Source organism: Nansenia antarctica (genome assembly GCF_963989245.1).
Source record: "Nansenia antarctica genome assembly, chromosome: 6".
NCBI lineage: Eukaryota > Metazoa > Chordata > Actinopteri > Argentiniformes > Microstomatidae > Nansenia > Nansenia antarctica.
Window position 1 is genome coordinate 61,781,122 of NC_137676.1, and position 144,179 is coordinate 61,925,300.

A 144,179-nucleotide genomic window follows, 5' to 3' on the forward strand; every position below is an offset into this window, starting at 1 on the left:
TTTTCTTTACAGCTTTGATTATAATTAGATAAATGTGAAATTCAATTGAGAATATAAATTCAAAATAATAAACAGCAATGAAAACATTTTTTCATTAAAATTTTTCCTAGATAAGTATGATTTATGACACCCAGGTCTTTATTATAGTGGATTTTGCATTTTCAAAGTTAGGGGCATCATGTTCGTAAAAATGCTTCTACTCATCATGCTGTCGTTCGGCCCCACCTATTCCCAGGGGTCTGACACTTTGTGGGTTGTTACTAAGCATCCTCTGCTCCATCCTCTCCAAAGGGCAGCCCCCTAGATCCACTAGAACAAAAGATATGCACTTTTGAATGTGTACACAGTACCTATTGTGCATTATTGGGTACAGTACCTGTTTGTGCCCACAGGAGGCGCCCTTTAATATTATGGGCTATTTTGGGGATTTCTTGCGCCCTGAGTATACCCCCTTGTATGGGTCACCCTTGGGACTAGGAGCACCGTGTCAAGACAAGTGCTTTTAAAACCCCAATGATGTCCCGGGTCAACTGGACCCGAACACTACGAAAGGGTCCAAAAAGTGAACATCACACAAGGGTTAATTATCAACAAGAACCATACAGTTACACAACTTTTACTGCTCAGTATCAAACCTCACACCACACAACACAACACTGTTGGCCACTGGGGGCGGCTGTGGCGCTGGAGGTAGAGCCAGCGTCTAATGATCACAAGGTCGGCGGTTTGAACCCCGGCTGACCACATGTGGAGGTGTCCTTGGGCAAGACACTGAACCCCAAATTGCTCCCAATGAGCTGGCCGGCGCCTTGCATGGTAGCTTGTCACCATTGGTGTGTGAATGTGTGTGTAAATGGATGAATGAGAGGCCATTGTAAAGCGCTTTGGAATAAGGCGCTATATAAGTATATATATAAGTGTAATACGTATACTTGTATCTGTAGACCTAGTTTTATAGTATTATCTGTAGTCCTAGTTTAATCTGTAGTCTTAGTTGTATCAATAGACTTTGTTTTATCTGTCGTCCTAGTTTTATAATTGTGAATGAATGAATGAATGAATGGATGAATGGTCTTTATTGTCATTGCTACAGTACAGGTACCAAACAACGACATTTAGGAGGGGTGGCTCCCCTGGTGTTAGGAAAGAAAAAAAAACTTTAAAAAAAACTTTAAAAAAACACAAGAAGGGAAGGAGCTGGTTTACATAAATAAAGGCTATGTACACTATCCACTATACTATACTGTACAGATAGACGACTAGGGTTGTCATATTGCACATAGTGTTATTGCACATTTATTTAAAGTGTCGCAGTTTGCAGGCTTGAAATGTACATATTTGTGCCTCAGCACTACACCTGATTTTTTCAGTCCAGCAGCTGCCATCAATCCGTCCAGACTGTCCAGGGCCCAGAACCTAGGTCTTTGCTGTGTTCAGGGCCTGGACGGCCCTGGGGTAGAAGCTGTTCTTCAGTCTGTTTGTCCTTGCGGCCATGGTCCTGAACCGCCTTTTCGAGGGCAGCCGGGTAAAGTGTTCGTACCCAGGGTGGGTTGGGTCCCTGGAGATCTTGGAGGCCTTCCTGAGACAGCGTGTGTTGTACAGCTCTTCCAGAGAGGGGAGGGGGGCGCCGGTGATCTTCTGGGCTGTTCTCACGACTCTCTGTAGCGCATTTCTCTCCGCGGTTGTGCAGCTGGAGAACCAGTTGCAGATGCCGTAGGTGAGGATGCTCTCCACTGCGCCGCGGTAGAAGGTCACCAGTATCTCCTGCTTGCTGTGTTCCTTCCTGAGGACTCTCAGGATGTATAGCCGCTGTTGTGCCTTCTTGATGGTGGCTTTTGTGTTGTCCTTCCAGGTCAGGTCATCCTGCATGTGCACCCCCAGGAATCGGAGGGTTGAGACTCTCTCCACGCTCTCTCCGTCGATGAGCAGGGGCTGGATCTCAGACTTTTTCCTCCTGAAGTCTACGATGATTTCCTGGGTCTTTGACTTGTTCAGCAGTAGGTTGTTAACCTTGCACAGCTTGCTGTATTATGTAGTGCTAGTTTAAGCTGGAGTCCTAGTTTTATAATTGTATTATGAAGTGCTAGTTTAATCTGTAGTCCTGGTTTAATCTGTAGTTCTACTTTTATGGTTGTATCTGCAATCCTCGTTGTTGTTGAAACCCAGCTCTCATTGTTCCCATTAGCCTTCACTCAGTCACCAATGTAGGCGGTAGGAGGTGGAGCCCCCTGTTGGCTCGGAGGAGGTTTGGCCTCTGTTCTGGCAGTTGGTTCTGATCAGTAATGTGACACAGTCATGAGTAGACAGACACTTGGTCCAGACATGGCAGAGGGTCTTTACTAACTGAGACCAACATGATGAAATCTAGCACATCCCCATTCAGGAACCATTGGAGCTCCTTCATCCTTAGCTCAGTGCTCAGGGTCGTGTCTCCAACACAGAGTGATGGAAAAACACTGCATCAATAGTTCAGTTAAAATCAAGCTTTCAACAGAGCTGTTTACTGATAAAAAGGAAATGTTTCAAGATTCACTTGTCCTCCATGCCCTGACCTTCATACAGAGAGGGTGGTAGATAGATAGATAGATAGATAGATAGATAGATAGATAGATAGATACACAGTGACACAGACACACACACAGTGCTGCAAGGCCCAGCAGCTGCCTCAGGTCCCCCTCATGCTGCTTCACACAGGGGACCACACCCCTCATGCAGCTCCATGCTGGGGACCACACCCCTCATGCAGCTCCATGCTGGGGACCACACCCCTCATGCAGCTCCACGCTGGGGACCACACCCCTCATGCAGCTCCACGCTGGGGACCACACCCACTACAAAGGTTCCCAGCACAGCAACAGAATTGCTAGAATGGACTAGGTTCTGCATTGAAGCTTGGTTCTACATCTGAGCATGTCCTTTCTACTCCTTCCTACTCTGAGTAGGTGTGTACGCCATATCGACTAGGATAGATTCTCTGAGCTCTAGCGCTTGTTAGAAGTGTCTGCAGTAGACACAACCATAGACACACTACTCTGCAAACGTGACTTCATAGTGAAGACATTCCATACTGCAGATATATTACCAGGTGTAACCAGGGCTTCTGGGTTTCCATCCATCTTCCTCATCGTAGATGTTTCATGTCAAGTTGTTCAAGGTCTATTTCTATGATTACTGTTCTACTGTAAAACTCCAGCTCCATGCTGGTTCTAGCCTGTCTGTCTGAAGGCTCCACTGCCTGCAGCTGTGTGATTGCTGAGTGGTTTCAGGTGGGCTGATCAGGAGCTGTCCATGGTCCTGCACAGGGCTGCGTTCAGGTAGAAATACAAGACATGCCTCTCTGACATGTGTAGAATCATCATGAGGTCACACAGTTCTTTGTTTCACAAACACTTTATTGATATTGATGCAGTCGTCATCATCATCATCATCATCATCATCATCATCATAATATTAAAATGAAGGAACGTGACTATAGGGCTAGTTCAGGCTAGTAGACTAGTGCTGCCACTATGGCGCCTCTGTCAGAATGAGAAGGAGGAGGCAGAAGGTGATAACGTTATTGTAATAATTACAACTAAAACACAGAGGCACCATCCTCTCTGACCACCAGCCCCAGATCTCTCTGACCACCAGCCCCAGATCTCTCTGACCACCTGCCCCAAATCTCTCTGTCTGTCCATTTGGACTTGCAAGGTTTCACAAGAGCTACACTGACACACAAGAAAATATATGGATATAGAAATATATGCAAAATATGTACATTGGATAGATAGGCAGGCACAGAAATACATGGAAAGTGAATTCCAGAACATGTACATGTTGTATTGACAGAGGAGGAGAGCTGTCTTCACATCCACTCCCTGCTATCTTACACACAGCTCCATAATACAGCATCTGAACTCAAACACACAACTTTACCAACTCTTATACACATCCACTCTCTCTCCTCAGGGTCAGAGACTCTGGGTCTCAGAGTTCATCACCAGTCTGATTGATAATATAATAATTCATCTGGATTATTTCACAATCAGTTGCATTTCCAGAAATAAAATAATAATAATAAAAGGTGATAAAATAATATACAGAAAAATGTCACGCCTCTGTTTTGTCAGCCTATTGCACTTTTTCACATATTTCACAATGAGCAAATAATCAACTGGTTTTCATCAACTGCTGCAGATAGGATCTGAGGCAGGAGTATAAACCTACACTGACACAATCCTGAAGACTTTCCAGTCAGAGACTCCTCCATCTCACAGGACCTGTACTGCTGCCCTCTAGTGGTCTGAGTGGGACTGACACTACACACTACACCCTAAACACTACACACTATACCCTCACATAACACCCTACACACTGCACACAGAGGCACACAGTTTGAGTGTATGAAGCTTGATGTGTGTAAAACTACATCATGACATCATGTTATGATCCAACATCTTTGAGCCTTAGGTGTTCAGTGTGATCTCCCTTAGACTAGTTTACACAGGGTCACTGAAGATCCATCCTTCCAAAACCCAAACCCTGGGTAGAGGGGCTCAGTGAATGTGGAGTGGAATGTGTGCAGGAGGGTCAGTGTGTCAGAGGAGACCCTGTAGAAGGACAGAGTGCCGGCCGGCCAGTCCAGATACACTCCTACTCTGTGGGAGCCAGAGGAGGGCACAGGTATGTGAGTTGTCTTACTATTGTGCCTGGCATAGTAACTGTCAGAGCTGTCAGAGCACCACAGACTCCAGGACTTGTCATTGTCTCCCAACCCACAGTCATCACCCCCTCCTCTCCTGCTGATTCCTTTATATGTCACTGCTATATAAGGCCCACACCCCCTCCACTCTACCTCCCAGTAACAGCACCCAGTCAGACCCTCTCTACACAGCACCTGTCCCAAGTCCTTAAATCTCTCTGGGTGATCAGGATACGACTGCTCCTCTCTCCCCCATGTCGCCTTCCTGTTCTCCTCAGACAGAGAGAGTGTGCTGTGTGCTGTGTTTGGGTCCAGTGTGAGCTCACAGGCATCTGAATGAGAGGGCCAAAATAATCATCAAATCAATACAATTGGATAAATTACAATATTCACATTGTGATCTTGTTAAGCCCAGTTCACATCTATGCAACGCAACGTGACGGGTCAGTTTTAGAACGTTTAGACCGTCGTTAGAAAAAACTCGGCAACTACTTGAGACCGACGGGTGGTGAGACAGATGAGACAGATGGGAGGTGAGACAGATGGGTGGTGAGACAGGTGAGACAGATGGGTGGTGAGACAGATGGGTGGTGAGACAGATGGGGGGTGAGACAGATGAGACAGATGGATGGTGAGACAGATGGATGGTGAGACAGATGGGTGGTGAGATAGATGAGACAGATGGGTGGTGAGACAGATGGGTGGTGAGACAGATGGGGGGTGAGACAGATGAGACAGATGGATGGTGAGACAGATGGATGGTGAGACAGATGGGTGGTGAGATAGATGAGACAGATGGGTGGTGAGACAGATGAGACAGATGGGTGGTGAGATAGATGAGACAGATGAGACAGATGGATGGTGAGACAGATGAGACAGATGGGTGATGAGATAGATGAGACAGATGGGTGGTGAGACAGATGAGACAGATGGGTGGTGAGACAGGTGAGACAGATGGATGGTGAGACAGATGGGTGGTGTGACAGGTGAGACAGATGGGTGGTGAGACAGGTGAGACAGATGGGTGGTGAGACAGATGGGTGATGAGACAGGTGAGACAGATGATTGGTGAGACAGGTGAGACAGATGGGTGGTGAGACAGATGGGTGGTGAGACAGATGGGTGTTGAGACAGATGGGTGGTGAGACAGGTGAGACAGATGGGTGTTGAGACAGATGGGTGGTGAGACAGATTGGTGGTGAGACAGATGAGTGATGAGACGCAACGAGACACAAACGCAACCGTTTCCATAACAACGACTTGTGTTTACCCTGCAAGATGGCTGACAGCAACAGTGACATGCTGGCAGTAGCACTGATCAATAAACGGCGAAGACGCTGAGCTAGGAAATATGGAGCCGTTGTTGACTTGAGTATCTAGGCTATCTAGCTAGCTAACTTGCCTCCCATTTGCAACACAAATCCATTAGCTGTCAAGGCTAACGCGCACATACACACACTCTAGACAAAAACATAAAAACACACCGCTGCACTCATAATATTCAGATCCCATTGTCATGACAGACCTAAAAGTTGAGTAAAGCCAGCTCCCTATACAGTATAACAACAACAAAGGATTATCTATTGGCTACGGAGGGGTCAGTTTCATGTCACTCACAAAGATGTACTCCTTTCTAGGTGAGAGTTTCAAGAGTCTTGTCTACCTGTCTACAAATGTCTAGCTAACTTTTCATCTTTCTCAGCAAAAGCATGTAATAGCTCAACATAGCTACCATGATTAGAAGAGTTTGCACTCTCATCGTTACCACGAAATGTTAATTCCTGTTTGGCTCAGAAACAGGTCGTATTAATAAGGTCCACTCCACTTCTTGGCAACAGATGACGCTGGTCTGTGCTATTTTCTGATTGGCTGAAGAGAAATATCAGACGTTCCATAAAATCTGGACGTTCTGCTGAGACTTGACGTGTCAAATCACTGGCGATTCCTTGCGACTGCGAGTTCTGTCGCGTTCCGTTGCATAGATGTGAACTGGGCTTTATATGGTAGCATTCATTTTTTTCACAAAATATTACTCATTAATTTAAAATGTTTTACTAGGGATACAACTAATTCATATTTACTAATATTTTAGATTTACATATGAATACAATACTGGTGCTCTTTTTGAACTCTGCTGTACCCTGATTCTTGAGTAATATCACAGTCCTGTTCTCTACAGTGTTGGAGACTTACATTTGATCAGCCCAGGTTTGAACCAACACCCTTCACCAGGGTCCACACTATATCAACCACAGAAGAACATACAGTGGTTGGATGACACTCACACAATCATGTGGGAAATAGATACTGTGCATTAATGTCATTAATGCGTCCAGCCACATATTCAGCTTTACCTGAGTGTCTGTAGTTTACAGAGTGGATCTTTCTGTAGAGCAGTGAGCAGCGCCAGTCCTGAGTCTCCAGGGTGATTGTAGCTGAGGTCCAGCTCTCTCAGGTGGGAGGGGTTAGACCTCAGAGCTGAAGCCAGAGAAGCACAGCCTTCCTCTGGGACTCCACAGAATGACAACCTGGGGAAATAGTGTCACTCCATCTGATATCAAGAATCTGATTGTTCCTCTCTAATGTACATCTTTACAGCTTTAAATCCTCTTAATTAAGCAGTTAAGAGGCTAGACACATTGTATTTAAGTGAAGAACATTCAAACTAGTACATTATAATGGCCCTACATACAATGCTTCTACACCCCAAAAGACCTCACCTCAGTGTCTGTAGTTTACAGTGTGGACTCCCCAGTCCAGCAGAGAGCAGCTTCACCCCCAGGCCACGTAGATCATTATGACTGAGGTCCAGCTCTCTCAGGTGGCAGGAGTCTGAGCTGAGAGCTGAGGCCAACGCTTCACAGCATCTCTCTGTGAGTTGACATCCATTCAGCCTGAATGAGGAATGAATACAAGTCATTGAGAAAAAACACCGCACCTCATTAGGATAAAATGACATTTTCCTCAAAAACCCTTATATGGGCTGTTTTATAGGATTTTAACATTTCACTAGACCAATATGTTTTCTAGTCATTTCACTTAGTTTTAAAGCTAAAATCATAATGTTTACATACGTTTCATGCCTTAAAAGATGGATTGAGCTTTCAGTTTGAGATGAGTGGCCTGCTCCTTCCAGCTGCACCAACTGTAAACTCACTGGCCAGCTAACTTCTCATCTCTACACTTTAGATAAAATAAAGCTGACAAACTCATTAGCTGAACTGTGAACACAGCTAACCAGCTAGCTATGTTTTATTTAATGTCAGACAAAAAGTCACCATTTGATCTGCGGTGTGATTATCCGGGGTACCGCGACTGGAATGCAATTTCTTCTGTTTAATCCGTAAATAATAATAAGTGATCAGCATAAAGTCACTTTGCCTCTTGCATGAATTAGTATTGTTTGCTTTGTGTACAATTATATAAATAATACATTTTTGTGTGTCAACTAAGTATGAATGAAAAGGAGGCAATCAAGGAATGTGTTGTTACTTTTGCTTGTGATGAAGAGGTTTTCTTTGTATTTTCATCAAGCAGCCTACTCACTAATTACTATTCTACAATGCATTTTCATAAGCCTGATCGTCTTAATTTACGTTTAATTAGAGTAATTTTGTCCATCTACTTACAGTGCCGTCTTAGAGGCTGTGAGCACTGGCAGCAGCCTCAGAAGACCCTCCTCTGATCTGGAGTATTTCTTCAGGTCAAACACATCCAGCTCCTCTTCTGAAGTCAGCAACACAAAGACCAGAGCTGACCACTGTGCAGGTGAGAGTTGGGCTTCTGAGAGATGTCCTGAGCTCAGGTAGCTTTGGATCTCCTCCACTAGAGAATGGTCATTCATCTCATTCAGACAGTGGAACAGATTGATGCACCTCTCTGGAGAGGGATTCTCCCTGATCTTCTTCTTGATGTACTTGACTGTTTCCTTATTGGTCTGTGAGCTGCTTCCTGTCTGTGTCAGAAGGCCTCGTAGGAGATTCTGATTGGACTCCAGTGAGAGGCCCAGGAGGAAGCGCAGGAACAAGTCCAGGTGTCCATTCTCACTCTGTAAGGCCATGTCCACTGCACTCTTGTGTAAGTCGACTAGAGGCTTGCGTGTAAGTGATGACCATAGCTTCCAGTGTGAGGATTTCTGTTTGACCAGTGGATTCTCATTGCTGTTGTTGAATGTGAGGAACACATATAAAGCAGCTAGAAACTCCTGGATGCTCAGATGCACAAAGCTGAACACGTTGTGCAGCCCACACTCCTCTCTGAAGATCTGAGTGCACACTCCCGAGTACACTGAGGCTTCTCTGACGTCAATGCCACACTCTCTCAGGTCTTCCTCATAGAAAATCAGATTGCCCTTTTCCAGCTGTTTGAAGGCCAGTTTTCCCAGTGACAGAATTAGCTCTTTATCCCAGTGTGGATCTCTGTCATGGACTCCAAGGTACTTCACATTCCTCTGTTTGGTCTGAAACACCAGGAAGTGTGTGTACATCTGTGTCAGAGTCTTGGGCATCTCTCCTCTCTCTGATCCACCCAACAGTCTCTCCAGAACATCAGCTGAGAGCCAACAGAACACTGGTATGTGGCACATGATGTGGAGGCTCCTTGATGACTTCATGTGTGTGTTGATTCTGCTGGCCAGGTTCTCATCACTGATTCTCTTCCTGAAGTACTCCTCCTTCTGTGGGTCGTTGAACCCTCGTACCTCCGTCACCCGGTCAACACACTCAGGAGGGATCTGATTGGCTGCTGCAGGACGGGAGGTTATCCAGATGAGAGCAGAGGGAAGCAGATTCCCCTTGATGAGGTTTGTCAGCAGCACGTCCACTGAGGTTGACTCTGTGGCATCACAACATGTCTCGTTGTTCTGGAAGTCTAGAGGAAGTCGACACTCATCCAGACCATCAAAGATGAACAGAACTTTATACTTGTCAAAGTTGGTGATTCCTGATTCTTTTATTTCAATGAAGAAATGACCAAGAAGTTCATTCAAACTGCGTTTCTTCTCTTTCATTAAATTCAGCTCACGAAAAGGAAGTGGAAATATGAACTGGACATCCTGATTGGTTTCTCCTTCAGCCCATCCCGTAATGACCTTCTGAGTAGAGACTGTTTTTCCAATACCAGCGACTCCCTTTGTCAGCACACTTCTGTTTGGTTTGTCTTGTCCAGGTAAAGGCTTGAAGATGTCGGTGCATTTGATTGGTGTCTCCTGCATTGCTGGTCTCCTGGATGCTGTCTCAATCTGTCTGACCTCATGTTCATTATTGACCTCTCCACTTCCTCCCTCTGTGATGTAGACCTCTGTGTAGACCTTATCGAGAAGTATTGGCTTGCCTTGCTCAGCTATTCCCTCAAACACACACTGAAACTTCTTCTTCAGGGTGGACTTGAGTTCATGTTGGCACACCACAGCGAGCTCATCTGAATGACAAAACAATTAACAAAATATTTGTGGCACACTTTACATTAAGTTTTACCAATACCTGCAGTAACTGTTATTACATTGTTTTAATACATTGTTTTTTATAAACAAGTTGTTATGTAGTAATTATTTACATAGTATGTAGTGTAGTTGAATGATATAGGAAACTGTCCAACCCCGTAACTATGCAATTATACACAAACACTTTTGTTACTGCTGTAATTACAGAGATACTAAGTTATAGAGGCAACACAATATAAAGAGTGACCAAATAGGGATATACAGTACATAGTAATTACAGTTAGTGGTGTTTATATTTCCAATAATATTTCAGCCCAGTGAAAACTTCTCTGTGAAAACATATGAGGTCTCTTACATTTCTCCAGTGTGTCAGCGAGCTCCTTCTGGTTCATGTTCCTCAGGACGTGCAGTGTGATCTTCAGAGCCCCCTCTCTGGCACTGCTCTCCTGCTTCTCCTCTTCTACATCTTCCTCTTCCTCCCCCTGACTCTCAAAGCACTCTGGGTAGTCTTGAGAAATAAGCGTCTTGAACCTCTTCAGCTGATTTCTTACTAAGGTGATGACATTGTCTTCAAGCACCTGAAACATTTAGATAAAAAATATGTGAGAGAGTTAATAATAGGTAAAACTTTACACCCAGTAGAGAGACAAAATTAATCACATCACTTGACTTTGGCATGCAATTGAAACAAGAAAAAAAAAACTTTTATATGGGGATTACTTCCCATGTCATACTTTCTCTTTAGCTCACCTTGAATATGGAGGCCAGTTCACTTTGACCCATTTTCCCCATAGAAAGGTCACTCTTCATGGACAAACAGCTGGGTACAGGTGAGGCTGGTCTCTCCTGCTGGACCCTGTCAAAACCACGACATCAGATCATCATGATTACTTCCATAGTCACTCTGTAGATATGAAAAGCCTTTTGGACAGTCATTAAAGGGGCATGATTCAGATTAATGTATACTGACTGAGATATGATTAAAAACCCATTGTTGTTTTAGGCCATTGTAACTAGTCTAGAGGTTTGAGTGGCCGGCCAGCAATCAGAAGTTTGCTGGTTCGATCCCCACCTCAGGAGGGAGCTTGCATGTGTCCTTGAGCAAGGCACTTAACCCTTAATTGCTTCAGGGGTGCTGAATATGGCCGACCCTGTGCCTAGAGCAAATAATACCAAATTCTAACAATTGACTGACAAGCTGATTGCATGGCAATAAATCAGTAAAATATATATATATTAGCTAACATTTGAAATTCTGCCTTTAATGATAAATATTTGCTGAGCTCCTAGAGCTGAAGATGATGTGATTATAAGCTGTACAATAAATGATTGTTGCATTGTGGGCCTTACTCCTATGCTCCCTCCTTGATAGTAGAACCTGAGTTCATTATAGTTACCTGAGGACCTCATGAAACAAACAGGTGGCCTAGTCTCACAGTTAGTTCATCACATCCCCATGTTACACCTACCCTTGTTTAGTAGTGACGGTCCCTTGTCTGAAGTCTATTGGATGTCCCATAGACCCGTCACTCTTCATGGACACGCAGCTGGGTACAGGTGAGGCTGGTCTCTTCTGCTGGACCCTGTCAAACACAAAGACACCAACATTCCCACATGTTTAACAGAAGATAATGAATGTCATGTGTTCATATGAGTGTGTGTCTGTGTGTCGTCAGGATATTAACAACAAGGAATAAACATCAAATTAACCTTTGACCAGAATGAGGAAGTCTTTCTCTGAAGTCTATTGGATGTCCCATAGAGTCATCACTCTTCATGGACACACAGCTGGGTACAGGTGAGGCTGGTCTCTCCTGCTGGACTCTGTCAAAACCACAACATCAGATCATCATGATTACTTCTGTAGCCACTCTGTAGATATGAAAAGCTTTTTGGACAGTCATTAAAGGGGTATTGACAAGTTTCAGACTGTATACTGACTGAGATATGATTAAAAACTGATTGTTGTTTTAGGCCATTGTAACTAGTCTAGAGGTTTGAGTGGCCGGCTAGCAATCAGAAGTTCGCTGGTTTGATCCCCACCTCAGGAGGGAGCTTGCATGTGTCCTTGAGCAAGGCACTTAACCCCTAATTGCTTCAGGGGTGCTGAATATGGCCGACCATGTGCCTAGAGCAAATAATACCAAATTCTAACAATTGAATGACAAGTTGATTGCATGGCAATAAATCAGTAAAAAAATAATATATATATACTGTACTGTATATTAGCTAACATTTGAAATTCTGCCTTTAATGATAAATATTTGCTGAGCTCCTAGAGCTGAAGATGATGTGATTATAAGCTGTACAATAAATGATTGTTGCATTGTGGGCCTTACTCCCATGCTCCCTCCTTGATAGTAGAACCTGAGTTCATTATAGTTACCTGAGGACCTCATGAAACAAACAGGTGGCCTAGTCTCACAGTTAGTTCATCACATCCCCATGTTACACCTACCCTTGTTTAGTAGTGACGGTCCCTTGTCTGAAGTCTATTGGATGTCCCATAGACCCGTCACTCTTCATGGACACGCAGCTGGGTACAGGTGAGGCTGGTCTCTTCTGCTGGACCCTGTCAAACACAAAGACACCAACATTCCCACATGTTTAACAGAAGATAATGAATGTCATGTGTTCATATGAGTGTGTGTCTGTGTGTCGTCAGGATATTAACAACAAGGAATAAACATCAAATTAACCTTTGACCAGAATGAGGAAGTCTTTCTCTGAAGTCTATTGGATGTCCCATAGAGTGGTCACTCTTCATGGACACACAGCTGGGTACAGGTGAGGCTGGTCTCTCCTGCTGGACTCTGTCAAAACCACAACATCAGATCATCATGATTACTTCTGTAGCCACTCTGTAGATATGAGAAGCCTTTTGCACAGTCATTAAAGGGACACGTTTCAGACTGTATACTGACTGAGATATGATTAAAAACCCATTGTTGTTTTAGGCCATTGTAACTAGTCTAGAGATTTGAGTGAACAGCTAACAATCAGACAGTCGCTGGTTCGATCACCTCCTCAGGAGGGAGCTTGCATGTGTCCTTGAGCAAGGCACTTAACCCCTAATTGCTCCAAGGGCACCGAATATGGCCGACCCTGTGCCTCGTGCAAAAAATACAAAATTCTAACAATTGACTGACAAGTTGATTGCATGGCAATAAATCAGTAAAACACATTTTTTAAAGTTAAACATAGTTCCTGGGTCAGATGAATATATATTTTTTATTACTTTGATGTAGATGATGAATATATCTGTAGTATAAGTAGCTTTTAGGTTTTTAGTGGCCATCTCCCTCCAGGATCCACTCTCCTCCTCTGTGGACAAGCCTTCTAGTGAGAGTTGCAACACTGTCTGTTGCTACAGTACGCATTGAACTACAGTATATCTACATTACTAAGTCTGACATTAATCTGGTTATGAATGAAGTATCTATCTATCATCATCATCATCATCATCATCAATGCCCTCCAGAGACTCTTCTCTTACCCCATGGCTTCAACATCCCCAGAGAGACTAATTTTAGAGGCAGTGGTCCCCTCCTCTCTCTCCCCAGAGAGACTAATTTTAGAGGCAGTGGTCCCCTCCTCTCTCTCCCCAGAGAGACTAATTTTAGAGGCAGTGGTCCCCTCCTCTCTCTCCCCAGAGAGACTCATTCTAGCAGCAGTGGTCCCCTCCTCTCTCTCCCCAGAGAGACTCATTCTAGCAGCAGTGGTCCCCGCATCTCTCTTCTCTCCTCAAATGACCTCTTGCTATAAACAAAGGAGACAAAAGTTAAAAACAGTGAAGTGAGAAACCACAGTATGGGGCTTAACAGAGGGAGGAAAGGGACATGAATGCTGCTGACACTGTATACAGTATCTCTCTCTCTCCTGAAGCTAACAAGGGATACTTACAATGTCTCTGTCTGTCTGTCTGCCTGTCTGTCTGACGCTCTTCTTCTTTGTATGAACCTGTTTGTCTACTGATGCACCTCCTACTTCTGTCAAGCATCTGTGCAGTTCAGACACTCTCTTTCCTGACGAACCAATTTCTCTCTCTCTCTCTCTCTCTCTCTCTCTCTCTCTCTCTCTCTCTCTCTCTCTCTCTCTCTCTCTCTCTCTCTCTCTCTCTCTCTCCCTCTCTCTCCCTCTCCCCCTCTCCCTCCCTCTCTCTCTCTCTCTCTCTCTCTCTCTCTCTCTCTCTCTCTCTCTCTCTCTCTCTCTCTCTCTCTCTCTCTCTCTCTCTCTAAGAAGCCAGATTGTATCACCCACATCAGTGTAGCATTGCTGTGTCCAACACTGTTCTGAGAAGAAGGCTCTACTAAAATGTGGTGATTGTAAAATAGTAAAAAAAAAAGTTGGATCTTCACTTACAGATTGAATAAATGTTAAATTAAATCAAAGATAAAAGTCATTAACTTTCATTACACAACCCAATCTTTGTAACTGTTGGTTATTCAGCCCTGTTCTGTTTTCATGAAAAATGGCCATGACTTCCTCAAATATTGGTAACTTTTGCTTTTTGGCAGGCACCTGGAGGACCCCAGTCAACACCAATTCTGGAGCCAAAATTCCAGAAGGGGGCGCTAGAGCCGCACGTTGAATTCTTCAACATTGTGAGGCTGTAAGTTTTGAACGGTTTGTCCGAGAGACGCTGACCTGCCTCCTCAAGACAAACATAAAACGCTGTAAAACTGAAAAGACACGTCCTAAAAAAAAAAAATCTGCTATTTTGGATTTTGTGAAAAGCACAAACAAATCTTCTTCAAATATACCGTAATTCCAATCGACATGAAACTTTGTATCTACCAAGTATGTCAGAAAATTACCACGCTACATGGTAAATAATCAGCACCTTAATTCAGGAAAATTGAAAATGAATGTGAAACTTGGTGAGCGTCAAGACAGCAGTATGACAGATGTGTACCACATTCCAACATGATCGGATGAAAAACATGACACTCAACATTCTGCATTTACAGCCATTTTGAAATTATAACATCTTTAACATTTAACTTTTTTTTTCATGAAACGCAAATATGACTGGAAAAAAACCCTGAATTTGTTACATAGTATGCTTGTACCAGTCCCTGCAAAGGTTGCGGACAAGTTCATACTTGATAATACAAAATACACAGCATCATGTAAATTAATATGTACCATAAATAATGACATATGCAAATAGGGCTGTGTCAGTCATTGTTAGTCTAATCAATCTCAGTGTGCTTTGAGACAGTGCCATGTGTAGCAAATGTGAGGATAACCCTTACGCCCTTAATTGCTTGAGGCTATATTTCTTATCTATTATTATGTAGGGCCTCATGTAGTTGAACCTACTAGATCACAGTCATATGGACAAAACCAGGTTGAGGCTTCATTCACAAGCTGGTCACAGAATGCTGGCTAGCGTAATATGTTTGGGCTACATCATTCTGTGAGATGACACAAAGACATGTGAGTTCATCCTAATCTTACTGGACAGTGAAAAACAATGAAAGACAGCAACTTACGGTTGTGGTCTGTCTCCCACCTCAGTGCTCAGCTCTGCTCTCTGTCTCTGTCTTCCTCACTGATGCAGCTCTTCCCTGTATGAACTAGTTAGTCCACATTGTATCACCTCATCACCTGGGGCACTGATGCACCTCCCACTATCAACTTCTCTACAGTTGGTATTTGTTGATGACAATCAAACATATTTCAGACACTCTCCTTCCCTGTATGAACCTGTTTGTCCACATTGGACAAACAGGTTGCACCTCCCACTATCAACTTCTCTACAGTTGGTATTTGTTGATGACAATCAAACATATTTCAGACACTCTCCTTCCCTGTATGAACCTGTTTGTCCACATTGTATCACCTTATGATGCACATACAGTATAGGGCACTGATTCACCAGTCTCTGGGGGAGTGATGTTATACTGAATATCAGCACGGCTGTGACTCGGTCGTAGGTACGAGGTACGAGGCCGCACAGAACAGAAAAATAAATATTCACCAACAGTTCTAACAGTTCATGTAACTGACTTGGTCAAGGCCTCCCATTGGCTGTACAACGTGAAGTAGAGAGCTGCGTGTATAGAGGGAGGCCACACCTCCCTCTCCTCTTTCCCCTGTGATGGGCCGAGCTTGTTCTTCCTACTCTGAGTATGTGCGTACGCCATATCAGCTAGGATAGATTCTCTGAGCTCTTGTGCTTGTTAGCAGTGTCTTCAAACGTGCTTACAAGGCTAGTCCGCTAGCTCATCTAGGCATGTCTGACCATGTGTCAATCCTCCTGATTCCTGCATACACTACAATGGGGAAAAGTGCTCCCACCACCACTAAGACTGTCAGAACCTGGCCAGAAGGGTCCGCTCCACTGCAGATCTGCCTAAATGACACCCTATGGCAGGAATATGAGCATGAGGACCTGGAACAGTACACGTCGTCGGTTCTGAACCACATAGTGAACTGCACCAACTCAGTCACCGTGGACAAACGGGTCCGGGTCTACCCCAACACGAAGCCATGGATGACTGGGAAGGTCCAAAAACTGATAAATGAGAGGGACAACGCCTTCTTCGCAGGGAAGCGCACACCGCTGTACAGCTCCACCAGGGCCAACCTAAAGCGCGGCATCAAAGCGGCCAAGGCAGAGCACAGAGAGAAGATTGAGGAATGCCTCCTGAGCAACGACTCCAGGCGGATGTGGCAGGGGGTTCAGCAGATGACAAACTTCAGAGCCAACAGGCTCACAGCCGCAGAGGACGACCCCCTGCTGGCGGGAAAGCTGAACACCTTCTACGCCCGGTTCGACTAGGGGCGAACGGAGGTAACCACAACACAAACACCACTCTCTCCAGCTCTCAGCAGCCTCACCCTCACAGAGCACGAGGTGAGACGCGTACTGAAGGCGGTGGACCCCAGGAAAGCCTCGGGGCCGGATGGCGTCCTGGGACGGGTGCTGAGAGACTGCGCCGACCAGCTGGCCGGGGTTTTCACCAACATCTTTAACCAGTCCCTGTCCCAGGCCACCGTCCCACCCTGCCTGAAAACCTCAACTATCATCCCAGTCCCGAAGAAAAGCACGGTGAGCTGCCTAAACGACTACCGCCCGGTGGCACTCACACCAATCATCATGAAGTGCTTCGAGAAACTAGTCCGGGCCCACATACTCACACGCCTCCCGCCCAACCTGGATCCATACCAGTTCGCCTACAGAGCCCACAGGTCCACAGAGGACGCCATAGCGACGACTCTCCACGCCACTCTATCCCACCTGGAGAGGGGAAACAGCTACGCGAGACTGCTCTTCGTGGACTTCAGCTCCGCCTTCAACACCATCCTTCCAGACAGGCTAGTGACCAAACTACTAGACCTGGGTCTATCACACTCTATATGTGCGTGGATCAAGGACTTCCTGACCGACCGCCCCCAGAGGGTGCGGGTGGGCCCCCACACCTCCACAGCCCTCAGCCTCAGCACTGGGTCACCCCAGGGCTGCGTGCTAAGCCCCATCCTCTACAACCTCTACACCCACGACTTCACCCCCGTCCACCCCAGCAACTACATCGTAAAGTTTGCAGACGACACCACCGTGGTGGGATGTATCTCGGGGGGGGACGAGGCGGCGTACAGGGATGAGGTAGAGCAACTGAGCAAGCTGTGCAAGGTTAACAACCTGCTGCTAAACAAGTCAAAGACCCAGGAATTCATCGTAGACTTCAGGAGGAAAAAGTCCGAGATCCAGCCCCTGCTCATCGACGGAGAGAGCGTGGAGAGAGTCTCAACCCTCCGATTCCTGGGACACAACATGCGGGATGACCTGGCCTGGAAGGACAACACTAAAGGCACCATCAAGAGGGCACAACAGCGGCTATACACCCTGAGATGCCTCAGGAAACAACACAACAAGCAGGAGATACTGGTGGCCTTCTACCACGGCACAGTGGAGAGCATCCTCACCTTCGGCATCTCCAACTGGTTCCACAGCTGCACAACAGCGGAGAGAAACGAGCTACAGAGAGTCGTGAGAACAGCACAGAAGATCACCGGCGCCCCCCTCCCCTCTCTGGAGGAGCTGTACAACACACGCTGTCTCAGGAGGGCCTCCAAGACCCACCCTGGGCACGTACACTTTGTCAAGCTGCCCTCGAACAGGAGGTACAGGACCCCGGCCGCTAAGACAAACAGACTGAAGGACTGCTTCTACCACAGGGCCGTCAAGGCCCTGAACACAGAAAAGGCCTAAGTTCTGGGCCCAGGACAGTCCGGACGGATTGTATGGCAGCTAGTGCTGAGGCACAAACATGTACATTTTCAAGCCTGCAAACTGTGACACTTTAAAATAATGTGAAAAAATACTTTTTGTGCAATATGACAACCCTAGTTGACTATCTGTGCAGTATAGTACAGTGGATTGTGTACATAGCCTTTATTGATGTAAACCAGCTCCTTACCTTCTTGTGATTTTATGCATCTATGCTTTTTCTAAAATGTGTTTTCTTTTTTCTTTCCTAACACCAGGGTAGCCACCCCTCCTAAATGTTGTTGTTTGGTACCTGTACTGTAGCAATGACAAATAAAGTCCATTCCATTCCATTCCATTCAGTAGACACAACCATAGACACACTACTCTGCACGTGTGACATCATAGTGAAGACATTCCATACTGCAGATATTTTCATATCTGACACACATCAATCAGGATACCTACCACATGTAACCAGGGCTTCTGGGTCTCCATCCATTTTCCTCATCGTAGATGTCAAGTTGTTCAAGGTCTATTTCTATGATAACTGTTCTACTGTAAAACTCCAGCTCCATGCTGGTTCTAGCCTGTCTGTCTGAAGGCTCCACTGCCTGCAACTCAAACACACAACTTTACCAACTCACACATCCACTCTGTCTCCTCAGGGTCAGAGACTCTGGGTCTCAGAGTTCATCACCAGTCTGACTGATAATATAATGATTCATCTGGATTGTTTCACAATCAGTTGCATTTCCAGAAATAAAATAAAAAGGTAATAAAAGAATATGCAGAAAAATTCCACGCTTTTGTTTCGTCAGTCTATTGCACATATTTCACAATGAGCAAATAACCAACTGGTTGTCATCAACTTCTGCAGACAGGATCTGAGGCAGGACTATAAACCTACACTGACACAGTCCTGAAGACTTTACAGTCAGAGACTCCTCCATCTCACAGGACCTGCACTGCTGCCCTCTAGTGGTCAGAGTGGGACTGACACTACACACAGAGGACACATAGCTACGTAATACAGCATCATAGCTCAAATACCCAATGTGACTAACTCTTATGTACATACACTGCTGCCCTCTAGTGGTCAGAGTGGGACTGATGTAACCAGCAGGGCTCAAACTGGGGACCTCTCCCCTGGATGACCCAAGATTCTGCCATTAACCCAAGAGGACGACCTTGTGGTCCCAGGAAGACATTTGGGCTGACAGGTCTCAGGCAGGGCTACTCATCACAAGAGCTACACTGACACTACACCCTACACGCTACACCCTACACCCTATACACTGCACACTACACACTACACCCTAAGCACTGCACATAACACCCTACACACTGCACACTAGACAAAGGGGAGAGGGATCATCTGTACACCCAACATCTCAGGTAAAAAAAAACGCACCACTGTCCAACTGCATGTGTCTAGGCTTAATCTTAGTGGGAAATCACAACCTTTGAGTTTGAGTGTATGAAGCTTGATGTGTGTAAAACTACATCATGACATCATGTTATCATCCATCATGTTTGAGCCTGAGGTGTTCAGTGTGATCTCCTTAGACTAGTTTACACAGGGTCGCTGAAGATCCATAGTCCCTAACCCAAAACCCTGGGTAGAGGGGCTCAGTGAATGTGGAGTGGAATGTGTGCAGGAGGGTCAGTGTGTCAGAGGAGACCCTGTAGAAAGACAGAGTGCCGGCCGGCCAGTCCAGATACATTCCTACTCTGTGGGAGCCAGAGGAGGGCACAGGTATGTGAGTTGTCTTATTATTGTGCCAGGCATAGTAACTGTCAGAGTTGTCAGAGCAGGACAGACTCCAGGACTTGTCATTGTATCCCAACACACAGTCATCACCCATCCCTCTCCTGCTGATTCCTTTATATGTCACTCCTATAGAAGGCCCACACCCCCTCCACTCTACCTCCCAGTAGCAACACCCAGTCAGACCCTCTCTACACAGCACCTGTGCACAGTACTCAAATCTCTCTGGGTTATCAGGATACGGCTGCTCCTCTCTCCCCCATTTCACCTCTCTGTTCTCCTCAGACAGAGGCTTCTGTATGCTGTGTTTGGGTCCAGTGTGAGCTCACAGGCATCTGATTGAGAGGGCCAAAATAATCATCAAATCAATACAATTGGATAAATTACAATATTCACATTGTAATCTTGTTAAGCCCAGTTCACATCTATGCAACGCAACGTGACGGGTCAGTTTTAGAACGTTTAGACCGTCGTTAGAAAAAACTCGGCAACTACTTGAGACCGACGGGTGGTGAGACAGATGAGACAGATGGGTGGTGAGACAGATGGGTGGTGAGACTGGTGAGACAGATGGGTGGTGAGACAGATGGGTGGTGAGACAGATGGGTGGTGAGACAGATGGGTGGTGTAACAGGTGAGACAGATGGGTGGTGAGATAGATGAGACAGACAGGTGGTGAGACAGATGGGTGGTGAGACAGGTGAGACAGATGGGTGGTCAGACAGATGGGTGGTGTGACAGGTGAGACAGATGGGTGATGAGACAGGTGAGACAGATGGTTGGTGAGACAGGTGAGACAGATGGGTGGTGAGACAGATGGGTGGTGAGACAGATGGGTGTTGAGACAGATGGGTGGTGAGACAGGTGAGACAGATGAGTGGTGAGACAGGTGAGACAGATGGGTGTTGAGACAGATGGGTGGCGAGACAGATGGGTGATGAGACGCAACGAGACACAGACGACCGTTTCCATAACAACGACTTGTGTTTACCCTGCAAGATGGCTGACAGCGACAGTGACATGCTGGCAGTAGCACTGATCAATAAACGGCGAAGACGCCGAGCTAGGAAATATGGAGCCGTTGTTGACTTGAGTATCTAGGCGATCTATCTAGCTAGCTAACTTGCCTCCCATTTGCAACACAAATGCATTAGCTGTCAAGGCTAACGCGCACACACACACACTAGACGAAAACATAAAAACACACCGCTGCACTCATAATATTCAGATCCCATTGTCATGACAGACCTAAAAGTTGAGTAAAGCCAGCTCCCTATATAACAACAACAAGGGACTATCTATTGGCTACGGAGGGGTCAGTTTCATGTCACTCACAAAGATGTACTCCTTTCTAGGTGAGAGTTTCAAGAGTCTTGTCTACCTGTCTACAAATGTCTAGCTAACTTTTCATCTTTCTCAGCAAAAGCATGTAATAGCTCAACATAGTTGCCATGATTAGATGAGTTTGCACTCTCATCGTTACCACGAAATGTTAATTCCTGTTTGGCTCAGAAACGGGTCGTATTAATAAGGTCCACTCCACTTCTTGGCAGCAGATGACGCTGGTCTGTGCTATTTCCTGATTGGCTGAAGAGAAATATCAGACGTTCCATAAAATCTGGACGTTCTGCTGAGACTTGACGTGTCAAATCACTGGCGATTCCTTGCGACTGCGAGTTCTGTCGCGTTCCGTTGCATAGATGTGAACTGGGCTTTATATGGTAGCATTCATTTTTTTCACAAAATATTACTCATTAATTTAAAATGTTTTACTAGGGATACAACTAATTCATATTTACTAATATTTTAGATTTACATATGAATACAATACTGGTGCTCTTTTTGAACTCTGCTGTACCCTGATTCTTGAGTAATATCACAGTCCTGTTCTCTACAGTGTTGGAGACTTACATTTGATCAGCCCAGGTTTGAACCAGCACCCTTCACCAGGGTCCACACTATATCAACCACAGAAGAACATACAGTGGTTGGATGACACTCACACAATCATGTGGGAAATAGATACTGTGCATTAATGTCATTAATGCGTCCAGCCACATATTCAGCTTTACCTGAGTGTCTGTAGTTTACAGAGTGGATCTTTCTGTACAGCAGAGAGCAGCGCCAGTCCTGAGTCTCCAGGGTGATTGTAGCTGAGGTCCAGCTCTCTCAGGTGGGAGGGGTTAGACCTCAGAGCTGAAGCCAGAGAAGCACAGCCTTCCTCTGGGACTCCACAGAATGACAACCTGGGGAAATAGTGTCACATCATCTGATATCAAGAATCTGATTGTTCCTCTCTAATGTGCATCTTTACAGCTTTAAACCCTCTTAATTCAGCAGTTGAAAGGCTATACACATTGCATTATAGTGAACAGAACAACTAGTGCATCATAATGACCCAACATACTCATGCTTCTACACCCCAAAATACCTCACCTCAGTGTCTGTAGTTTACAGTGTGGACTCCCCAGTCCAGCAGAGAGCAGCTTCACCCCCCCGTCATGTAGATCATTATGACTGAGGTCCAGCTCTCTCAGGTGGCAGGAGTCTGAGCTGAGAGCTGAGGCCAACGCTTCACAGCATCTCTTTGTGAGGTCACATCCATTCAGCCTGAATGAGGAATAAATACAAGTTAAGTCATTTTGAGTCTGAGAAAAATTATGTGATGTGTTATCCATCATTTCCAGTTGCATGTCACCGCACCTAATTAGGATATAATGACATTCTCATCAAAAACCCTTACATGGGCTGTTTTAGGATTTTAACATTTCACTAGACCAATATGTTTTCTAGTAATTTCACTTCGTTTTAAATGCGAAATCACATCCATTCAGCCTGAATGAGGAATACAACTAAATACATGCAGCCAAACGATCACTGTGGTGCAAGAATTCATGAGTGAGAGTTATAGTTGCTCTCAACAGTGGAGCAAGCAACCATGGATACATGTAGTCACTGGATTTCTACGTCTGGTACAATGTATTTGGTAGCTATTGGGTTAGTTGTTTTAACCAAAACGAGCAGAATATATCATATAACTCCTATTTTAGCGACTCTACACTGGCTTCCTGTTAAGTTCAGAATAGATTTCAAGATCCTTTTGCTTCCTTATAAAGCTCTCACTGGCACAGCACCAGAATATCTGAAAGACCTTTTGCTAGCATATCAGCCTAATAGAGCTCTCAGGTCTTCTGGTGCTTGCTTTCTCTGTGTACCACATGTACAAAAGAAGAGATTTGGTGAGGCTGCATTCTCATTTTATGCACCCAAATTGTGGAATGCACTGCCAGTTTACATTAGGGATGCAACCTCAGCAAATATTCAAGTCAAGACTAAAAACCCATCTTTTTAATATTGCTTTTAAATGACTAAATAATAAAATGTATGAAATGATGATACATAATGATTAAAGCACTTTGAGCTGCAATGTTTGCAGGAAAAGTGCTATACAAATAAAGGTTATTATTATTATTATTATTATTATTATTATTATTATTATTATTATTATTATTATTAGTCCAGTATTGTGTAGCCCCAGGAGCTGATCTAAGGACAGGTGGGTCAGGATTTGAGGAGGGCAAACATATTCAGAGAGTGAGACAGAGCAGCCCCCTCTGCCTCCGCACGCACGCACGCACGCACGCACGCACGCACGCACGCACGCACGCACACACACACACACACACACACACACACACACACACACACACACACACACACACACACACACACACACACACACACACACACACAATATAGTAATTGAATGGAAGATAATGTATTTTCTGTCTCAATCATACAGCCTTTGTCTACAAGTATCATTAATTCTATAGCATGATAATGTAACAGACATTTAGGAATGGCAACAAGAATAGTCTATAGCCCTGTCCGGACGGCATATAAATTACCTGAGGACCTCGGTAATATATGTTTTACCTGGGGTCATTCGGTAATTTTTATCCCGTCCGGACCGACCATGTCAGTGATTTACTCCAGGGACCCCAGTAATTATTCCGGCTGGAATTACCTACTGTGTTTCAGCAAACCCTGAGGTCCTCAGGTAATTTTATTACCGTTCGGATCGACATGTCAGTATTGCATGATTTCGTGCGCGATATTAACACTAGCATTTCCGGTTTTGACGCTGCACATCATTACGGCTCTGCCTGCTTCACGTCGATCGTGACCTGGTACTAATTAGTTAGATCCCTACTAAAATATGGATGTGGTTTGGGACATTATTAATGACTCCCTTGAATCTTCACTATCTACGCCTGTCATCCCCTCATGGCGACCAATAAGAAGAAGAAGAGTGATCAAATCGATCAGAAGAGCCAGGTCTTGCAAGCTGCAGAGATGGGCCACACTTATGACGGTTGCCGGTAAGCTCGTTGATGAACTGCTAATAATAGCTAGCTAGCCAAATAATGTTAGCCAACACAGCCCCACTGTTCTCTACTACAGTGCTACTGAAATAGTCACATGTTGCTCAAATCGGAGGGGAGGGGAATCCTTACCCGTTTCCTTACGTCGTATCTCAAATATGAACGTTATCCATGGGTACCCCCATCAGTAGCACTGCAACTGTGGGACAGTTCGGACAGCCCAGCCGTGACTCTGGGCTTATATGTAATAAACCAGTTGCGGCTTGGGCTAGTCTTAACCCAACCCAACACATCTTACCCTACATTTAAAACATCCTTGATCTTACCCCCTGTATTATTAATGTTTTGCTCAATGCACCCACATTGGAATAAAGCTAAATTCACCTTTCTCTGCCTTCTATATTACAGTGAGCAGTTGGTGTCCCACCCCCAGCGCACCAAGGGAGCGGAGAAGTCTGTTTTGGGAATGTGACGTCCTGCAAAACTTTGATGACACTGAGTGGTACCGTAACTTCCGAATGCCACAAACAACATTCCTCAACCTCTGTGACCAGCTTCGCCAGTATGTCAACCCCAAAACCACGGTGATGAAAGGCCCAGTCTCCCTGGAAAAAAGAGTGGCGGTCACTCTGTACAAGCTTGCAAGCAATGTTGAATTCCACGACCTGGGCAACCTGTTTGGAATTGGAAAAAGCACTGCATGCGACATCTTTTGGGAGGTGTGTCAGGCACTCTGCAAATTGAAGAGAGTGTATGTTAGAAGACCTACAACTGTACCTGAAGTGAAAGCCATCACTGGAGGATTTGAGAGGAAAACTGGATTCCCAATGTGTGCTGGAGCCCTGGATGGTACAAACATACCGATTGTAGCACCATCTGCCTACCATACCGACTACCACAACAGAAAAGGCTGGTACAGTGTCCAATTGCAGGGGCTGGTTGACCATGAGTACAAGTTCATGGACTTTGACGTTGGCTGGCCAGGAAAGTGCCATGATTCTTTTGTTTTTGAAAACTCTCGTCTTTGCCAAAAACTTGATAATGGCACATTCTTCCCCCCCTTTACCAAGAACATACAAGGTGTTGACATACCAGTGCTAATTCTTGCTGACTCCGCCTACAGCCTCACAACAAACATCATGAAGCCATACCCAGACGGCACAGCAAGGGGACCTCAAAAACAGTTCAACGAATGCTTGAGCAGTGCTCGCATTCATGTTGAGCATGCTTTTGGGCGCTTAAAAGGACGGTGGCGTTCCATTATGAAGAGGAATGACTCACAAACAGAACATGTGAAATACATAGTAGCAGCCTGCATTGTTTTGCACAACTTTTGTGAGATACAGAAGCTCGACTACACACCAACGCTCCCAGGAGAGGACAACCCACCCGAGCAGCCTGCAGATGACCACACACCTGCCCAGCCTGAGGAAGAAGACCCTGCAGAGGGGATCCTCCCTGCACTTACCACTGCAGATAGGATCCGTGAAGCTCTAGTCGCACACATTGCAGGCAGACAGGCAGTAGGATGAATTGTGTATCAAAAACGTATCTTTATTTAAAGATTTTCTTTTGGTTGCTGACAGGTGAAAAGCACTACAGTTGTGAAGCATGGATCTTCTCCACAAACAAAGTTAACAACTTCAACGAAAAGTAGTGTTCAGTTAAAATAAAAGTATAAATGTAAAAGTAAAAATATGTACAGTGTACAATTGTCAGCACCTGAGAAATTAAGTGCCCCCCAAGATGGGTTGTTTTTTTAACAGTCTGGAAACAAATAAAATAAAAATGTAACATACCCACAGTATTTAACACTTATTTTCACTTCCTATGCCTAAACATGAACAACATTGGCTAGGACAGGGCTGTAGTTCTGTACCAGTCCAGAGCTACTCTAAACTTAGTAACACACGACTAGTCACTTCGCTTTGCTCCTTCCCAAGTCGTACTCATACCCCATGTTTTTACCCCTAATTTTTTGTGGGAACATTGTATTACTCATGAAAAAGTATGGCTAGTTTTAATACAATGTTCCCACAAAAAATTAGGGGTACGAGCATGACTAGGAAGGAGCAAAGCAAAGTGACTAGTCGTGTGTTATGGCTACCCTAAACTACAGGCTTCTAAGGAGAGTCTGGCTGGTAAATTGGTGTAGCCATTGGAGCTGGTGGCATAGGAGCTCCATATGGAAATGTGGTTGTGTCAGCCAAAGAACCTGGATACATAGGAGGATACATACAAGTGGGTGGTGGTGTAGGCATCATACGCTGCATAAACTGCATCATCATTAGTCGATTATCATGAGCGCCTCTCTTCAGCCTCCATTTTTTTTATATCAAAGTCGAGGCGTGACCTCTCGAGATCCAACCGCCTGCTTTCCACCTCCCGCTCCCATGCGAATCTCTCCTTTTCATGGCTGAGAGAATCACTTTCCTTGTCGTGGTCAAGCAGTCGGTCAATACTTTTATCCAGAGCTTCCATGATTTTGGTCTTTCTGCCTCTTCTTTTTTGTGCAACTGTAAAAAAAGAAACAGCCTGCTGAATAAGAACTTTTTTGTTGTTGTAATTGATCATTATCTTACATTTTGATAATTGCATCCATGAGATGGAGGTATGTGAAACACACTTCTAAAATGAGAATGTATATTAGTAGACCTCTTACCTTGTGGAGTGCCATTGGATTTGCTTGTGCTGGAACTCTGATCTGTCAGCTGCTCTGCCAAAGTCAGTCTCAGTATCAGGGGGTTCAGTTGGGGATTCTGAAATAAACAACAGCCACGTATTATTATTATTATTATTATACTAGTAGCAGTAACATGATCTAGTCTACTCACTGTAAAAAATGGTAGTACTAGACTAGTATAGTTGTTGTAACGTTAGTGGTAGTCGTACATCCACTCACTATTTGTAAAAAGATATTTGAAATAAGGATGGTGATATCCAATCTTACCAGATGGCTCTACAGTCTCATCACCAGAGCTGAAGTTGTCCATGTGAGCATGTCCAGGATTAGTCATAGGACGACAACCTGTTGATATCAACCAAAGTTCAGTTAGTTAGCACTTGCCAACTAGCTAACGTTAGCCTGCTAGCACGCAATACAATGTTTAACTTACCCAAAACAGCATCGATTTCGGAGAAGTACTGAGAGTACATGGGGTCCGAACCGGTTCTCCTGTTGTGCTTGATGCTTTCTCTGTATTTCTTTTTTAGGTATTCGATCCTTTCACGGCACTTCGTCGTTTCAAATCTCGTCTTTACCGACGGAGATTTGTCACAGACCTGCTTGTAGATTTCATCCCAAATTTTGTGGTTGTGGATGGATTGCTCGAAAAGGCGTTGGATGCGTGGTTCCCCCCACACTGAGATGAGACATAAGGTCTCCTCTCGGGTCCAGTGTCGCGTTTTAGGCGGCATGTCTGACAAGTACTTTTCCGAAAGAACCGTGAACACCTTCTTCTTCTGTGGAGTTAAATGGCAGCTACACGTGCGTTGTGTTGTGGGTCTGACGAAACATCCGGGAACAGCTTCTTCTTCTGTGAGGTTAAATGGCAGCTTGTACCCGAAACGCAAACATGCATGGAGATTTTTTATTCCATCCGGATCGGTCATTAAAATCACTGGGGTCCTAGGGTAAAAAAATATTACCGAGGTCCTCAGGTAATTTATATGCCGTCCGGACAGGGCTCTAGTCTCACAGTTAGTTCATCACATCCCCATGTTACAGCTACCCTTGTTTAGTAGTGACGGTTCCTTGTCTGAATTCTATTGGACCATCCATAGACCAGTCACTCTTCATGGACACACAGCTGGGTACAGGTGAGGCTGGTCTCTCCTGCTGGACCCTGGATTACAAGGTGGAGTTGTTTTTTTAATGTGCCATATGAGCTGAGCTCCTAGAGCCAGTTACACAGGAGTGTGGCATTGTGAAGGACAGAGTGTTAATGAACCTGTCTTTGTTTCATTCAGGGGATCCCCATTATGATGGAGGGTTGGGGTGCGCTGGGAGGAGGAGAGTGGGGACAATGTGGTCAGTCCAATATAATATATCTGTATTGTAAGTAGGTTTTAGGTTTTTAGTGACCACCTCCCTCCAGGATCCACTCTCCTCCTCCGTGGACAAGCCTTCTAGTGAGAGGTGCAACACGGTCTGTTGCTACAGTATGCATTGAACTACAGTATATCTACATTACTAAGTCTAACATTTGAAATTCTGCCTTTAATGATACATATTTGCTGAGCTCCTAGAGCTGAATATGATTGTTGCATTGTGGGCCTTACTCCCATAACCCCCTCATTGATAGTTCATTATAGTTACCTGAGGACCTCATGAAACCAACAGGTGGCCTAGTCTCACAGTTAGTTCATCACATCCCCATGTTACACCTGTAGTATATTGCTATGTTTAGCATAGATCTGGGATTGATTGCTATTGCCTCCGTAGCATTACATCTTGACAATGTTATCACCGATTGACTAGTGTGGTCTAGTTGTTGTTGAAATGGTGAATAAAGACGCACGCTGAACGTTGCTCCAGAGACCAGAGTCATTATTATTATAAAGTGTATCTTGTATGTCAGAGAGAACAACAAGACACAACATGGTGTCAGAAGATGTGACTTCTTCACAAATATAAGGAATTGCGAGGCGCCGTCGATCTACGCAGAAACTTTGTGGAGAACTATAGATAGCATAGCATAGCATATAGCATAGCTATCGACCCTGTGCGACGTTCGTAGTAGCTAGCGAGTGAAAGCAAAGCATGGAACAGTTCAAGCCTCCCGCGCCGCTCATGCTCTCTGGAAACGTGAGTGAGAATTGGCGTCGGTGGAAACAACGTTTTGAACTGTATATGATTGCCACTGGTGCAGATGATAAAGATGAGCATGTGAAAATAGCCATCATGCTGCACACCATAGGAGAAGAGGCATTAGAGGTATATAATACATTCACCATTGATTTTGAAGACCCAGCATACGAGACAATGAAAGAGATCATGGATGCATTTGAAGCATACTGTATCCCCAAAAAGAACATTGTTTTTGAACGTCACCAATTCTGGTCCCATTCTATGTCAGAGGGAGTTAGTGTCGACAAGTTTGTGACTGAACTCCGTCAGAAATGCAGAGACTGTGAGTTTGGTGCAGGTGAGAATGACACATTGAGAGACAAAATGGTGTTTAGCCTAACTGATCCTCGCATGAAAGAGAGACTATTGAGAGAGACAGACCTAACCCTGGACAGAGCACTAACCATATGCAGAGCTGCAGAAGCTGCCAAGTCACAGCTGCAAGCTATGGGGACAGGGCACGCAGACGCCCCAGTTCAAGCACTGTCCAGAGGAACTACTAGCTACTCTGAGATGAGAAGAGGATACAGAAAACAAAGATCGTCAGGAAGAGCAAATGAGCAGACGGACAGCACAAACACATGCGGGAAGTGTGGAGGGACACACCCGCCCCGCCAATGTCCTGCCTTCGGGACCACATGCCACAAATGCAACAAGAGAAACCATTGGTCCAAAGTGTGTGGCGCACCACAGCATGGGACAGTCACAGCAAGGGACGTCAGTCAACTTGAGAGCGAGGTAGATTCTTTATTTGTAGGCTCAGTGTTCTGTGTTAGGGTAGATAAGATCACGCAGCAGACAGACAACGCGTGGTACACCACAGTCAACCTCAGAGACACCCCGGTCAGATTCAAGCTGGACACGGGGGCGGAGGCGAACGTGCTTCCAATGTGCATTTTCGAGGAGATACCGGGGCCCCCACGACTAAAGCCTACACAGACACTTCTCATTGCCTATGGAGGAGCACGCCTGAAACCGAAAGGAACAGTGACATTCACGTGTGAGACACCCAATAGAGCAAGAGCAAATCTAGTTTTTTTTGTGACTGCACAGTCCACCACGCCCATTCTGGGCAGAGAAGCGTGCGAGACACTGCAGCTCGTGAGGAGAATAGAGACGCTTGCAGTCAAGGCACCAGCTACAAAAGAGGAGCTGGTGGAGCGGTACGCATCTGTCTTCAGTGGCCTGGGTGAGTTCCCCGGTGTGCACCACATACACACAGACCCAAGTGTGGCCCCAGTCGTCCACGGATGCAGAAAGATCCCAGTCAGTGTCGTGGACAGACTGAAAACAACCCTGAAAGAGCTTGTAAAAAAGGACGTCATAGCACCTGTGACAGACCCGACCGAGTGGGTGAATAGCCTCGTCATCACTGAGAAAAAGAACGGATCACTGAGGGTGTGTTTGGATCCTCGTGATCTGAATGAGGCAATCAAGAGGCAGCACTACTCGATACCAACCCCGGAGGAAGTCCAGAGCAAGCTCTCTGGGAAGTCAATATTCACGATCCTGGACGAGAAGGACGGATATTGGCAGGTGAGACTTGACGAGCCATCATCTATGCTGTGCACATTCAGTACGCCGTGGGGAAGATTCCGCTTTAAGAGACTTCCTTTTGGCATCAAGTCCGCCAGCGAAGTTTTTCAGCAGAAAAACTGTGAGGCTTTTGGAGACATCGAAGGAGTCCATATCATCGCAGACGATATGATAATCGCCGCCGCCACAGAAGAGGAACATGATGGCATCCTTCACAAGGTCATGGAGAGGGCACAGAGAGCCAACGTCAAGTTCAACAAGGAAAAAATCCAGTACAAAATCAACACCGTCAGATACATGGGCCACGTCATTACACCAGAGGGAGTGAAACCGGATGACACAAAGGTGACGGCCATCAACAACATGCCGCCACCAGAGGACAAGACAGGGCTGCAGAGGCTGTTGGGGATGACGAGGTATTTGGCTCAGTATATCCCTGATGAAGCTTCAGTGACTGCCCCGCTCAGACAGCTGCTGAGGAGAGATGCAGCTTGGCAGTGGAACCATGAACATGATGATGCTTTAATCAAGCTGAAGTCAGCCCTCACCAACGCCCCTGTGCTGAAGTTCTATGACCAAGCCATGCCTCTCACCATACAGGCTGACGCGTCGAAAGATGGACTGGGAGCTTGTCTTCTCCAGGAGGGGAGACCGCTGTGCTATGCCTCACGAGCTCTCACAGAAGCTGAGAGAAACTACGCCCAAATAGAGAAGGAGTTGCTGGCGATAGTGTTCGCAGCCAAACGCTTCCACCAGTATGTTTACGGCAACACTGTTACAGTCCAATCTGATCACAAGCCACTTGAAGTGATTTTTAAGAAACACCTGAGCAAAGCCCCAGCAAGACTACAGCGCATGTTGCTCCAGCTTCAACGGTATGATTTGAAAATAACATACACGCCAGGAAAAGACATGCACGTCGCCGACACCCTTTCCCGCGCGTTTGTCACCGAACAGGCCGACAGTGGAAAAGAGGACCTCTTCGAGGAGAGAGTGATCCACACGATGGAGGCTACTGCTGCCATGAGCTCAGACATGCTCAAGATGCTCAAAGAAGCCACAGCAGCTGACGAGACACTACAGGCAGTGGCTGAGAGACACCGCAGCGGCTGGCCCCAAAGACGACGTAGTGTGCCCGCCAGTCTCTACCAATACTGGCCTCAGCGGCACATTATCCACATCAGGGACGGACTACTGATGACCGGCGACAGAATTGTGATTCCTCAAGCCGCCAGACAGGTGATACTAGAGAGACTACACCTCGCACATCAAGGTATCCAGAGGACAAAGGCACAGGCCCGACAAGTCGTGTACTGGCCGGGAATGACTCGTGACATCGACAACGCAGTGGAGAGATGCTCTCCGTGTCAACAACTCCAACCACAGAACCAGAGAGAGCCCCTCATGTCACATGATATCCCTGAGATACCATGGCTAAAGGTCGGGGCTGACATCTTTGAGCTCCAGGGCCAGTCATACCTTATCGTGGTGGACTATCTGTCCAAGTACCCAGAGGTGCTCCATCTACCTGACAAGACCGCTCACACAGTCATCCGCAAGATGAAAGCAGTCTACGCGAGGCACGGGATCCCAAAAGAGCTGGTAAGCGACCATGTTCCTTTTGCAAGTGCAGAGATGAGGGAGTTTGCAGCATCCTGGGGAATACAGCTCATTCACTCCAGCCCTGCATATCCTCAATCCAACGGTCTGGCAGAGAGGATGGTGAAGACGGTCAAACATGCACTCAAGAAAGCTTTGCAGACCAACATAGACCCCCATCTAGCCCTGCTAGCATTGAGAAACACTCCAATAACAGGCACAGATGTTTCCCCAGCTCAGGTGCTTATGGGAAGAGTACTACGAAGCACGCTGCCCTGCTCTACAGCTGTTCTACAGCCAGCTACCCCGAGAGGAGTTCATGCCAGGCTGAAAGATCTCCAAACCAGACAGGAGCACTACTACAACCGCAACTCACAGCCCTTACCTGAGTTTGCTCCTGGTGCAACGGTTCACATGGAAACGAGACGTGGATGGATGCCAGCCAGAGTCCTAAACCAACGAGAAGAGCCACGGTCATACAACGTGAGAAGCCCGTCTGGTGTTGTCTTCAGAAGGAACAGACGTCATCTCAGGCGTATTCATCCAAGTCTGCATCAAGAGAGAGATCCTGAGCCACTGGAGCAGCCTGCACCTGTGAGCCCGCTGGGAGGACCCCCAGAGTCACCGGATCATCCAGCTCAGCACCCGTCCTCCTGTGAGGGCGAGAGCTCCACTCCTACCTGCCGCACCAGAAGTGGCAGAGCTGTGGTGCTTCCGGCAAGGTATCAAGACTTTGAGATGGGCCAACGCTGAAGGTTGTGCTCCACCAGGGTTAAGTACTGGTGACCTCTGTCCCTTAGTTTAGTTAGTTACTAGATGATAGTTGGACACATTTAGAAAGTGTGTGGTATGTTTACAAGTTTGATTTTACTCCAAGTGAAAGTTCACAAGTTACTGGACAAGTTATAGAACGTATAACTTTTCAGAGACTAATTTTCAGTTGACCCAAGAGAGACTTTTAATGCTTAAAAGGGGGGATGTAGTATATTGCTATGTTTAGCATAGATCTGGGATTGATTGCTATTGCCTCCGTAGCATTACATCTTGACAATGTTATCACCGATTGACTAGTGTGGTCTAGTTGTTGTTGAAATGGTGAATAAAGACGCACGCTGAACGTTGCTCCAGAGACCAGAGTCATTATTATTATAAAGTGTATCTTGTATGTCAGAGAGAACAACAAGACACAACAACACCTACCCTTGTTTACTAGTTCCTTGTCTGAAGCATATTGGTTGTCCCATAGAAAGGTCACTCTTCATGGACACACAGCTGGGTACAGGTGAGGCTGGTCTCTCCTGCTGGACTCTGTCAAAACCACAACATCAGCTTTACTTCTGTAGCCACTCTGTAGATATGAAAAGCCTTTTGGACAGTCATTAAAGGAGCATGATTCAGATTACTGTAGACTGACTGAGGTATGATTAGAGGTTAGAGTGGCCGGCTAGCAATCGTAGGTTTGCTGGTCTGATCCCCACCTCAGGAGGGAGCTCTGCCATAACTAAGCTGTTTGACAACAAAATGTCCCCATTGGGGACAATAAAGGTTCATTCATTCATTCATTCATTCATTCATTCATTGCATGTGTCGTTGAGCAAGGCACTTAACCCCTAATTGCTCCAGGTGTGCTGAATATGGCCGACCATGTGCCCAGAGCAAAAAATACCAAATTCTAACAATTGACTGACAAGTTGATTACATGGCAATAAATCAGTACAAAAAGAAAAAAGCTTTTAAAGTTAAACATAGTTCCTGGGTCAGATGAATATTACAAAAAAATAACATTGATGTAGCCATTCTGGATGAATATATCTGTATTGTAAGTAGCTTTTAGGTGTTTAGTGGCCATCTCCCTCCAGGATCCACTCTCCTCCTCCGTGGACAAGCCTTCTAGTGAGAGCTGCAACACTGTCTGTTATTACAGTATTAGTTTTAGTTTAGTTTATTTATTTAGCACACAAGAGATTGTGCAAGGAGGGAACGAAGCCCAGAAGGCTTGTACATAGTTCCACTCCCGTCAATATCTATGTTTCAAATAAACATCAAGGAACACTTAATGCATGTCAATAAGAGAAAAGAAACCACAAACAAAATCATATCCATCGGGCAGAAAGGTAGGATAGCACATACAAACACACAAGACAAAAAAAAAAGAAAACTGAAAATAGATAAAAGGATAGTAAGATTAGTAAAAAAATAAACATAGATTTCCATCTTGCCCACCTTTCAACGGGAAAAGCACTACAATATAAAATGAACAGCTCATAACGAAATTAGATATTTTTTCAGTTGCTTTCTGAAAGCCGATCGAGGTGTTGATCTCAGTGGCGAGCTCAAGGTGTTCCAGATTCTCAGACCTCTATAACAAATGTTGAATTGGTGGCTAGAAGTTCGACAGAAAGGTAAGTGGAGGTCATTATTGAATCTTGTTGGATAAGAGTGGATGTCTGATGAGAACATAAAGAAACTATGGAAAGTAGAAGGAAGATTTTGCTTGTTGTTGATGAATTTGTGTATGAATAAGCATGTTTGAAAAATATTCAGTTTATTAATGGGTAATAATGAATATTTCCTAAATAGTGGTGCAGATGGTTCGAATCTGTTAGAGTGAGAGATCATCCTTCAAATCAAATCAAATCAAATTTTATTTGTATAGCGCATTTCTTACAAGATGCAACTCAATGCGCTTCACACAATGAAAATGTTCAGTCAATCAGTCAATCAATCAATCAATACTGACAGAGCCGCGAGCAGGCAAAAGTAAAAAACCTGTATACTATGTAGCCAGGAAAAATTCCCTTGCAGCCCTCTACCAATAGAGCGACTACTAGCCAGTTTGCTTACCAGTACCCAGCGGTCCCCCAGGGGAGGCCAGGACCACCGGCACAAAGCAAGCAAGCAAGGGCAAAAACCTGTACACCATGTATCCAGGAAAAATTCCTTGCATATTATCGGCGTACACACTGTCCATAAATTTTGTGTTGTATTTGCATCGTTCTGCATCCAGTATGGTCACAGGTCCTGCCAAAAGAGAAACTTAAGCACAGTTATGATGCAACAACACAATAGAGACAGTAAAGATGACAGCAATACAACCTGATGGTGGTCCTGGTACACTCTTGTACCGGTTCCAGTACTGCTCTAGGTGCTATTTGGAGCTGACAGTGCCTCATCAGCACCCGGGTCCATTTTCCTGTCAATACAAATCTCAAAAACACGAGTATGGTGTAATGGCCTAGTGATCCTAGTTCTATAATGTCCAATGTCTCCCTTAGTATCAAAAGGCGACATTGAATAAGTAGGTTTTGAGGTCACGCTTAAAAATGTCCTGAGTTTTAGACAACCTCAGGCCCTCAGGTAGGGTGTTCCACAATCTAGGAGCATATGCTAAAAGCTGATCCTCCAAATCTCTTTGTCCTAGCCTCTGGCACTATTAAAAGTTCCGTGCCACTAGACCGTAAGGGTCTAGCTGGTGTGTATCTTATGAGCATGTCCACCATGTAATTGGGTGCATCACAGTGAAGTGATTTATAAACTAGTAAAAGGATCTTAAAGTCTATTCTATGACTGACAGGGAGCCAGTGTAGTGATCTCAAGACAGGTGTGATGTGCGCTCTCCGTTTGGTCCTAGTAAGGACACGAGCAGCAGCATTTTGAACCATTTGTAGTCTATTTATCATTTTTTTGGGGAGACCTGTCAGGAGAGCATTACAGTAATCTAGCCTACTAGTAACAAACGCATGCATTCATTTTTCAGTGTCTGCCTGGGAGAGAAATGATTGTACCTTAGTGATGTTTCTTAGATGGTAGAAGGATGTTTTAATAGTGTTATTTATATGAGTTTCAAAATGTAGATCTGGGTCAATTATGACACCAAGATTCCTGGCCTGACACTTAGTGTTAAGAGCTAGTGTTTTCAAGTGTGCAGATAATTTCTCTCTCCCAGTTTTCTCGCCAATGATCAATACCTCTGTTTTTTCTTGATTGAGTTGGAGAAAGTTTTGTGTCATCCAAATATTAATATCGGCAATACAGTCTATCAGGTGGTCGATCATCTTGTAGTCGTTGGGAGTTACTGAGATATAAAGCTGAGTGTCGTCAGCATAGCTGTGGTAGTTAACGCTATGCTTCTTAATAACAGAACTGAGGGGTAGCATGTATAGGCTAAAAAGCAACGGTCCTAAAATGGACCCCTGGGGAACTCCACAGGTTGTGCTATAATTTTTTGACTTATGGTCACCAAGGGCTACAAAGTAATCACGGTCAGCCAGGTAAGTCCTGAACCAGTTTAAGACCGGACCTGAGAGGCCAACCCAGTTTTCAAGTCTCTCAATAAGTATGGAGTGGTCTACCGTATCAAAGGCTGCACTTAAGTCTAAGAGTACAAGAATCGAGAGTTTTTTCGAGTCTGCATTTATCCTAAGGTCATTAGTTACTTTAAGCAAAGCGGTTTCTGTGCTGTGGTATGATCGGAAACCTGACTGAAGTGGGTCATACCTATTATTTAGGACTAAGAATTCATGAAGCTGTCTATACGCTGCCTTTTCTAAAATTTTGCTTAGAAAAGTAAGATTGGATATTGGTCTACAGTTTTTTGGATCAGAAGGATCTAGGTTACTTTTCTTCAGGGTGGGTCTAACCAGGGCAGTTTTTAGCGCCGCTGGAAATATCCCTTTAAGTAGGGAGTGATTTACAATGCCTAGTATGTCATCAGACACAGATTCAAAAATGTCCTTAAAAAAGGTGGTAGGAATAGGGTCAAGAGGACACGTAGACGGTTTAAGCTGTGACACAATTTTACCTAGTGTTTCCGTACTAATCATGGTGAACATGCTCATAGTCATGTTCTGTGGTGGCGGATCTGTGGTGCTACACAAACCTAGTCTTTCCTGAGTAATACACATTCTAATATTTGTTATCTTATCCCTGAAGTGGGCTGCAAATTCCTCGCATTTGGTGACAGAGGCTGCGCCGTCTAGAGTCCTAGGAGCAGGGTTTACAAGGCAATCAATTGTCGAGAACAAGACCCTGGGGTTATTCTTGTTTGTAGATATTATCTTTGAGAAGTGATTTTTCCTAGCATTTCGCATTGCCAAGTTAAAGGCAGATAGATGTTCTTTAAAAATATTCTGATCAATCTGTAGTTTGCTCTTTCTCCATCTGCGCTCAGCTTTTCTACATGTTCTCTTTAAGAGATTTATTTCACTGTTTCGCCATGGTGCTCTCCTCTTGGCTCCAACCTTTTTTAGTTTGGTAGGTGCCAGGGAGTCTAGGGCCATTTTTACTTTATTGTTAAAGGTAATTACTAAGTCGTTTTCACATAACGTGGGAGTTGTGTGATTACTGTTCATTAAAGCTTTGAAATGTTCAGCCACTGCAGGGGTAAGATAACGTTTTTTAACAACACGTTCAGCATTGCTTTCAGCTTTATGTGTTACAATGGTAAAGAAAATACAGAAATGGTCAGAGAGGGCCAGGTCGCTGATACCTGATATTGAGACCTCAAGACCCTTTGTAATCACAAGATCAAGGGTATGGCCATGATTGTGGGTGGGTTCATTGACATGTTGGACAAAATCCATGGATTCCAAGAGGTCAATAAATTCCCTAGCCCTCAAGTCAGCCTCATTATCAACATGAAAGTTAAAATCACCAGTGATAATAATCCTATCATAGTTGGGATGGATAATGGATAGGAACTCAGAGAAGTCAGGTAGGAAGGTAGGGGCTGGTTTCGGCGGCCTGTATACAGTTACCGTAAGAATAGGTGGTTGGCATGCCATAACTGTGGCATGATATTCAAAGGAGGAGAATATATCAAAGGATATGCTCCTGCAGTTTAGGTTATTTGAAGCTATGGTAGCTGTTCCTCCCCCCTTTTTTCCATTTCTGATTGATTGGAAAAAACTGTAGTTGGGGGGAGATGCCTCAATAAGGGCTGCTGCTCCATTTGTATCTAGCCAGGTTTCTGTGAGTAGCATGCAGTCGAGTTTTCTATCACAAATGAGCTCATTTATGATAAATGTTTTTTTGTTAGATAGGGACCTGATATTCAAAATTGCCATGGAGATGTCATTTTGACACTGGGGCTGACTCGTGGGCATTCCTTAGGAACCTCTTCTGGATAACAAGTAATTTGTTGAGGTATGAAGGATAAGTAGCAGCCCAGACTATATTTCAGTAGTTGATGTAAGGAAATAAGAACCTATAGTACAAGGTTAAGTGAGCAGAGGAGTGGATCAGGGGGCAAACCCTTCTCATTATACCAAGCATCTTCATGGATCTCTTGCACACATGATCGATGTGATTATTCCAGTTTAAACCTTTTAAAAGTATGCATTGAACTACAGTATATCTACATGTGTCTATCATTGAAATTCTGCCTTTAATGATAAATATGTGCTGAGCTCCTAGAGCTGAAGATGATGTGATTATAAGCTGGACAATAAATGATGGAATGGAATGGACTTTATTTGTCATTGCTACAGTACAGGTACCAAACAACGAAATTTAGGAGGGGAACGAAATTTAATTTAATGATTGTTGCATTGTGGGCCTTACTCCCATGCTCCCTCCTTGATAGTAGAACCTGAGTTCATTATAGTTACCTGAGGACCTCATGAAACAAACAGGTGGCCTAGTCTCACAGTTAGTTCATCACATCCCCATGTTACACCTACCCTTGTGTAGTAGTGACGGTTCCTTGTCTGAATTCTATTGGACCGTCCATAGACCAGTCACTCTTCATGGACACACAGCTGGGTACAGGTGAGGCTGGTCTCTCCTGCTGGACTCTGTCAAACACAAAGACACCAACATTCTCACATGTTAAACAGAAAATTATCTATGTCATGTGTTTATATGAATTTGTGTCTGTAAGTCGTCAGGATATTGACTACAAGGAATAAACATCAAACAAACCTTTGACCAGAATGTGGAGGTTTTTCTCTGAAGTTATATGGACGTCCCATAGACCGGTCACTCTTCATGGACACACAGCTGGGTACAGGTGAGGCTGGTCTCTCCTGCTGGACTCTGTCAAAACCAGGACATCAGATCATCACGATTACTTTCATAGTCACTCTGTAGATATGAGAAGCCTTTTGCACAGTCATTAAAGGGGCAAGTTTCAGACTGTATACTGACTGAGATATACCCATTGTTGTTTTAGGCCATTGTAACTAGTCTAGAGATTTGAGTGGCCGGCTAGCAATCAGAAGGTCGCTGGTTCGATCACCTCCTCAGGAGGGAGCTTGCATGTGTCCTTGAGCAAGGCACTTAACCCCTAATTGCTCCAAGGGCGCCGAATATGGCCAACCCTGTGCCTTGTGCAAAAAATACAAAATTCTAACAATTGACTGACAAGTTGAATTGCTTGGCAATAAATCAGTAAAAAAATGTTATTATATAAGTTAAACAAGTTAGTTATATAAGTTAAACATAGTTCCTGGGTCAGATAAATATATATATATTTTATTACGTTGATGTAGATGATGAATATATCTGTATTGTAAGTAGCTTTTAGGTTTTTAGTGGCCATCTCCCTCCAGGATCCACTCTCCTCCTCCATGGACAAGCCTTCTAGTGAGAGTTGAAACACTGTCTGGTGCTACAGTATGCATTGAACTACAGCATATCTACATTACTAAGTCTAACATTAATCTGGTTATAAATGAAGTATCTATAATCATCATCATCAATATCATCATCTTCATGATAAATTCCCTCCAGAGACACTTCTCTTACCCCATGGCTTCAACATCCCCAGAGAGACTCATTTTAGAGGCAGTGGTCCCCTCCTCTCTCTCCCCAGAGAGACTCATTTTAGAGGCAGTGGTCCCCTCCTCTCTCTCCCCAGAGAGACTCATTTTAGAGGCAGTTGTCACATTTCCAGCAGAGCACACTCTTCCTGGTTAATTACCAACAAGAACAATAAACAGTCATATGATTTCTACTGCTCAGTATCACGACAACATTCAGAGTGAACATTTCCATCAGAGTTCAATCATGTTAAATATGATGATTAATCAACAAGAGAGTTTACTCACATTTCTGTTCTTCTGGCTTGGTTGTGGATACAAGTTGGAGCTCATCCCTTAGCTGTTACAGAGGAGAATGTCCATGCTCCACGATTCCCAGTCACCCCTTACAGACTCGATACTCGACTCCTCAGTCTCCAACACCAGCCATCGTCTCCAGAGTAAAGAGAAAACAGAGCTTTGCTGCTGATCGATTTGGTAGTTTTAGATTGGTGGTCTGTACTTCTCTACTGTCTGTCAGTCAGGACTAAAGACAGTCTGATGGCTTCTGTCTGACAGAGAGGTTAGTCTGAGACTGACCTTCTCTACTGATGACATGGAGGACAGATCAGGTGAGTTAACTGTTAATGTGTGACCATGGGAGGGGTGGGGCAAGATATTTCTCATCCAAATAAATTATACCGTGTCTGAACAATTCTGAGGAGGTGTCAGGTTGCAGAAGGCAGGGAAACTGGCAGTAGCTCAAATCTCTTATGTGATCTAGATGTAGCCACACCCACCCACAGTTCTACTTCCTTATCACCCATCATGTAGCTGGGAGCACCAAGGAATCAGTTCTTAAAGTGGATAAAAGTAAAACTATGGTTTAGCTAAAGAGGCTTGAATGTTATAAGTACAGGAAATGATCAGTACAATTACAGAGTTAGATACACATCCCCTCATCCTCTGACCACCAGCCCCAGATCTCTGTCTCTGTGCTAACCCCTGACCATAACCCTGACCCCTGACCCCCCTCCTCCCCCCAGCTTCATTCTCTTATGTGAGCAAGGCATAGCCACACACAGCCACAGTGTTATCTATAGTTCCTACTTGTATCTGTAGCCCTAGTTTTATAGTATTATCTGTAGTCCTAGTTTAATCTGTAGTCTTAGTTGTATCAATAGACTTAGTTTTATCCGTAGTCCTAGTTTTATAATTGTATTAAATGTAATCTGTAGTCCTGGTTTAATTTGTTGTTCTACTTTTATGGTTGTATCTGCAAGTCCTAGTTGTTGTTGTTGTTGAAACCCAGCTCTCATTGTTCCCATTATCCATGGGAGCTCCTTCATCCTTTAGCTCTGTGCTCAGGGTCATGTCTCCAACACAGAGTGATGGAAAAACACTGCATCAATAGTTCAGTTATAATCAAGCTTTCAACAGAGCTGTTTACTGATATGACTGTAGAAAATAAAAAGGAAATGTTTCAAGTTTCACTTGTCCTCCATGCCCTGACCTTCAGACGGAGAGGGTGGTAGATAGATAGATAGACAGATAGATAGATAGATACACACAGACACACACACAGTGCTGCAAGGCCCAGAAGCTGCCTCAGGTTCCCCTCATGCAGCTCCACGCTGGGGACCACACCCCTCATGCAGCTCCATGCTGGGGACCACAACCCTCATGCAGCTCCATGCTGGGGACCACACCCCTCATGCAGCTCCACGCTGGGGACCACACCCACTACAAAGGTTCCCAGCATAGCAACAGAATTGCTAGAATGGACATGGTTCTGCATTGAAGCTTGGTTCTACATCTGAGCATGTCCTTTCTATTCCTTCCTACTCTGAGTAGGTGTGTACGCCATATCGACTAGGATAGATTCTCTGAGCTCTAGCACTTGTTAGCAGTGTCTGCAGTAGACACAACCATAGACACACTACTCTGCAAACGTGACTTCATAGTGAAGACATTGAATACTGCAGATATATTACCAGGTGTAACCAGGGCTTCTGGGTTTCCATCCATCTTCCTCATCGTAGATGTTTCATGTCAACTTGTTCAAGGTCTATTTCTATCATTACTGTTCTACTGTAAAACTCCAGCTCCATGCTGGTTCGAGCCTGTCTGTCTGAAGGCTCCACTGCCTGCAGCTGTGTGATTGCTGAGTGGTTTCAGGTGGGCTGATCAGGAGCTGTCCATGGTCCTGCACAGGGCTGCGTTCAGGTAGAAATACAAGACATGCCTCTCTGACATGTGTAGAATCATCATGAGGTCACACAGTTCTTTGTTTCACAAACACTTTATTGATATTGATGCAGTCGTCATCATCATCATCATCATCATCATAATATTAAAATGAAGGAACGTGACTATAGGGCTAGTTCAGGCTAGTAGACTAGTGCTGCCACTATGGCGCCTCTGTCAGAATGAGAAGGAGGAGGCAGAAGGTGATAAAGTTATTGTAATAATTACAACTAAAACACAGAGGCACCATCCTCTCTGACCACCAGCCCCAGATCTCTCTGACCACCAGCCCCAGATCTCTCTGACCACCAGCCCCAGATCTCTCTGACCACCTGCCCCAAATCTCTCTGTCTGTCCATTTGGACTTGCAAGGCTTCACAAGAGCTACACTGACACACAAGAAAATATATGGATATAGAAATATATGCAAAATATGTACATTGGATAGATAGGCAGGCACAGAAATACATGGAAAGTGAATTCCAGAACATGTACATGTTGTATTGACAGAGGAGGAGAGCTGTCTTCACATCCACTCCCTGCTATCTTACACACAGCTCCATAATACAGCATCTGAACTCAAACACACAACTTTAACAACTCTTATACACATCCACTCTCTCTCCTCAGGGTCAGAGACTCTGGGTCTCAGAGTTCATCACCAGTCTGATTGATAATATAATAATTCATCTGGATTATTTCACAATCAGTTGCATTTCCAGAAATAAAATAATAATAATAAAAGGTGATAAAATAATATACAGAAAAATGTCACGCCTCTGTTTTGTCAGCCTATTGCACTTTTTCACATATTTCACAATGAGCAAATAATCAACTGGTTTTCATCAACTGCTGCAGATAGGATCTGAGGCAGGAGTATAAACCTACACTGACACAATCCTGAAGACTTTCCAGTCAGAGACTCCTCCATCTCACAGGACCTGTACTGCTGCCCTCTAGTGGTCTGAGTGGGACTGACACTACACACTACACCCTAAACACTACACACTATACCCTCACATAACACCCTACACACTGCACACAGAGGCACACAGTTTGAGTGTATGAAGCTTGATGTGTGTAAAACTACATCATGACATCATGTTATGATCCAACATCTTTGAGCCTTAGGTGTTCAGTGTGATCTCCCTTAGACTAGTTTACACAGGGTCACTGAAGATCCATCCTTCCAAAACCCAAACCCTGGGTAGAGGGGCTCAGTGAATGTGGAGTGGAATGTGTGCAGGAGGGTCAGTGTGTCAGAGGAGACCCTGTAGAAGGACAGAGTGCCGGCCGGCCAGTCCAGATACACTCCTACTCTGTGGGAGCCAGAGGAGGGCACAGGTATGTGAGTTGTCTTACTATTGTGCCTGGCATAGTAACTGTCAGAGCTGTCAGAGCACCACAGACTCCAGGACTTGTCATTGTCTCCCAACCCACAGTCATCACCCCCTCCTCTCCTGCTGATTCCTTTATATGTCACTGCTATATAAGGCCCACACCCCCTCCACTCTACCTCCCAGTAACAGCACCCAGTCAGACCCTCTCTACACAGCACCTGTCCCAAGTCCTTAAATCTCTCTGGGTGATCAGGATACGGCTGCTCCTCTCTCCCCCATGTCGCCTTCCTGTTCTCCTCAGACAGAGAGAGGTATCTGTGTGCTGTGTTTGGGTCCAGTGTGAGCTCACAGGCATCTGAATGAGAGGGCCAAAATAATCATCAAATCAATACAATTGGATAAATTACAATATTCACATTGTGATCTTGTTAAGCCCAGTTCACATCTATGCAACGCAACGTGACGGGTCAGTTTTAGAACGTTTAGACCGTCGTTAGATAAAACTCGGCAACTACTTGAGACCGACGGGTGGTGAGACAGATGAGACAGATGGGAGGTGAGACAGATGGGTGGTGAGACAGATGAGACAGATGGGTGGTGAGACAGATGAGACAGATGGGTGGTGAGACAGATGAGACCGACGGGTGGTGAGACAGATGAGACAGATGGGTGGTGAGACAGATGGGTGGTGAGACAGATGGGTGATGAGATAGATGAGACAGATGGGGGGTGAGACAGATGAGACAGATGGGTGGTGAGATAGATGAGACAGATGGGTGATGAGACAGATGAGACAGATGGGTGGTGAGATAGATGAGACAGATGAGACAGATGGGTGATGAGATAGATGAGACAGATGGGTGGTGAGACAGATGAGACAGATGGGTGGTGAGACAGATGAGACAGATGGGTGGTGAGACAGATGAGACAGATGGGTGGTGAGACAGATGAGACAGATGGGTGGTGAGACAGATGAGACAGATGGGTGATGAGACAGATGGGTGGTGAGACAGATGGGTGGTGAGACAGATGGGTGGTGTGACAGGTGAGACAGATGGATGGTGAGACAGATGGGTGGTGTGACAGGTGAGACAGATGGGTGGTGAGACAGGTGAGACAGATGGGTGGTGAGACAGATGAGACAGATGATTGGTGAGACAGGTGAGACAGATGGGTGGTGAGACAGATGGGTGGTGAGACAGATGGGTGTTGAGACAGATGGGTGTTGAGACAGATGGGTGGTGAGACAGGTGAGACAGATGGGTGTTGAGACAGATGGGTGGTGAGACAGATTGGTGGTGAGACAGATGGGTGATGAGACGCAACGAGACACAGACGACCGTTTCCATAACAACGACTTGTGTTTACCCTGCAAGATGGCTGACAGCGACAGTGACATGCTGGCAGTAGCACTGATCAATAAACGGCGAAGACGCTGAGCAAGGAAATATGGAGCCGTTGTTGACTTGAGTATCTAGGCTATCTAGCTAGCTAACTTGCCTCCCATTTGCAACACAAATCCATTAGCTGTCAAGGCTAACGCACACACACACACACACACTCTAGACGAAAACATAAAAACACACCGCTGCACTCATAATATTCAGATCCCATTGTCATGACAGACCTAAAAGTTGAGTAAAGCCAGCTCCCTATACAGTATAACAACAACAAAGGATTATCTATTGGCTACGGAGGGGTCAGTTTCATGTCACTCACAAAGATGTACTCCTTTCTAGGTGAGAGTTTCAAGAGTCTTGTCTACCTGTCTACAAATGTCTAGCTAACTTTTCATCTTTCTCAGCAAAAGCATGTAATAGCTCAACATAGCTACCATGATTAGAAGAGTTTGCACTCTCATCGTTACCACGAAATGTTAATTCCTGTTTGGCTCAGAAACAGGTCGTATTAATAAGGTCCACTCCACTTCTTCGCAACAGATGACGCTGGTCTGTGCTATTTTCTGATTGGCTGAAGAGAAATATCAGACGTTCCATAAAATCTGGACGTCCTGCTGAGACTTGACATGTCAAATCACTGGCGATTCCTTGCGACTGCGAGTTCTGTCGCGTTCCGTTGCATAGCGTTGCATAGATGTGAACTGGGCTTTATATGGTAGCATTCATTTTTTTCACAAACTATTACTCATTAATTTAAAATGTTTTACTAGGGATACAACTAATTCATATTTACTAATATTTTAGATTTACATATGAATACAATACTGGTGCTCTGTTTGAACTCTGCTGTACCCTGATTCTTGAGTAATATCACAGTCCTGTTCTCTACAGTGTTGGAGACTTACATCACGACCACATCAACCACAGACTTACATCACGACCACATCAACCATGAACGACCACATCAACCATGAGGTGGACTCGGGCAAGTACTGCGGCATGGTCATGCTGGACCTCCAGAAGGCCTTCGACACAGTAGATCACCACATATTGTTAGATAAACTGAAAGCAATTGGGTTCGATAGAACATCGGTGAGCTGGATGCAATCCTACTTAGAGGGGAGGGAACAGGTGGTTAGTGTGAACGGAACACTGTCCCCCCCCCCCTCCCAGTGACCTGCGGCGTTCCACAAGGAAGCATATTGGGACCTTTACTGTTCCTAATATATGTGAATGACAGTCAGCATGTGATTGCAATTTGTTCCTGTTCGCGGATGACTCGGCTCTGCTGGTCTCTGACAGGGACATATTGCAGGTGGAAAAAGCGCTAAGCACTGAACTGAGTAGAATCTGCATCTGGCTAGCTGACAATAAACTATCAATACACCTAGGTAAAACTGAAACCATCCTATACGGATCCCCATCTAAACTCAGAAAGGCTGAAAATTTTAAAATAAAAGTGGGTAACATTAATATCACAAGAAAAGAGGATATTACATACCTGGGCTCCATCTTAGAGGCAAATCTTTCCGGAGATAAAATGGCAGCAAAAGTAATCAAAAAAGTGAACCATAGAACTAGATTCTTGTACAGGATATCCTCACTTGTCAGTAAAAACACACTGAGGACCCTATCAGGAGCTCTCATTCAATGTCACTTCGACTATGCCGTAACATCATGGTACTATAGAACCACAAAGGCCCATAAAACAAGACTCCAGACAGCCCAAAATAAACTGGTTAGGCTTCTGCTAGGCCTCAACCCTAGGACACATCTAACCGCTGCTCATTTTTTGAGCCTTGATTGGCTACGAGTAGTTGACAGAGTGCAGCAGCTTGCACTGGGCCTGGTCTTCAAGATACGCTACACCACAAAGACACCCAAGTACCTGTCAACATACTTCCAAAAAGTGAACAACGTCCACACATACAATACCAGAGGAAGCTCCACGAACCACGTTCAACCGCGTTGCACCACAAACAAGGGGTTAAACTCGTTTGCAAACTATGCTGTAAAAATGTGGAACGCCCTTCCTATAATCTTAAAGGAGTGCAAAACACTGCCCACCTTCAAAACCACTCTCAAAAAACATTTACAGGAGGCTGCAATCCGTAACTGGACCCTCTAAATCAAAAATCAGATTAAAAGACCCGAACTACCCACTGTACATACTTTGTGTTTTGTCCCCCGCCCCCACCTGTGGTGTATGTCCCCACCTGTCCTACCCGCTGTACATACCTTATGTTTTGTTGTATTGTTCTTCCCATGATGGATGTATGTTTATCTTGTAGATAGTAATAGTTATTTGTCTGTATTATCTTGTAGATAGTGTGATATTCTGACGTGTAGCAAGAATATAATGTATAAATGATGAGACACACACTGGATATCAATTGGACTCTTTAGTTATTCGATGTGCACGCATTACAGCATATGCATTCACTGACTCCGGACTGCGCATGACCGGGTCTTGACTCTTGACAGTGTATCGAGTCTACCACCGGGTGGCAGTAGGTGGTCTAAACATTACATCACTCCTTTTTTTTTAATAAATGATAAAGTGCATAACATTCAAACAGTCCATTAACTTGGAACATTGTTAACTCGGAAGAACATGTTAACAGTCCTTTGGTACTCCTGCTCTTTAATCGAAGTCACGCAGGTATGCGGGAGGTTGTCTGTTCTCCCTAACTGGATACCTCGGCGGAGGTGCGGGTGGAGGCGTAGCTGGGCCTACTTCCTCACTGACCTCTGAACTTAAGTCCATTAGAGTGTCTGGGTTGTCTCGGACAATCTTCTTAAAGAATGAACTGTTCCTAGTGGTGGTGTAACCACTTCTTCCAGCTGTTATCATGGAACCTTTGACATCGATTACTGTGAGCGGCTCTGCGTTGTAAGGCGTAGTAAGCTTGTTCTGTTTTGGTTGACGACACAGGACGGTGTCTCCTGGCTTGATGTCAGAAGGCGTAGCGTGTCGTCGAGCATCTGAGAGAGCTTTCATCTTTGCCTTGGCCTCTCTGTCGATTCTGCGTATCTCTTCGTCAGCAGGGATGGTGATTGTGTCTGCTGAGGGTAGCTTGGTGGTCATCTTCCGTTGGAATAGTAACTCGGCAGGTGACGTGTTCGTCGTGCTGTGGGGAGTGGACCTGTACTCACGCAGGAAGACGTGCAGCTGTTGTTTCCATGGCATCCTCTGCATCTGGGCGATTCTGAGTACTTTCCCGACGGTGCGCATGAATCTCTCAGCTGTGGCATTAGCTTGTGGCCATAGAGGTGTTATCTTCCTGTGCTTGAACCCTAGGTAGTTGGCAAACTCAGCGAACTGGTTGCTGTTGAAAGGAGGTCCGTTGTCAGTCTTAACAATTCTTGGGATTCCAAACATGGAGAAGACTTTGTCCATGACTGGTATGACTGTGTTTGCTGAGGTAGATCGAATTGGCTCAACAATTGGGTATCGTGTGTAGTCATCGACTATAACTAACAGGTATTCTCCCGATGGGAGTGGGCCATAAAAGTCAGCACTAACACTGTGCCATGGTGCGTCTGGCAGCTCAGACATTTTGAGTGGTTCGGTCCGGGTAACTGGAGTGTTCACTTGACATGGGAGGCAGGTCTTGGTGATGGTCTCTACCTGTTGGTCTATGGTAGGGAACCATACCTTTTCTCTGAGTAGGGCCTTTGTCTTAGCTACGCCCTGGTGGCTTTCATGAGCAATCTGCAGCGCCCTCTGCTGTAGAGCTGCAGGTATGACAATCCTGGTGCCTCGCAGTATGATGTCGTTACCTGTGGACACTGTGAGTTCATCACTGACGAGCTTGTATGGTTTCAGTGCAGCAGCACCTGGTGAGCGGTCTGTGATTAAACGCCATGAGTTATTTCTGATGTGTGCACTGACCTGTTGCAGGAGTGTGTCTTTCAATGTCTCTCGCTGTATCTCTTGTAGTGTCATCGCCTTGGGTGTTGCTTGAAGTGCTACGAAGTTAACGTACTCCTCTGCAACCTTGGATGCTCTTGTGTTCTGTGACGACTGTACCGGGAGAGGGTGTCTAGACATGTAGTCAGCTGGATTGTCAGCTCCTTTTCTATATTCCACTCTGAAGTTGTACGGCTGTAGTCTGAGGCCCCATCTCTCGATCCGTGCAGGTTGTTTTGATCTCGGGTTATTCCATATCATCTCCAATGGTTTGTGGTCGGTTACCATGGTGAATGGATGTCCATACAGATACAGGTGAAAATGTTCGCAGCTCCAGATGATGGCTAGGGCCTCACGTTCTGTTTGCGAGTATCTCGTTTCTACATCACTGAGTGCGCGGCTGGCGTAGGCTATGATGCGCTTCTCTCCCCCTCCTCCTTTCTGACAGAGGATGGCGCCTAGCCCCACCGGACTTCCATCAACAATGAGCTCCGTCTCCTTCCTGGGATCGAAATATGACATTGTTGTGTCGCTCGTCAGGCTGTCCTTGAGCGTCTGGAGTGCCGTAGCTTGATCACTGCCCCACTGCCACAGAGCGTCCTTCTTCGTGAGCCCACGGAGCGGTGCAGTGATGGTTGAGTAGTCCTTTATGAACCTGGCGCAGTAGTTGGCCATGCCCAGAAGACTTCTGATCTCACCTGGATCTTTGGGGTCGCTGGCGTCGTGAATGGCTGACACCTTCTTTGGATCTGCAGAAATCCCGTCGGCAGAAAAAATGAACCCAAAGAATTCAAGGCGCTGCTTGTTGAATTCGCATTTGTTGCGATTGAGTGTCAAACCACTGTCTTTCAGTCTTTTAAACACTGCTCTCAGAGTGTCGTCGTGTGCTTCCTGAGAGACGCCATAGATGATGATGTCATCGCTGAGGTTCTTCACGCCCGGTATACCTTGCAGCGTCTGGCAGATGGCGTTCTGGAACACTTCAGCGGCGGATGATATACCAAAGTTCAGGCGTTTGTATCTTCTTAGCCCGAGGTGTGTTGTGAACGTTGTGATGTAACGACTCTCTGGATGCAGCTCGAGCTGGTGGTAGCCTGCTGTGAGGTCCAACTTCGAGAATACCTTGGCACCGTTCAGCTCGTGTATTACATCGTCCATTGTTGGGGTGATATGTCGTTCTCGCTGAATTGCTGTGTTCGCCTGACGCATATCAACGCAGATTCGGACTTTATCAGGGTCTTTTGGCTTCGGTGGTGTGACGATCGGGGAAACCCAGGGTGTTGGTCCAGATATAGTTTCAATGATACCGTCGTTCTCCAGCTTCTGAAGCTCCGCCTCGACCTTCTGACGGACATGGAAAGGGACCCGTCTGTGCGGCTGGCACGTCGGTTGGATGTCGGGGTCTATATGCAGTTTCACCTGGAAGTCTTTCAGCTTTCCGATTCCGGTGAAAAGCTCTGGGTAGCTCTGCACGAGCTCATCTGCGACAGTACGCCCACTGGGTGGCATCACTGGCGGCGTGTTCACCATATTGATGATCTGGATCAGCCCTAGTTCACTGGCAGTTGCGTAGCTGAGCAGAGATTGTCCGGCGTCGCCTCTGAGAACGTAGAACACACTCTCTGTCCGCTTGTTAGTAGCCTGTACTTTGCATGCAAATTTACCAATGATAGGTAGAGCGCTGTTGGACCCATATGGAAATATTTTGATCATGGCTGTGCTGAGCATAGGCTTTGGGTCAAGTGTGTTTAACACATCTTCATTAATTATGTTGACAGCTGCTCCTGAATCAATCAGTATTTTAACACTGACACCATTCAGCTTGATGTTGGTCTGGGGTTGCTGTATACTTGTGCTGTTGATTACATACACATACCTTTCGTCTCCACTTGATGAGTCTCTTGATTTGGTCTCGGAGCATGCTGTCACCTGGTTCACTTTCTTAGTGCTCCACTGCTTGTAGTGAGCTGTGTCTTCCTCTTGGCTTTGATGTGCAAATTTCTGACCACGGCAGTGTTTGGCATAGTGGTTAGGCTTTCCACAGGCCCTGCAGTCCTTCCCTCTGGCTGGACAGTCACCCTCGTGTGGATAATTTCCTCCACAGTTTCTACATTGCAAGCTCTTCTCTTTGTGCCTGTATGCTGCATGTTGCTGTTTGGCGCCCTTGAGATGCAGTGCATTGATTGCGGTGACAGCCTTCTCTTCTATGCTTTCTGCCTGTTGTTCAGAGATCTCTAACATTCTCCCTAGGTCTAACATATTAGTCAAAGTCATGTTTGGCTCTCTGAGCGCTCTCCTGCGCAGCCGTGATGAGGTACAGCTCTGTATTATTTGCGCGACTATTTCTCTGTCTGCATCTGCAAATTCACAATCTTTAGCTAGCATCCTCAGTCTGGTATGAAATGTGTCTAAAGACTCACCGGGAAGCTGTATGGCTTGTCTGAACTTGTACACAAGGTAGTGTGTGTTCTTTTTCGGTGAGAAATATCCGTGGAGCTTCGTCTTTGTGTTTTCATAGTCATCACTGTCGTCAGCCAGCGTGTCGTAGATATCATGGACTCTCTCTCCAGCTAAGTGAAGCAGCAGTGCCCTTTTCCTTATTTCTTGAGTAATGTTTGTGGCTACGGTGTAATTTTCAAATCGGTTGATCCATTTGTTCCATCGCGTTCCAAGCGAACTGGGATCGGTTTCTGTGTCGAATGGCTGTATGGCCATGTGGCCCGAAAATGCCGACTGCATGATACTAGCGTTAGCCTGGGTAGCTTAGCTTAGCTTCTTGCTAGCTAACTACTCACTTCGACTTTTCCGGACGGATTCTTCTTCTTCCTCCTTCAAAAATCGACACTGGTGGCGTTTCCACTTTGAATCCTCGTCGCCATTGTGATATTCTGACGTGTAGCAAGAATATAATGTATAAATGATGAGACACACACTGGATATCAATTGGACTCTTTAGTTATTCGATGTGCACGCATTACAGCATATGCATTCACTGACTCCGGACTGCGCATGACCGGGTCTTGACTCTTGACAGTGTATCGAGTCTACCACCGGGTGGCAGTAGGTGGTCTAAACATTACAGATAGTACTAGTTTTTTTGTCTGTCTTACATGTAACGATGAATTGAGAATCAAGGACCCCAATTGAAATAAGCCAGTGGCTTTCTTGGGTTTTTATCCTGTTAGTTGACCTACTTTCAGGTACCTACTTCTGCAAATCTTCTAATAAAGTTTTCAATCAATCAATCAATCACATTTGATCAGCCCAGGTTTGAACCAGCACCCTTCACCAGGGTCCACACTAGGGCTGGGTATCGCCACTGATTTCCCAAAACGATTCGATTCTGATTCACAGCTCCCGATTCGATTCGATTCACTATTCGATTCGATTCCGATTCGATTTAGTTACAATATCAATGTTCATTGAATATGAAGAGATTCTCAGAACTAATGCTATAAATGGTTCAAGGAACCCTATAACATGTAGCATGGTTAAACATATCAATGTTTACATTAAGAATTGACTCCAAAGCAGTTACATGAATGTACTTCTTATTGGAACATAAATGAACATCATTGACCAACATTTTGCTAAATCAGACACTACAAAAAGTGCTTTTTAACGTGCTTTACTGCAGCCAGTGTAAATAAAGGGGCTACAAACATAGCCTATCGGTAAACAAGACATCACATATCCCTCAGGACTGTCTCAAATAGCTTATTTGCATAATATATATATATATATATATATATATATATATATATATACAAAATAAAAATGTGCAAAACTCAAACGAAAATAGTGCAATAGATGAGGGTATTTTGGGGAACAAAAAAACACATTGTAAACCATAATGTCCATGAAACTAAAGCCCTTCATTACTGCTTTCTCACTTTTTGGAGATTGGAAGATTTTATTCAGGAATAAACATAATTGGAAAATCAATGATTATTAAAATACTGTAGTATACAGTAACAATAAGTTAGTGGAAAGACCACAAATCTACGGAACCACTTATTGAGGCATCACCCTGACGTGAAACATGGAAAAGAGGATCCGAAACAAGCCTCGCTGATAAAGTGGCAAGTGATTGTCAGGTACGAGTCCATTGCTCTGGATGTCCAGCTGTCACACGTTATGGCAACTCTCTCTGCTGGCTGGAGTGAAGTTGCGATGTCACGTTTCACCTGCGCGGACATGTCTGGGACTATCACTTCACTCAATTGTTTGCGTGTCGGTAACACGTAGCGTGGTTCGAGTACACTGACGACACTGACGACGCTGTAGTAATGTGTTGGGCACGCGGAGAATTTGATTGTAATTTGCAACCAAACGTCTTTATCAGCGAGGCTTGTTTCGGATCCGCTTTTCCATGTTTCACGTCAGGGTGATGCCTCAATAAGTGGTTCCGTAGATTTGTGGTGTTTCCACTAAATTTAACCTCCACTGCGCACAGCTTGCATATGGCTTTGCTTTTGTCCTGCTCATCTCTATCGTCATCATTTTTACATCCAAAATGCACCCAGACATCTGCCTTTAAGCCTGGTCGTTGCGTGAGATATGATAAATTCTTGTAGAGCGAGATCTGGCCACGAGATCTCGTTGCGGCTCGTTGAAGCTGCAAGCAGAAAAAAAAAAAGAAAAGAAAAAAAAGAAGAACATACAGTGGTTGGATGACACTCACACAATCATGTGGGAAATAGATACTGTGCATTAATGTCATTAATGCGTCCAGCCACATATTCAGCTTTACCTGAGTGTCTGTAGTTTACAGAGTGGATCTTTCTGTAGAGCAGTGAGCAGCGCCAGTCCTGAGTCTCCTGGGTGATTGTAGCTGAGATCCAGCTCTCTCAGGTGGGAGGGGTTAGACCTCAGAGCTGAAGCCAGAGAAGCACAGCCTTCCTCTGGGACTCCACAGAATGACAACCTGGGGAAATAGTGTCACTCCATCTGAATCTGATTGTTCCTCTCTAATGTACATCTTTACAGCTTTAACTCCTCTTAATTAAGCAGTTAAGAGGCTAGACACATTGTATTTAAGTGAAGAACATTCAAACTAGTACATTATAATGGCCCTACATACAATGCTTCTACACCCCAAAAGACCTCACCTCAGTGTCTGTAGTTTACAGTGTGGACTCCCCAGTCCAGCAGAGAGCAGCTTCACCCCCCGGCCACGTAGATCATTATGACTGAGGTCCAGCTCTCTCAGGTGGCAGGAGTCTGAGCTGAGAGCTGAGGCCAACGCTTCACAGCATCTCTCTGTGAGGTGACATCCATTCAGCCTGAATGAGGAATGAATACAAGTCATTGAGAAAAAATGTCACCGCACCTAATTAGGATAAAATGACATTTCCCTCAAAAACCCTTATATGGGCTGTTTTAGGATTTTAACATTTCACTAGACCAATATGTTTTCTAGTCATTTCACTTAGTTTTAAAGCTGAAATCATAATGTTTACATACGTTTCATGCCTTAAAAGATGGATTGAGCTTTCAGTTTGAGATGAGTGGCCTGCTCCTTCCAACTGCACCAACTGTAAACTCACTGGCCAGCTAACTTCTCATCTCTACACTTTAGATAAAATAAAGCTGACAAACTCATTAGCTGAACTGTGAACACAGCTAACCAGCTAGCTATGTTTTACTTAATGTCAGACAAAAAGATTTGATCTGCGGTGTGATTATCCGGGGTACCGCGACTGGATTGCAATTTCTTCTGTTTAATCCGTAAATAATAATAAGTGATCAGCATAAAGTCACTTTGACTCTTGCATGAATTAGTATTGTTTGCTTTGTGTACAATTATATACATAATACATTTTTGTGTGTCAACTAAGTATGAATGAAAAGGAGGCAATCAAGGAATGTGTTGTTACTTTTGCTTGTGATGAAGAGGTTTTCTTTGTATTTTTCATCAAGCAGCCTACTCACTAATTACTATTCTACAATGCATTTTCATAAGCCTGATCGTCTTAATTTACGTTTAATTAGAGTAATTTTGTCCATCTACTTACAGTGCCGTCTTAGAGGCTGTGAGCACTGGCAGCAGCCTCAGAAGACCCTCCTCTGATCTGGAGTATTTCTTCAGGTCAAACACATCCAGCTCCTCTTCTGAAGTCAGCAACACAAAGACCAGAGCTGACCACTGTGCAGGTGAGAGTTGGGCTTCTGAGAGACGTCCTGAGCTCAGGTAGCTTTGGATCTCCTCCACTAGAGAATGGTCATTCATCTCATTCAGACAGTGGAACAGATTGATGCACCTCTCTGGAGAGGGATTCTCCCTGATCTTCTTCTTGATGTACTTGACTGTTTCCTTATTGGTCTGTGAGCTGCTTCCTGTCTGTGTCAGAAGGCCTCGTAGGAGATTCTGATTGGACTCCAGTGAGAGGCCCAGGAGGAAGCGCAGGAACAAGTCCAGGTGTCCATTCTCACTCTGTAAGGCCATGTCCACTGCACTCTTGTGTAAGTCGACTAGAGGCTTGCGTGTAAGTGATGACCATAGCTTCCAGTGTGAGGATTTCTGTTTGACCAGTGAATTCTCATTGCTGTTGTTGAATGTGAGGAACACATATAAAGCAGCTAGAAACTCCTGGATGCTCAGATGCACAAAGCTGAACACGTTGTGCAGCCCACACTCCTCTCTGAAGATCTGAGTGCACACTCCCGAGTACACTGAGGCTTCTCTGACGTCAATGCCACACTCTCTCAGGTCTTCCTCATAGAAAATCAGATTGCCCTTTTCCAGCTGTTTGAAGGCCAGTTTTCCCAGTGACAGAATTAGCTCTTTATCCCAGTGTGGATCTCTGTCATGGACTCCAAGGTACTTCACATTCCTCTGTTTGGTCTGAAACACCAGGAAGTGTGTGTACATCTGTGTCAGAGTCTTGGGCATCTCTCCTCTCTCTGATCCACCCAACAGTCTCTCCAGAACATCAGCTGAGAGCCAACAGAACACTGGTATGTGGCACATGATGTGGAGGCTTCTTGATGACTTCATGTGTGTGTTGATTCTGCTGGCCAGGTTCTCATCACTGATTCTCTTCCTGAAGTACTCCTCCTTCTGTGGGTCGTTGAACCCTCGTACCTCCGTCACCCGGTCAACACACTCAGGAGGGATCTGATTGGCTGCTGCAGGACGGGAGGTTATCCAGATGAGAGCAGAGGGAAGCAGATTCCCCTTGATGAGGTTTGTCAGCAGCACGTCCACTGAGGTTGACTCTGTGGCATCACAACATGTCTCGTTGTTCTGGAAGTCTAGAGGAAGTCGACACTCATCCAGACCATCAAAGATGAACAGAACTTTATACTTGTCAAAGTTGGTGATTCCTGATTCTTTTATTTCAATGAAGAAATGACCAAGAAGTTCATTCAAACTGCGTTTCTTCTCTTTCATTAAATTCAGCTCACGAAAAGGAAGTGGAAATATGAACTGGACATCCTGATTGGTTTCTCCTTCAGCCCATCCCGTAATGACCTTCTGAGTAGAGACTGTTTTTCCAATACCAGCGACTCCCTTTGTCAGCACACTTCTGTTTGGTTTGTCTTGTCCAGGTAAAGGCTTGAAGATGTCGGTGCATTTGATTGGTGTCTCCTGCATTGCTGGTCTCCTGGATGCTGTCTCAATCTGTCTGACCTCATGTTCATTATTGACCTCTCCACTTCCTCCCTCTGTGATGTAGACCTCTGTGTAGACCTTATCGAGAAGTATTGGCTTGCCTTGCTCAGCTATTCCCTCAAACACACACTGAAACTTCTTCTTCAGGGTGGACTTGAGTTCATGTTGGCACACCACAGCGAGCTCATCTGAATGTCAAAAAGATTAACAAGATATTTGTGGCACACTTTACATTAAGTTGACCCAATACCTGCAGTAACTGTTATTACATTGTTTAAATACATTCGTTTTTAATAAACAAGTTGTTATATAGTAATTAATTACATAGTATGTAGTGTAGTTGAAAGATATAGGAAACTGTCCAAACCTGTTACTATGCAATTATACACAAACAACCAAATGTTGTTACTGCTGTAATTACAGAGATACTAAGTTATAGAGGCAACACAATATAAAGATTGACCAAATAGGGATATACAGTACATAGTAATTACAGTTAGTGGTGTTTATATTTCCAATAATATTTCAGCCCAGTAACACTTCTCTGTGAAAACATATGAGGTCTCTTACGTTTCTCCAGTGTGTCAGCGAACTCCTTCTGGTTCATGTTCCTCAGGACGTGCAGTGTGATCTTCAGAGCCCCCTCTCTGGCACTGCTCTCCTGCTTCTCTTCTTCGACATCTTCCTCTTTCTCCCCCTCACTCTCAAGGCACTCTGGGTAGTTTTGAGAAATAAGCCTCTTGAACCTCTTCAGCTGATTTCTCACTAAAGTGATGACATTGTCTTCAAGCAACTGAAACATTTAGATTAAAAAGGAGGAGTGAGATAGTTAATAATAGGTAAACCTTTACACCCAGTATAGAGACTGAATACAAACATCACATCACTTGACTTTGGCATGCAATTGAATCAAGAAAAAAAAAACTTTTGTTATTACTTAGCCATGTTCCTTGTCATACTTTCTCTTTAGCTCACCGTGAATATGGAGGCCAGTTCACTTTGACGCTGGACAGACTGACCACTGGGAATCTCTGACTCTGGTCTCTCCACCTGGTCACTGGGGATTCTGGGTAAAAACAACAAATAAGCAGATGTCTTTATCCAGAGAAGTGTGAATGAGGCCCAGTTTCCCAAATAGAATAAGTTAAGAGTGTATACCATTACTGAATGTTATTGGCAGCGTCAAAGACCACTATGGTGATTAAACCTCAAACTGACCTTTGACCAGAACGAGGGGGTCTTTCTCTGAAGTGTGTTGGAAGATTCATAGAGTTGTCACTCTTCATGGACACACAGCTGGGTACAGGTGAGGCTGGTCTCTCCTGCTGGACCCTGGATAACAAGGTAGAGTTGTGTTTTAAATATACCATATGAGCAGAGCTCCTAGAGTCAGTTACACAGGAGAGTTCTATTGTGAAGGACAGAGTGTTAATGAACCTGTCTTTGTTTCATTCAGGTGATCCCCATTATGATGGAGGGTTGGGGTGCGCTGGGAGGAGGAGAGTGGGGACGGTGTGGCCAGTCCAAATTAATATATTTGTATTGTAAGAAGCTTTTAGGTGTTTAGTGGCCATCTCCCTCCAGGATCCACTCTCCTCCTCCGTGGACAAGCCTTCTAGTGAGAGTTGCAACCCGGTCTGTTGCTACAGTACGCATTCAACTATAGTATATCTACTTTAATAAGTCTAACATTAATCTGGTTATGAATGAAGCCGCTATCATCAACATCATCATCATCATCATCATAAATATTCTCCAGAGACTCTTCTCTTACCCCATGGCTTCAACATCCCCAAAGAGACTCATTTTAGAGGCAGTGGTCCCCTCCTCTCTCTCCCCAGAGAGACTCATTTTAGAGGCAGTGGTCCCCTCCTCTCTCTCCCCAGAGAGACTCATTCTAGCAGCAGTGGTCCCCGCATCTCTCTTCTCTCCTCAAATGACCTCTTGCTATAAACAAAGGAGACAAAAGTTAAAAACAGTGAAGTGAGAAACCACAGTATGGGGCTTAACAGAGGGAGGAAAGGGACATGAATGCTGCTGACACTGTATACAGTATCTCTCTCTCTCCTGAAGCTAACAAGGGATACTTACAATGTCTCTGTCTGCCTGTCTGTCTGACGCTCTTCTTCTTTGTATGAACCTGTTTGTCTACTGATGCACCTCCTACTTCTGTCAAGCTTCTGTGCAGTTCACTCTCTTTCCTGATGAACCAATTTCTCTCTCTCTCTCTCTCTCTCTCCCCACATTAGAACATAACTCTCTCTCTCTCCCCACATTAGAACATAACTCTCTCTCTCTCTCTCTCTCTCTCTCTCTCTCCCCACATTAGAACATAACTCTCTCTCTCTCTCTCTCTCTCTCTCTCTCTCTCTCTCTCTCTCCCCTCCCGGTTTGATTTCCCTGTAAGATAAGAAGCCAGATTGTATCACCCACATCAGCGTAGCTCCGGTGAGACTGAGTGTGTACATTCCTGTGTCCATCACTGTTCAGAGAATGAGGAAGGTAGCTCTACTAAAATGTGGATCTTTTAGTTGGATCTTCACTTACAGATTGAATAAATGTCAAATGAAATCAAAGATAAAAGTTAACTTCCATTACACAACCCAATCTTTATGTAAACAAAATAAAACATGTATTCATTTACCAGGGACAGTGCACATTAATCAACAAATCAGTTTCCACATCAATGTAAATGTGCCAGAGTTAGCTCATGACCTAATTCTTATCTGTAGTTCCATACAGATAGCAACATACAGTAAGCCAACAAATTGACCCTTCATATGGGAGTGTATTCAACACTCACAGTCTTTCTGTCAGTCTTACAGCTCTGTTGATTGGTCAATAGTGACCTGTGTAAAAACTGTTGACTAGTCTAGACAGTCATTAGGGTGCAAGCCCACACAGTGGGCATCGCCCTATTGTAACTGTTGGTTATTCAGCCCTGTTCTGTTTTCATGAAAAATGGCCATGACTTCCTCAAATATTGGTAACTTTTGCTTTTTGGCAGGCACCTGTAGGACCCAGTCAACACCAATTCTGAAGCCAAAATTCCAGAAGGGGGCGCTAGAACCACATGTTGAATTCTTCAACATTGTGAGGCTGTAACTTTTGAACGGTTTGTCCGAGAGACGCTGACCTGCCTCCTCAAGACAAACATATAAAACGCTATAAAACTGAAAAGACGGCTATTCTGCTATTCATCGACATGAAGCTTTACCTCTAAGTAAGTATGTCAGAAAATGATCACGCTACATGGTAAATAATCAGCACCTTAACTCAGGAAAATTGCAAATGAATGTGAAACTTGGTGAGCGTCAAGACAAATGTGTACCACATTCCAACATGATCGGATGAAAAACATGACACTCAATTATCTGCATTTCCAGTTATTTTTAACCACTTCTTATCGGTCATTTTTAACATTTTACTTTTTATGAAACGCAAATATGATTGAAAAAACTGAAATTGTTACATAGTATGCTTGTACCAGTCCCTGCAAAGGTTAGGACAAGTTCATACATGATCATACAAAATACACAGCATCATGCTAATTAATATGTACCATAAATGATGACATATACAAATTGGGCTGTGTCAGTCATTGTTAGCCTAATAAATCTCTTGCACCCTTAAGTGCTTGCCGCTATATTTCTTATCTATTATTATGTAGGGCCTCATGTAGTTGAACCTACTAGATCACAGTCATATGGACAAAACCAGGTTGAGGCTTCATTCACAAGCTGGTCACAGAATGCTGGCTAGCGTAATATGTTTGGGCTACATCATTCTGTGAGATGACACAAAGACATGTGAGTTCATCCTAATCTTACTGGACAGTGAAAAACAATGAAAGACAGCAACTTACGGTTGTGGTCTGTCTCCCACCTCAGTGCTCAGCTCTGCTCTCTGTCTCTGTCTTCCTCACTGATGCAGCTCTTCCCTGTATGAACTAGTTAGTCCACATTGTATCACCTCATCACCTGGGGCACTGATGCACCTCCCACTTCTATCAACTTCTCTACAGTTGGTATTTGTTGATGACAATCAAACATATTTCAGACACTCTTCTTCCCTGTATGAACCTGTTTGTCCACATTGTATCACCTTATGATGCACATACAGTATAGGGCACTGATTCACCAGTCTCTGGGGGAGTGATGTTATACTGAATATCAGCACGGCTGTGATTCGGTCGTAGGTACGAGGTACGAGGCCGCACAGAACAGAAAAATAAATATTCACCAACAGTTCTAACAGTTCATGTAACTGACTTGGTCAAGGCCTCCCATTGGCTGTACAACGTGAAGTAGAGAGCTGCGTGTATAGAGGGAGGCCACACCTCCCTCTCCTCTTTCCCCTGTGATGGGCCGAGCTTGTCCTTCCTACTCTGAGTAGGTGCGTACGCCATATCAGCTAGGATAGATTCTCTGAGCTCTTGTGCTTGTTAGCAGTGTCTTCAGTAGACACAACCATAGACACACTACTCTGCACGTGTGACATCATAGTGAAGACATTCCATACTGCAGATATTTTCATATCTGACACACATCAATCAGGATACCTACCACGTGTAACCAGGGCTTCTGGGTCTCCATCCATCTTCCTCATCGTAGATGTTTCATGTCAAGTTGTTCAAGGTCTATTTCTATGATAACTGTTCTACTGTAAAACTCCAGCTCCATGCTGGTTCGAGCCTGTCTGTCTGAAGGCTCCACTGCCTGCAGCTGTGTGATTGCTGAGTGGTTTCAGGTGGGCTGATCACGAGCTGTCCATGGTCCTGCACAGGGCTGCGTTCAGATAGAAATACATCACATAGAACAAGACATGCCTCTCTGACATGTGTAGAGTCATCATGAAGTCACACAGTACTTTGTTTCACAAACACTTTATTGATATTGACACAGTCATCATCATCATCATATTAAAAATGAGGAACTTGACTATAGGGCTAGTTCAGGCTAGTAGACTAGTGCTGCCACTATGGCGCCTCTGTCAGAATGAGAAGGAGGAGGCAGAAGGTGATACTGTTATTGTAATAATTACAACTAAAACACACCATCCTCTCTGACCACCAGACCCAGATCTCTCTGACCACCAGCCCCAGATCTCTCTGACCACCAGCCCCAGATCTCACTGTCTGTCCATTTGGACATCACAAGAGCTACACTGACACACACGAGAAAATATATGTTTATAGAAATATATTCAAAATATGTACATTGGATAGATAGACAGGTACAGAAATACATGGAAAGTGAATTTCAGAACATTTCCACACCTCTGTTTTGTCAGTCTATTGCACTTTATCATACTTTTACACAATGAGCAAATAACCAACTGGTTGTCATCAACTTCTGCAGACAGGATCTGAGGCAGGAGTATAAACCTACACTGACACAGTCCTGAAGACTTTACAGTCAGAGACTCCTCCATCTCACAGGACCTGTACTGCTGCCCTCTAGTGGTCAGTGTGGGACTGACACGACACACAGAGGACACATAGCTACGTAATACAGCATCATAGCTCAAATACCCAATGTGACTAACTCTTATGTACATACACTGCTGCCCTCTAGTGGTCAGAGTGGGACTGATGTAACCAGCAGGGCTCAAACTGGGGACCTCTGCCCTGGATGACCCAAGATTCTGCCATTAACCCAAGAGGACGTCCTTGTGGTCCCAGGAAGACATTTGGGCAGACAGGTCTCAGGCAGGGCTACTCATCACAAGAGCTACACTGATACACTGATACTACACCCTACACACTACACACTGCACCCTAGACACTACACACTGCACAATACACCCTAAACACTACACCCTAAGCACTGCACATAACACCCTACACACTGCACACTAGACACAGGGGAGAACATCTGTACATCCAACATCTCAGGTAAAAAACACACCACTGTCCAAGTGCATGTGTGTAGGATTGATCTTAGTGGAAAATCACAACCTTTGAGTTTGAGTGTATGAAGCTTGATGTGTTTAAGACATCATGTTTGAGCCTTAGGTGTTCAGTGTGATCTCCCTTAGACTAGTTTACACAGGGTCACTGAAGATCTATAGTTCCAAAACCCAAACCCTGGGTAGAGGGGCTCAGTGAATGTGGAGTGGAATGTGTGCAGGAGGGTCAGTGCGTCAGAGGAGACCCTGTAGAAGGACAGAGTGCCGGCCGGCCAGTCCAGATACACTCCTACTCTGTGGGAGCCAGAGTAGGGGACAGGTATGAAAGTTGTCTTATTATTGTGCCTGGCAGAGTAACTGTCAGAGCTGTCAGAGCACCACAGACACCAGGACTTGTCATTGTATCCCAACCCACAGTCATTACCCTTCCCTCTCCTGCTGATTCCTTTATATGTCACTCCTATATCAGCCCTATACTGCCCCCTCCACTCTACCTCCCAGTAACAGCGCCCAGTCAGACCCTGTCGACACAGCACCTGTGGCCAGTACTTAAATCTCTCTGGGTGATCAGGATACGGCTGCTCCTCTCTCCCCTGTGTCAGCTTTCTGTTCTCCTCAGACAGAGAGAGGTTTCTGTGTGCTGTGTTTGGGTCCAGTGTGAGCTCACAGGCATCTGATTGAGAGGGCCAAAATAATAATCAAATCAATACAATTGGATGAATTACAATATTCACAATGTGATACAAGGGATACAATAAAATCACATTAACTAATATTTTTGGTTTACATATGAATACAATACTGATGCTCTGTTTGAACTCTGCTGTATCCTGATTCTTGAGTAATATCACAGTCCTGTTCTCTACAGCGTTGATGACTTACATTTGATCAGCCCAGGTTTGAGCCTGCACTCCCCACCATGGTCCACACTATATCAACCACAGAAGAACATACAGTGGATGACACACTCACAATCATGTGGGAAATAGATACTGTGCATTAATCTCATTGATACGTCCAACCACATATTCAGCCTTTACCTGAGTGTCTGTAGTTTACAGAGTGGATCTTTCTGTACAGCAGAGAGCAGCGCCAGTCCTGAGTCTCCTGGGTGATTGTAACTGAGGTCCAGGTCTCTCAGGTGGGAGGGGTTAGACCTCAGAGCTGAAGCCAGAGAAGCACAGCCTTCCTCTGGGACTCCACAGCCTGACAACCTGGGGAAATAGTGTCACTCCATCTGATGTAAAGAATCTGATTGTTCCTCTCTTATATACATCTTTACAGCTTTAAATCCACTTAATTTAGCAGTTGAAAGGCTAGACAAATTGTATTTATGTGAAGAACATTCAAACTAGTACATTATAATGGCCCTAGATACAATGCTTCTACACCCCAAAAGACCTCACCTCAGTGTCTGTAGTTTACAGTGTGGACTCCCCAGTCCAGCAGAGAGCAGCTTCACCCCCCCGTCACGTAGATCATTATTACTGAGATCCAGCTCTCTCAGGTGGCAGGAGTCTGAGCTGAGAGCTGAGGCCAACGCTTCACAGCATCTCTCTGTGAGGTGACATCCATTCAGCCTGAATGAGGAATACAAATATATACATGTAGCCAAACGATCACTGTGGTGCAAGAATTCATGAGTGAGAGTTATACATGGTGAGCAAGCAACTATGGATACATTTTTAGTCACTGGATTTCTACGTCTGGTATAAGGTATTTGGTAGCTATTGGGTTAGTTGTTTTAACCAAAACAAGCAGAAGAGATTTTGTTAGCATATCAGCCCAATAGAGCTCTCAGGTCTTCTGATGCTGGCTTTCTCTGTGTACCACATGTACAAAATAAGAGATTTGGTGAGGCTGCATTCTCATTTTATGCAACCAAATTGTGGAATGCACTGCCAGTTTACATTAGGGAGGCAACCTCAGCAAATACTTTAAAGTCAAGACTAAAAAAACATATTTTTAATATTGCCTTTAAATGACTAAATTATGATTATATAATTATACTAACCCTAAGCACTTTGAGCTGCAATGTTTGCAGGACAACTGTTACACAAATAAAGGTTAATTATTATGCCACACACACACACACACACACACACACACACACACAATAGTAATTGGAAGATAATGTACATTGTCTGTCTCAATCATTGAACCTTTCTGTATCATCAATTCAAGTATCATTAATTCTATATACGGTAATGATAAAGTAACAGAAACTTTGGAATTACGTGTCTGAAAACAAGAATAGTCTGAGACCTCACCTCAGTGTCTGTAGTTTACAGTGTGGACTCCCCAGTCCAGCAGAGAGCAGCTTCAACTGCCCGTCATGTAGATCATTATGACTGAGGTCCAGCTCTCTCAGGTGGCAGGAGTCTGAGCTGAGAGCTGAGGTCAACGCTTCACAGAATCTCTCTGTGAGGTGACATTCATTCAGCCTGAATGAGGAATATATACAAGTAAAAGTCAGTTTCATTTTAAAAGTTTTGTCTCAGAGAAAGATTATGTGATGTGTTCTATCATTTCCAGTTGCATGTCAGGATATAATGACATTTTCATTAAAAAACCCTTACTTGGGCTGTTTTAGGATTTTAACATTTCACTATACCAATATCTTTTCTAGTCATTTCACTTCGTTTTAAATGCGAAATCATAATGTTTACATAAGTTTCATGCCTTAAAAGATGGATTGAGCTTTCAGTTTGAGATGAGTGGCGTGCTCCTTCCAACTGCACCAACTGTAAACTCACTGGCCAGCTAACTTCTCATCTCCACACTTTATGAAAAGGAGGCAATCAAGGAATGTGTTGCTACTTTTACTTGTGATGAAGAGGTTTTCTTTGTCTTTTTCATCAAGCAGCCTACTCACTAATTACTATTCTACAATGCATTTTCATAACCCTGATCGTCCTAATTTACGTTTAATTAGAGTAATTTTGTCCATCTACTTACAGTGCCGTCTTAGAGGCTGTGACCACTGGAAGCAGCCTCAGAAGACCCTCCTCTGATCTGGAGTATTTCTTCAGGTCAAACACATCCAGCTCTTCTTCTGAAGTCAGCAACACAAAGACCAGAGCTGACCACTGTGCAGGTGAGAGTGAGTCTTCTGAGAGACGTCCTGAGCTCAGGTAGTGTTGGATCTCCTCCACTAGAGAATGGTCATTCAGCTCATTCAGACAGTGGAACAGATTGATGCACCTCTCTGGAGAGGGATTCTCCCTGATCTTCTTCTTCTTGATGTACTTGACTGTTTCCTCATTGGTCTGTGAGCTGCTTCCTGTCTGTGTCAGAAGGCCTCGTAGGAGATTCTGATTGGACTCCAGTGAGAGGCCCAGGAGGAAGCGCAGGAACAGGTCCAGGTGTCCATTCTCACTCTGTAAGGCCAAGTCCACTGCACTCTTGTGTAAGTGAACAAGAGGTTTGAGTGATGACCATAGCTTTAAGAGTGAGGATTTCTGTTTGACCAGTGGATTCTCATTGCTGTTGTTGAATGTGAGGAACACATATAAAGCAGCTAGAAACTCCTGGATGCTCAGATGCACAAAGCTGAACACGTTGTGCAGCCCAAACTCCTCTCTGAAGATCTGAGTGCACACTCCCGAGTACACTGAGGCTTCTGTGACATCAATGCCACAATCTTTCAGGTCTTCCTCATAAAAGATCAGATTGCCCTTTTCCAGCTGTTTGAAGGCCAGTTTTCCTAGTGACAGAATTAGCTCTTTATCCCAGTGTGGATCTCTGTCATGGTCTCCAAGGTACTTCACATTCCTCTGTTTGGTCTGAAATACCAGGAAATGTGTGTACATCTGTGTCAGAGTCTTGGGCATCTCTCCTCTCTCTGATCCACCCAACAGTCTCTCCAGAACATCAGCTGAGAGCCAACAGAACACTGGTATGTGGCACATGATGTGGAGGCTCCTTGATGACTTCATGTGTGTGTTGATTCTGCTGGCCAGGTTCTCATCACTGATTCTCTTCTTGAAGTACTCCTCCTTCTGTGGGTCATTGAACCCTCGTACCTCTGTCACTTGGTCAACACACTCGGGAGGGATCTGATTGGCTGCTGCAGGTCGGGAGGTTATCCAGATGAGAGCAGAGGGAAGCAGATTCCCCTTGATGAGGTTTGTCAGCAGCACGTCCACTGAGGTTGACTCTGTGGCATCACAACATGTCTCGTTGTTCTGGAAGTCTAGAGGAAGTCGACACTCATCCAGACCATCAAAGATGAACAGAACTTTATACTTGTCAAAGTTGGAGATTCCTGATTCTTTTATTTCAATGAAGAAATGACCAAGAAGTTCATTCAAACTGCGTTTCTTCTCTTTCATTAAATTCAGCTCCCGAAAAGGAAGTGGAAATATGAAATGGACATCCTGATTGGCTTCTCCTTCAGCCCAGGCCGTAATTAACTTCTGAGTAGAGACTGTTTTTCCAATGCCAGCGACTCCCTTTGTCAGCACATTTCTGATTGGTTTGTCTTGTCCAGGTAAAGGCTTGAAGATGTCGGTGCATTTGATTGGTGTCTCCTGTGTTGCTGGTCTCCTGGATGCTGTCTCAATCTGTCTGACCTCATGTTCATTACTGACCTCTCCACTTCCTCCCTCTGTGATGTAGACCTCTGTGTAGACCTTATCGAGAAGTATTGGCTTGCCTTGCTCAGCTATTCCCTCAAACACACACTGAAACTTCTTCTTCAGGGTGGACTTGAGTTCATGTTGGCACACCACAGCAAGCTCATCTGATTTACAAAACAATTAACAAAATATTTGTGGCACACTTAACATTAAGTTGACCCAATACCTGCAGTAATTGTAATTACATTTTGTATTAATTAACAAGTTGTTATAGTAATTAATAATATAGTATGTAGTGTAGTTGAATGATATATTACTACTAGGAAAGAACAGTCCGCATCCCATTTGTGTTACTATGCAATTATACACAAACAACCAACCATGTTACTGGAGAAATTAAAGAGATACTAAGTTATAGAGGTAACATAATATAAAGAATGACCAAATAGGGATATAAATAGTAATTACGGGTGATGTTTATATTTCCAATCATATTTCAGCACAGTAACACTTCTCTGTGAAAACATATGAGGTCTCTTACGGTTCTCCAGTGTGTCAGCGAGCTCCTTCTGGTTCATGTTCCTCAGGACGTGCAGTGTGATCTTCAAAGCCCCCTCTCTGGCACTGCTCTCCTGCTTCTCTTCTTCGACATCTTCCTCTTCCTCCCCCTCACTCTCAATGCACTCTGGGTAGTCTTGAGAAATGAGCCTCTTGAACCTCTTCAGCTGATTTCTTACTAAAGTGATGACATTGTCTTCAAGCAACTGAAACATGTAGATCAAAAAGGAGGAGTGAGATAGTTAATAATAGGTAAACCTTCACACCCAGTAGAGAGACTGAATACAAACATCACTTGACTTTGGCATGTAATTGAAACAGGAAAAAAATGACTTTTGCATGGGGATTACTAAGTCATGTTCCATATCATACTTTCTCTTTAGCTCACCTTGAATATGGAGGCCAGTTCACTTTGACGCTGGACAGACTGACCACTGGGAATCTCTGACTCTGGTCTCTTCACCTGGTCACTGGGGATTCTGGGTAAAAACAAGAAATAAGCAGATGTATTTATCCAGAGAAGTGTGAATGAGGCCCAGTTTCCCAAACAGAATAACTTAAGAGTGTATACCACTACTGAATGTTATTGGCAGCCTCATAGACCACTATGAGGATTAAACCTCAAACTAACCTTTGACCAGAAGGAGGAGGTCTTCCTCTGAAGTGTATTGGAAGTATCATAGAGTTGTCACATGGGTGTCATGTGTTCATATGAGTGTGTCTGTGTGCCGTCAGGATATTGAAAAAAAGGAATAAACATCAAATAAACCTTTGACCATAAGGAGGACTTTCTCTGAACCGTATTGGATGATCCATAGAAAGGTCACTCTCCCTGGACACACAGCTGGGTACAGGTGAGGCTGGTCTCTCCTGCTGGACTCTGTCAAAACCACAACATCAGCTTTACTTCTGTAGCCACTCTGTAGATAGGAAAAGTCTTTTGGACAGTCATTAAAGGTGTATTGACAAGTTTCAGATTACTGTTTACTGATTGAGGTGTGAATAAAAACCCATTGTTGTTTTAGGACATTGTAACTAAGTTATTAAAGTTAAACATAGTTTCTGGGTCAGATAAATATTATTTTTTAAAAACTAACATTGGTGGACGGTGTGGTCAGTTCATATTAATATATCTGTATTATAAGTAGCTTTTAGGTGTTTAGTGGCCATCTCCCTCCAGGATCCACTCTCCTCCTCCGTGGACAAGCCTTCAAGTGAGAGTTGCAACACTGTCTGTTGCTACAGTATGCATTGAACTACAGCATATCTACATTACTAAGTCTAACATTTGAAATTCTCTGAGCTCCTAGAGCTGAAGATGATGTGATTATAAGCTGTACAATAAATGATTGTTGCATTGTGGGCCTTACTCCCATAACCCCCTCCTTGATAGTAGAACCTGAGTTCATTATAGTTACCTGAGGACCTCATGAAACCAACAGGTGGCCTAGTCTCACAGTTAGTTCATCACATCCCCATGTTACACCTACCCTTGTTTACTAGTTCCTTGTCTGAAGCATATTGGTTGTCCCATAGAAAGGTCACTCTTCATGGACACACAGCTGGGTACAGGTGAGGCTGGTCTCTCCTGCTGGACTCTGTCAAAACCACAACATCAGCTTTACTTCTGTAGCCACTCTGTAGATATGAAAAGCCTTTTGGACAGTCATTAAAGGCGCATGATTCAGATTACTGTAGACTGACTGAGGTATGATTAGAGGTTAGAGTGGCCGGCTAGCAATCGTAGGTTTGCTGGTTCGATCCCCACCTCAGGAGGGAGCTCTGCCATAACTAAGCTGTTTGACAACAAAATGTCCCCATTGGGGACAATAAAGGTTCATTCATTCATTCATTCATTCATTGCATGTGTCCTTGAGCAAGGCACTTAACCCCTAATTGCTCCAGGTGTGCTGAATATGGCCGACCATGTGCCCAGAGCAAAAAATACCAAATTCTAACAATTGACTGACAAGTTGATTACATGGCAATAAATCAGTACAAAAAGAAAAAAGCTTTTAAAGTTAAACATAGTTCCTGGGTCAGATGAATATTACAAAAAAATTACATTGATGTAGCCGTTCTGGATGAATATATCTGTATTGTAAGTAGCTTTTAGGTGTTTAGTGGCCATCTCCCTCCAGGATCCACTCTCCTCCTCCGTGGACAAGCCTTCTAGTGAGAGCTGCAACACTGTCTGTTGTTACAGTATTAGTTTTAGTTTAGTTTATTTATTTAGCACACAAGAGATTGTGCAAGGAGGGAACGAAGCCCAGAAGGCTTGTACATAGTTCCACTCCCGTCAATATCTATGTTTCAAATAAACATCAAGGAACACTTAATGCATGTCAATAAGAGAAAAGAAACCACAAACAAAATCATATCCATCGGGCAGAAAGGTAGGATAGCACATACAAACACACAACACACAAAAAAAAGAAAACTGAAAATAGATAAAAGGATAGTAAGATTAGTAAAAAAAATAAACATAGATTTCCATCTTGCCCACCTTTCAACGGGAAAAGCACTACAATATAAAATGAACAGCTCATAACGAAATTAGATATTTTTTCAGTTGCTTTCTGAAAGCCGATCGAGGTGTTGATCTCAGTGGCGAGCTCAAGGTGTTCCAGATTCTCGGACCTCTATAACAAATGTTGAATTGGTGGCTAGAAGTTTGACAGAAAGGTAAGTGGAGGTCATTATTGAATCTTGTTGGATAAGAGTGGATGTCTGATGAGAAAATAAAGAAACTATGGAAAGTAGAAGGAAGATTTTGCTTGTTGTTGATGAATTTGTGTATGAATAAGCATGTTTGAAAAATATTCAGTTTATTAATGGGTAATAATGAATATTTCCTAAATAGTGGTGCAGATGGTTCGAATCTGTTAGAGTGAGAGATCATCCTTAGGAACCTCTTCTGGATAACAAGTAATTTGTTGAGGTATGAAGGATAAGTAGCAGCCCAGACTATATTTCAGTAGTTGATGTAAGGAAATAAGAAGCTATAGTACAAGGTTAAGTGAGCAGAGGAGTGGATCAGGGAGCAAACCCTTCTCATTATACCAAGCATCTTCATGGATCTCTTGCACACATGATCGATGTGATTCTTCCAGTTTAAACCTTTTAAAAGTATGCATTGAACTACAGTATATCTACATGTGTCTATCATTGAAATTCTGCCTTTAATGATAAATATGTGCTGAGCTCCTAGAGCTGAAGATGATGTGATTATAAGCTGGACAATAAATGATTGTTGCATTGTGGGCCTTACTCCCATGCTCCCTCCTTGATAGTAGAACCTGAGTTCATTATAGTTACCTGAGGACCTCATGAAACAAACAGGTGGCCTAGTCTCACAGTTAGTTCATCACATCCCCATGTTACACCTACCCTTGTGTAGTAGTGACGGTTCCTTGTCTGAATTCTATTGGACCGTCCATAGACCAGTCACTCTTCATGGACACACAGCTGGGTACAGGTGAGGCTGGTCTCTCCTGCTGGACTCTGTCAAACACAAAGACACCAACATTCTCACATGTTAAACAGAAAATTATCTATGTCATGTGTTTATATGAATGTGTGTCTGTAAGTCGTCAGGATATTGACTACAAGGAATAAACATCAAACAAACCTTTGACCAGAATGTGGAGGTTTTTCTCTGAAGTTATGTGGACGTCCCATAGACCGGTCACTCTTCATGGACACACAGCTGGGTACAGGTGAGGCTGGTCTCTCCTGCTGGACTCTGTCAAAACCAGGACATCAGATCATCATGATTACTTTCATAGTCACTCTGTAGATAATATCAGATTCTATATTCAATTCATATTATGAGAAGCCTTTTGCACAGTCATTAAAGGGGCAAGTTTCAGACTGTATACTGACTGAGATATACCCATTGTTGTTTTAGGCCATTGTAACTAGTCTAGAGATTTGAGTGGCCGGCTAGCAATCAGAAGGTCGCTGGTTCGATCACCTCCTCAGGAGGGAGCTTGCATGTGTCCTTGAGCAAGGCACTTAACCCCTAATTGCTCCAAGGGCGCCGAATATGGCCGACCCTGTGCCTTGTGCAAAAAATACAAAATTCTAATAATTGACTGACAAGTTGAATTGCTTGGCAAAAAATCAGTAAATGTTATTAAAGTTAAACATAGTTCCTGGGTCAGATAAATATATATTTTCAATTACGTTGATGTAGATGATGAATATATCTGTATTGTAAGTAGCTTTTAGGTTTTTAGTGGCCATCTCCCTCCAGGATCCACTCTCCTCCTCCATGGACAAGCCTTCTAGTGAGAGTTGAAACACTGTCTGGTGCTACAGTATGCATTGAACTGCAGCATATCTACATTACTAAGTCTAACATTAATCTGGTTATAAATGAAGTATCTATAATCATCATCATCAATATCATCATCTTCATGATAAATTCCCTCCAGAGACACTTCTCTTACCCCATGGCTTCAACATCCCCAGAGAGACTCATTTTAGAGGCAGTGGTCCCCTCCTCTCTCTCCCCAGAGAGACTCATTTTAGAGGCAGTGGTCCCCTCCTCTCTCTCCCCAGAGAGACTCCTTTTAGAGGCAGTGGTCCCCTCCTCTCTCTCCCCAGAGAGACTGGACCATCACTGTTAATTATCAACAAGAACCATATACAGTTACACAACTTTTACTGCTCAATATCATAGCTCACACAATACAACCTAACCTCACATGACACAAGTACACATTTCCAGCAGAGCACCCTCTTCCTGGTTAATTATTACCAACAAGAACAATAAACAGTCATATGATTTCTACTGCTCAGTATCACGACAACATTCAGAGTGAACATTTCCATCAGAGTTCAATCATGTTAAATATGATGATTAATCAACAAGAGAGTTTACTCACATTTCTGTTCTTCTGGCTTGGTTGTGGATACAAGTTGGAGCTCATCCCTTAGCTGTTACAGAGGAGAATGTCCATGCTCCATGATTCCCAGTCACCCCTTACAGACTCGATACTCGACTCCTCAGTCTCCAACACCAGCCATCGTCTCCAGAGTAAAGAGAAAACAGAGCTTTGCTGCTGATCGATTTGGTAGTTTTAGATTGGTGGTCTGTACTTCTCTACTGTCTGTCAGTCAGGACTAAAGACAGTCTGATGGCTTCTGTCTGACAGAGAGGTTAGTCTGAGACTGACCTTCTCTACTGATGACATGGAGGACAGATCAGGTGAGTTAACTGTTAATGTGTGACCATGGGAGGGGTGGGGCAAGATATTTCTCATCCAAATAAATTATACCGTGTCTGAACAATTCTGAGGAGGTGTCAGGTTGCAGAAGGCAGGGAAACTGGCAGTAGCTCAAATCTCTTATGTGATCTAGATGTAGCCACACCCACAGTTCTACTTCCTTATCACCCATCATGTAGCTGGGAGCACCAAGGAATCAGTTCTTAAAGTGGATAAAAGTAAAACTATGGTTTAGCTAAAGAGGCTTGAATGTTATAAGTACAGGAAATGATCAGTACAATTACAGAGTTAGATACACATCCCCTCATCCTCTGACCACCAGCCCCAGATCTCTGTCTCTGTGCTGACCCCTGACCCTGACCATAACCCTGACCCCTGACCCCCCTCCTCCCCCCAGCTTCATTCTCTTATGTGAGCAAGGCATAGCCACACACAGCCACAGTGTTATCTATAGTTCCTACTTGTATCTGTAGCCCTAGTTTTATAGTATTATCTGTAGTCCTAGTTTAATCTGTAGTCTTAGTTGTATCAATAGACTTAGTTTTATCCGTAGTCCTAGTTTTATAATTGTATTAAATGTAATCTGTAGTCCTGGTTTAATTTGTTGTTCTACTTTTATGGTTGTATCTGCAAGTCCTAGTTGTTGTTGTTGAAACCCAGCTCTCATTGTTCCTGTTGCAGCCATTATGTCTGTGCTGGATGTCATTTTTACTGTTGACCACTGAGTGGTGAGGACATAGGAGTGCACAGGTATATAGGTGAGCTCACCGGTAGGCTACAGGTGTTACTGATTGAACTGGTGAGCACACAGTCTTTGACCGTGTTGCCACACGCAAAACTGTTTTAGTGTATCATGTTTTTATATTAAAGTAAACAAATGATTGCAACGTACAGAAGTCGTCGGTGTTGGTATCACGAGTCAACTAAAGTTTACAGTTCAACAGTCGCGGTGACTAAGGAGGAAACAGTCACCACAGTTCCCATCATCCATGGGAGCTCCTTCATCCTTTAGCTCTGTGCTCAGGGTCATGTCTCCAACACAGAGTGATGGAAAAACACTGCATCAATAGTTCAGTTATAATCAAGCTTTCAACAGAGCTGTTTACTGATATGACTGTAGAAAATAAAAAGGAAATGTTTCAAGTTTCACTTGTCCTCCATGCCCTGACCTTCAGACAGAGAGGGTGGTAGATAGATAGATAGACAGATAGATAGATACACACAGACACACACACAGTGCTGCAAGGCCCAGAAGCTGCCTCAGGTTCCCCTCATGCAGCTCCACGCTGGGGACCACACCCCTCATGCAGCTCCACGCTGGGGACCACACCCCTCATGCAGCTCCACGCTGGGGACCACACCCACTACAAAGGTTCCCAGCATAGCAACAGAATTGCTAGAATGGACATGGTTCTGCATTGAAGCTTGGTTCTACATCTGAGCATGTCCTTTCTACTCCTTCCTACTCTGAGTAGGTGTGTACGCCATATCGACTAGGATAGATTCTCTGAGCTCTAGCGCTTGTTAGCAGTGTCTGCAGTAGACACAACCATAGACACACTACTCTGCAAACGTGACTTCATAGTGAAGACATTGAATACTGCAGATATATTACCAGGTGTAACCAGGGCTTCTGGGTTTCCATCCATCTTCCTCATCGTAGATGTTTCATGTCAAGTTGTTCAAGGTCTATTTCTATGATTACTGTTCTACTGTAAAACTCCAGCTCCATGCTGGTTCGAGCCTGTCTGTCTGAAGGCTCCACTGCCTGCAGCTGTGTGATTGCTGAGTGGTTTCAGGTGGGCTGATCAGGAGCTGTCCATGGTCCTGCACAGGGCTGCGTTCAGGTAGAAATACAAGACATGCCTCTCTGACATGTGTAGAATCATCATGAGGTCACACAGTTCTTTGTTTCACAAACACTTTATTGATATTGATGCAGTCGTCATCATCATCATCATCATCATAATATTAAAATGAAGGAACGTGACTATAGGGCTAGTTCAGGCTAGTAGACTAGTGCTGCCACTATGGCGCCTCTGTCAGAATGAGAAGGAGGAGGCAGAAGGTGATAAAGTTATTGTAATAATTACAACTAAAACACAGAGGCACCCTCCTCTCTGACCACCAGCCCCAGATATCTCTGACCACCAGCCCCAGATCTCTCTGACCACCAGCCCCAGATCTCTCTGACCACCTGCCCCAAATCTCTCTGTCTGTCCATTTGGACTTGCAAGGCTTCACAAGAGCTACACTGACACACAAGAAAATATATGGATATAGAAATATATGCAAAATATGTACATTGGATAGATAGGCAGGCACAGAAATACATGGAAAGTGAATTCCAGAACATGTACATGTTGTATTGACAGAGGAGGAGAGCTGTCTTCACATCCACTCCCTGCTATCTTACACACAGCTCCATAATACAGCATCTGAACTCAAACACACAACTTTACCAACTCTTATACACATCCACTCTCTCTCCTCAGGGTCAGAGACTCTGGGTCTCAGAGTTCATCACCAGTCTGATTGATAATATAATAATTCATCTGGATTATTTCACAATCAGTTGCATTTCCAGAAATAAAATAATAATAATAAAAGGTGATAAAATAATATACAGAAAAATGTCACGCCTCTGTTTTGTCAGCCTATTGCACTTTTTCACATATTTCACAATGAGCAAATAATCAACTGGTTTTCATCAACTGCTGCAGATAGGATCTGAGGCAGGAGTATAAACCTACACTGACACAATCCTGAAGACTTTCCAGTCAGAGACTCCTCCATCTCACAGGACCTGTACTGCTGCCCTCTAGTGGTCTGAGTGGGACTGACACTACACACTACACCCTAAACACTACACACTATACCCTCACATAACACCCTACACACTGCACACAGAGGCACACAGTTTGAGTGTATGAAGCTTGATGTGTGTAAAACTACATCATGACATCATGTTATGATCCAACATCTTTGAGCCTTAGGTGTTCAGTGTGATCTCCCTTAGACTAGTTTACACAGGGTCACTGAAGATCCATCCTTCCAAAACCCAAACCCTGGGTAGAGGGGCTCAGTGAATGTGGAGTGGAATGTGTGCAGGAGGGTCAGTGTGTCAGAGGAGACCCTGTAGAAGGACAGAGTGCCGGCCGGCCAGTCCAGATACACTCCTACTCTGTGGGAGCCAGAGGAGGGCACAGGTATGTGAGTTGTCTTACTATTGTGCCTGGCATAGTAACTGTCAGAGCTGTCAGAGCACCACAGACTCCAGGACTTGTCATTGTCTCCCAACCCACAGTCATCACCCCCTCCTCTCCTGCTGATTCCTTTATATGTCACTGCTATATAAGGCCCACACCCCCTCCACTCTACCTCCCAGTAACAGCACCCAGTCAGACCCTCTCTACACAGCACCTGTCCCAAGTCCTTAAATCTCTCTGGGTGATCAGGATACGACTGCTCCTCTCTCCCCCATGTCGCCTTCCTGTTCTCCTCAGACAGAGAGAGTGTGCTGTGTGCTGTGTTTGGGTCCAGTGTGAGCTCACAGGCATCTGAATGAGAGGGCCAAAATAATCATCAAATCAATACAATTGGATAAATTACAATATTCACATTGTGATCTTGTTAAGCCCAGTTCACATCTATGCAACGCAACGTGACGGGTCAGTTTTAGAACGTTTAGACCGTCGTTAGAAAAAACTCGGCAACTACTTGAGACCGACGGGTGGTGAGACAGATGAGACAGATGGGAGGTGAGACAGATGGGTGGTGAGACTGGTGAGACAGATGGGTGGTGAGACAGATGAGACAGATGGGTGGTGAGACAGATGAGACAGATGGGTGGTGAGACAGATGGGGGGTGAGACAGATGAGACAGATGGATGGTGAGACAGATGAGACAGATGGGTGGTGAGACAGATGAGACAGATGGGTGGTGAGACAGATGGATGGTGAGATAGATGGGTGGTGAGACAGGTGAGACAGATGGATGGTGAGACAGATGGGTGGTGTGACAGGTGAGACAGATGGGTGGTGAGACAGGTGAGACAGATGGGTGGTGAGACAGATGGGTGATGAGACAGGTGAGACAGATGATTGGTGAGACAGGTGAGACAGATGGGTGGTGAGACAGATGGGTGGTGAGACAGATGGGTGTTGAGACAGATGGGTGGTGAGACAGGTGAGACAGATGGGTGTTGAGACAGATGGGTGGTGAGACAGATTGGTGGTGAGACAGATGGGTGATGAGACGCAACGAGACACAGACGACCGTTTCCATAACAACGACTTGTGTTTACCCTGCAAGATTGCTGACAGCAACAGTGACATGCTGGCAGTAGCACTGATCAATAAACGGCGAAGACGCTGAGCTAGGAAATATGGAGCCGTTGTTGACTTGAGTATCTAGGCTATCTAGCTAGCTAACTTGCCTCCCATTTGCAACACAAATCCATTAGCTGTCAAGGCTAACGCGCACATACACACACTCTAGACAAAAACATAAAAACACACCGCTGCACTCATAATATTCAGATCCCATTGTCATGACAGACCTAAAAGTTGAGTAAAGCCAGCTCCCTATACAGTATAACAACAACAAAGGATTATCTATTGGCTACGGAGGGGTCAGTTTCATGTCACTCACAAAGATGTACTCCTTTCTAGGTGAGAGTTTCAAGAGTCTTGTCTACCTGTCTACAAATGTCTAGCTAACTTTTCATCTTTCTCAGCAAAAGCATGTAATAGCTCAACATAGCTACCATGATTAGAAGAGTTTGCACTCTCATCGTTACCACGAAATGTTAATTCCTGTTTGGCTCAGAAACAGGTCGTATTAATAAGGTCCACTCCACTTCTTGGCAACAGATGACGCTGGTCTGTGCTATTTTCTGATTGGCTGAAGAGAAATATCAGACGTTCCATAAAATCTGGACGTTCTGCTGAGACTTGACGTGTCAAATCAATGGCGATTCCTTGCGACTGCGAGTTCTGTCGCGTTCCGTTGCATAGATGTGAACTGGGCTTTATATGGTAGCATTCATTTTTTTCACAAAATATTACTCATTAATTTAAAATGTTTTACTAGGGATACAACTAATTCATATTTACTAATATTTTAGATTTACATATGAATACAATACTGGTGCTCTTTTTGAACTCTGCTGTACCCTGATTCTTGAGTAATATCACAGTCCTGTTCTCTACAGTGTTGGAGACTTACATTTGATCAGCCCAGGTTTGAACCAACACCCTTCACCAGGGTCCACACTATATCAACCACAGAAGAACATACAGTGGTTGGATGACACTCACACAATCATGTGGGAAATAGATACTGTGCATTAATGTCATTAATGCGTCCAGCCACATATTCAGCTTTACCTGAGTGTCTGTAGTTTACAGAGTGGATCTTTCTGTAGAGCAGAGAGCAGCGCCAGTCCTGAGTCTCCAGGGTGATTGTAGCTGAGGTCCAGCTCTCTCAGGTGGGAGGGGTTAGACCTCAGAGCTGAAGCCAGAGAAGCACAGCCTGACAACCTGGGGAACCTGGGGAAATAGTGTCACATCATCTGATATCAAGAATCTGATTGTTCCTCTCTAATGTGCATCTTTACAGCTTTAAACCCTCTTAATTCAGCAGTTGAAAGGCTATACACATTGCATTATAGTGAACAGAACAACTAGTGCATCATAATGACCCAACATACTCATGCTTCTACACCCCAAAAGACCTCACCTCAGTGTCTGTAGTTTACAGTGTGGACTCCCCAGTCCAGCAGAGAGCAGCTTCACCCCCCCGTCATGTAGATCATTATGACTGAGGTCCAGCTCTCTCAGGTGGCAGGAGTCTGAGCTGAGAGCTGAGGCCAACGCTTCACAGCATCTCTTTGTGAGGTCACATCCATTCAGCCTGAATGAGGAATAAATACAAGTTAAGTCATTTTGAGTCTGAGAAAAATTATGTGATGTGTTATCCATCATTTCCAGTTGCATGTCACCGCACCTAATTAGGATATAATGACATTCTCATCAAAAACCCTTACATGGGCTGTTTTAGGATTTTAACATTTCACTAGACCAATATGTTTTCTAGTAATTTCACTTCGTTTTAAATGCGAAATCACATCCATTCAGCCTGAATGAGGAATACAACTAAATACATGCAGCCAAACGATCACTGTGGTGCAAGAATTCATGAGTGAGAGTTATAGTTGCTCTCAACAGTGGAGCAAGCAACCATGGATACATGTAGTCACTGGATTTCTACGTCTGGTACAATGTATTTGGTAGCTATTGGGTTAGTTGTTTTAACCAAAACGAGCAGAATATATCATATAACTCCTATTTTAGCGACTCTACACTGGCTTCCTGTTAAGTTCAGAATAGATTTCAAGATCCTTTTGCTTCCTTATAAAGCTCTCACTGGCACAGCACCAGAATATCTGAAAGACCTTTTGCTAGCATATCAGCCTAATAGAGCTCTCAGGTCTTCTGGTGCTTGCTTTCTCTGTGTACCACATGTACAAAAGAAGAGATTTGGTGAGGCTGCATTCTCATTTTATGCACCCAAATTGTGGAATGCACTGCCAGTTTACATTAGGGATGCAACCTCAGCAAATATTCAAGTCAAGACTAAAAACCCATCTTTTTAATATTGCTTTTAAATGACTAAATAATAAAATGTATGAAATGATGATACATAATGATTAAAGCACTTTGAGCTGCAATGTTTGCAGGAAAAGTGCTATACAAATAAAGGTTATTATTATTATTATTATTATTAGTCCAGTATTGTGTAGCCCCAGGAGCTGATCTAAGGACAGGTGGGTCAGGATTTGAGGAGGGCAAACATATTCAGAGAGTGAGACAGAGCAGCCCCCTCTGCCTCCGCACGCACGCACACACACACACACACACACACACACACACACACACACACACACACACACACACACACACACACACACACACACACAATATAGTAATTGAATGGAAGATAATGTATTTTCTGTCTCAATCATACAGCCTTTGTCTACAAGTATCATTAATTCTATAGCATGATAATGTAACAGACATTTAGGAATGGCAACAAGAATAGTCTATAGCCCTGTCCGGACGGCATATAAATTACCTGAGGACCTCGGTAATATATGTTTTACCTGGGGTCATTCGGTAATTTTTATCCCGTCCGGACCGACCATGTCAGTGATTTACTCCAGGGACCCCAGTAATTATTCCGGCTGGAATTACCTACTGTGTTTCAGCAAACCCTGAGGTCCTCAGGTAATTTTATTACCGTTCGGATCGACATGTCAGTATTGCATGATTTCGTGCGCGATATTAACACTAGCATTTCCGGTTTTGACGCTGCACATCATTACGGCTCTGCCTGCTTCACGTCGATCGTGACCTGGTACTAATTAGTTAGATCCCTACTAAAATATGGATGTGGTTTGGGACATTATTAATGACTCCCTTGAATCTTCACTATCTACGCCTGTCATCCCCTCATGGCGACCAATAATAAGAAGAAGAGTGATCAAATCGATCAGAAGAGCCAGGTCTTGCAAGCTGCAGAGATGGGCCACACTTATGACGGTTGCCGGTAAGCTCGTTGATGATAACCCTAACCCTAATAATAGCTAGCTAGCCTAATAATGTTAGCCAACACAGCCCCACTGTTCTCTACTACAGTGCTACTGAAATAGTCACATGTTGCTCAAATCGGAGGGGAGGGGAATCCTTACCCGTTTCCTTACGTCGTATCTCAAATATGAACGTTATCCATGGGTACCCCCATCAGTAGCACTGCAACTGTGAGACAGTTCGGACAGCCCAGCCGTGACTCTGGGCTTATATGTAATAAACCAGTTGCGGCTTGGGCTAGTCTTAACCCAACCCAACACATCTTACCCTACATTTAAAACATCCTTGATCTTACCCCCTGTATTATTAATGTTTTGCTCAATGCACCCACATTGGAATAAAGCTAAATTCACCTTTCTCTGCTTTCTATATTACAGTGAGCAGTTGGTGTCCCACCCCCAGCGCACCAAGGGAGCGGAGAAGTCTGTTTTGGGAATGTGACGTCCTGCAAAACTTTGATGACACTGAGTGGTACCGTAACTTCCGAATGCCACAAACAACATTCCTCAACCTCTGTGACCAGCTTCGCCAGTATGTCAACCCCAAAACCACGGTGATGAAAGGCCCAGTCTCCCTGGAAAAAAGAGTGGCGGTCACTCTGTACAAGCTTGCAAGCAATGTTGAATTCCACGACCTGGGCAACCTGTTTGGAATTGGAAAAAGCACTGCATGCGACATCTTTTGGGAGGTGTGTCAGGCACTCTGCAAATTGAAGAGAGTGTATGTTAGAAGACCTACAACTGTACCTGAAGTGAAAGCCATCACTGGAGGATTTGAGAGGAAAACTGGATTCCCAATGTGTGCTGGAGCCCTGGATGGTACACACATACCGATTGTAGCACCATCTGCCTACCATACCGACTACCACAACAGAAAAGGCTGGTACAGTGTCCAATTGCAGGGGCTGGTTGACCATGAGTACAAGTTCATGGACTTTGACGTTGGCTGGCCAGGAAAGTGCCATGATTCTTTTGTTTTTGAAAACTCTCGTCTTTGCCAAAAACTTGATAATGGCACATTCTTCCCCCCCTTTACCAAGAACATACAAGGTGTTGACATACCAGTGCTAATTCTTGCTGACTCCGCCTACAGCCTCACAACAAACATCATGAAGCCATACCCAGACGGCACAGCAAGGGGACCTCAAAAACAGTTCAACGAATGCTTGAGCAGTGCTCGCATTCATGTTGAGCATGCTTTTGGGCGCTTAAAAGGACGGTGGCGTTCCATTATGAAGAGGAATGACTCACAAACAGAACATGTGAAATACATAGTAGCAGCCTGCATTGTTTTGCACAACTTTTGTGAGATACAGAAGCTCGACTACACACCAACGCTCCGAGGAGAGGACAACCCACCCGAGCAGCCTGCAGATGACCACACACCTGCCCAGCCTGAGGAAGAAGACCCTGCAGAGGGGATCCTCCCTGCACTTACCACTGCAGATAGGATCCGTGAAGCTCTAGTCGCACACATTGCAGGCAGACAGGCAGTAGGATGAATTGTGTATCAAAAACGTATCTTTATTTAAAGATTTTCTTTTGGTTGCTGACAGGTGAAAAGCACTACAGTTGTGAAGCATGGATCTTCTCCACAAACAAAGTTAACAACTTCAACGAAAAGTAGTGTTCAGTTAAAATAAAAGTATAAATGTAAAAGTAAAAATATGTACAGTGTACAATTGTCAGCACCTGAGAAATTAAGTGCCCCCCAAGATGGGTTGTTTTTTTAACAGTCTGGAAACAAATAAAATAAAAATGTAACATACCCACAGTATTTAACACTTATTTTCACTTCCTATGCCTAAACATGAACAACATTGGCTAGGACAGGGCTGTAGTTCTGTACCAGTCCAGAGCTACTCTAAACTTAGTAACACACGACTAGTCACTTCGCTTTGCTCCTTCCCAAGTCGTACTCATACCCCATGTTTTTACCCCTAATTTTTTGTGGGAACATTGTATTACTCATGAAAAAGTATGGCTAGTTTTAATACAATGTTCCCACAAAAAATTAGGGGTACGAGCATGACTAGGAAGGAGCAAAGCAAAGTGACTAGTCGTGTGTTATGGCTACCCTAAACTACAGGCTTCTAAGGAGAGTCTGGCTGGTAAATTGGTGTAGCCATTGGAGCTGGTGGCATAGGAGCTCCATATGGAAATGTGGTTGTGTCAGCCAAAGAACCTGGATACATAGGAGGATACATACAAGTGGGTGGTGGTGTAGGCATCATACGCTGCATAAACTGCATCATCATTAGTCGATTATCATGAGCGCCTCTCTTCAGCCTCCATTTTTTTAATATCAAAGTCGAGGCGTGACCTCTCGAGATCCAACCGCCTGCTTTCCACCTCCCGCTCCCATGCGAATCTCTCCTTTCCATGGCTGAGAGAATCACTTTCCTTGTCGTGGTCAAGCAGTCGGTCAATACTTTTATCCAGAGCTTCCATGATTTTGGTCTTTCTGCCTCTTCTTTTTTGTGCAACTGTAAAAAAAGAAACAATTGATCATTATCTTACATTTTGATAATTGCATCCATGAGATGGAGGTATATGAAACACACTTCTAAAATGAGAATGTATATTAGTAGACCTCTTACCTTGTGGAGTGCCATTGGATTTGCTTGTGCTGGAACTCTGATCTGTCAGCTGCTCTGCCAAAGTCAGTCTCAGTATCAGGGGGTTCAGTTGGGGATTCTGAAATAAACAACAGCCACGTATTATTATTATTATTATTATTATTATTATTATTATTATTATTATTATACTAGTAGCAGTAACATGATCTAGTCTACTCACTGTAAAAAATGGTAGTACTAGACTAGTATAGTTGTTGTAACGTTAGTGGTAGTCGTATATCCACTCACTATTTGTAAAAAGATATTTGAAATAAGGATGGTGATATCCAATCTTACCAGATGGCTCTACAGTCTCATCACCAGAGCTGAAGTTGTCCATGTGAGCATGTCCAGGATTAGTCATAGGACGACAACCTGTTGATATCAACCAAAGTTCAGTTAGTTAGCACGTGCCAACTAGCTAACGTTAGCCTGCTAGCACGCAATACAATGTTTAACTTACCCAAAACAGCATCGATTTCGAAGAAGTACTGAGAGTACATGGGGTCCGAACCGGTTCTCCTGTTGTGCTTGATGCTTTCTCTGTATTTCTTTTTTAGGTATTCGATCCTTTCACGGCACTTCGTCGTTTCAAATCTCGTCTTTACCGACGGAGATTTGTCACAGACCTGCTTGTAGATTTCATCCCAAATTTTGTGGTTGTGGATGGATTGCTCGAAAAGGCGTTGGATGCGTGGTTCCCCCCACACTGAGATGAGACATAAGGTCTCCTCTCGGGTCCAGTGTCGCGTTTTAGGCGGCATGTCTGACAAGTACTTTTCCGAAAGAACCGTGAACACCTTCTTCTTCTGTGGAGTTAAATGGCAGCTACACGTGCGTTGTGTTGTGGGTCTGACGAAACATCCGGGAACAGCTTCTTCTTCTGTGAGGTTAAATGGCAGCTTGTACCCGAAACGCAAACATGCATGGAGATTTTTTATTCCATCCGGATCGGTCATTAAAATCACTGGGGTCCTAGGGTAAAAAAATATTACCGAGGTCCTCAGGTAATTTATATGCCGTCCGGACAGGGCTCTAGTCTCACAGTTAGTTCATCACATCCCCATGTTACAGCTACCCTTGTTTAGTAGTGACGGTTCCTTGTCTGAATTCTATTGGACCATCCATAGACCAGTCACTCTTCATGGACACACAGCTGGGTACAGGTGAGGCTGGTCTCTCCTGCTGGACCCTGGATTACAAGGTGGAGTTGTTTTTTTAATGTGCCATATGAGCTGAGCTCCTAGAGCCAGTTACACAGGAGTGTGGCATTGTGAAGGACAGAGTGTTAATGAACCTGTCTTTGTTTCATTCAGGGGATCCCCATTATGATGGAGGGTTGGGGTGCGCTGGGAGGAGGAGAGTGGGGACAGTGTGGTCAGTCCAATATAATATATCTGTATTGTAAGTAGGTTTTAGGTTTTTAGTGACCACCTCCCTCCAGGATCCACTCTCCTCCTCCGTGGACAAGCCTTCTAGTGAGAGGTGCAACACGGTATGTTGCTACAGTATGCATTGAACTACAGTATATCTACATTACTAAGTCTAACATTTGAAATTCTGCCTTTAATGATACATATTTGCTGAGCTCCTAGAGCTGAATATGATTGTTGCATTGTGGGCCTTACTCCCATAACCCCCTCATTGATAGTTCATTATAGTTACCTGAGGACCTCATGAAACCAACAGGTGGCCTAGTCTCACAGTTAGTTCATCACATCCCCATGTTACACCTACCCTTGTTTACTAGTTCCTTGTCTGAAGCATATTGGTTGTCCCATAGAAAGGTCACTCTTCATGGACACACAGCTGGGTACAGGTGAGGCTGGTCTCTCCTGCCGGACTCTGTCAAAACCACAACATCAGCTTTACTTCTGTAGCCACTCTGTAGATATGAAAAGCCTTTTGGACAGTCATTAAAGGCGCATGATTCAGATTACTGTAGACTGACTGAGGTATGATTAGAGGTTAGAGTGGCCGGCTAGCAATCGTAGGTTTGCTGGTCTGATCCCCACCTCAGGAGGGAGCTCTGCCATAACTAAGCTGTTTGACAACAAAATGTCCCCATTGGGGACAATAAAGGTTCATTCATTCATTCATTCATTGCATGTGTCGTTGAGCAAGGCACTTAACCCCTAATTGCTCCAGGTGTGCTGAATATGGCCGACCATGTGCCCAGAGCAAAAAATACCAAATTCTAACAATTGACTGACAAGTTGATTACATGGCAATAAATCAGTACAAAAAGAAAAAAGCTTTTAAAGTTAAACATAGTTCCTGGGTCAGATGAATATTACAAAAAAATAACATTGATGTAGCCATTCTGGATGAATATATCGGTATTGTAAGTAGCTTTTAGGTGTTTAGTGGCCATCTCCCTCCAGGATCCACTCTCCTCCTCCGTGGACAAGCCTTCTAGTGAGAGCTGCAACACTGTCTGTTATTACAGTATTAGTTTTAGTTTAGTTTATTTATTTAGCACACAAGAGATTGTGCAAGGAGGGAACGAAGCCCAGAAGGCTTGTACATAGTTCCACTCCCGTCAATATCTATGTTTCAAATAAACATCAAGGAACACTTAATGCATGTCAATAAGAGAAAAGAAACCACAAACAAAATCATATCCATCGGGCAGAAAGGTAGGATAGCACATACAAACACACAAGACAAAAAAAAAGAAATCTGAAAATAGATAAAAGGATAGTAAGATTAGTAAAAAAATAAACATAGATTTCCATCTTGCCCACCTTTCAACGGGAAAAGCACCACAATATAAAATGAACAGCTCATAACGAAATTAGATATTTTTTCAGTTGCTTTCTGAAAGCCGATCGAGGTGTTGATCTCAGTGGCGAGCTCAAGGTGTTCCAGATTCTCAGACCTCTATAACAAATGTTGAATTGGTGGCTAGAAGTTCGACAGAAAGGTAAGTGGAGGTCATTATTGAATCTTGTTGGATAAGAGTGGATGTCTGATGAGAACATAAAGAAACTATGGAAAGTAGAAGGAAGATTTTGCTTGTTGTTGATGAATTTGTGTATGAATAAGCATGTTTGAAAAATATTCAGTTTATTAATGGGTAATAATGAATATTTCCTAAATAGTGGTGCAGATGGTTCGAATCTGTTAGAGTGAGAGATCATCCTTAGGAACCTCTTCTGGATAACAAGTAATTTGTTGAGGTATGAAGGATAAGTAGCAGCCCAGACTATATTTCAGTAGTTGATGTAAGGAAATAAGAACCTATAGTACAAGGTTAAGTGAGCAGAGGAGTGGATCAGGGGGCAAACCCTTCTCATTATACCAAGCATCTTCATGGATCTCTTGCACACATGATCGATGTGATTATTCCAGTTTAAACCTTTTAAAAGTATGCATTGAACTACAGTATATCTACATGTGTCTATCATTGAAATTCTGCCTTTAATGATAAATATGTGCTGAGCTCCTAGAGCTGAAGATGATGTGATTATAAGCTGGACAATAAATGATGGAATGGAATGGACTTTATTTGTCATTGCTACAGTACAGGTACCAAACAACGAAATTTAGGAGAGAACGAAATTTAATTTAATGATTGTTGCATTGTGGGCCTTACTCCCATGCTCCCTCCTTGATAGTAGAACCTGAGTTCATTATAGTTACCTGAGGACCTCATGAAACCAACAGGTGGCCTAGTCTCACAGTTAGTTCATCACATCCCCATGTTACACCTACCCTTGTGTAGTAGTGACGGTTCCTTGTCTGAATTCTATTGGACCGTCCATAGACCAGTCACTCTTCATGGACACACAGCTGGGTACAGGTGAGGCTGGTCTCTCCTGCTGGACTCTGTCAAACACAAAGACACCAACATTCTCACATGTTAAACAGAAAATTATCTATGTCATGTGTTTATATGAATTTGTGTCTAAGTCGTCAGGATATTGACTACAAGGAATAAACATCAAACAAACCTTTGACCAGAATGTGGAGGTTTTTCTCTGAAGTTATATGGACGTCCCATAGACCAGTCACTCTTCATGGACACACAGCTGGGTACAGGTGAGGCTGGTCTCTCCTGCTGGACTCTGTCAAAACCAGGACATCAGATCATCATGATTACTGTCATAGTCACTCTGTAGATATGAGAAGCCTTTTGCACAGTCATTAAAGGGGCAAGTTTCAGACTGTATACTGACTGAGATATACCCATTGTTGTTTTAGGCCATTGTAACTAGTCTAGAGATTTGAGTGGCCGGCTAGCAATCAGAAGGTCGCTGGTTCGATCACCTCCTCAGGAGGGAGCTTGCATGTGTCCTTGAGCAAGGCACTTAACCCCTAATTGCTCCAAGGGCGCCGAATATGGCCAACCCTGTGCCTTGTGCAAAAAATACAAAATTCTAACAATTGACTGACAAGTTGAATTGCTTGGCAATAAATCAGTAAAAAAATGTTATTAAAGTTAAACATAGTTCCTGGGTCAGATAAATATATATTTTTTATTACGTTGATGTAGATGATGAATATATCTGTATTGTAAGTAGCTTTTAGGTTTTTAGTGGCCATCTCCCTCCAGGATCCACTCTCCTCCTCCATGGACAAGCCTTCTAGAGAGAGTTGAAACACTGTCTGGTGCTACAGTATGCATTGAACTACAGCATATCTACATTACTAAGTCTAACATTAATCTGGTTATAAATGAAGTATCTATAATCATCATCATCATCAATATCATCATCTTCATGATAAATTCCCTCCAGAGACACTTCTCTTACCCCATGGCTTCAACATCCCCAGAGAGACTCATTTTAGAGGCAGTGGTCCCCTCCTCTCTCTCCCCAGAGAGACTCGTTTTAGAGGCAGTGGTCCCCTCCTCTCTCTCCCCAGAGAGATTCATTTTAGAGGCAGTTGTCCCCTCCTCTCTCTCCCCAGAGAGACTGGACCATCACTGTTAATTATCAACAAGAACCATATACAGTTACACAACTTTTACTGCTCAATATCATAGCTCACACAATACAACCTAACCTCACATGACACAAGTACACATTTCCAGCAGAGCACCCTCTTCCTGGTTAATTACCAACAAGAACAATAAACAGTCATATGATTTCTACTGCTCAGTATCACGACAACATTCAGAGTGAACATTTCTATCAGAGTTCAATCATGTTAAATATGATGATTAATCAACAAGAGAGTTTACTCACATTTCTGTTCTTCTGGCTTGGTTGTGGATACAAATTGGAGCTCATCCCTTAGCTGTTACAGAGGAGAATGTCCATGCTCCATGATTCCCAGTCACCCCTTACAGACTCGATACTCGACTCCTCAGTCTCCAACACCAGCCATCGTCTCCAGAGTAAAGAGAAAACAGAGCTTTGCTGCTGATCGATTTGGTAGTTTTAGATTGGTGGTCTGTACTTCTCTACTGTCTGTCAGTCAGGACTAAAGACAGTCTGATGGCTTCTGTCTGACAGAGAGGTTAGTCTGAGACTGACCTTCTCTACTGATGACATGGAGGACAGATCAGGTGAGTTACCTGTTAATGTGTGACCATGGGAGGGGTGGGGCAAGATATTTCTCATCCAAATAAATTATACCGTGTCTGAACAATTCTGAGGAGGTGTCAGGTTGCAGAAGGCAGGGAAACTGACAGTATCTCAAATCTCTTATGTGATCTAGATGTAGCCACACCCACCCACAGTTCTACTTCCTTATCACCCATCATGTAGCTGGGAGCACCAAGGAATCAGTTCTTAAAGTGGATACAAGTAAAACTATGGTTTAGCTAAAGAGGCTTGAATGTTATAAGTACAGGAAATGATCAATACAATTACAGAGTTAGATACACATCCCCTCATCCTCTGACCACCAGCCCCAGATCTCTGTCTCTGTGCTAACCCCTGACCATAACCCTGACCCCTGACCCCCCTCCTCCCCCCAGCTTCATTCTCTTATGTGAGCAAGGCATAGCCACACACAGCCACAGTGTTATCTATAGTTCCTACTTGTATCTGTAGCCCTAGTTTTATAGTATTATCTGTAGTCCTAGTTTAATCTGTAGTCTTAGTTGTACCAATAGACTTAGTTTTATCCGTAGTCCTAGTTTTATAATTGTATTAAATGTAATCTGTAGTCCTGGTTTAATTTGTTGTTCTACTTTTATGGTTGTATCTGCAAGTCCTAGTTGTTGTTGTTGAAACCCAGCTCTCATTGTTCCCATTATCCATGGGAGCTCCTTCATCCTTTAGCTCTGTGCTCAGGGTCATGTCTCCAACACAGAGTGATGGAAAAACACTGCATCAATAGTTCAGTTATAATCAAGCTTTCAACAGAGCTGTTTACTGATATGACTGTAGAAAATAAAAAGGAAATGTTTCAAGTTTCACTTGTCCTCCATGCCCTGACCTTCAGACAGAGAGGGTGGTAGATAGATAGATAGACAGATAGATAGATACACACAGACACACACACAGTGCTGCAAGGCCCAGAAGCTGCCTCAGGTTCCCCTCATGCAGCTCCACGCTGGGGACCACACCCCTCATGCAGCTCCACGCTGGGGACCACACCCACTACAAAGGTTCCCAGCATAGCAACAGAATTGCTAGAATGGACATGGTTCTGCATTGAAGCTTGGTTCTACATCTGAGCATGTCCTTTCTACTCCTTCCTACTCTGAGTAGGTGTGTACGCCATATCGACTAGGATAGATTCTCTGAGCTCTAGCGCTTGTTAGCAGTGTCTGCAGTAGACACAACCATAGACACACTACTCTGCAAACGTGACTTCATAGTGAAGACATTGAATACTGCAGATATATTACCAGGTGTAACCAGGGCTTCTGGGTTTCCATCCATCTTCCTCATCGTAGATTGATTGATTGATTGAGAATGTTTATTTTGGTCCCCTATACAATTCACAATACAGATATAAGAAAATGTACATAGTCACAATTTATAACATCAGGACCAAAAAGGTGTAGGCTGAAGCCGTGGCTTATTGCGCCTACCCTTGTTACATGTATGCATGTCCCCCCATGAATGCATAATCAAAACATTGAAACTTTTATAAACAAAATGTCACTTACGCATGTCAACAAAAAGTTCAAAAAATAAAATAAAAATACCAAACAAAAACTATATTTAAACCTCTGTTTTATACTTGTTAATCATCTTATTTTAAATATTTTTTTTAATCCTTTTAATGTACTACACATTTTCATTTCCTTTTCAAAAGTATTCCATAAATTAACTCCTTTAACTGTTATACATCTTTGTTTTGCATTTGTTCTAATCTTTGTTTTCATAAACATACATATTCCTCTGAGTTCATAATTACTCTGTCTAACTTGAAATAGTCTCTGGATACAGTCTGGAAGCATCTTATTTTTTACTTTATACATGACTTGTGCCATTTTGAAGTCCACCAATTCTTTAAATTTGAGATCATAGGTGTTTATGAATAATTTGTTAGTTGGTTCTTGATAGGCAGCTCTGTTTATAATTCGTATAGCTCTTTTCTGTAGTAAATAAATTGGATTTGTGATTGTTTTGTATGTGTTTCCCCACACTTCCACACAGTAGGTTATGTATGGAACTATTAGAGAACGGTACAATATGTGTAATGAATTTGGATTAAGTATGTCTTTCGTTTTATGCAGTATTGCAATAGACTTTGATATTTTAGTCTTTAAGTAGTTTATGTGTGTTTTCCAACATAGTTTGTGGTCTATAACAACTCCCAAAAATGCGTTTTCATAAACTCTTTCAATTTCAAAGTAGATGTTTCATGTCAAGTTGTTCAAGGTCTATTTCTATGATTACTGTTCTACTGTAAAACTCCAGCTCCATGCTGGTTCGAGCCTGTCTGTCTGAAGGCTCCACTGCCTGCAGCTGTGTGATTGCTGAGTGGTTTCAGGTGGGCTGATCAGGAGCTGTCCATGGTCCTGCACAGGGCTGCGTTCAGGTAGAAATACAAGACATGCCTCTCTGACATGTGTAGAATCATCATGAGGTCACACAGTTCTTTGTTTCACAAACACTTTATTGATATTGATGCAGTCGTCATCATCATCATCATCATCATAATATTAAAATGAAGGAACGTGACTATAGGGCTAGTTCAGGCTAGTAGACTAGTGCTGCCACTATGGCGCCTCTGTCAGAATGAGAAGGAGGAGGCAGAAGGTGATAAAGTTATTGTAATAATTACAACTAAAACACAGAGGCACCATCCTCTCTGACCACCAGCCCCAGATCTCTCTGACCACCAGCCCCAGATATCTCTGACCACCTGCCCCAAATCTCTCTGTCTGTCCATTTGGACTTGCAAGGCTTCACAAGAGCTACACTGACACACAAGAAAATATATGGATATAGAAATATATGCAAAATATGTACATTGGATAGATAGGCAGGCACAGAAATACATGGAAAGTGAATTCCAGAACATGTACATGTTGTATTGACAGAGGAGGAGAGCTGTCTTCACATCCACTCCCTGCTATCTTACACACAGCTCCATAATACAGCATCTGAACTCAAACACACAACTTTACCAAGTCTTATACACATCCACTCTCTCTCCTCAGGGTCAGAGACTCTGGGTCTCAGAGTTCATCACCAGTCTGATTGATAATATAATGATTCATCTGGATTGTTTCAAGATCAGTTGCATTTCCAGAAATAAAATAATAATAATAAAAGGTGATAAAATAATATACAGAAAAATGTCACGCCTCTGTTTTGTCAGTCTATTGCACTTTTTCACATATTTCACAATGAGCAAATAATCAACTGGTTTTCATCAACTGCTGCAGATAGGATCTGAGGCAGGAGTATAAACCTACACTGACACAATCCTGAAGACTTTACAGTCAGAGACTCCTCCATCTCACAGGACCTGTACTGCTGCCCTCTAGTGGTCTGAGTGGGACTGACACTACACACTACACCCTAAACACTACACACTACACACTATACCCTCACATAACACCCTACACACTGCACACAGAGGCACACAGTTTGAGTGTATGAAGCTTGATGTGTGTAAAACTACATCATGACATCATGTTATGATCCAACATCTTTGAGCCTTAGGTGTTCAGTGTGATCTCCCTTAGACTAGTTTACACAGGGTCACTGAAGATCCATCCTTCCAAAACCCAAACCCTGGGTAGAGGGGCTCAGTGAATGTGGAGTGGAATGTGTGCAGGAGGGTCAGTGTGTCAGAGGAGACCCTGTAGAAGGACAGAGTGCCGGCCGGCCAGTCCAGATACACTCCTACTCTGTGGGAGCCAGAGGAGGGCACAGGTATGTGAGTTGTCTTACTATTGTGCCTGGCATAGTAACTGTCAGAGGTGTCAGAGCACCACAGACTCCAGGACTTGTCATTGTATCCCAACCCACAGTCATCACCCCCTCCTCTCCTGCTGATTCCTTTATATGTCACTGCTATATAAGGCCCACACCCCCTCCACTCTACCTCCCAGTAACAGCACCCAGTCAGACCCTCTCTACACAGCACCTGTCCCAAGTCCTTAAATCTCTCTGGGTGATCAGGATACGGCTGCTCCTCTCTCCCCCATGTCGCCTTCCTGTTCTCCTCAGACAGAGAGAGGTATCTGTGTGCTGTGTTTGGGTCCAGTGCAGGCCCGGCGCATGCGCTTGGCATACAAGGCAATTGCCTAGGGCGCCGAGCCGCTAGGGGCGCCCTGGAGCATTGGCCGCCGCCCCTCAGGTTACAGGTTAATGAAAAAATCAAGAGTAAACAACAACAAAACTCACCAGAAAAATATCCTAGCCTACTGAAAAACGAGAAACGATTACAAACGAAACACGAAAAATGAAACGGTCAAAGACTTGGACTCGGTTTTTGTTGTGCGCGTAAATTAATGCACAGTTTACCCTACTTAGCCCACCGCGGCTGTTTTTACGATTGGATCGATAGTCAGCCGCAATAAGTTGTCTTGCTTTGCTATTTAGCATTTGGGGCGCACTGTTTTTGTTTGCCTAGGGCGGCCAATCACCTCACGCCGGCCCTGGTCCAGTGTGAGCTCACAGGCAACTGAATGAGAGGGCCGAAATAATCATCAAATCAATACAATTGGATAAATTACAATATTCACATTGAGATCTTGTTAAGCCCAGTTCACATCTATGCAACGCAACGTGACGGGTCAGTTTTAGAACGTTTAAACCGTTGTTAGAAAAAACTTGGCAACTACTTGCGACTTATTATTACTTGCGACATTATCTAGCTAGCTAGTTTTTAACTTGAGTATCTAGGCTATCTAGCTAGCTAACTTGCCTTCCATTTGCAACACAAATGCATTAGCTGTCAAGGCTAACACACACACACACACTAGATGAAAACATAAAAACACACCGCTGCACCCATATTCAGATCCCATTGTCATGACAGACCTAAAAGTTGAGTAAAGCCAGCTCCCTATATAACAACAACAAGGGACTATCTATTGGCTACGGAGGGGTCAGTTTCATGTCACTCACAAAGATGTATTCCTTTCTAGGTGAGAGTTTCAAGAGTCTTGTCTACCTGTCTACAAATGTCTAGCTAACTTTTCATCTTTCTCAGCAAAAGCATGTAATAGCTCAACATAGTTGCCACGATTAGAAGAGTTTGCACTCTCATCGTTACCACGAAATGTTAATTCCTGTTTGGCTCAGAAACCAGCCAGTTTTCAAGATGGTGGCTATTACGTAACTCAAAATAAGCGTTTTGGAAGCTGTCTGATCACAGATATTGCATTAAATTGAAGGGCAGCATTCATCACCATTAATTGAGATGATGTGTTCAACCATTTGTCGACATCACTGCTGTGAAACTCACCATGGGGTTCAGTGGGCATTTCAGTGACTGGTGTGAGAAACGCAGGGAGGAGAGCCCCCAGTTTCAATTCTGGGAGCTTGTGTTGTCAATGGAATTGGTGGTTTTCTCTTTGGTCAGATCTTTCAGAGAAGCTAACTTCAACTTGTATTGTCAAGCACTGTCTGCTCTAATTCCATTCTTCCTTGCAAACAACAACAATGTGAACTATGGTCGATGGCTCCCCATCCACCTCAGAGACATGGCGTCTTTGGAGCAAACTCATCCTCAGGTTTTCCATGAATTTCAGCTTGGAAAGTTTGTGGTCCACAAGACTCACAGGGAGTTCTCAGGCTTACCCATTGACCAAGCTCACGAGCAGGTCAATGCAGTTGTTAAAGGTGATGGTGGTGCCATTGGCCTTACAGAGGATCCATCTGCACTGAGGCGGTGGATGGTGTCTGGACCAGAAGTTAGCCAGTTAGTCAACCAGTATGAGTTGGCATCTCAAGTCAAAGAAGCAAACAAAGATGTCAGGCATCATGAGCAGACCAGTCAGTCTCAGAAGTCCTTCACTGACAAGGTCCAAAAGTTGTTTGATGTGATGAAGGATCTGGGTAATCCTTTCCAGGAAGAGTCCAAAGATCTGCTCACATTGGACACAAAAACCATCGCACATCCCAGTGCTGCTGAGCTTGTAAGAACTCACTTTGAGAAAGGTCAAGCTGCCTTCAGAGACTTTTTCAATGGTCTGGGGGATGAGGGTTCCTTCTATAAGCCCATTAAAAAGAACAAAGCCGACTTCTTTCGCCAAGAGGCAGCTGCAGCTTCCAGTGACATGAAGAAGCAGGTACTCAAAGATGACTGTCGTCTGTTCTCGCAGCTTTTTATATCGTGCCAATCACGAGAGTGTGACCTGCTTGAGTTCTTTAAGCATGAGAATCAACCTTTCCCTGCTGCACTGAGTGACACAGGGAAACTCCACTCTGGCCAGAAGTCTCAGCTTTCAAAAATTCTGGAAGCTACCATTTCTCCTCCTGACAAACAACCAGAATGTGATGCCATTATCATTGATGGTTCCTCTCTTGTGCATTCATTGTCTCCTACGACATCAAAGACCTTTGAGGAATATGCTGTCCAGGATGTAGTTCCAAAAATCCAGACCTACTCATCAAAGTATGAGCGAACAGATATCATTTTTGATGTCTACTGGACTTCAAGCCTGAAGGCTGAAACTAGGTCAAACAGAGGTATGGGAGGTCGACGAAGAGTGACAGACAAAAACAAACTGCCACCCAACTGGAAAAGCTTCCTGCGAGACAGCAACAACAAGACTGAGCTCTTCATGTTCCTTGCCGACAAGATAGTGACCCTGTGTCCCAACAATGTCATAGTTGTGACCAAAGGGGAGCAGGCTCTATCAAACAAGCCCATCAGCCTTGAAGGCTTAAGTCCATGTAACCATGAGGAAGCTGACTCCAGAATCTTCATACATACTCTTCATGCAGCCAAGCAACAGATGAAGTCTGTGTTGATCAAGGCATGCGACACAGTATTCTTGTTGTTGCAGTCAATGTTTTTGCGACGCTTCAGGATGCAGGCTTAGTAAGGCTTTGGGTAGAATTTGGTCAAGGTCAGTCCATTAAGTGGTTGCCTATCCATGACATGGTGCTTTCTCTTGGCCCAGAGAAATCCAGTAGCATGCTGTTCTTTCACGCCTTCACTGGCTGTGATGTTGTGTCAGCTTTTCGTGGCAAAGGCAAAAAAACGGCATGGCAAGCATGGGAGGTTTGCCCTGAAGTGAGCCCTGTCTTCAAAAAGCTCAGTCAGTACCCACCTATCATAGAAGATGCAGACCTCAACATCCTTGAGAAGTTTGTCATCACCATGTATGACAAGCAGAGCACTACAGGCAAGGTTGATGAGGCAAGACTAGAATTATTTGCGCGGAAGCAAAGGTCTTATGATGCCATTCCACCGACAAGCGCATCCCTCGTTCAACATGTGAAACGGTCTGCCTTCCAAGCTGCCTGCATATGGGGCCAGGCAACAGTGTGCAAAATGCAAATTGAAAGCCCTGCCAACTGGGGCTGGAAAAAAGATGGTGAGGTCTGGCAAGTGGTCTGGACAACCCTTCCACCGATTGTTCAGACGTGTGAGCAGTTGACGAAATGCGGCTGCAAGACTGAATGCAGAGGACGATGCAAATGTTATCGATTCGGCCTGAAGTGTACCCAGTTGTGTGCCTGTGAATGTGAGGACTAAAAGAAGAAACAGCCATGATTGCCAGCCATGTTTTGCTCAGAATTGTACAATGCAGCCTATTAGTCAGGTTTGTTATATAATTTCGTTATATAATTTTTGTTATATAATTTCGTATTATTAAAAAATAAATGTTTTAAGTGACAAAACAAAAAAACAAAAACAAAAACAAACAAAATATATTTACAAAATAAATACATCTTTCTTCTAATTCTAATAGATGCGTTTTCATTATTGTTACCGCTGCTTCATAGGTCTGAATAACACTGACAGGCTTTATATGTGTCCCTTGAACAGAGCTTGTATAGAAAAATTATAGCATGCATCATAGGAAGGTGCCTGGGCGCCACGCAATGATAATTTCCGTCGTTTTCAGTGAAAATAATTTTGTCACCTTTTTGGGCCATCACCAGTTTGCACCCCTGCATTCCCAAAAAATGTGATAGAAATGAGCCATTGAATTGTTGCACTCTCTCCAGCAATTCCCAGTTCCCGGTGTACCATTCTGTAAGTATTTTCTTCTTGGGGTAATAAAAAACCTAATAATGTTCTTCCATGAAAATTCTCTCCATTGTCCAGAGCTAGAGGTGGTGGATTGTATTTTACATATGTTCAACCATTCTTCCTCAGTTAGGACTATGTTTGCTTCCTTCTCCCACTTATCCCTAACATATAAGGTGGAGTGATTCTTGGTGGACTGTATACTCTTCTGTATAATTCTTGACACCAGTTTCTTGTGGGTGTTGCCCTTATACGCATCAATACAAATGTTGACGAGACTCATTTCAGAAACCTCATTATTCTTTATATTCTTATAGAAGTAGTAATGCCTCAGTTTTAAATACCTGTAGAAATCTTGTTTCTCTAGGTTGTGATTATCAATAAGATATTGAAAGGCCTGTATAGGATGAAATTAGGTAGGGATGTCCCGATCCCATTTTTTCACTACCGATACCTGGGCTTCAGGTATCTGCGATACCGATATCAATCCGATATTAGTATTTACAATAACGTACAATAAAGACCATTCATTATTGTTTTACTCCTGAATAATAACAAATACTTCCCCAGTATAGTCCACAACATTTGGCTATTAAAGACTGCGAGCCTTTATTCAAGCAACAAAAACAGTACTCACTGAGTCTGTTACTCACTACTCAGTGACCAACTGGTTTCAAGTTAAAACAATTTAAACAGCAGCATTCAGCATTGTAGAAATCTGTATGTATCTCACTATGGGAACGCCCCCTGCGTGACCTCATCAGAAACTGAATTACACTGCGCCAGCCCATTGGCTGGCCCAGGCGACGCTTGTGTCACGAGGGACGGGACCCTCCGCCTATATAACGGCATCTGTCGTCATTCAAAAGCCTTTGCGCTCTTCTCACTGGAGCTGACAACAACTGTGTGGGTGTCTAGAGCTAAACAGTCCACAGATACGAGCGACCACAACACACACACACTGTATGGAAAGTTTGAGCGGCAGTGACGGCCGCGCGCTGCACTTTATTTTTATTTTTATTATTTTGAACGTCTCGTCAGTGACGCGGCCGCGCGCTGCACTTTATTTTTATTTTTATTATTTTGAACGTCTCGTCAGTGACGATGCAGTGTGTGTGTGTGTTAGGCCGTCAGTGACGGTGCAGTGTGTGTGTGTTAGCCCGTCAGTGACGGTGCAGTGTGTGTGTGTTAGCCCGTCAGTGACGGTGCTGAGCAGTGCTGTACGTTAACAAACACGTTTGTACAGCTGTTCCTTTGTGTCGACCTCCCTCTGTGCCTAGAGACTCTTACACTAACGTTACCACCAGGTGCTAGCTAGCTACGGTAGCTAACGTTACCACCAGGTGCTAGCCAGCTACGGTAGCTAACGTTACCACCAGGTGCTAGCCAGCTACGGTAGCTAACGTTACCACCAGGTGCTAGCCAGCTACGGTAGCTAACGTTACCACCAGGTGCTAGCTAACTAAGGTAGCTAATGTTACCACCAGGTGCTAGCCAGCTACGGTAGCTAATGTTACCACCAGGTGCTAGCTAGCTACGGTAGCTAACGTTACCATCAGGTGCTAGGTAACTATGGTAGCTAACTAACGTTACCACTAGGTGCTAGCCAGCTACGGTAGCTAACGTTACCACCAGGTGCTAGCCAGCTACGGTAGCTAACGTTACCACCAGGTGCTAGCTAGCTAAACATTACCGTTTCAATCAACCACGTAATATGTCACTGTAGCGTACTCCTAATGTCCACCATGTACTTGAAACACAAATCAGATATTTATTCTCTCGTTAGCGTGCTAGCTAAGCATAACTGACCATGTTAAACTCCATTGACTACGTGAGCCTTAGCTAGTCTAGCTAACGTTAGTTCAAGCGTCTTCTTTAACCTAAAATCGTTCAAAGCCCTCCAACGAGCGCATAGCTAGCTAGCTAACCAACACTTAGAATAAATTGCTAAAATAATAGCATCCACAACACAAAGTTTTTGTTGGTTTTGCCAGCAAGGCTCCTCTGTCTGGGGACTGGGGCTGATTAACACTTAAGGGGGGGAGTCTTGAAGCTACAGCAATGAATAAGACTAGACTAGGCCTACTGACATTTTTAACCTTGCATGAACATTATCAATAATACCAAAAACAAAATATTATCTTAAGCATGTGCCATCTCTAAAGGACCGTAGGCAGGAAGCTGCAGTTTCTTTACTAAAAGAGATCAATCAATCTAAGCTTTATTTGTATAGCACATTTCATACCCAGAGGCAACACAATGCGCTTTACAGAGAACAAGGGATGCGGGTCCCACCCCTACATATTCCAGAAGTTTCACCAGGGGGCCAGAAAAGTGAGCTGTAAAAAAATATTCCCTGACCTCCCTTAACGAGACGATCGAACAAGCTCTTGGAGCTTATGTCTAAAAGCTTGTGTCTTACAGCAGCATTTAGAGAGCGATAAGTTACATTAAATTACAATCTCAGAGCAAAAGAGCTAAAAACATCACAGGAGAGACATGGCAAATGTGCGTCCATGAGTGCGAGTCCATCCCACCAGCTAAGCAGTTTGAGTCGATTAAAGTTTCATTTAAACCACCACAGACCCCCAACCCCAACCATTCAGAATGCCCCTATCCATCCTATATGATGGGTTATAATAAGCCAGTCAGACCCCCCTCCCCCATTCTGTTTGAGCTCAGATATCAACAGCAAGCAAGCCCACTTCTTCAATAGGACTGTGTGGCTTACTGCCATCTTTGTCAAAGTGTAATTGTCAGTCATTATATTATAACTCCATTCAAAAACACAGTATATGTACCAAGACATATACCAGCATGCACACAGTCATATAGTGCATGTCCAGACATGTGTAAAGCAGACAGTGATAAAATAGATGCTAATATAGCCTAGGGCTGCGCTACTAGGTACCACGATGCATTGCAATGTCAAAATGAAATATGAGATTACTTACAGAATAAGAAGAGTTTCCTTTAGCCGTCCTTCCACCCAGTACTTACTGGGGATGCAAAAGGATAATATCACTCAAAAAAAAGCCTTTGTTTTGATAGCTGTGAATGTTGTTAGTTATATGGGTTTAGAAGGGTTACCTATGGCGATTTTGGGCTTGTTGGTTACAGATGCTAGGGGTGGTTTGACCACAGCTCTGCTGCTCCTGGTTGACATGGCCACACCTGGCTCAACTTCAGAGGGGGAGTTATGTAGAGGTTAGAAGAGGCAGGTGGGGCAAGGTTTAGACCAATAATCTTAATATAAAATATATGTATATATTAATATATGACATTTTTAACCGAGCATCGATCCATTCATGTGCAGGTTATACATGGCCTTCAGTGGTTCTGGGATGCCAATCACCCGGAGATTCTGTCGTTTGGAACGGCACTTACTGTCACTTGGGTCGTTATCGTGGTACCAGAATAGCTTGTTCATCTGTTCATGTTCCTGGCCAGGAGATCCTTCCTGCAGATCTCACTCATCCCAGGGAAGTGGTTGATCTTCTGTGAGGGGTCGTAGCCACCGCCTTCTTGAGCGCGGACAGAGAAACACCGCTCCTCATTGTCCGTTATTCAGAGCAACTCATTGGATTTGCATAAACCCACCTTGTTGGAGCAAGTATATTCTCTGTGGAGGGTCAGCACTAAGTACAGCATGCTGTAAAAAAAAAAAAACATCCTCGTCATCCATCCAGAAAGACCAGTTTCTCTTTTTGTCTTGTTTTATGCCTTCGTCTTCAGCTGATAAAGCAGGGACAGGAATTGGATCTAATGATTTTGGTCTCGACACATCACTGCAAGGTGACAACCACTGGTCGTTCTTGTGCAGGGATTTTCCAGGACAGTTGTCACTAGTGTCTTCTTGTTGCTTCTTTCCATCTTTCTTCTTTGAGCAAGACTGAGCACTCATCCCAGGGAAGTGGTTGATCTTCTGTGAATACGAATAGAATAGAATAGAAATGATGTCTGCAGAAGCCAGCCTGGAACGCACCTTTTTGGAGATGAAAATTTGGGGCAATATTTGAGCCTCCTCTGGGGCCCTGGCTCTGGTCATCATCATAATTGTCTATGATAGTTTAGTGATATAACTGTGGGACTCTATTAACAATTAATGTATCTGATATAACTGTGCTACTCGCAAATACCCTGGAGTCTGGTGCTGAAAAATTAACGGACTCTTAGCTTCGATCTCGCGAGATCCTGGAAGTGGAAGGTTTTGATTCGAAAATTTGAAAGCGCGAAACTGAATACTGCTACGTCCATAATAATAATAATAATACTCATAGATCTCATCCTCCTCTTCCTCTCTCACAGGGTGTATTCTACAGCAGGGTCGTAGCCACCGCCTTCTTGAGCGCGGACAGAGAAATGATGATACGAGACTTCACCTGGCTTGCCAATGCTCTTCAGATATCTTGTAGATATCATCTTCTCTTCAAGTAGATGTCTTGTAGATGTCATCTTCTCTTCAAGTAGATGTCTTGTAGATGTCATCTTCTCTTCAAGTAGATGTCTTGTAGATATCATCTTCTCTTCAAGTAGATGTCTTGTAGATATCATCTTCTCTTCAAGTAGATGTCTTGTAGATGTCATCTTCTCTTCAAGTAGATGTCTTGTAGATATCATCTTCTCTTCAAGTAGATGTCTTGTAGATATCATCTTCTCTTCAAGTAGATGTCTTGGAGATGTCATCTTCTCTTAAAGTAGATGTCTTGTAGATGTCATCTTCTCTTCAAGTAGATGTCTTGTAGATATCATCTTCTCTTCAAGTAGATGTCTTGTAGATGTCATCTTCTCTTCAAGTAGATGTCTTGTAGATATCATCTTCTCTTCAAGTAGATGTCTTGTAGATGTCATCTTCTCTTCAAGTAGATGTCTTGTAGATATCATCTTCTCTTCAAGTAGATGTCTTGTAGATGTCATCTTCTCTTCAAGTAGATGTCTTGTAGATATCATCTTCTCTTCAAGTAGATGTCTTGTAGATGTCATCTTCTCTTCAAGTAGATGTCTTGTAGATATCATCTTCTCTTCAAGTAGATGTCTTGTAGATATCATCTTCTCTTCAAGTAGATGTCTTGTAGATATCATCTTCTCTTCAAGTAGATGTCTTGTAGATGTCATCTTCTCTTCATCAAATGTTATTTTCATGCAACTTATTTCAAAGTTGTGACTGACAATCCTATCCTTTATCTACTTCCATCATTAGTTGTCTCCGCCAAGTTCAGACAATTGAACCAAACAAACATTAACTACATATCGAAGAACACGGTTCACTTCACAAGGAAGGGTTGGTTTTTAAAACCTTAGAGAACTGAATATTATTTTGAATGCTGAAAATGTCACATCATGAGGAATGTTTCTGTCACAACAGTGTGTCGTTGGTGCGTTTTCTCTGCCTCATGTACATGAGATAAGAATGAGGACATTTCACAACATGACTCACAGCGCAGACAACCAGAGGATGGAGTGATGCATTGCTCTTTTGGAGAGAGAAGTGGTTGGCTCTTAAAAGAGGGAAAACAAACCCAGGAGGTGTACATTCATTCAACTGAGAAAAATCGTCAGGAGTTTGCCATGTCTCACTGAGACAGAGACAGTCGAGTTTGCGGTCGAGGAGGAGGTCTTGCAGTAGTTGTCCCTTGCCAGTGAGGGAGCGGGTGTTGAGTAATCCAAGGTTGACGTCGGAGTGCTGGTTCGAGAAGCCAACGTTAGCCGACCTAGCTAGGCTGGCCAACGCGCTGTGATCCACCCTCCTGCCGGTGTTTTTCGGAGCTCAGCTTCCTCAAGGGTGAGTGATGACATGCTCTCGGTCCAACACGCCAAACCTTCTCTTCTTGCTTCACGTTAATTTTTCCTCAGTAGTCAGAGAATAGCAGCAGTAGCTAGTGATGTGTCCTTCCGTGCCGACGGACGTCCTGGGTGTACGTTTCCGTAGCAGATAGTCACCTAGTCAAGTTCGCTTGACAACTGAAGATGGCAAGGAAACAAGTTCACAAATAATATCTGGGCCCCATACACCGCAGGACTCCAGATACTTCTGTTTATTGTAGTGGATGAGGGGCACTGTACGGTAGCGTCCTGCCTCTGTAGAGGATGAGGGGCACTGTACGGTAGCGTTTTGGACGCTTTTGGGAGTGTTTTGATTGAGACAGGGATGGTTGAGTCTGACATTTGGCCGTCTGAGGGGGACAATTGGTCACCGGCTCAGCTAGTGTCTCCAGTGGGCCGAAAAAGTTTGTGAGATGGAGTTCGTCCAGAGAATAGCAGCAGTAGCTAGTGATGTGTCCTTCCGTGCCGACGGACGTCCTGGGTGTAAGTTTCCGTAGCAGATAGTCACCTAGTCAAGTTCGCTTGACAACTGAAGATGGCAAGGAAACAAGTTCACAAATAATATCTGTATTCTCCACATCGCACACGTCGGTGGCCTGAAGGGTCTCCTTCTCAGCCAGAAGGACCTCCTTCTCAGCCCGGACCACCACCATCTGGGCCTGCTGAACCTTCTTCATCCTGGGCGCCTCCGCCACCGTCCCGAAAAGAGTGAAATTCGATGTTGTGGTGGTCGTATCACTCATGTTTGCTCTGCAGACCTTACACACTGCTGTTCTTTTCTTTCTACTATCATCCATCCATATATATATATATTATGCTATATACAGTGGGAATGTGGCATCCAGCCTGCGCTCCATTGCCTCCAATTGTCTGTGAGCTGTAGCCTCACTAGAGCGCCTGGCCTTCGGAATGCGCCGCAGCTTGTTGTTGGCGTCGACAAACTCCACCATCTTGTTGTGAGATGGAGTTCGTCCAGAGAATAGCAGGACCAATTCTCTCACTTTCTCCCTTGGAGAGGCTGTCTCCCATGGTGTCAGACATTTGTTCAATCACATCTCTGTCTGCCTTGGCCTTGGTCTTGGCCTCCTGCAGTTGTTTCTGCAGGGCGGTGAGGTCCTCAGTGGCCTTGGCGGTGGTGACCATGTTGGCCTCCTGCAGCTCCTGCACCTTGGCGGTGGTGAGCTCCTGCTTGAACTTGTGGAACTCTATCTCCGCCGCCTGGGTCGTCAGGCGGAACTGATGCATCGTGATGGTCGCCTCCTGTTCCCAACACTTGGCCTGAAGGGTCTCCTTCTCAGCCCGGACCACCTTCATCTGGGCCTGAAGGGTCTCCTTCTCAGCCAGAAGGGTCTCCTTCTCAGCCCGGACCACCACCATCTTGGCCTGAAGGGTCTCCTTCTCAGCCAGAAGGACCTCCTTCTCAGCCCGGACCACCACCATCTTGGCCTGAAGGGTCTCACCTAGTCAAGTTCGCTTGACAACTGAAGATGGCAAGGAAACAAGTTCACAAATAATATCTGGGCCCCATACACCGCAGGACTCCAGATACTTCTGTTTATTGTAGTGGATGAGGGGCACTGTACGGTAGCGTCCTGCCTCTGTAGAGGATGAGGGGCACTGTACGGTAGCGTCCTGCCTCTGTAGAGGATGAGGGGCACTGTACGGTAGCGTTTTGGACGCTTTTGGGAGTGTTTTGATTGAGACAGGGATGGTTGAGTCTGACATTTGGCCGTCTGAGGGGGACAATTGGTCACCGGCTCAGCTAGTGTCTCCAGTGGGCCGAAAAAGTTTGTGAGATGGAGTTCGTCCAGAGAATAGCAGCAGTAGCTAGTGATGTGTCCTTCCGTGCCGACGGACGTCCTGGGTGTAAGTTTCCGTAGCAGATAGTCACCTAGTCAAGTTCGCTTGACAACTGAAGATGGCAAGGAAACAAGTTCACAAATAATATCTGTATTCTCCACATCGCACACGTCGGTAGTAAATCCCAGTAAATGTTTGCGTAAGAAATATATCCGTTATAGCCGAGACCCCCAAAACGTCTGGCTGGACAATCCCCGACGGTCCGCGATCTCTCACTTTCTCCCTTGGAGAGGCTGTCTCCTTCTCAGCCCGGACCACCTTCATCTGGGCCTGAAGGGTCTCCTTCTCAGCCAGAAGGGTCTCCTTCTCAGCCCGGACCACCACCATCTTGGCCTGAAGGGTCTCACCTAGTCAAGTTCGCTTGACAACTGAAGATGGCAACGAAACAAGTTCACAAATAATATCTGGGCCCCATACACCGCAGGACTCCAGATACTTCTGTTTATTGTAGTGGATGAGGGGCACTGTACGGTAGCGTCCTGCCTCTGTAGAGGATGAGGGGCACTGTACGGTAGCGTTTTGGACGCTTTTGGGAGTGTTTTGATTGAGACAGGGATGGTTGAGTCTGACATTTGGCCGTCTGAGGGGGACAATTGGTCACCGGCTCAGCTAGTGTCTCCAGTGGGCCGAAAAAGTTTGTGAGATGGAGTTCGTCCAGAGAATAGCAGCAGTAGCTAGTGATGTGTCCTTCCGTGCCGACGGACGTCCTGGGTGTAAGTTTCCGTAGCAGATAGTCACCTAGTCAAGTTCGCTTGACAACTGAAGATGGCAAGGAAACAAGTTCACAAATAATATCTGTATTCTCCACATCGCACACGTCGGTGGCCTGAAGGGTCTCCTTCTCAGCCAGAAGGACCTCCTTCTCAGCCCGGACCACCACCATCTGGGCCTGCTGAACCTTCTTCATCCTGGGCGCCTCCGCCACCGTCCCGAAAAGAGTGAAATTCGATGTTGTGGTGGTCGTATCACTCATGTTTGCTCTGCAGACCTTACACACTGCTGTTCTTTTCTTTCTACTATCATCCATCCATATATATATATATATTATGCTATATACAGTGGGAATGTGGCATCCAGCCTGCGCTCCATTGCCTCCAATTGTCTGTGAGCTGTAGCCTCACTAGAGCGCCTGGCCTTCGGAATGCGCCGCAGCTTGTTGTTGGCGTCGACAAACTCCACCATCTTGTTGTGAGATGGAGTTCGTCCAGAGAATAGCAGGACCAATTCTCTCACTTTCTCCCTTGGAGAGGCTGCCTCCCATGGTGTCAGACATTTGTTCAATCACATCTCTGTCTGCCTTGGCCTTGGTCTTGGCCTCCTGCAGTTGTTTCTGCAGGGCGGTGAGGTCCTCAGTGGCCTTGGCGGTGGTGACCATGTTGGCCTCCTGCAGCTCCTGCACCTTGGCGGTGGTGAGCTCCTGCTTGAACTTGTGGAACTCTATCTCCGCCGCCTGGGTCGTCAGGCGGAACTGATGCATCGTGATGGTCGCCTCCTGTTCCCAACACTTGGCCTGAAGGGTCTCCTTCTCAGCCCGGACCACCTTCATCTGGGCCTGAAGGGTCTCCTTCTCAGCCAGAAGGGTCTCCTTCTCAGCCCGGACCACCACCATCTTGGCCTGAAGGGTCTCACCTAGTCAAGTTCGCTTGACAACTGAAGATGGCAAGGAAACAAGTTCACAAATAATATCTGGGCCCCATACACCGCAGGACTCCAGATACTTCTGTTTATTGTAGTGGATGAGGGGCACTGTACGGTAGCGTCCTGCCTCTGTAGAGGATGAGGGGCACTGTACGGTAGCGTCCTGCCTCTGTAGAGGATGAGGGGCACTGTACGGTAGCGTTTTGGACGCTTTTGGGAGTGTTTTGATTGAGACAGGGATGGTTGAGTCTGACATTTGGCCGTCTGAGGGGGACAATTGGTCACCGGCTCAGCTAGTGTCTCCAGTGGGCCGAAAAAGTTTGTGAGATGGAGTTCGTCCAGAGAATAGCAGCAGTAGCTAGTGATGTGTCCTTCCGTGCCGACGGACGTCCTGGGTGTAAGTTTCCGTAGCAGATAGTCACCTAGTCAAGTTCGCTTGACAACTGAAGATGGCAAGGAAACAAGTTCACAAATAATATCTGTATTCTCCACATCGCACACGTCGGTAGTAAATCCCAGTAAATGTTTGCGTAAGAAATATATCCGTTATAGCCGAGACCCCCAAAACGTCTGGCTGGACAATCCCCGACGGTCCGCGATCTCTCACTTTCTCCCTTGGAGAGGCTGTCTCCTTCTCAGCCCGGACCACCTTCATCTGGGCCTGAAGGGTCTCCTTCTCAGCCAGAAGGGTCTCCTTCTCAGCCCGGACCACCACCATCTTGGCCTGAAGGGTCTCACCTAGTCAAGTTCGCTTGACAACTGAAGATGGCAACGAAACAAGTTCACAAATAATATCTGGGCCCCATACACCGCAGGACTCCAGATACTTCTGTTTATTGTAGTGGATGAGGGGCACTGTACGGTAGCGTCCTGCCTCTGTAGAGGATGAGGGGCACTGTACGGTAGCGTTTTGGACGCTTTTGGGAGTGTTTTGATTGAGACAGGGATGGTTGAGTCTGACATTTGGCCGTCTGAGGGGGACAATTGGTCACCGGCTCAGCTAGTGTCTCCAGTGGGCCGAAAAAGTTTGTGAGATGGAGTTCGTCCAGAGAATAGCAGCAGTAGCTAGTGATGTGTCCTTCCGTGCCGACGGACGTCCTGGGTGTAAGTTTCCGTAGCAGATAGTCACCTAGTCAAGTTCGCTTGACAACTGAAGATGGCAAGGAAACAAGTTCACAAATAATATCTGTATTCTCCACATCGCACACGTCGGTGGCCTGAAGGGTCTCCTTCTCAGCCAGAAGGACCTCCTTGTCAGCCCGGACCACCACCATCTGGGCCTGCTGAACCTTCTTCATCCTGGGCGCCTCCGCCACCGTCCCGAAAAGAGTGAAATTCGATGTTGTGGTGGTCGTATCACTCATGTTTGCTCTGCAGACCTTACACACTGCTGTTCTTTTCTTTCTACTATCATCCATCCATATATATATATATATTATGCTATATACAGTGGGAATGTGGCATCCAGCCTGCGCTCCATTGCCTCCAATTGTCTGTGAGCTGTAGCCTCACTAGAGCGCCTGGCCTTCGGAATGCGCCGCAGCTTGTTGTTGGCGTCGACAAACTCCACCATCTTGTTGTGAGATGGAGTTCGTCCAGAGAATAGCAGGACCAATTCTCTCACTTTCTCCCTTGGAGAGGCTGCCTCCCATGGTGTCAGACATTTGTTCAATCACATCTCTGTCTGCCTTGGCCTTGGTCTTGGCCTCCTGCAGTTGTTTCTGCAGGGCGGTGAGGTCCTCAGTGGCCTTGGCGGTGGTGACCATGTTGGCCTCCTGCAGCTCCTGCACCTTGGCGGTGGTGAGCTCCTGCTTGAACTTGTGGAACTCTATCTCCGCCGCCTGGGTCGTCAGGCGGAACTGATGCATCGTGATGGTCGCCTCCTGTTCCCAACACTTGGCCTGAAGGGTCTCCTTCTCAGCCCGGACCACCTTCATCTGGGCCTGAAGGGTCTCCTTCTCAGCCAGAAGGGTCTCCTTCTCAGCCCGGACCACCACCATCTTGGCCTGAAGGGTCTCACCTAGTCAAGTTCGCTTGACAACTGAAGATGGCAAGGAAACAAGTTCACAAATAATATCTGGGCCCCATACACCGCAGGACTCCAGATACTTCTGTTTATTGTAGTGGATGAGGGGCACTGTACGGTAGCGTCCTGCCTCTGTAGAGGATGAGGGGCACTGTACGGTAGCGTCCTGCCTCTGTAGAGGATGAGGGGCACTGTACGGTAGCGTTTTGGACGCTTTTGGGAGTGTTTTGATTGAGACAGGGATGGTTGAGTCTGACATTTGGCCGTCTGAGGGGGACAATTGGTCACCGGCTCAGCTAGTGTCTCCAGTGGGCCGAAAAAGTTTGTGAGATGGAGTTCGTCCAGAGAATAGCAGCAGTAGCTAGTGATGTGTCCTTCCGTGCCGACGGACGTCCTGGGTGTAAGTTTCCGTAGCAGATAGTCACCTAGTCAAGTTCGCTTGACAACTGAAGATGGCAAGGAAACAAGTTCACAAATAATATCTGTATTCTCCACATCGCACACGTCGGTAGTAAATCCCAGTAAATGTTTGCGTAAGAAATATATCCGTTATAGCCGAGACCCCCAAAACGTCTGGCTGGACAATCCCCGACGGTCCGCGATCTCTCACTTTCTCCCTTGGAGAGGCTGTCTCCTTCTCAGCCCGGACCACCTTCATCTGGGCCTGAAGGGTCTCCTTCTCAGCCAGAAGGGTCTCCTTCTCAGCCCGGACCACCACCATCTTGGCCTGAAGGGTCTCCTTCTCAGCCAGAAGGACCTCCTTCTCAGCCCGGACCACCACCATCTTGGCCTGAAGGGTCTCACCTAGTCAAGTTCGCTTGACAACTGAAGATGGCAAGGAAACAAGTTCACAAATAATATCTGTATTCTCCACATCGCACACGTCGGTGGCCTGAAGGGTCTCCTTCTCAGCCAGAAGGACCTCCTTCTCAGCCCGGACCACCACCATCTGGGCCTGCTGAACCTTCTTCATCCTGGGCGCCTCCGCCACCGTCCCGAAAAGAGTGAAATTCGATGTTGTGGTGGTCGTATCACTCATGTTTGCTCTGCAGACCTTACACACTGCTGTTCTTTTCTTTCTACTATCATCCATCCATATATATATATATATATTATGCTATATACAGTGGGAATGTGGCATCCAGCCTGCGCTCCATTGCCTCCAATTGTCTGTGAGCTGTAGCCTCACTAGAGCGCCTGGCCTTCGGAATGCGCCGCAGCTTGTTGTTGGCGTCGACAAACTCCACCATCTTGTTGTGAGATGGAGTTCGTCCAGAGAATAGCAGGACCAATTCTCTCACTTTCTCCCTTGGAGAGGCTGCCTCCCATGGTGTCAGACATTTGTTCAATCACATCTCTGTCTGCCTTGGCCTTGGTCTTGGCCTCCTGCAGTTGTTTCTGCAGGGCGGTGAGGTCCTCAGTGGCCTTGGCGGTGGTGACCATGTTGGCCTCCTGCAGCTCCTGCACCTTGGCGGTGGTGAGCTCCTGCTTGAACTTGTGGAACTCTATCTCCGCCGCCTGAGTCGTCAGGCGGAACTGATGCATCGTGATGGTCGCCTCCTGTTCCCAACACTTGGCCTGAAGGGTCTCCTTCTCAGCCCGGACCACCACCATCTTGGCCTGAAGGGTCTCCTTCTCAGCCAGAAGGACCTCCTTCTCAGCCCGGACCACCACCATCTTGGCCTGAAGGGTCTCACCTAGTCAAGTTCGCTTGACAACTGAAGATGGCAAGGAAACAAGTTCACAAATAATATCTGGGCCCCATACACCGCAGGACTCCAGATACTTCTGTTTATTGTAGTGGATGAGGGGCACTGTACGGTAGCGTCCTGCCTCTGTAGAGGATGAGGGGCACTGTACGGTAGCGTTTTGGACGCTTTTGGGAGTGTTTTGATTGAGACAGGGATGGTTGAGTCTGACATTTGGCCGTCTGAGGGGGACAATTGGTCACCGGCTCAGCTAGTGTCTCCAGTGGGCCGAAAAAGTTTGTGAGATGGAGTTCGTCCAGAGAATAGCAGCAGTAGCTAGTGATGTGTCCTTCCGTGCCGACGGACGTCCTGGGTGTAAGTTTCCGTAGCAGATAGTCACCTAGTCAAGTTCGCTTGACAACTGAAGATGGCAAGGAAACAAGTTCACAAATAATATCTGTATTCTCCACATCGCACACGTCGGTAGTAAATCCCAGTAAATGTTTGCGTAAGAAATATATCCGTTATAGCCGAGACCCCCAAAACGTCTGGCTGGACAATCCCCGACGGTCCGCGATCTCTCACTTTCTCCCTTGGAGAGGCTGTCTCCTTCTCAGCCCGGACCACCTTCATCTGGGCCTGAAGGGTCTCCTTCTCAGCCAGAAGGGTCTCCTTCTCAGCCCGGACCACCACCATCTTGGCCTGAAGGGTCTCACCTAGTCAAGTTCGCTTGACAACTGAAGATGGCAAGGAAACAAGTTCACAAATAATATCTGGGCCCCATACACCGCAGGACTCCAGATACTTCTGTTTATTGTAGTGGATGAGGGGCACTGTACGGTAGCGTCCTGCCTCTGTAGAGGATGAGGGGCACTGTACGGTAGCGTTTTGGACGCTTTTGGGAGTGTTTTGATTGAGACAGGGATGGTTGAGTCTGACATTTGGCCGTCTGAGGGGGACAATTGGTCACCGGCTCAGCTAGTGTCCCCAGTGGGCCGAAAAAGTTTGTGAGATGGAGTTCGTCCAGAGAATAGCAGCAGTAGCTAGTGATGTGTCCTTCGGTGCCGACGGACGTCCTGGGTGTAAGTTTCCGTAGCAGATAGTCACCTAGTCAAGTTCGCTTGACAACTGAAGATGGCAAGGAAACAAGTTCACAAATAATATCTGTATTCTCCACATCGCACACGTCGGTAGTAAATCCCAGTAAATGTTTGCGTAAGAAATAAATCCGTTATAGCCGAGACCCCCAAAACGTCTGGCTGGACAATCCCCGACGGTCCGCGATCTCTCACTTTCTCCCTTGGAGAGGCTGTCTCCCATGGTGTCAGACATTTGTTCAATCACATCTCTGTCTGCCTTGGCCTTGGTCTTGGCCTCCTGCAGTTGTTTCTGCAGGGCGGTGAGGTCCTCAGTGGCCTTGGCGGTGGTGACCATGTTGGCCTCCTGCAGCTCCTGCACCTTGGCGGTGGTGAGCTCCTGCTTGAACTTGTGGAACTCTATCTCCGCCGCCTGGGTCGTCAGGCGGAACTGATGCATCGTGATGGTCGCCTCCTGTTCCCAACACTTGGCCTGAAGGGTCTCCTTCTCAGCCCGGACCACCTTCATCTGGGCCTGAAGGGTCTCCTTCTCAGCCAGAAGGGTCTCCTTCTCAGCCCGGACCACCACCATCTTGGCCTGAAGGGTCTCCTTCTCAGCCAGAAGGACCTCCTTCTCAGCCCGGACCACCACCATCTGGGCCTGCTGAACCTTCTTCATCCTGGGCGCCTCCGCCACCGTCCCGAAAAGAGTGAAATTCGATGTTGTGGTGGTCGTATCACTCATGTTTGCTCTGCAGACCTTACACACTGCTGTTCTTTTCTTTCTACTATCATCCATCCATATATATATATATTATGCTATATACAGTGGGAATGTGGCATCCAGCCTGCGCTCCATTGCCTCCAATTGTCTGTGAGCTGTAGCCTCACTAGAGCGCCTGGCCTTCGGAATGCGCCGCAGATTGTTGTTGGCGTCGACAAACTCCACCATCTTGTTGCACACGCACGCCGATCGCTCACCATTGGGATATTGGCCTTGTTGTAAAATGGCCGCACCTGCTCCAGGACGACCTTGGCTGCCTCGAACCGTGACAAGGTCGAACCGGGTCGCTTGGCATGCAGTTGAAACCTCCTGTTTGCTCCCGAAACGTATTTGCCTCATTATCAATCCCTGTCTTTCGCAGTAACCTGCACCTGGGTTTTGATTGATTGATTGATTGAAAACTTTATTAGAAGATTTGCAGAAGTAGGTACATGAAAGTACATATTACATCGCCGACTGAAGCCTTTGGTCGTGTAAGCCTGTCTAACCTCGCTGCAGCTCCGGGCTTTCATCTCCCCTCCAGACAAGGACAGCAGCACAGAGAAAGTGAACCACAACACCACTTGTATTCTCCACATCGCACACGTCGGTAGTAAATCCCAGTAAATGTTTACGTAAGAAATATATCCGTTATAGCCGAGACCCCCAAAACGTCTGGCTGGACAATCCCCACCGATTGTTCAGACGTGTGAGCAGTTGACGAAATGCGGCTGCAAGACTGAATGCAGAGGACGATGCAAATGTTATCGATTCGGCCTGAAGTGTACCCAGTTGTGTGCCTGTGAATGTGAGGACTAAAAGAAGAAACAGCCATGATTGCCAGCCATGTTTTGCTCAGAATTGTACAATGCAGCCTATTAGTCAGGTTTGTTATATAATTTCGTTATATAATTTCGTATTATTAAAAAATAAATGTTTTAAGTGACAACAAAAAAACAAAAACAAAAACAAACAAAATATATTTACAAAATAAATACATCTTTCTTCTAATTCTAATAGATGCGTTTTCATTATTGTTACCGCTGCTTCATAGGTCTGAATAACACTGACAGGCTTTATATGTGTCCCTTGAACAGAGCTTGTATAGAACAATTATAGCCTGCATCATAGGAAGGTGCCTGGGCGCCACGCAATGATAATTTCCGTCGTTTTCAGTGAAAATAATTTTGTCACCTTTTTGGGCCATCACCAGTTTGCACCCCTGCATTCCCAAAAAATGTGATAGAAATGAGCCATTGAATTGTTGCACTCTCTCCAGCAATTCCCAGTTCCCGGTGTACCATTCTGTAAGTATTTTCTTCTTGGGGTAATAAAAAACCTAATAATGTTCTTCCATGAAAATTCTCTCCATTGTCCAGAGCTAGAGGTGGTGGATTGTATTTTACATATGTTCAACCATTCTTCCTCAGTTAGGACTATGTTTGCTTCCTTCTCCCACTTATCCCTAACATATAAGGTGGAGTGATTCTTGGTGGACTGTATACTCTTCTGTATAATTCTTGACACCAGTTTCTTGTGGGTGTTGCCCTTATACGCATCAATACAAATGTTGACGAGACTCATTTCAGAAACCTCATTATTCTTTATATTCTTATAGAAGTAGTAATGCCTCAGTTTTAAATACCTGTAGAAATCTTGTTTCTCTAGGTTGTGATTATCAATAAGATATTGAAAGGCCTGTATTGGATGAAATTAGGTAGGGATGTCCCGATCCCATTTTTTCACTACCGATACCTGGGCTTCAGGTATCTGCGATACCGATATCAATCCGATATTAGTATTTACAATAACGTACAATAAAGACCATTCATTATTGTTTTACTCCTGAATAATAACAAATACTTCCCCAGTATAGTCCACAACATTTGGCTATTAAAGACTGCCAGCCTTTATTCAAGCAACAAAAACAGTACTCACTGAGTCTGTTACTCACTACTCAGTGACCAACTGGTTTCAAGTTAAAACAATTTAAACAGCAGCATTCAGCATTGTAGAAAATCTGTATGTATCTCACTATGGGAACGCCCCCTGCGTGACCTCATCAGAAACTGAATTACACTGCGCCAGCCCATTGGCTGGCCCAGGCGACGCTTGTGTCACGAGGGACGGGACCCTCCGCCTATATAACGGCATCTGTCGTCATTCAAAAGCGTTTGCTCTCTTCTCACTGGAGCTGACAACAACTGTGCGGGTGTCTAGAGCTAAACAGTCCACAGATACGAGCGACCACAACACACACACACACACTGTATGGAAAGTTTGAGCGGCAGTGACGGCCGCGCGCTGCACTTTATTTTTATTTTTATTATTTTGAACGTCTCGTCAGTGACGATGCAGTGTGTGTGTGTTAGCCCGTCAGTGACGGTGCAGTGTGTGTGTTAGCCCGTCAGTGACGGTGCAGTGTGTGTGTGTTAGCCCGTCAGTGACGGTGCAGTGTGTGTGTGTTAGCCCGTCAGTGACGGTGCTGAGCCGTGCTGTACGTTAACAAACACGTTTGTACAGCTGTTCCTTTGTGTCGACCTCCCTCTGTGCCTAGAGACTCTTACACTAACGTTACCACCAGGTGCTAGCTAGCTACGGTAGCTAACGTTACCACCAGGTGCTAGCCAGCTACGGTAGCTAACGTTACCACCAGGTGCTAGCCAGCTACGGTAGCTAACGTTACCACCAGGTGCTAGCTAACTAAGGTAGCTAATGTTACCACCAGGTGCTAGCCAGCTACGGTAGCTAACGTTACCACCAGGTGCTAGGTAACTAAGGTAGCTAACTAACGTTACCACCAGGTGCTAGCCAGCTACGGTAGCTAACGTTACCACCAGGTGCTAGCCAGCTACGGTAGCTAACGTTACCACCAGGTGCTAGCTAGCTAAGGTAGCTAGCTAAGGTAGCTAACGTTACCGATGCATCATCAGACAGAAATGAGCAACTGCGACTCCGCTGGCAGAAGGGTGAAAGAGGAGAAACGCTTTGAAATGGATACCATTTCCACCGACATAAGAAATATTGCCTCTCACGTAGGCTATTATGGAGTGCACACAAAGGATACGTGCACACTGCACATATCGTATTCGTCCATGTCCTGTACGCATCACACTATATACATATATATTTACTGTTCATATCATATTGATATTCATGCAAATATATTTACTTTTTACATTCATATTCATTGCACGTATAGCGCGAGGTTGACCACCGTCCGCATTGACTTCACAGTAATGTACGTCTTCATAAGGGTAACATTCCTGATAAGTCCAATGATTGCAATATCCATACAGTGAAGAACATGAACAGGCCCACTGTAGACAATTGACTATCATCCCCAAGTAGGCCTGTATGCATGTTATTTAATTATCTTGTATCCACCTAAGGTAAGGTGACCAGATTTCTCAGATGCAATCTGGGGACATTTCCAACTTTTTAGGAAAAATGTATACATTTTATCATGATGAAGTACAGAAACGGGGACAATTGCTGTTTCATTTATTTTGACCTTATTTGGACCAATGTATACACATTCAAGCAAGAATACTCAAGTGTAACAACTGGAATGTGCCTCTCAACATTAGTGTCAGTGTACTGTAAGTGGTATTAAAAGTAATTCTTAGAACTGTTCAGGTTGACGAGCCAACCATCAACCAAGTGGGGGGTCTGGGGGTCCTCCCCCAGAAGAAAAGAGGATTTAACACTTAATTTCCTGCATTCTGGTGAATTTGTACACACTTGTGCTTTTTATGCCCATTTTTATCTCCACTACCCTACTCATACTTTAAGCCTAACATACTGTTTAAGCCTAACATAAGACTAATGATGTTGTCAAAATTCGGTATATTGTATTGTATTTTTATTAATAATTTAAAACAACTTTATACACCCACTGCATATATTTCATTGTATTATCTTATTAATAATAATAGCCACCAGGGCACCCCATAAACTCTTCTCCACTAGTCTGATTAGATTGAACTATTCCAATTCCAGGACTGCAGCACAGAGCATAGGTGTTACATATTAATGTTATGACAAACCCCAGAATTGGGACAGCAAATTGAGGTTCCAGCAGCTTTATTAACATTGGGTTTAAATACAACATATTGACAATTAGGCACTTATGCTTTTGGAAATTTTCATCGTCTAGAGTAACTTGACTTCTCAGAACAAGAGCTCGCCTCGAGCCCCAGATAGCACTTTCACTTTCCATGGCAAACTATTTTACAACTATAAATGGAACTGTCAAACTAATGTGGAAGACACCACTGCTCACGTGCCACCCTAGGCCACCTCCTAGACACGCCACTGGGTCCTGGTAGTCTGGAAGCGTCCTAACGATAACCACCCGAGTTGGGGTAGACCTCGCCCCTCCGCCACGCCCCCAGCGGGCTCGACTCGCCGCCCTGCCCCGCAGGCTGCATCCCTATGGAAACGGCATACATTTTCGCAGACTGCGTGGCTATTTTAAACATTACCGTTTCAATCAACCACGTAATATGTCACTGTAGCGTACTCCTAATGTCCACCATGTACTTGAAACACAAATCAGATATTTATTCTCTCGTTAGCGTGCTAGCTAAGCATAACTGACCAGATCAATCAATCTAAGCTTTATTTGTATAGCACATTTCATACCCAGAGGCAACACAATGCGCTTTACAGAGAACAAGGGATGCGGGTCCCACCCCTACATATTCCAGAAGTTTCACCAGGGGGCCAGAAAAGTGAGCTGTAAAAAAATATTCCCTGACCTCCCTTAACGAGACGATCGAACAAGCTCTTGGAGCTTATGTCTAAAAGCTTGTGTCTTACAGCAGCATTTAGAGAGCGATAAGTTACATTAAATTACAATCTCAGAGCAAAAGAGCTAAAAACATCACAGGAGAGACATGGCAAATGTGCGTCCATGAGTGCGAGTCCATCCCACCAGCTAAGCAGTTTGAGTCGATTAAAGTTTCATTTAAACCACCACAGACCCCCAACCCCAACCATTCAGAATGCCCCTATCCATCCTATATGATGGGTTATAATAAGCCAGTCAGACCCCCCTCCCCCATTCTGTTTGAGCTCAGATATCAACAGCAAGCAAGCCCACTTCTTCAATAGGACTGTGTGGCTTACTGCCATCTTTGTCAAAGTGTAATTGTCAGTCATTATATTATAACTCCATTCAAAAACACAGTATATGTACCAAGACATATACCAGCATGCACACAGTCATATAGTGCATGTCCAGACATGTGTAAAGCAGACAGTGATAAAATAGATGCTATATAGCTTAGGGCTGCGCTACTAGGTACCACGATGCATTGCAATGTCAAAATGAAATATGAGATTACTTACAGAATAAGAAGAGTTTCCTTTAGCCGTCCTTCCACCCAGTACTTACTGGGGATGCAAAAGGATAATATCACTCAAAAAAAGCCTTTCTTTTGATAGCTGTGAATGTTGTTAGTTATATGGGTTTAGAAGGGTTACCTATGGCGATTTTGGGCTTGTTGGTTACAGATGCTAGGGGTGGTTTGACCACAGCTCTGCTGCTCCTGGTTGACATGGCCACACCTGGCTCAACTTCAGAGGGGGAGTTATGTAGAGGTTAGAAGAGGCAGGTGGGGCAAGGTTTAGACCAATAATCTTAATATAAAATATATGTATATATTAATATATGAAATTTTTAACCGAGCATCGATCCATTCATGTGCAGGTTATACATGGCCTTCAGTGGTTCTGGGATGCCAATCACCCGGAGATTCTGTCGTTTGGAACGGCACTTACTGTCACTTGGGTCGTTATCGTGGTACCAGAATAGCTTGTTCATCTGTTCATGTTCCTGGCCAGGAGATCCTTCCTGCAGATCTCACTCATCCCAGGGAAGTGGTTGATCTTCTGTGAGGGGTCGTAGCCACCGCCTTCTTGAGCGCGGACAGAGAAACACCGCTCCTCATTGTCCGTTATTCAGAGCAACTCATTGGATTTGCATAAACCCACCTTGTTGGAGCAAGTATATTCTCTGTGGAGGGTCAGCACTAAGTACAGCATGCTGTAAAAAAAAAAAAAACATCCTCGTCATCCATCCAGAAAGACCAGTTTCTCTTTTTGTCTTGTTTTATGCCTTCGTCTTCAGCTGATAAAGCAGGGACAGGAATTGGATCTAATGATTTTGGTCTCGACACATCACTGCAAGGTGACAACCACTGGTCGTTCTTGTGCAGGGATTTTCCAGGACAGTTGTCACTAGTGTCTTCTTGTTGCTTCTTTCCATCTTTCTTCTTTGAGCAAGACTGAGCACTCATCCCAGGGAAGTGGTTGATCTTCTGTGAATACGAATAGAATAGAATAGAAATGATGTCTGCAGAAGCCAGCCTGGAACGCACCTTTTTGGAGATGAAAATTTGGGGCAATATTTGAGCCTCCACTGGGGCCCTGGCTCTGGTCATCATCATAATTGTCTATGATAGTTTAGTGATATAACTGTGGGACTCTATTAACAATTAATGTATCTGATATAACTGTGCTACTCGCAAATACCCTGGAGTCTGGTGCTGAAAAATTAACGGACTCTTAGCTTCGATCTCGCGAGATCCTGGAAGTGGAAGGTTTTGATTCGAAAATTCGAAAGCGCGAAACTGAATACTGCTACGTCCATAATAATAATAATAATACTCATAGATCTCATCCTCCTCTTCCTCTCTCACAGGGTGTATTCTACAGCAGGGTCGTAGCCACCGCCTTCTTGAGCGCGGACAGAGAAATGATGATACGAGACTTCACCTGGCTTGCCAATGCTCTTCAGATATCTTGTAGATATCATCTTCTCTTCAAGTAGATGTCTTGTAGATGTCATCTTCTCTTCAAGTAGATGTCTTGTAGATGTCATCTTCTCTTCAAGTAGATGTCTTGTAGATATCATCTTCTCTTCAAGTAGATGTCTTGTAGATATCATCTTCTCTTCAAGTAGATGTCTTGTAGATGTCATCTTCTCTTCAAGTAGATGTCTTGTAGATATCATCTTCTCTTCAAGTAGATGTCTTGTAGATATCATCTTCTCTTCAAGTAGATGTCTTGGAGATGTCATCTTCTCTTAAAGTAGATGTCTTGTAGATGTCATCTTCTCTTCAAGTAGATGTCTTGTAGATATCATCTTCTCTTCAAGTAGATGTCTTGTAGATGTCATCTTCTCTTCAAGTAGATGTCTTGTAGATATCATCTTCTCTTCAAGTAGATGTCTTGTAGATGTCATCTTCTCTTCAAGTAGATGTCTTGTAGATATCATCTTCTCTTCAAGTAGATGTCTTGTAGATGTCATCTTCTCTTCAAGTAGATGTCTTGTAGATATCATCTTCTCTTCAAGTAGATGTCTTGTAGATGTCATCTTCTCTTCAAGTAGATGTCTTGTAGATATCATCTTCTCTTCAAGTAGATGTCTTGTAGATATCATCTTCTCTTCAAGTAGATGTCTTGTAGATATCATCTTCTCTTCAAGTAGATGTCTTGTAGATGTCATCTTCTCTTCATCAAATGTTATTTTCATGCAACTTATTTCAAAGTTGTGACTGACAATCCTATCCTTTATCTACTTCCATCATTAGTTGTCTCCGCCAAGTTCAGACAATTGAACCAAACAAACATTAACTACATATCGAAGAACACGGTTCACTTCACAAGGAAGGGTTGGTTTTTAAAACCTTAGAGAACTGAATATTATTTTGAATGCTGAAAATGTCACATCATGAGGAATGTTTCTGTCACAACAGTGTGTCGTTGGTGCGTTTTCTCTGCCTCATGTACATGAGATAAGAATGAGGACATTTCACAACATGACTCACAGCGCAGACAACCAGAGGATGGAGTGATGCATTGCTCTTTTGGAGAGAGAAGTGGTTGGCTCTTAAAAGAGCCTTTGGGGTTGAGGAGCGTTACCGGCCAACTCCAGGATCTCAGGATCAGTCAGGTTCTCATTCACCTGGGTAGTGGTCCCACATTCCGAGGAGAGGCCGGCGGGTCGGTAGCGGGGATGATGGCCCCCCAGCGGGGCCAAGCCCGGGAAGAAGACCCGCGGACGGGTCAAGATCAAGATAGAGTTCATAGACAACAAGCCGAAGAAAAGAGTGTGATAATGGTTCTGCTGCTTTGAGTGTCGTTCTTATAGCTCGCGTGAAGAAGCCTCACCGCTACAGGCCCGGTTAGGTTTTGTGTTTGTAGGGTTTAAAAAAGACACATTTGTCCTTTGTGCTCAGGCACACTGTTCTGCTCTCCCCCTGTTAAAACCATACAATAAAAGGAATAAAGTAATGCAAGCGACAGGGATCACCAGGAGGTTAAATGAACTAGGCCAAGGGCATTGAAATGCCAGGGCAGAGGTTGCTGGAAGGGGTGTTAGGTCTCTAGGCTATTGCCACCATAAATATTAATGAAATAAATAATTAAAAACATTTGTGTAAGTGCTCTACATAGGGATACCTCTATATACACATCTATATACATAACCACACAAAAGATAAATAGATAAATAAATACATATACGTCTTTATTTGTTTATTAAAAGGTAAATCACCATTAAAACATCCCCATCCAAGTATAGCATTAGTATAATCCTGTCCTCATATTACCCTGTGGCCTGTAGGATAAAGTAACATTCCAAAACCTTTTAAAATCGTTCATTCAATCCTCCCGGCGTCACTGTCTGTAGGGCCTTGATAAAATATCTCTCCCTGCCCCTCCGTTGCGCCACAGTCCACCCGTGATTGGCCTGTAGCCCTGAAATGGTGAGGGGTTAGGGGTTAGGGTTACAGGCCCGGTTAGGGTTAGGGTTACAGGCCCGGCACCGTGGCTCTGAGGGAGATCCGTCGTTACCAGAAGTCCACCGAGTTGCTGATCCGCAAGCTGCCCTTCCAGCGCCTGGTGAGAGAAATCGCCCAGGATTTCAAGACCGACCTGCGCTTCCAGAGCTCTGCTGTGATGGCCCTGCAGGAGGCCAGCGAGGCCTACCTGGTCGGTCTGTAGGATAAATTAACATTCCAAAACCTTTTAAAATCGTTCATTCAATCCTCCCGGCGTCACTGTCTGTAGGGCCTTGATAAAATATCTCTCCCTGCCCGTCCGTTGCGCCACAGTCCACCCGTGATTGGCCTGTAGCCCTGAAATGATGAGGGGTTAGGGGTTAGGGGTTAGGGTTAGGGTTACAGGCCCGGTTAGGGTTAGGGTTACAGGCCCGGCACCGAGCTGCTGATCCGCAAGCTGCCCTTCCAGCGCCTGGTGAGAGAAATCGCCCAGGATTTCAAGACCGACCTGCACTTCCAGAGCTCTGCTGTGATGGCCCTGAAGGAGGCCAGCGAGGCCTACCTGGTCGGTCTGTTCGAGGACACCAACCTGTGCGCCATCCACGCCAAGAGGGTCACCATCATGCCCAAAGACATCCAGCTGGCCCGCCGTATCCGTGGAGAGCGCGCCTAAGATGACCACCGTTGGCCTTCAGCTGGCGCAGGTGGGGGGAGAACCAGGGGGCAGAGTGGGGGAAAGAGACAGGCCGGGTTTTAACGGGGGCAAGTGAGTTGAGCAGAGATTTAAGACCATCGTTATACAAATCAACCAACTGATCCGGGGTGTATGGGGGGGTGATAATGGAGAGATTATCAATGCCAATTGAGAGGTCAGCTAGGTTGATATTTCTGATGTTGCGGAAGGATATGACGCGAGATTGCTTGGTTTTGGACAATGTTAGACATAACTTAAAGGAGACAAGTTTGTGGTCAGAGATGGGGAGGTCGGCAGCAGAGCAATTTTGAGGAGTGACACCTGAACAGCAGACTAAGTCCAAAGTATGACCTTTACAGTGGGTGGGGAAGTCGATATATTGAGTGAGACCAAAACTGTCCAGGCATGAGATGAAGTCCTTAGTAGAAGCAAGATTCTTATTGTCCAAATGAATATCAATGTCACCAAGCAAAATTATAATGGATGAGAGTGAGCAGATGAGAGTGAGAAAAGTGGTGAATTCATCAATGAAGTCCTTGTTTGGCTTGGGTGGGCGGTAAATGTTGACTAAAACAGTGGGAGTAGGTCCAATGAACTGCAGGGCCACAGCCTGGAATGACTGTGACCCAGGCAAAGAAACATGAGGGACCTTCCACGTCTCGCGGTGTAGTATTGCGAGACCTCCTCCTCTTCCGGAGAGACGGGGTTTGCTGGTGTAAACAAACCCAGGAGGTGTACATTCATTCAACTGAGAAAAATCGTCAGGAGTTTGCCATGTCTCACTGAGACAGAGACAGTCGAGTTTGCGGTCGAGGAGGAGGTCTTGCAGTAGTTGTCCCTTGCCAGTGAGGGAGCGGGTGTTGAGTAATCCAAGGTTGACGTCGGAGTGCTGGTTCGAGAAGCCAACGTTAGCCGACCTAGCTAGGCTGGCCAACGCGCTGTGATCCACCCTCCTGCCGGTGTTTTTCGGAGCTCAGCTTCCTCAAGGGTGAGTGATGACATGCTCTCGGTCCAACACGCCAAACCTTCTCTTCTTGCTTCACGTTAATTTTTCCTCAGTAGTCAGAGAATAGCAGCAGTAGCTAGTGATGTGTCCTTCCGTGCCGACGGACGTCCTGGGTGTACGTTTCCGTAGCAGATAGTCACCTAGTCAAGTTCGCTTGACAACTGAAGATGGCAAGGAAACAAGTTCACAAATAATATCTGGGCCCCATACACCGCAGGACTCCAGATACTTCTGTTTATTGTAGTGGATGAGGGGCACTGTACGGTAGCGTCCTGCCTCTGTAGAGGATGAGGGGCACTGTACGGTAGCGTTTTGGACGCTTTTGGGAGTGTTTTGATTGAGACAGGGATGGTTGAGTCTGACATTTGGCCGTCTGAGGGGGACAATTGGTCACCGGCTCAGCTAGTGTCTCCAGTGGGCCGAAAAAGTTTGTGAGATGGAGTTCGTCCAGAGAATAGCAGCAGTAGCTAGTGATGTGTCCTTCCGTGCCGACGGACGTCCTGGGTGTAAGTTTCCGTAGCAGATAGTCACCTAGTCAAGTTCGCTTGACAACTGAAGATGGCAAGGAAACAAGTTCACAAATAATATCTGTATTCTCCACATCGCACACGTCGGTGGCCTGAAGGGTCTCCTTCTCAGCCAGAAGGACCTCCTTCTCAGCCCGGACCACCACCATCTGGGCCTGCTGAACCTTCTTCATCCTGGGCGCCTCCGCCACCGTCCCGAAAAGAGTGAAATTCGATGTTGTGGTGGTCGTATCACTCATGTTTGCTCTGCAGACCTTACACACTGCTGTTCTTTTCTTTCTACTATCATCCATCCATATATATATATATTATGCTATATACAGTGGGAATGTGGCATCCAGCCTGCGCTCCATTGCCTCCAATTGTCTGTGAGCTGTAGCCTCACTAGAGCGCCTGGCCTTCGGAATGCGCCGCAGCTTGTTGTTGGCGTCGACAAACTCCACCATCTTGTTGTGAGATGGAGTTCGTCCAGAGAATAGCAGGACCAATTCTCTCACTTTCTCCCTTGGAGAGGCTGTCTCCCATGGTGTCAGACATTTGTTCAATCACATCTCTGTCTGCCTTGGCCTTGGTCTTGGCCTCCTGCAGTTGTTTCTGCAGGGCGGTGAGGTCCTCAGTGGCCTTGGCGGTGGTGACCATGTTGGCCTCCTGCAGCTCCTGCACCTTGGCGGTGGTGAGCTCCTGCTTGAACTTGTGGAACTCTATCTCCGCCGCCTGGGTCGTCAGGCGGAACTGATGCATCGTGATGGTCGCCTCCTGTTCCCAACACTTGGCCTGAAGGGTCTCCTTCTCAGCCCGGACCACCTTCATCTGGGCCTGAAGGGTCTCCTTCTCAGCCAGAAGGGTCTCCTTCTCAGCCCGGACCACCACCATCTTGGCCTGAAGGGTCTCCTTCTCAGCCAGAAGGACCTCCTTCTCAGCCCGGACCACCACCATCTTGGCCTGAAGGGTCTCACCTAGTCAAGTTCGCTTGACAACTGAAGATGGCAAGGAAACAAGTTCACAAATAATATCTGGGCCCCATACACCGCAGGACTCCAGATACTTCTGTTTATTGTAGTGGATGAGGGGCACTGTACGGTAGCGTCCTGCCTCTGTAGAGGATGAGGGGCACTGTACGGTAGCGTCCTGCCTCTGTAGAGGATGAGGGGCACTGTACGGTAGCGTTTTGGACGCTTTTGGGAGTGTTTTGATTGAGACAGGGATGGTTGAGTCTGACATTTGGCCGTCTGAGGGGGACAATTGGTCACCGGCTCAGCTAGTGTCTCCAGTGGGCCGAAAAAGTTTGTGAGATGGAGTTCGTCCAGAGAATAGCAGCAGTAGCTAGTGATGTGTCCTTCCGTGCCGACGGACGTCCTGGGTGTAAGTTTCCGTAGCAGATAGTCACCTAGTCAAGTTCGCTTGACAACTGAAGATGGCAAGGAAACAAGTTCACAAATAATATCTGTATTCTCCACATCGCACACGTCGGTAGTAAATCCCAGTAAATGTTTGCGTAAGAAATATATCCGTTATAGCCGAGACCCCCAAAACGTCTGGCTGGACAATCCCCGACGGTCCGCGATCTCTCACTTTCTCCCTTGGAGAGGCTGTCTCCTTCTCAGCCCGGACCACCTTCATCTGGGCCTGAAGGGTCTCCTTCTCAGCCAGAAGGGTCTCCTTCTCAGCCCGGACCACCACCATCTTGGCCTGAAGGGTCTCACCTAGTCAAGTTCGCTTGACAACTGAAGATGGCAACGAAACAAGTTCACAAATAATATCTGGGCCCCATACACCGCAGGACTCCAGATACTTCTGTTTATTGTAGTGGATGAGGGGCACTGTACGGTAGCGTCCTGCCTCTGTAGAGGATGAGGGGCACTGTACGGTAGCGTTTTGGACGCTTTTGGGAGTGTTTTGATTGAGACAGGGATGGTTGAGTCTGACATTTGGCCGTCTGAGGGGGACAATTGGTCACCGGCTCAGCTAGTGTCTCCAGTGGGCCGAAAAAGTTTGTGAGATGGAGTTCGTCCAGAGAATAGCAGCAGTAGCTAGTGATGTGTCCTTCCGTGCCGACGGACGTCCTGGGTGTAAGTTTCCGTAGCAGATAGTCACCTAGTCAAGTTCGCTTGACAACTGAAGATGGCAAGGAAACAAGTTCACAAATAATATCTGTATTCTCCACATCGCACACGTCGGTGGCCTGAAGGGTCTCCTTCTCAGCCAGAAGGACCTCCTTCTCAGCCCGGACCACCACCATCTGGGCCTGCTGAACCTTCTTCATCCTGGGCGCCTCCGCCACCGTCCCGAAAAGAGTGAAATTCGATGTTGTGGTGGTCGTATCACTCATGTTTGCTCTGCAGACCTTACACACTGCTGTTCTTTTCTTTCTACTATCATCCATCCATATATATATATATATTATGCTATATACAGTGGGAATGTGGCATCCAGCCTGCGCTCCATTGCCTCCAATTGTCTGTGAGCTGTAGCCTCACTAGAGCGCCTGGCCTTCGGAATGCGCCGCAGCTTGTTGTTGGCGTCGACAAACTCCACCATCTTGTTGTGAGATGGAGTTCGTCCAGAGAATAGCAGGACCAATTCTCTCACTTTCTCCCTTGGAGAGGCTGCCTCCCATGGTGTCAGACATTTGTTCAATCACATCTCTGTCTGCCTTGGCCTTGGTCTTGGCCTCCTGCAGTTGTTTCTGCAGGGCGGTGAGGTCCTCAGTGGCCTTGGCGGTGGTGACCATGTTGGCCTCCTGCAGCTCCTGCACCTTGGCGGTGGTGAGCTCCTGCTTGAACTTGTGGAACTCTATCTCCGCCGCCTGGGTCGTCAGGCGGAACTGATGCATCGTGATGGTCGCCTCCTGTTCCCAACACTTGGCCTGAAGGGTCTCCTTCTCAGCCCGGACCACCTTCATCTGGGCCTGAAGGGTCTCCTTCTCAGCCAGAAGGGTCTCCTTCTCAGCCCGGACCACCACCATCTTGGCCTGAAGGGTCTCACCTAGTCAAGTTCGCTTGACAACTGAAGATGGCAAGGAAACAAGTTCACAAATAATATCTGGGCCCCATACACCGCAGGACTCCAGATACTTCTGTTTATTGTAGTGGATGAGGGGCACTGTACGGTAGCGTCCTGCCTCTGTAGAGGATGAGGGGCACTGTACGGTAGCGTCCTGCCTCTGTAGAGGATGAGGGGCACTGTACGGTAGCGTTTTGGACGCTTTTGGGAGTGTTTTGATTGAGACAGGGATGGTTGAGTCTGACATTTGGCCGTCTGAGGGGGACAATTGGTCACCGGCTCAGCTAGTGTCTCCAGTGGGCCGAAAAAGTTTGTGAGATGGAGTTCGTCCAGAGAATAGCAGCAGTAGCTAGTGATGTGTCCTTCCGTGCCGACGGACGTCCTGGGTGTAAGTTTCCGTAGCAGATAGTCACCTAGTCAAGTTCGCTTGACAACTGAAGATGGCAAGGAAACAAGTTCACAAATAATATCTGTATTCTCCACATCGCACACGTCGGTAGTAAATCCCAGTAAATGTTTGCGTAAGAAATATATCCGTTATAGCCGAGACCCCCAAAACGTCTGGCTGGACAATCCCCGACGGTCCGCGATCTCTCACTTTCTCCCTTGGAGAGGCTGTCTCCTTCTCAGCCCGGACCACCTTCATCTGGGCCTGAAGGGTCTCCTTCTCAGCCAGAAGGGTCTCCTTCTCAGCCCGGACCACCACCATCTTGGCCTGAAGGGTCTCCTTCTCAGCCAGAAGGACCTCCTTCTCAGCCCGGACCACCACCATCTTGGCCTGAAGGGTCTCACCTAGTCAAGTTCGCTTGACAACTGAAGATGGCAAGGAAACAAGTTCACAAATAATATCTGTATTCTCCACATCGCACACGTCGGTGGCCTGAAGGGTCTCCTTCTCAGCCAGAAGGACCTCCTTCTCAGCCCGGACCACCACCATCTGGGCCTGCTGAACCTTCTTCATCCTGGGCGCCTCCGCCACCGTCCCGAAAAGAGTGAAATTCGATGTTGTGGTGGTCGTATCACTCATGTTTGCTCTGCAGACCTTACACACTGCTGTTCTTTTCTTTCTACTATCATCCATCCATATATATATATATATTATGCTATATACAGTGGGAATGTGGCATCCAGCCTGCGCTCCATTGCCTCCAATTGTCTGTGAGCTGTAGCCTCACTAGAGCGCCTGGCCTTCGGAATGCGCCGCAGCTTGTTGTTGGCGTCGACAAACTCCACCATCTTGTTGTGAGATGGAGTTCGTCCAGAGAATAGCAGGACCAATTCTCTCACTTTCTCCCTTGGAGAGGCTGCCTCCCATGGTGTCAGACATTTGTTCAATCACATCTCTGTCTGCCTTGGCCTTGGTCTTGGCCTCCTGCAGTTGTTTCTGCAGGGCGGTGAGGTCCTCAGTGGCCTTGGCGGTGGTGACCATGTTGGCCTCCTGCAGCTCCTGCACCTTGGCGGTGGTGAGCTCCTGCTTGAACTTGTGGAACTCTATCTCCGCCGCCTGGGTCGTCAGGCGGAACTGATGCATCGTGATGGTCGCCTCCTGTTCCCAACACTTGGCCTGAAGGGTCTCCTTCTCAGCCCGGACCACCACCATCTTGGCCTGAAGGGTCTCCTTCTCAGCCAGAAGGACCTCCTTCTCAGCCCGGACCACCACCATCTTGGCCTGAAGGGTCTCACCTAGTCAAGTTCGCTTGACAACTGAAGATGGCAAGGAAACAAGTTCACAAATAATATCTGGGCCCCATACACCGCAGGACTCCAGATACTTCTGTTTATTGTAGTGGATGAGGGGCACTGTACGGTAGCGTCCTGCCTCTGTAGAGGATGAGGGGCACTGTACGGTAGCGTTTTGGACGCTTTTGGGAGTGTTTTGATTGAGACAGGGATGGTTGAGTCTGACATTTGGCCGTCTGAGGGGGACAATTGGTCACCGGCTCAGCTAGTGTCTCCAGTGGGCCGAAAAAGTTTGTGAGATGGAGTTCGTCCAGAGAATAGCAGCAGTAGCTAGTGATGTGTCCTTACGTGCCGACGGACGTCCTGGGTGTAAGTTTCCGTAGCAGATAGTCACCTAGTCAAGTTCGCTTGACAACTGAAGATGGCAAGGAAACAAGTTCACAAATAATATCTGTATTCTCCACATCGCACACGTCGGTAGTAAATCCCAGTAAATGTTTGCGTAAGAAATATATCCGTTATAGCCGAGACCCCCAAAACGTCTGGCTGGACAATCCCCGACGGTCCGCGATCTCTCACTTTCTCCCTTGGAGAGGCTGTCTCCTTCTCAGCCCGGACCACCTTCATCTGGGCCTGAAGGGTCTCCTTCTCAGCCAGAAGGGTCTCCTTCTCAGCCCGGACCACCACCATCTTGGCCTGAAGGGTCTCACCTAGTCAAGTTCGCTTGACAACTGAAGATGGCAAGGAAACAAGTTCACAAATAATATCTGGGCCCCATACACCGCAGGACTCCAGATACTTCTGTTTATTGTAGTGGATGAGGGGCACTGTACGGTAGCGTCCTGCCTCTGTAGAGGATGAGGGGCACTGTACGGTAGCGTTTTGGACGCTTTTGGGAGTGTTTTGATTGAGACAGGGATGGTTGAGTCTGACATTTGGCCGTCTGAGGGGGACAATTGGTCACCGGCTCAGCTAGTGTCTCCAGTGGGCCGAAAAAGTTTGTGAGATGGAGTTCGTCCAGAGAATAGCAGCAGTAGCTAGTGATGTGTCCTTCCGTGCCGACGGACGTCCTGGGTGTAAGTTTCCGTAGCAGATAGTCACCTAGTCAAGTTCGCTTGACAACTGAAGATGGCAAGGAAACAAGTTCACAAATAATATCTGTATTCTCCACATCGCACACGTCGGTGGCCTGAAGGGTCTCCTTCTCAGCCAGAAGGACCTCCTTCTCAGCCCGGACCACCACCATCTGGGCCTGCTGAACCTTCTTCATCCTGGGCGCCTCCGCCACCGTCCCGAAAAGAGTGAAATTCGATGTTGTGGTGGTCGTATCACTCATGTTTGCTCTGCAGACCTTACACACTGCTGTTCTTTTCTTTCTACTATCATCCATCCATATATATATATATATATTATGCTATATACAGTGGGAATGTGGCATCCAGCCTGCGCTCCATTGCCTCCAATTGTCTGTGAGCTGTAGCCTCACTAGAGCGCCTGGCCTTCGGAATGCGCCGCAGCTTGTTGTTGGCGTCGACAAACTCCACCATCTTGTTGTGAGATGGAGTTCGTCCAGAGAATAGCAGGACCAATTCTCTCACTTTCTCCCTTGGAGAGGCTGCCTCCCATGGTGTCAGACATTTGTTCAATCACATCTCTGTCTGCCTTGGCCTTGGTCTTGGCCTCCTGCAGTTGTTTCTGCAGGGCGGTGAGGTCCTCAGTGGCCTTGGCGGTGGTGACCATGTTGGCCTCCTGCAGCTCCTGCACCTTGGCGGTGGTGAGCTCCTGCTTGAACTTGTGGAACTCTATCTCCGCCGCCTGGGTCGTCAGGCGGAACTGATGCATCGTGATGGTCGCCTCCTGTTCCCAACACTTGGCCTGAAGGGTCTCCTTCTCAGCCCGGACCACCTTCATCTGGGCCTGAAGGGTCTCCTTCTCAGCCAGAAGGGTCTCCTTCTCAGCCCGGACCACCACCATCTTGGCCTGAAGGGTCTCACCTAGTCAAGTTCGCTTGACAACTGAAGATGGCAAGGAAACAAGTTCACAAATAATATCTGGGCCCCATACACCGCAGGACTCCAGATACTTCTGTTTATTGTAGTGGATGAGGGGCACTGTACGGTAGCGTCCTGCCTCTGTAGAGGATGAGGGGCACTGTACGGTAGCGTCCTGCCTCTGTAGAGGATGAGGGGCACTGTACGGTAGCGTTTTGGACTCTTTTGGGAGTGTTTTGATTGAGACAGGGATGGTTGAGTCTGACATTTGGCCGTCTGAGGGGGACAATTGGTCACCGGCTCAGCTAGTGTCTCCAGTGGGCCGAAAAAGTTTGTGAGATGGAGTTCGTCCAGAGAATAGCAGCAGTAGCTAGTGATGTGTCCTTCCGTGCCGACGGACGTCCTGGGTGTAAGTTTCCGTAGCAGATAGTCACCTAGTCAAGTTCGCTTGACAACTGAAGATGGCAAGGAAACAAGTTCACAAATAATATCTGTATTCTCCACATCGCACACGTCGGTAGTAAATCCCAGTAAATGTTTGCGTAAGAAATATATCCGTTATAGCCGAGACCCCCAAAACGTCTGGCTGGACAATCCCCGACGGTCCGCGATCTCTCACTTTCTCCCTTGGAGAGGCTGTCTCCTTCTCAGCCCGGACCACCTTCATCTGGGCCTGAAGGGTCTCCTTCTCAGCCAGAAGGGTCTCCTTCTCAGCCCGGACCACCACCATCTTGGCCTGAAGGGTCTCCTTCTCAGCCAGAAGGACCTCCTTCTCAGCCCGGACCACCACCATCTTGGCCTGAAGGGTCTCACCTAGTCAAGTTCGCTTGACAACTGAAGATGGCAAGGAAACAAGTTCACAAATAATATCTGTATTCTCCACATCGCACACGTCGGTGGCCTGAAGGGTCTCCTTCTCAGCCAGAAGGACCTCCTTCTCAGCCCGGACCACCACCATCTGGGCCTGCTGAACCTTCTTCATCCTGGGCGCCTCCGCCACCGTCCCGAAAAGAGTGAAATTCGATGTTGTGGTGGTCGTATCACTCATGTTTGCTCTGCAGACCTTACACACTGCTGTTCTTTTCTTTCTACTATCATCCATCCATATATATATATATATTATGCTATATACAGTGGGAATGTGGCATCCAGCCTGCGCTCCATTGCCTCCAATTGTCTGTGAGCTGTAGCCTCACTAGAGCGCCTGGCCTTCGGAATGCGCCGCAGCTTGTTGTTGGCGTCGACAAACTCCACCATCTTGTTGTGAGATGGAGTTCGTCCAGAGAATAGCAGGACCAATTCTCTCACTTTCTCCCTTGGAGAGGCTGCCTCCCATGGTGTCAGACATTTGTTCAATCACATCTCTGTCTGCCTTGGCCTTGGTCTTGGCCTCCTGCAGTTGTTTCTGCAGGGCGGTGAGGTCCTCAGTGGCCTTGGCGGTGGTGACCATGTTGGCCTCCTGCAGCTCCTGCACCTTGGCGGTGGTGAGCTCCTGCTTGAACTTGTGGAACTCTATCTCCGCCGCCTGGGTCGTCAGGCGGAACTGATGCATCGTGATGGTCGCCTCCTGTTCCCAACACTTGGCCTGAAGGGTCTCCTTCTCAGCCCGGACCACCACCATCTTGGCCTGAAGGGTCTCCTTCTCAGCCAGAAGGACCTCCTTCTCAGCCCGGACCACCACCATCTTGGCCTGAAGGGTCTCACCTAGTCAAGTTCGCTTGACAACTGAAGATGGCAAGGAAACAAGTTCACAAATAATATCTGGGCCCCATACACCGCAGGACTCCAGATACTTCTGTTTATTGTAGTGGATGAGGGGCACTGTACGGTAGCGTCCTGCCTCTGTAGAGGATGAGGGGCACTGTACGGTAGCGTTTTGGACGCTTTTGGGAGTGTTTTGATTGAGACAGGGATGGTTGAGTCTGACATTTGGCCGTCTGAGGGGGACAATTGGTCACCGGCTCAGCTAGTGTCTCCAGTGGGCCGAAAAAGTTTGTGAGATGGAGTTCGTCCAGAGAATAGCAGCAGTAGCTAGTGATGTGTCCTTCCGTGCCGACGGACGTCCTGGGTGTAAGTTTCCGTAGCAGATAGTCACCTAGTCAAGTTCGCTTGACAACTGAAGATGGCAAGGAAACAAGTTCACAAATAATATCTGTATTCTCCACATCGCACACGTCGGTAGTAAATCCCAGTAAATGTTTGCGTAAGAAATATATCCGTTATAGCCGAGACCCCCAAAACGTCTGGCTGGACAATCCCCGACGGTCCGCGATCTCTCACTTTCTCCCTTGGAGAGGCTGTCTCCTTCTCAGCCCGGACCACCTTCATCTGGGCCTGAAGGGTCTCCTTCTCAGCCAGAAGGGTCTCCTTCTCAGCCCGGACCACCACCATCTTGGCCTGAAGGGTCTCACCTAGTCAAGTTCGCTTGACAACTGAAGATGGCAAGGAAACAAGTTCACAAATAATATCTGGGCCCCATACACCGCAGGACTCCAGATACTTCTGTTTATTGTAGTGGATGAGGGGCACTGTACGGTAGCGTCCTGCCTCTGTAGAGGATGAGGGGCACTGTACGGTAGCGTTTTGGACGCTTTTGGGAGTGTTTTGATTGAGACAGGGATGGTTGAGTCTGACATTTGGCCGTCTGAGGGGGACAATTGGTCACCGGCTCAGCTAGTGTCCCCAGTGGGCCGAAAAAGTTTGTGAGATGGAGTTCGTCCAGAGAATAGCAGCAGTAGCTAGTGATGTGTCCTTCCGTGCCGACGGACGTCCTGGGTGTAAGTTTCCGTAGCAGATAGTCACCTAGTCAAGTTCGCTTGACAACTGAAGATGGCAAGGAAACAAGTTCACAAATAATATCTGTATTCTCCACATCGCACACGTCGGTAGTAAATCCCAGTAAATGTTTGCGTAAGAAATAAATCCGTTATAGCCGAGACCCCCAAAACGTCTGGCTGGACAATCCCAGACGGTCCGCGATCTCTCACTTTCTCCCTTGGAGAGGCTGTCTCCCATGGTGTCAGACATTTGTTCAATCACATCTCTGTCTGCCTTGGCCTTGGTCTTGGCCTCCTGCAGTTGTTTCTGCAGGGCGGTGAGGTCCTCAGTGGCCTTGGCGGTGGTGACCATGTTGGCCTCCTGCAGCTCCTGCACCTTGGCGGTGGTGAGCTCCTGCTTGAACTTGTGGAACTCTATCTCCGCCGCCTGGGTCGTCAGGCGGAACTGATGCATCGTGATGGTCGCCTCCTGTTCCCAACACTTGGCCTGAAGGGTCTCCTTCTCAGCCCGGACCACCTTCATCTGGGCCTGAAGGGTCTCCTTCTCAGCCAGAAGGGTCTCCTTCTCAGCCCGGACCCCCACCATCTTGGCCTGAAGGGTCTCCTTCTCAGCCAGAAGGACCTCCTTCTCAGCCCGGACCACCACCATCTGGGCCTGCTGAACCTTCTTCATCCTGGGCGCCTCCGCCACCGTCCCGAAAAGAGTGAAATTCGATGTTTTGGTGGTCGTATCACTCATGTTTGCTCTGCAGACCTTACACACTGCTGTTCTTTTCTTTCTACTATCATCCATCCATATATATATATATTATGCTATATACAGTGGGAATGTGGCATCCAGCCTGCGCTCCATTGCCTCCAATTGTCTGTGAGCTGTAGCCTCACTAGAGCGCCTGGCCTTCGGAATGCGCCGCAGATTGTTGTTGGCGTCGACAAACTCCACCATCTTGTTGCACACGCACGCCGATCGCTCACCATTGGGATATTGGCCTTGTTGTAAAATGGCCGCACCTGCTCCAGGACGACCTTGGCTGCCTCGAACCGTGACAAGGTCGAACCGGGTCGCTTGGCATGCAGTTGAAACCTCCTGTTTGCTCCCGAAACGTATTTGCCTCATTATCAATCCCTGTCTTTCGCAGTAACCTGCACCTGGGTTTTGATTGATTGATTGATTGAAAACTTTATTAGAAGATTTGCAGAAGTAGGTACATGAAAGTACATATTACATCGCCGACTGAAGCCTTTGGTCGTGTAAGCCTGTCTAACCTCGCTGCAGCTCCGGGCTTTCATCTCCCCTCCAGACAAGGACAGCAGCACAGAGAAAGTGAACCACAACACCACTTGTATTCTCCACATCGCACACGTCGGTAGTAAATCCCAGTAAATGTTTACGTAAGAAATATATCCGTTATAGCCGAGACCCCCAAAACGTCTGGCTGGACAATCCCCACCGATTGTTCAGACGTGTGAGCAGTTGACGAAATGCGGCTGCAAGACTGAATGCAGAGGACGATGCAAATGTTATCGATTCGGCCTGAAGTGTACCCAGTTGTGTGCCTGTGAATGTGAGGACTAAAAGAAGAAACAGCCATGATTGCCAGCCATGTTTTGCTCAGAATTGTACAATGCAGCCTATTAGTCAGGTTTGTTATATAATTTCGTTATATAATTTCGTATTATTAAAAAATAAATGTTTTAAGTGACAACAAAAAAACAAAAACAAAAACAAACAAAATATATTTACAAAATAAATACATCTTTCTTCTAATTCTAATAGATGCGTTTTCATTATTGTTACCGCTGCTTCATAGGTCTGAATAACACTGACAGGCTTTATATGTGTCCCTTGAACAGAGCTTGTATAGAACAATTATAGCCTGCATCATAGGAAGGTGCCTGGGCGCCACGCAATGATAATTTCCGTCGTTTTCAGTGAAAATAATTTTGTCACCTTTTTGGGCCATCACCAGTTTGCACCCCTGCATTCCCAAAAAATGTGATAGAAATGAGCCATTGAATTGTTGCACTCTCTCCAGCAATTCCCAGTTCCCGGTGTACCATTCTGTAAGTATTTTCTTCTTGGGGTAATAAAAAACCTAATAATGTTCTTCCATGAAAATTCTCTCCATTGTCCAGAGCTAGAGGTGGTGGATTGTATTTTACATATGTTCAACCATTCTTCCTCAGTTAGGACTATGTTTGCTTCCTTCTCCCACTTATCCCTAACATATAAGGTGGAGTGATTCTTGGTGGACTGTATACTCTTCTGTATAATTCTTGACACCAGTTTCTTGTGGGTGTTGCCCTTATACGCATCAATACAAATGTTGACGAGACTCATTTCAGAAACCTCATTATTCTTTATATTCTTATAGAAGTAGTAATGCCTCAGTTTTAAATACCTGTAGAAATCTTGTTTCTCTAGGTTGTGATTATCAATAAGATATTGAAAGGCCTGTATTGGATGAAATTAGGTAGGGATGTCCCGATCCCATTTTTTCACTACCGATACCTGGGCTTCAGGTATCTGCGATACCGATATCAATCCGATATTAGTATTTACAATAACGTACAATAAAGACCATTCATTATTGTTTTACTCCTGAATAATAACAAATACTTCCCCAGTATAGTCCACAACATTTGGCTATTAAAGACTGCCAGCCTTTATTCAAGCAACAAAAACAGTACTCACTGAGTCTGTTACTCACTACTCAGTGACCAACTGGTTTCAAGTTAAAACAATTTAAACAGCAGCATTCAGCATTGTAGAAAATCTGTATGTATCTCACTATGGGAACGCCCCCTGCGTGACCTCATCAGAAACTGAATTACACTGCGCCAGCCCATTGGCTGGCCCAGGCGACGCTTGTGTCACGAGGGACGGGACCCTCCGCCTATATAACGGCATCTGTCGTCATTCAAAAGCGTTTGCTCTCTTCTCACTGGAGCTGACAACAACTGTGCGGGTGTCTAGAGCTAAACAGTCCACAGATACGAGCGACCACAACACACACACACACTGTATGGAAAGTTTGAGCGGCAGTGACGGCCGCGCGCTGCACTTTATTTTTATTTTTATTATTTTGAACGTCTCGTCAGTGACGATGCAGTGTGTGTGTGTTAGCCCGTCAGTGACGATGCAGTGTGTGTGTTAGCCCGTCAGTGACGGTGCAGTGTGTGTGTGTTAGCCCGTCAGTGACGGTGCAGTGTGTGTGTGTGTTAGCCCGTCAGTGACGGTGCTGAGCCGTGCTGTACGTTAACAAACACGTTTGTACAGCTGTTCCTTTGTGTCGACCTCCCTCTGTGCCTAGAGACTCTTACACTAACGTTACCACCAGGTGCTAGCTAGCTACGGTAGCTAACGTTACCACCAGGTGCTAGCCAGCTACGGTAGCTAACGTTACCACCAGGTGCTAGCCAGCTACGGTAGCTAACGTTACCACCAGGTGCTAGCTAACTAAGGTAGCTAATGTTACCACCAGGTGCTAGCCAGCTACGGTAGCTAACGTTACCACCAGGTGCTAGGTAACTAAGGTAGCTAACTAACGTTACCACCAGGTGCTAGCCAGCTACGGTAGCTAACGTTACCACCAGGTGCTAGCCAGCTACGGTAGCTAACGTTACCACCAGGTGCTAGCTAGCTAAGGTAGCTAGCTAAGGTAGCTAACGTTACCGATGCATCATCAGACAGAAATGAGCAACTGCGACTCCGCTGGCAGAAGGGTGAAAGAGGAGAAACGCTTTGAAATGGATACCATTTCCACCGACATAAGAAATATTGCCTCTCACGTAGGCTATTATGGAGTGCACACAAAGGATACGTGCACACTGCACATATCGTATTCGTCCATGTCCTGTACGCATCACACTATATACATATATATTTACTGTTCATATCATATTGATATTCATGCAAATATATTTACTTTTTACATTCATATTCATTGCACGTATAGCGCGAGGTTGACCACCGTCCGCATTGACTTCACAGTAATGTACGTCTTCATAAGGGTAACATTCCTGATAAGTCCAATGATTGCAATATCCATACAGTGAAGAACATGAACAGGCCCACTGTAGACAATTGACTATCATCCCCAAGTAGGCCTGTATGCATGTTATTTAATTATCTTGTATCCACCTAAGGTAAGGTGACCAGATTTCTCAGATGCAATCTGGGGACATTTCCAACTTTTTAGGAAAAATGTATACATTTTATCATGATGAAGTACAGAAACGGGGACAATTGCTGTTTCATTTATTTTGACCTTATTTGGACCAATGTATACACATTCAAGCAAGAATACTCAAGTGTAACAACTGGAATGTGCCTCTCAACATTAGTGTCAGTGTACTGTAAGTGGTATTAAAAGTAATTCTTAGAACTGTTCAGGTTGACGAGCCAACCATCAACCAAGTGGGGGGTCTGGGGGTCCTCCCCCAGAAGAAAAGAGGATTTAACACTTAATTTCCTGCATTCTGGTGAATTTGTACACACTATTGTGCTTTTTATGCCCATTTTTATCTCCACTACCCTACTCATACTTTAAGCCTAACATACTGTTTAAGCCTAACATAAGACTAATGATGTTGTCAAAATTCGGTATATTGTATTGTATTTTTATTAATAATTTAAAACAACTTTATACACCCACTGCATATATTTCATTGTATTATCTTATTAATAATAATAGCCACCAGGGCACCCCATAAACTCTTCTCCACTAGTCTGATTAGATTGAACTATTCCAATTTCAGGACTGCAGCACAGAGCATAGGTGTTACATATTAATGTTATGACAAACCCCAGAATTGGGACAGCAAATTGAGGTTCCAGCAGCTTTATTAACATTGGGTTTAAATACAACATATTGACAATTAGGCACTTATGCTTTTGGAAATTTTCATCGTCTAGAGTAACTTGACTTCTCAGAACAAGAGCTCGCCTCGAGCCCCAGATAGCACTTTCACTTTCCATGGCAAACTATTTTACAACTATAAATGGAACTGTCAAACTAATGTGGAAGACACCACTGCTCACGTGCCACCCTAGGCCACCTCCTAGACACGCCACTGGGTCCTGGTAGTCTGGAAGCGTCCTAACGATAACCACCCGAGTTGGGGTAGACCTCGCCCCTCCGCCACGCCCCCAGCGGGCTCGACTCGCCGCCCTGCCCCGCAGGCTGCATCCCTATGGAAACGGCATACATTTTCGCAGACTGCGTGGCTATTTTAAACATTACCGTTTCAATCAACCACGTAATATGTCACTGTAGCGTACTCCTAATGTCCACCATGTACTTGAAACACAAATCAGATATTTATTCTCTCGTTAGCGTGCTAGCTAAGCATAACTGACCAGATCAATCAATCTAAGCTTTATTTGTATAGCACATTTCATACCCAGAGGCAACACAATGCGCTTTACAGAGAACAAGGGATGCGGGTCCCACCCCTACATATTCCAGAAGTTTCACCAGGGGGCCAGAAAAGTGAGCTGTAAAAAAATATTCCCTGACCTCCCTTAACGAGACGATCGAACAAGCTCTTGGAGCTTATGTCTAAAAGCTTGTGTCTTACAGCAGCATTTAGAGAGCGATAAGTTACATTAAATTACAATCTCAGAGCAAAAGAGCTAAAAACATCACAGGAGAGACATGGCAAATGTGCGTCCATGAGTGCGAGTCCATCCCACCAGCTAAGCAGTTTGAGTCGATTAAAGTTTCATTTAAACCACCACAGACCCCCAACCCCAACCATTCAGAATGCCCCTATCCATCCTATATGATGGGTTATAATAAGCCAGTCAGACCCCCCTCCCCCATTCTGTTTGAGCTCAGATATCAACAGCAAGCAAGCCCACTTCTTCAATAGGACTGTGTGGCTTACTGCCATCTTTGTCAAAGTGTAATTGTCAGTCATTATATTATAACTCCATTCAAAAACACAGTATATGTACCAAGACATATACCAGCATGCACACAGTCATATAGTGCATGTCCAGACATGTGTAAAGCAGACAGTGATAAAATAGATGCTATATAGCCTAGGGCTGCGCTACTAGGTACCACGATGCATTGCAATGTCAAAATGAAATATGAGATTACTTACAGAATAAGAAGAGTTTCCTTTAGCCGTCCTTCCACCCAGTACTTACTGGGGATGCAAAAGGATAATATCACTCAAAAAAAGCCTTTCTTTTGATAGCTGTGAATGTTGTTAGTTATATGGGTTTAGAAGGGTTACCTATGGCGATTTTGGGCTTGTTGGTTACAGATGCTAGGGGTGGTTTGACCACAGCTCTTTTGATTGATTGAAAACTTTATTAGAAGATTTGCAGAAGTAGGTACATGAAAGTACATATTACATACAAGGTCAACTAACAGGATAAAAACCCAAGAAAGCCACTGGCTTATTTCAATTGGGGTCCTTGATTCTCAATTCATCGTTACATGTAAGACAGACAAAAAAGCTAGTACTATCTACAAGATAATACAGACAAATAACTATTACTATCTACAAGATAAACACACATCCATCATGGGAAGAACAATACAACAAAACATAAGGTATGTACAGCGGGTAGGACAGGTGGGGACATACACCACAGGTGGGGGCGGGGGACAAAACACAAAGTATGTACAGTGGGTAGTTCGGGTCTTTTAATCTGATTTTTGATTTAGAGGGTCCAGTTACGGATTGCAGCCTCCTGTAAATGTTTTTTGAGAGTGGTTTTGAAGGTGGGCAGTGTTTTGCACTCCTTTAAGATTATAGGAAGGGCGTTCCACATTTTTACTGCATAGTTTGCAAACGAGTTTAACCCCTTGTTTGTGGTGCAACGCGGTTGAACGTGGTTCGTGGAGCTTCCTCTGGTGTTGTATGTGTGGACGTTGTTCACTTTTTGGAAGTATGTTGACAGGTACTTGGGTGTCTTTGTGGTGTAGCGTATCTTGAAGACCAGGCCCAGTGCAAGCTGCTGCACTCTGTCAACTACTCGTAGCCAATCAAGGCTCAAAAAATGAGCAGCGGTTAGATGTGTCCTAGGGTTGAGGCCTAGCAGAAGCCTAACCAGTTTATTTTGGGCTGTCTGGAGTCTTGTTTTATGGGCCTTTGTGGTTCTATAGTACCATGATGTTACGGCATAGTCGAAGTGACATTGAATGAGAGCTCCTGATAGGGTCCTCAGTGTGTTTTTACTGACAAGTGAGGATATCCTGTACAAGAATCTAGTTCTATGGTTCACTTTTTTGATTACTTTTGCTGCCATTTTATCTCCGGAAAGATTTGCCTCTAAGATGGAGCCCAGGTATGTAATATCCTCTTTTCTTGTGATATTAATGTTACCCACTTTTATTTTAAAATTTTCAGCCTTTCTGAGTTTAGATGGGGATCCGTATAGGATGGTTTCAGTTTTACCTAGGTGTATTGATAGTTTATTGTCAGCTAGCCAGATGCAGATTCTACTCAGTTCAGTGCTTAGCGCTTTTTCCACCTGCAATATGTCCCTGTCAGAGACCAGCAGAGCCGAGTCATCCGCGAACAGGAACAAATTGCAATCACATGCTGATGACATGTCATTCACATATATTAGGAACAGTAAAGGTCCCAAAATGCTTCCTTGTGGAACGCCGCAGGTCACTGGGAGGGGGGGGGACAGTGTTCCGTTCACACTAACCACCTGTTCCCTCCCCTCTAAGTAGGATTGCATCCAGCTCACCGATGTTCTATCGAACCCAATTGCTTTCAGTTTATCTAACAATATGTGGTGATCTACTGTGTCGAAGGCCTTCTGGAGGTCCAGCATGACCATGCCGCAGTACTTGCCCGAGTCCACCTCATGGTTGATGTGGTCGTTCAAATAGAGAAGGCATGTGTCAGTGGAATGGGATGTTCTGAATCCTGATTGAAATTCATACATCAGCTTTTTTTCGGTAAGGTACCTATCGACCTGTTCATAAACTATTTTTTCCATAAGTTTCGAGATGGAATTAAGAATAGAAACAGGTCGGTAGTTGCCTGGGTCTAATTTGCTTCCTTTTTTATACAGTGGGGTTACCCTTGCTATTTTAAAGTCAAGGGGGACGTGTCCCTGTTTGATGGAGAGGTTTATTATGTGGGTGATGATTGGGGTAATGGAGGCAGCTGAGTCTTTTAGAAATCTGGCTGGAATATTGTCATGGCCCGTGGCCTTTTCTGAGTGTAGAGCGCCTAGCTTTTTAAACACCTCATCGTTTGACACCATGGAGAGTTTAAAATCATCATTGCGTACACCCAGTTTATTGTAGAACTCACGGATGTGCTCTACACCATAACGCCCTGAGTGGGGTGGTAGATTGTTAACTAATTTAGTGGCTATGGTTGTAAAGAAAGTGTTTAAGCACTTAGCCACATCCAGCTTGTCTGTAAGGAGAGAATCACCAGATTTGATGCTGATGTTTGTAGACCTGGTTTTGAGTTTTTGACTGCAACCTAGTTGGCTATTAAGTAGCTTCCAAAGGTCACGTGGTTTGTTTAAGTTTTCTTCGATTTTGTTATCGAGGTATTCTTTCTTAGCAGATTTGGTCATGGTAATTACCTGATTGCATAGTTTGTTGCATTGTTTTTTAATTTTCTCAAAGTGGGTTTTGTGATCTTCGTTTAAGTGTTTCACTAATTTTGATTTGCATTTTTGAACTTCAGAGCATTTTAGGTCTCTGACTTTCATAGCATTTAGAATGTCCGAATTCATCCATGGTTCCGATCGGGTTTTAACCCTGGTGGTTCTCATGGGGGCTATACTGTCAATAATATTTAGGAATTTGGTTTTGAAACCTAGCCATGCCTCTTCAACCTGTGTGCATTTTAGTTCATCAAACCAGTCTTGATTCTCCAGTTTATGGTTTAAGGCCTCACTAGAATAGGATTTAAGGGATCTAGTGGTTACAGTTTTATGACCGCCAGCCTTGGGTTTTTGTTTTTTACGAGTGCAAAAGATCATGTAATGATCACTTAGCCCACATACAATAACCCCACTCTTGGAGATTTTGGACTCATCCGATGTTAGAATGAGATCTATGGTGGTTTGAGTAGAAATACACACCCTAGTGGGTTTGGTAATTTGTTGACGGAGACCGTGTAATTCAGAAAACCTAGTGAAGGATTTGAAAACGGATGCTTCATTTCTGAGCATGTCCGTGTTCAAATCTCCAATAAGAATCTTTTCCACACAGTCAACGTCATCCAAGCACCCCTCAAGAATATCATAGAAATCACTCTGATCGGGAGGTCTGTAGATAGAACCAACCAGCACCGGTTTTGCTTTGTTAAAGATAATTTCAACCCAAACAGATTCTAATTTGTCATGATTCAGGTCATCACGGGTGTTAAAGATAATATCGTTGTGAATGTACATGCAGACACCACCCCCATACCTGTTCCTGTCGTTTCTGATGACTGTGTAGTTAACTATTTCAATCTCTGGGTCTTTGATGGATTCATCAAACTTGGTCTCAGAGAAGCTCAAAATATGAACCTTGCTGTCATGGAACATTTCTCTGATTTGGTCCAGTTTAGGCACAAGACTGTTCACATTAAGGTGAACAATATGCAGGCCCTTACTGCTGTGTCCAAATAGAGAGTTTATGTCTTTGACTTGGAAATAGTCACCACCATTTTGGTCATCGTCACGTTGAGGATTGGGGGGTGGGGGGGGGGCGCCCATTGTTCAACGGTTTCGTCGTAGAGTCTCCGGGTGGAGAAGGGGGGGGTCGTCGTCGGGTGGGGGAGGGAGGGGGGAGGGGGGGGTTCGTCACCGGGTGGGTGAGGCCTCTGTGTTCGTCACCGGGTGGTGGGGGGGGGTTCGTCACCGGGTGGGGGAGGCCTCTGTGTTCCCTGGCTAGTTGGTGGAAGATAGGTGGGGGGGTAATGTTATTAGCATATCTACCCATTGTTTTGCTAGCCACGTCTGAATCCTGGAAGTCTGCTGTTGCCGGCAAACTAACCGGTTTGTCGACAATGGCGTCAATGTTTATGCTCGTAGCATTTGCCTGGGAAAGATATAGTTGTTGTCTGGCTAAACGTGAAGCCCGCCTGGTTGCGACTGGTCCGGGATTCAGCTGGATGTCTCCCGAGAGCAGTAGATAGAGCCATATCACGGTTCTTCGGTCCATTCTACCTGTCGGGGGTTTGTTTCTTCTCGTCCGGTCCGCAGTCAACGTCGTGTGGATGGTTGTTGCTCCGAAGCCCAAACATTTCTTTGCGGCGTGGAGATAAAAGTCGCTATGTGTCTCACCTTTTCCAACAAAGTTTGACTCCTTCTCCATAAGATGCAAGTTCTGTGGTGATTTGATGTACAAATCCGTAATCCATAGAAGGAACAGAAGAAAATGTGGTATAATCCTCGCCGTTGCGCCCGTGCGCTGATAGAAGCGACTACTCATGACGACTGCTGACTGCTGACAACAGCTGGATTTTGGGGGTACTCACCTTGAAGTAGGTCCCTGATTTCACAGAACTCAGAATATTGTTCATTTCTGAAAGCGTTAAATGCTGCAGACAGATAATAATCCACTATCCAGCTATTAACTATGCAATCATAATCTGCCTTGACATCGTCTGACGCGTCCATGTTTTCGTTTGCCGCCATATTTGAATCACGAGCAGCTGTCCCGTGAGCCACAATAATGGAACTCCGAACTCTGCTGCTCCTGGTTGACATGGCCACACCTGGCTCAACTTCAGAGGGGGAGTTATGTAGAGGTTAGAAGAGGCAGGTGGGGCAAGGTTTAGACCAATAATCTTAATATAAAATATATGTATATATTAATATATGAAATTTTTAACCGAGCATCGATCCATTCATGTGCAGGTTATACATGGCCTTCAGTGGTTCTGGGATGCCAATCACCCGGAGATTCTGTCGTTTGGAACGGCACTTACTGTCACTTGGGTCGTTATCGTGGTACCAGAATAGCTTGTTCATCTGTTCATGTTCCTGGCCAGGAGATCCTTCCTGCAGATCTCACTCATCCCAGGGAAGTGGTTGATCTTCTGTGAGGGGTCGTAGCCACCGCCTTCTTGAGCGCGGACAGAGAAACACCGCTCCTCATTGTCCGTTATTCAGAGCAACTCATTGGATTTGCATAAACCCACCTTGTTGGAGCAAGTATATTCTCTGTGGAGGGTCAGCACTAAGTACAGCATGCTGTAAAAAAAAAAAAAAACATCCTCGTCATCCATCCAGAAAGACCAGTTTCTCTTTTTGTCTTGTTTTATGCCTTCGTCTTCAGCTGATAAAGCAGGGACAGGAATTGGATCTAATGATTTTGGTCTCGACACATCACTGCAAGGTGACAACCACTGGTCGTTCTTGTGCAGGGATTTTCCAGGACAGTTGTCACTAGTGTCTTCTTGTTGCTTCTTTCCATCTTTCTTCTTTGAGCAAGACTGAGCACTCATCCCAGGGAAGTGGTTGATCTTCTGTGAATACGAATAGAATAGAATAGAAATGATGTCTGCAGAAGCCAGCCTGGAACGCACCTTTTTGGAGATGAAAATTTGGGGCAATATTTGAGCCTCCACTGGGGCCCTGGCTCTGGTCATCATCATAATTGTCTATGATAGTTTAGTGATATAACTGTGGGACTCTATTAACAATTAATGTATCTGATATAACTGTGCTACTCGCAAATACCCTGGAGTCTGGTGCTGAAAAATTAACGGACTCTTAGCTTCGATCTCGCGAGATCCTGGAAGTGGAAGGTTTTGATTCGAAAATTCGAAAGCGCGAAACTGAATACTGCTACGTCCATAATAATAATAATAATACTCATAGATCTCATCCTCCTCTTCCTCTCTCACAGGGTGTATTCTACAGCAGGGTCGTAGCCACCGCCTTCTTGAGCGCGGACAGAGAAATGATGATACGAGACTTCACCTGGCTTGCCAATGCTCTTCAGATATCTTGTAGATATCATCTTCTCTTCAAG

At 45.2% G+C, this 144,179-nt stretch overlaps 1 protein-coding gene across 1 annotated transcript; it reads right to left on the reverse strand.

Moving 5' to 3' along the window:
* Nucleotides 1-4,471: 4,471 nt before the first annotated feature.
* Nucleotides 4,472-89,972, reverse strand: LOC308160792 (uncharacterized protein; the record flags this gene model as incomplete). The annotated part of the gene is made up of 31 exons (XM_080534729.1): nt 4,472-5,016; nt 7,058-7,212; nt 8,314-10,102; nt 10,480-10,702; nt 10,875-10,980; nt 11,594-11,707; nt 12,583-12,696; nt 22,186-22,359; nt 22,550-22,723; nt 53,875-54,048; nt 54,233-54,406; nt 55,139-56,933; nt 57,310-57,532; nt 57,715-57,805; nt 57,958-58,071; nt 62,178-62,197; nt 62,781-63,322; nt 63,532-63,578; nt 63,690-63,863; nt 64,056-64,229; nt 64,920-65,093; nt 65,608-67,393; nt 67,771-67,993; nt 68,176-68,266; nt 71,178-71,291; nt 74,257-74,338; nt 76,051-76,205; nt 78,413-78,565; nt 87,009-87,122; nt 89,751-89,832; nt 89,951-89,972. 31 exons carry the CDS (start codon nt 89,970-89,972, stop codon nt 4,472-4,474), a joined length of 9,918 nt encoding a protein of 3,305 aa, XP_080390855.1.
* Between the last annotated feature and the right edge of the window lie 54,207 nt (nt 89,973-144,179).